Here is a 111,930-nt window from a genome sequence, read left to right as displayed (position 1 = left end):
AATAGCATTCTTATCTTCACGTAGTCAAAAATAAGATAACAAGCGAGATAACAAAATAAATACTGTAAATATACGGAGATAGGATTCTGTCAGACCAGGCTCTATTTAGATCCGGGGAAACAGTGCCCCCAGTGTTCGATGTGGTTCACTCCATCTCTTCGTGTGAGACGTGTTCCTGCTGAGAGTCCCACTGTGTGAATCGATATTCCCCCGTCTGCAGCCCTCGGGACTCGACCAGCACATCAAACACGCGTCTGGCTCAGCGGCACTTGTGTGAATAAACACTTCACTAAATAAGGCTGCTGCAGTATTCTAGTATTCTACAGCAACAGTGTTGTGTCTATTTAATGATACTGGAGCACATCAAAACTAGAGATTTAAATATGGCAACAATGGAGAAGCATGCATAGTCATTAATCCAAGTCAGTCACTGCTCTTTTGAAAAGCGTCCCAGGACCATGGGGGTGTCAGCACCTCAGTGGGTCAGCTGGCAAATCGCAGCTCCGGACTGAGATGGCAGTTTCCTCATCACGGCTGGGTAGGATTTTCTGGTCTGAAGGGAAGGGCGCCACCATTTTACACAACGACCCTGTGGTCCAGTGACGAGTGTACCTGTTTAAATGTTATCATGATGGTCAAAGTTACAAGTAATTAACTCAGATCACTTTATATCTGGCCATATCTTTTATTAGGAATTTGTCTTTTCACATACCCCAACTTGCTCACCATAAAACACACAGACAGGGAGAGAAGCCTGGAGTCAGAGCGCAGGGTCAGCCATTTATATAGCACTCCTGGAGCAGTTGGGGTTAAGGGCCTTGCTCAGGGGCCCAGCGAAGTAGGATTCCTCTGCTGGTCGCGGGATACAAACTGGCAACCTTCCCGCCACTGGTGCAGATCCTGAGCCACAGAACCACCGCACCGCCAAATCTGCAATTGTAAAAATTTTCCAGCAAATCATGTGCATGGCTACAATTGCTAAATGTAAGTCTAATGCAAATTATATTTTGCAGTTGACAAATCAGAAGCAATACCCCGTTTCTTAAAGGCGAATGATACTGTCCATTGCAACTAAAATCGAAAAAAAAAACACACGAGATGGATGCGTTCTAATAATCCTGTTCTGTTCCCAATGTAGCCGAAGATGTTTGTGCGTACTTTTACTATGTAGCGAGCAACTCAATTACTGCTGTGATCGTCGTGGGCCGTGACAAGATAGTAAACCAACTCGTTATTATCCGGTTGTGCAAAATCACTTATTCTGGCAACCCCACTAACAACAGGGAAAGCTGCTCGGTTATTTTGAATGCAGGTTGTGTGAAACATGAGATAATATTGCTGAGATCTGTTCTGTTCTCAGACTGTTTAGAAATGCCAGCCTTTTGACCTGCAGGTGATTTGTACCTCTTAAATTTTTTAAGGCCTTAAACTTTTGTCCAATACTACTCATAATTAAATAACGCAATCGAAATAGGTAATAATTGAAATATTAATAATCTTTGATCCGTGAAAACCTAAAAAAAATAATTACTGCACTATATACACTTGGACAATGCAAAGCTCCAAGCGTCTTTGAAGGTGCGCATCTCAACCAGGACGGATTGTTGGGTTAAGTCCCCTTCAGCCAGATTCAGGACGAACAGCTGCCACTCAGACCACAGCTCGTAAAGACATGAAGGGTTTGAGGTAGTACACCAGGCTAATGCCTGGAAGGAGTACTGCGCCGAAGGCAAGAAGCCAGCCAGCCACAACCGCAGCTACTTTGACCAAAATCGCGGCGCTGGGGAAGGCGCAGCCTAACCCGCCCGGCTGCAGTGTAAGCCGAGACGCGTGCCGATTGGCTGTCGGGGCCGGACAGGGCCCGCCTCTCTGCGAGCCGATCTCGGTCCGCTCCGAGGGAAGGGAAAATAAAGCATGTTTGTGTGAGAGCGCGCTGTCACAAGAGGCGAGGGAGGGGGGTAGGGTGGACTCCGGTTCGGGTGAGGGGGTGGGCTCGGTGGATCGAGAGGGAGAGAGGACCTGGCCCTTTAAATAGATCAACCATTCGGTGGTGAGTAGCTTAATGCAACGCTGTTTATAATTTATTGCACAGGTGCGAGAAAAAAAAGCATGCCCTTCTGGCAAGATGTGTAATTTTCTTGCAAGCGGGGGACTGGGGTTACGCACCGCTCCTGTGCCGGTTCTGCACGGCGGCTCGGGTCCGGTATCGCTTTCGGTCTTTCGCTAGGACGAGCGGCGGAGGAGTGTGGAGAGGAGGGTTTAAGCTAACACACCAAGTGGTCTTTTAAACCCTGCGTATTGTTCTGTTTATTCTTCAAAGAAAGGGGGGAAAAACACGCCAGCGGACGAGTTAGAGTGTAGCGACCGAGGAGGGGTGGCGATACTGCAAAGGAATAAATGTATCTCTCTCTTTTTTAAGTGAGACGCGATTGCAATACGAATTTTGTCCCCGCAAATAGCACAGAAAGTGATTCTGCGTTTTGCGAAGTAAGATGTCTGGCTGGTATTTTGGGGAGACAGTGTGTATGGAGCGAGTGTGTGGAAGAGCAGGGAGACAGCGAGTAAAATTGAGGTGCGATGGGATCTGGGGAGCTCGGTAGGCCGGTATATATCACGGAATACGACGGACTGCTTGGATTTCTAACTCAAATATATTATTTCTTTTTTTTAGAACAGAATTCAGGTTTGCTTGCGGTGAGGATTATTTAATTACTTGCGTGAGCCAGAAAACCGAGTACAACGGCTCTGGAAATAATGCCCTGGAGCACGGCGTCGTGTGAATATAAATTGTTGCTCCCCGGTTATAAATAAATTAATAATTCAACATTGTTGGAAGGTTCAGTCCTGAAGAAAGAGCCGTTTTATCAGATAGACGGAAAGTAGGAAGTAATTTCTGATACTGTTTGAAATAATTCGAATAGACAGAATACAGGAGGCTTTCCAGAGTTTTTCCCCCCCGTTTGGTGTCTAATGTTTGCTTACGCCTGTACGATTCTAATGCATTGTGGTTCACGCTATACGCTGAAACTTAGGTCAGTGATGCAAACTTGTTCACCTCTTCTGTGAAATTATTCACTTTAATTTTGGTGAATTTTTGTATGTCGGAGGAAATTCTCCCAAACTGCTGAGCGCGAGTGGCACTACTGCTCCAATTACCTGTGTTTGGCACCTCTGCTACAATTATGTCGTGAAAAGTTGAGCAGGTGACGCTTGATTTTCTAGGAAAGCTTTTTTCCCCCCCTTCTGTGTAATTTTGTCAGGGATACACCAGCAGCATTCACCTGTCAGACAGGTGTCTGGTTTTGAGAGCGCAGAGTGTAATTGTGTCAGGGGTACACTAGCAACATTCACCTGTCAGACAGGTGTCTGGTTTTGAGAGCCCAGAGTGTCTCTGTCATGGCTGTTACTCGTCTGTGTTTGGCTCTGTGACCTGCACTCATCCCGGGACACAGTCAGGAGAAAAGGCACCGTTCTCATGGAGGTGTTTGTTGAGGAGAGTGTATGTGCTGTCACTGCTGAGTGTTCAGTTCAGAAATGTCATTGTAAGATTGTTTCTCTACCTATACCCTGCATATGCGCGATTCCAAGTTATTAATTAAAATAAAGGGCACATCAGTATAGAAAACTTCATTCTCTTTTTTTTTTTAATGCTCTGGTCTGCTGGAGGTGGGACAAAAGTGAGGCTCCTGGCCGCTGTCTGTCTCCTCTCGGCTGGATTGTGTTTATATACTTTGCATTGTTTGATTTCCTGGTTCATTTCTTGTTTAAACACGTAGAATTCCGGTTGGCTCTGGTGTGCGAGGGTTAGAGTGCCTTGACTTGTTGCCCAGAGATATAGAAATATGTTTGGTGAGTGCAGTTGGTGGATATTTCGTTTCTCAATGCAGCTAAATTGAGTGTCATTTCGGCCTTAGTTAGAAGGACAAAGAATCTGAAGGTGTCGATGGACTATAGTTTCAGTGGCTCAGCCTGGAACATGCGTCTGTGATCTGTGGACTTTAAGAACAGAATATCCCTATAGGGTGGCACTGTGGCACAGTTAGCATTACTGTGTCACTGCGCTGGAGCCCTGGGTCCAATTCCAGACCTGGGGTGCTATCTGTGTGGAGTTTGTAGGTTCTCCCTGTGATTGATTCCGGCTGCTCCCATTTCCTCCCACAATGCACTGACATATTGAAAGTTAACTGTCTTTTGGGAAAATTGGCCCTGGTGTGAGGATATGTGTGTGTCAGTGTTTGCCCTGTGATGGACTGGTGTCCTGTCCAGGGTGTATCGTGCCTTGTGCCCATTACATGCTGCGTAGGCTTTAGCTCCCCTGTGGCCCTGAATTGGATAAAGAACGTTAGAAAACGGGTGGATGGGATACCTCTACAAAGCATAAGGGACCCCCAAAGTACCTTCCCTGAAAATGCAGGCCTGGAGATCACAGGTTTTGTTTCCAAGGAAACGCTCCATGGGTCTAATGTACTGCCAGATGGGCCTGGGGCCCTCAGAGGTTTCTTTTCTCCCACCTGGAGGTTTTGCTTTCCTCTCCTGGGTGCCCACACGGTCTGCTGTTGCTGTTAACTGTAACATAGTTCTGAAAAGCGCTTAGCAGCAAGCTGTTGAGAAGGAACTGTAGCAGATAAAAGATAGATCTAGAAAGGTGCAAGACTTTAAGTTTGAAACTTCCTTAGAATGTTAAGCAACGTCATTGGCAGTGAGAATTTTCTGGCAGTGTTTTGGAACAGGGCTTTGGAGACCGACGTTGCTCACAGAATGCAATGTGCTTGTTTCTAGAGAGCCACACTCCTGAAAGGTTTAGTGATCCAGAAATAGTGATCCAGTGATCTGGAACAAATGGTAATTCTGAGTATCAGGCTCAGTCAATATTGGGGGGGGGAAGCTTAGCAAGATCAGACCAATGAGCTTTCTAGAAGCACTGGTTGATCAGCCCTGAAAAAAGCAATCCCTCCCTGTATTGAATTGATTTTTATTTTAAGCTTATTAGGTAAGCACACTGGTGAACGCTGTCAAAAGTCATTCATTCTAGAACACATTAACTCTTCAACTGCAGCTGTCTTAGGCTTCACAGTGTGTCTAGTGAAGTCGTGTTCTTTGTTTGGTTTTTTGGCAAGGATTTGTGCTGTCTTGAATGCCAAATAACATTCTGTGTTTTAGTCAATTGGACGAGCTTGTCACAGCTGGTTGGATTGCTTTTCCAGATGCTGCCTTTATTGCTTGTGTTAATTGGCTATTACAGTTTGATACCTGCTGGTTTGAAAGGCTGAATTTGTAAGACGTAGCAGCATCTGGTATGGAACGATTCTCATGGTGCGCTGGTACATGATGGCAGAATACGTAGGAGCGAGTGTAAATACAGTACGTAAGAGATGCAGATGAGAAGGTTCTGCCCATTAGGTTTGTCTGGTACTTTAGTGGCTGAGTGAATGTAGACTTTTGTGTAAATTATTCCTGAAGGAACCTGTAGCTGGGGCTTAAACTGCCTGACTGGGACGTCCACATGGTCTGCTCTTTATGTAAAGAAGTTCGTTATTCTCCCTCCTAATTTTTATTTTGTTTTTTAGCAGACCCCCTCTATAACCCCTATTTTATGCACTCGCAGATTGGAGGGCCTGATACCTTCTGTGTTTTTTCCAGCTAAGACCTCGCGTACATCACTGCTCTAATTAACTAACATCCTAAATATAGTTCTTCTAACCAGGCTTTCATGTGTTTTATAAGCAACTGTACCTTTAAAAAAGTGAACGTTGTGAGTAATTAACAATAACATTTTAAATCTTGAATATTTTAAAGGAAATATTTAGGTTTAATTGACTTCTCAGTTTGGAACAAGATCAGAGGACCCTTAAGTTCTCTGGTGTCAGAGTTTGAGACACCTGTTCTCAACTTCCTTGAAGAGATAGAGGTTTGGCTAGTACTGCCTTTGATTTAAATTCCATACTTGTTTTGCTATATTTCTATACAGTTTTATAGCTTCCCCCGATTGTATTGATGAACATATGGAAGAATCTGTATAAACACCCAGATCCCTTTCACGAGTAGGTCCTATAGCTCTGAATCGCTCATGTGATATGTATAATGCATGCTTCTACTTCCTGTGTGGATCACTTTGCAGTCAATGTTAAATGTAAGTTTCCATGTGTCTGCAAAATCCACGATCTTGTAGGTCATATCATAAGTCTCTTGATGCTGTTTGTATGCTGCTCCCTCTATACTTCTGTCATCAGTGTATTTGGCTAATTTGCTAACTATACCCAGATCTAAACTGTTAGTGATCAAAAAGAGCATTGGGCCTACAATGTACCCCTGCTGTACGCCACTTCCTACATCTGCCCTGTAAGAGGTCATGACTCTGGAGATGTTGCATTGATTCCTGTCGTATCCAGTTCCCAATCCAAGTGCATGTGTTACAATGAATTCCTGTGTTGTTTAGTTGAAGAATGGACCTTACATTAGGGACCTTAATAAAAGTTCTTCAGAAACCTCCGTTGTTTGTTGGGGGAAAAGTCCTGGCTCCACTGAGCAGGTTTGACTGTATCCTGAACTGACCTGAAAGTGCCTTTGGAAAAGCCCACTGCAAGAACTGGTGCTTTGCTGGTGTGGTGAGCTGTTGTGCTTAGTCAAGCTTCCAACAGGAGTTCCATGCTTCAGAAGTGACACACCTGGTTCGCTGTGTGCACGTCTGCTAAAAGTTGGTTTCCTTTGTATTAAAGCCCTTCATTTTGATCTGTGTAAAACAACCCGTGAAGTCTCACTTTATTCCAACAGAAAAATTCTCATCCTAACTCATTTTTATGCTGTGACTTCTGATTTAATTTTATTTTGGTGGCGATTTTTGAAAAGGACAGTAAAGGTATGCTTTTAAGCATTTAACGTACATCTGTAAAAATGCCATTCACAACAATATTTCTTGACATGGTGAATTCTTGAAGATTCAATAGTGCTATAGCCTTGCCTTCTAGAGTGCCTCAAGTCCCATCATGCATTTCTTTCTTGTGGAAAATGCATTTGGACTGTAAAAGTCTTACTGCCACCTCAAATGAGCCAGATTAGATCTTATGTTATTGATCACATCACTTCATTCCATACCTGTGTCACTTGTGCTCTGTTTTAACATTCCTGCAACAGAGCTACCAGAATGGACAATTGAGAAGCGCTTCTCTTCTCTGCTGGGGGTTTTGAGTGACACTGAGGTGATTAACACTTTGACTTGATGAACTGCTTCATTGCTTCTGTATTGATTAATGTGCTTGCTGGGGAATTAATAACACAAGATGTTTTCTTCCTAATGAGAGAGAGAGAGAGGAAACAAACTGTTTTTAAAAAGTTATTCAGATTTGACTTACTGGTCCAAGTTGTACCCCAAAACTTTTTGGATAGAATTGTACAAAAGTGTTTATTCTCTCTCGTGTGAAAAACAGGGATGTTATTTAATGAGCTCCCCCTGATTAACCAACATAGCACCTCTTAAAACCACTAGTCTTGGTTTAAATATTGGGACCATACCTTGTTGTATGACTTGCAGGGAAAGCATATTGAGCCATTAGGTGCATTAGGGGCTTATTTTTCTTGGTGTGTTGGGCATAAATTCACTACAAAATTCGCCAAGAACTCTTGAAGAACAAGAACCAACAGCTGACTCACAACCACGAGGGAAGCTGACTTTCAGTGCATGTCCACTATAACTCCTGTCAATTTCACTGAGACACTGGAGGAATGAATTGATTGAGTGTTCTACAAGATGTAAAGAGCTAAATCTGTGTGGATGAGCCCTCGTTTCCAGGTGCCGGGGTGAGGCTCCTCATATGGCTGTGCTGCAGGGCCCTTCCTTGCCGCTTGCTGGGCAGGTGTGAAACGGGAGAGCAGTGGGTTCACTTTCTGAAGGGATGGGCAATTTGCATACTGTGGAGACAAAACAGTGGCCCTTAATATCCGTGTGCACCTGGATTACATCTCATTTGCTTAATATTTACCTGCTAACTGGTTTGGAGCTGGTTTGACTTGGGAAGAGGTTATTGCCAGACCACAGAGTTTTCATAAAGGATGTGCGAAGGAGGGCGACTCGCTTGGAGGTTAACTTCTGATCCAGTGCCCAGAGCACAGGTTGAGCTGTACGAGTCCCAGCCTCTCCAGTTCAGGGCTGGGTGTTTGTGTATCGTAGTGCGTCTTCACCCCGAAGGCAATGAAGTCTCTTCTTTTAGGGGGGCTTACCGCCGGATGGAAAATGAAATCTCCAGATGACGTAGAGACGAATCGGACGTGAGGAGTCTGAAGTCTGAGGTCTGTCTCTGGGCTATCACTGACAAAAGCAGGAGAGTTACTGGGATGTTGTACTTTGCGAACAGTTTTTCGTTTCAAGGCCTTGCAGTGCTGGTCACGAACTTGCTGTTGGACACCGTTAGCCCTCTAGGCTGGTATTCAGGTTGCTAAGTAGCTGTGGTTAGTTATTTATTTATTTCCACTCGTTTCTCTCCGCTTTGGCATGTCTTTCTCGCTCATCCCACCTGAGGAGAGAGCGAAAAGCAGCCTGGTCACCGCCGCTGGCTGTCAGAGGGCCAGGCCGAGCTCTGACCAAACCGTTGCTCCTCCGCTCTGTGACGAGGTGCCGAGGGGTTCCGATGAGAAGTGCGGCGCCGGGAGATTGTCTTCGATTGTGGAGGTCATGCCCTCTTTCCTGCCCACACTCCCTGTGACCGGTGTTGCCTACTAGAGCAAGCGGTTGATCTGGCCCACTGAGGCCTGGGATCCCGAGAGCTCGCACCTCTCGAGGAAGTGTGGGAAGGGAGAGGATTGGTGTGGGGACGTCCTGTGAGGGAATGATGGGAGGCAGACTGGAGATGAGGCTTGTGCAGGTCACCGACTGTGCACCACTGAGGTCAGGTCCGCTGGGCTTGCAGTGCAGCAAGGTCTCCTGGGATCTGCAGCGCCCTCTCTCCTCCAGCTCGCCTTGGCTCAGCCGATGGATGAGTCTGATAGGTGGACCTGGGAGCTGGGGGGCATCTCTTGTTCCCCAGCTTGACACACAGGCTGAGAGCCTCTTTATTAATCAGTCATTTGGAAGGGAGTCGATATGAAATAGAAAAAAGTTAACTAATAGAAGGCCTGGGAATCAGATTAGTTCACCTCAAAGCAAAAGATCTCTCCAATTGTAACCTTTTGTGAGATGTGGCTTGTTAGCTTTTTCCTGAAGATATCAGCTCATTGTTTTAAAAGAACTTTTGCGCTCCCAGTTTTTCTTGCTCTCATCCAGCAACCAGATCCCTGGCTTGCAGTGACTGAGAAGCACAGAGATCTGTCTTTTAGCTTCAGTGGTATGCAAAAACCAAACCAAAAATTGTCTGGGACACCGTTCATTTTTGCTGGCTGTAGACCAGTGTTTGGGGGGAGAAAAAAACTCTGCTGTGAGATTACAATCTAGAGCATGACGTGCGATTAAACGTCTCTTTTTTTATTGTTGTTATGTTGAGGGAGAGGTACAGCTCCGGAAGTCATATTAATCTTCTTACGGAATTAGATTAACAGAAATCAACACACACAGCGCCAACCTGTCTCCAGTTCCTCAATTAGAACGAGCCTTTTCTTCTAAAAAAACGATAGTTAATTCCTTGAAACTGTAAACCAGTTTTGGTTCTGCTGTGGCTAATTTTCCAGCAATCTATTGACTAGCACAAAAACCAGAATATTCACTTTTCAGGAGCATCCCGCTTTCCTTTGTGCCTTTCAGATTTAGTAATTACACAGTGTTTTGCTGCGCCTTTCCAACATGCACTCAACAAGACAGTAAAGAAAACAGGGACATGGAAGAAACTGAAAGCCCTTTCTCTCTCTTCTAGACAGTTGTTTTGTCAAAAATGTCAGATGGCACCATCTTCCTCAGTTTATGCATTGAAAAATGAAACAATGCATATCAATCAGATGATTTTTCTAAGAGCATTAATTGAAAACATTTTTACAAAGAGGTTTTGAATCTGTTTATTAACCCATGAAGGACAAATGAAGAAGCAGCACAGTGGTCCAGTATACAGTACAGATGCACCCGGCAGCTGCTGTTGGTAAGGTTGTGCAGAATGTGAAGGAGAGCCAGGACTGGCTTTCAGGCATGAGTGGAGAGCCCATGAGCCCCTGCGCCCTGTTCACCAGGTCTGGGACCAGAGACAGTCCGAGAGATTCAGCAGAGAATAGTTGTTTAAAGCGATTTCTCCATCAGCCCGTTTTAAATAAGTCGCCAAATTGTAAAAAGAGAGCAGATGAATAGGGAGGCCTGGTGGTGCCTGGTGGTCAGCATTGCTTCCTCACAGCTCTGGGGCCCTGGGTTCAGTTCTGGACCTGAGGTACCATCTGTGTGGAGTTTGCATGTTCTCCCCGGGCTTGTGTGGCTTTCCTTAGGGTGCTCTGATTCCCCCCCCCCCCCACACACAGTCTGCCTGTGCTTGTGCCTGTTGCCCTGTGATGGACTGGCGTCCTGTCCAGGGTGTACCCTGCCTTGTGCCCGAGGCTCCAGCTCCCCCGCGGCCCTGTGCTGGATCGATGGGTCTATGCGATGATTTGCTGGGATGGGGGGCAAAACGGCACGAACCAGACTCTCGAAATTCCTGCGACTTTGCGCAGTTTGGAACGGGTCTGCTGCGTGCTCTCCGCTCCTGGCAGCGGCTCTTCTCATTTCCTCGCTCTTTGGCTCGTCCGCCTGGAGAGTGACGAAGATTACACGCTGGAAGGTCCTCTTTCTTCCCGGGACAGCGTGCTGCTCGGGCCTTGGCAGAGCCCACCCGTCACAGCCCTGGCAGTGACTGACGTGGGTTTGGCCTGTGGGACATCCTGGTATTGTGTGGGGTTTTTTTTTGTATCCTCCTTCGAAGGCTGGGGTTAAAGGTCACAGGCGTGTCCACCGTACAGTCATGGATCCCAGCATCTTTTTTTTCTTGTTTTTTAGTAACAACACACTGGGTTTATGTCACAGTGAATTAATTAGTGATATGGAAAGGAAGCAGCATCAGTGGGATAAGTAATACAGAGCATGAAAAGCAAAAGGTGCGAACTCTGAGGATACAGTAATAGCTTAATCGGTGAATGCAAAGAAAAGCGCAAGAAAGTGGGTCTGGATTTCTGCTTCTGCAGCCTGTGGAACGGCCTGTTGCTTCACAGGAGCCTTCATAGATCTTACAAACGAAGCTGTAAAATCAATCAGAGTCTCAGGGTGAGCAGTGTTTTCATTTCATTGTGCTTGTTTATGACATGCAAGCTGAGGTTCATCTTTCTAAACTGGACTCTCAGATGGGGGGTGATATGAACCTGTGGGAATGTAGGGAATGTCGCTTTGAGGCTTTGGATCGTTCTCCAGGTTTGGGATGTCCAGCAGGCGCAACCTAGCGAGACAGACGGCTCATCAGCACTTGGCCCTCTTGTTTCACCAAGAGCGTGTTGTTCATGTGGTTGGAATTCTGCTTTTTCAATGAGTTGTGGAATTCATTTTATAAGGAAATGGGGTAATATCCTCTCTATCCAACAACCACAAACCAGTTTTCTCACATTAGAACTATTAGTAGTTCATTTTTTAACAGAAGCCTTTTTCATTTTTTTGTATTTTGTTCTTTTTTGTGCAAAGTCTGTATTCACATCACTAACAAGCTGTGATCTCCCATCTGTGAATGTGAAGTAAAGGTGTCACTCGCCTCCAACAGTAAGAGCTTCAGAGCAGGAGTCTCCAGCACCCTAATCGGGTTGATGCTCTTGGAAATGGCTTGAAAATGTGGTCACAAGCGATTTCATTCTCTTAACAGATTGGTTGAATAACCATTAGTGGGAACTGGATGAGGTGTTTTGCTGTTTAAAAGATATCAATGTTAGTGGCAGGAACTCAAATGCTGCACTCATGCTGCTGGGCTCATTTCTGACGCCTGTCCCAGGTGTTGCAAGTGTTTCTGAGGTGCGCTGCACATCCTCACATAGAATAAAGAACATTCAATTGTACTGTGCTCTTTCCTAGGCGTGTGTAAATTGCCATAAGCACAATGCTGAGCCCTTGATCCATCTGTTTTCTAACCGCTTTCTGCAGCTCAGTTGCAGGTGAGCCAGATCATATCCCAGCAAGCAGTATGTGCATGGCAGGGTACACCCTGGACCCTGGACTGGACAGGACAGCTGGCCACCACAGGACACACACAGACACACACACCATTGACAGGACAGCTGGCCACCACAGGACACACACAGACACACACTGTCCCAGAAGCCAATTAACCTTCCAGCATGCCTTTGGACGGTGGGAGGAAACAGGAGTACCTGGAGGAAACCCACGCAAATACAGGGGAACATCCAAACTCCACACAGACAGTACCCCAGGTTTGGAATTGAACCCAGGGCCCCAGCGCTGTGAGGCAGCAATGCTGACCCCTGTCTCCTTGCCACCCCGAGCCCTTGATGTGAAAGCTATATGTACTGTTTTGTGTAGCAACAAAAAAGTAACTGATTTCTGTGTTATGGCCAGAGCAAGTGACCAAGCTGTGCTTTCTTCAGCGAGACACCTCAGTTCTCCATGGGCTTGACTGCTGTAACCAGCTTGCTCTTTTATGTGAGTTAGGCCTTACAGGGACCAATGCTTAATTACTGGTAGACTTGCACTGCACACTGATTACAGAAAGAAATCACTTAACCTTTATAGTAATGTAATTAACTGAGATTCGTTGTTGCTAATTATACTGCATGGCCTAGTTGCATAATAAGAGAGAAATTTTGCCTAAGCAGGCAAAGTGAACTTAGCTATTGTCTGTCTGGTGTGTGTAAGTGAAACTGGCACAATTGCAAGTGATTCTTCTCATGCAGGTTACTTTGTGCTCATCTTTGCCAAATTCAAAGGAACTAATACTTTGGCAGAGTAGACCTAGTGATACCATCTCCCTGCTGTTGAACTCTTATTTTAGGTCTGTTGAAGATCTTTTCCTTCTCCCTGGGGTTCAGGGTAGCTAAGACCTGCCTTTGCTGGCGGAGTGTACAAGGAGTGTGTTCTGCACTGGGAGCTGTCGTTTCAGTAGGATGCCCCCGGGGAGAGCTGGCCGGAGGTGCTGAGATTGCGGTGGCTCATCATGCACACAGCTGCCTGAGCCTCAGAGACGTTCGGGACCAGACCCCACGCGCGAGGGGTGGATGGGCACCCTGCCCTGGCGAGTCGATGGGTGCTTGTGCGTGTGCTCTGTCGGCTCAGCGGTGTGAGGAAGAAGCAACACACTCTTCCTCCCTCCGGTGGCGACACCTGGCCTATTACGCTACAGCTGTTTTGGCTGAAGGCAGCTCCTCACCGGAGGAGGCATGTGAAGAAAAGAGCAGTTGGCACCAGCCCATTGAAAGAGCAGTGCTCGGGCGTTTCGATGGCACATCTGAGGCGAGAGCGAATGTCATGCTGCGACATCGGCGCGTGAGCTTTTCTCTCCCCTGTCGTTTTTTAACTGCTCTGAATAAACCTCGTCGGGATAATCATCACGATTGTTTCTGCACAGAAAAATAGCCTTGCTAGGGTTTGAGGCAATAGGGCCTTCAGCCTGAAGCCTCTGGCTTCTGCACAAGAGTGCTAACCCAGCCCTGGGCAGCTGGTTAGTCCACCTCCAGACGCATTCCAGGTCTCCCAGCTCAGGAGTCAGTGTTTCCTGAGACCCCAGGGGAAAGCGAGCAGCGCTGGCGGTTGCTGGGATGCTGTCTGGGTGGGGGACTGGGCACGGGCCGTAGCGATCGAGCTACGCCAAGTGTGGTCTGGCGAGTGAGGAGGCAACATGCCAAGCGCCCATTCCTGGGACTCAGGGACTCGGGATCGGTAGCAGGCTGGATTAAGGGAAAAAGGAAATGCCCTTCAGTATTCCTACTTTAAACACGTCTGTTAGGGAGTTCGTAATGCACTGAGACAGAGCAGTGTTGAATTTGTTGCAGATAAGAAGCAGATCCAGTGGTCTTCAACATAACTGGCCTCATGCCGTTCTCCTTTATTGTACCCTGACAAATGGTTGTCGTCGTTTCAAATATCAGATGACAGTTTACATGTTAAAGTTAAATGTTTAAATAGCTAAGCACTAATTCACAATGACATTACGGCTCAGGGATGGCTGTCCAAGTTAAACAGCAGAGCTATGCAGACACTGCGGAGGAAACTCTAAAACCGGTGTGTCTGGAGCCATCAAGGCGTAAATACCCTGGCTCTTTGGATTCAAGTTCAGTTCATTTTTAAATGTTAAAGCTATGGTATTTTTATTTTAAATGCGTTTCCTGAACATGTTTAATGGGTGGTTCAGTGGCACGGTGGGAGTGTGTTTGTGTCCTGTCTGGGATCCTGCCTTGTGCCTCTTCCTGCTGATTGATTGATTGTTTGGGATGGGCTCTGGCTCCCTGTGATTCTGTATTGGAAGACGCAGTTGGAAAATGGTTGGATGGATTGCCTGTCTGGGAAGAAGTGCTCTCAGGTTAGAGGTGACATTCTGATGCACCCTGCTGGGCGGTCGGGGAACAGCAGCACGCCAGTGTCGCCCAGGCTGCCCTCAGAGCAGCAGCTGGTTGTGTGTCGGTTCACAGGAAGTGATCAGCACATTCAAAATGTGGATCCAAACAAGCAAGGTGGCCCAGCCTTGTTTTTAACCTTTCTCAGGTTCCTACACAGTCGGATTGCTTTTAATTAGATACAGCACCTGTCGTTTTCTGTTTTGCCTTCAATGTGTGTGAAAAAGGAACCGATTTATGAAGTCATTATAAAGGAGAACTGCAGTCCCAATGTCTTAGACCGGTTATTAGATTTCAGTAACAGAATGAATTAACTGACGATGTAGAAAAGTTTTACAGATTTCGAATTAAGCACAGTCGTGAGCCTTGTGAAAGTAAGTCGCCATGTTGTTGCACACTGCTGGTTTTGCTACGAGCGAGAGCGAGAATCGCGACGTGAAGCGGCCCTTCCTCCTGACCGGTCACCATGATCACTAATGCGATGTGCAAGCGAATAGCAGCTTACATTTCACCTCGGAAATGTTCTAATGATTAAATGATCTGCATCAAAAAGTAGTATTTGTCGGCAAAACTGTTTGGAAATCGCGAGCAATATTTCTACTGGTTTAAAAGATCTATTCACATGCCTGCTTGTTTACAATGTAATAGGGCCTATTCCGTCTATCTTGTGATGTAAATTGGGGTTTTTACAAGTTACTGTGTACCGATGTTTAAAAATAGCGTTGCCGTGTAATGGAGTGCAGCAGGTTCTGGCGTTTGTGTGTACATATGCAGACGAGAAAAGGTGGGAGAGCTCTGACGGTCAGCTGCAGTCCTAGTGGCTATTTTGTGAAAGTAGGGGCAATGATTTGCTATGAAACAGAAGGGAGGGGAGTTTGCAGTGAAAGGGCGCCCTCTGGTGGCTGTTTTGCCACAAGCCTTTAGCAAGGTACTCTGTAGCAAACAATAGGGGAGAAATTTTCATTTTTAAACTAAAGTGCATTGTCTTAAAGAGCTTATATACATTCACATTAGATGCTTTGTTCTTTTTCCAGATGTGTCCTGCATGGATCGGTGTCCTGTTTTTTTTTTTAGGACAGGATTAATTTGTGAGGACGAGTAATGTTTTGCACAACAGAATGTTGCTCTGTTCTTCCTGCAGGCACTCGTCATGGTCTGACTGGTGTCCTGTCTTTTCCCTTTTCTTATTCAAGGAAGAGACCTAAGCCTGGAGACTCTCTGAAAAAGCTGAGCTTACTGGACGTTTGCCCTGGTCAAGGTAGGAACATTGCCTAATACCTGCATTTTATAGTACAGTCCATGGCTGATTAACACACGTGTTCTGTTGGGCTCTTATCCCTGAAAGCCTTTGTCTGGTCAACAGGTGATCTTTGATGCTTTTTTTCTGTCATATTTCGCCCATGTTATAGTAGGCCATCTGCAGTATTATTTTTTCCTGCTCTAGGCCTATAGAGGAACGTGGCTGATGTTGTATTCTGTTCTAATAAATACAGGTTCCTTCTGACCTTACTCAGTCGAGCTGACTGTTGTACTGGAAGTGTTGCAGAATTATATACAAAACTCCGGAAAATACAAACACATGATGGAAAGGCTTTATCTGAATATGTCGTATACTGAAGACCTTGCATGCATTTCCACTGTACTCCCATTATTCTCTATGCCTTCCTGCCGGCACTTCAGGGTAAACGATTTGACACAAAGGGACAGTAAAGCAGAGACAAAATGCGAGAGAAATTGCTTTACAGCTGCTGTGGTAGTCATTGGTGACACTCTTTCTGTGTTTTATTCTGGGTTATGGGTGCATTCAAAGTATACACCCATGTCCAAACTGTATGATAGGAATGTATCTCCAGCGAATTACATTAGTTCTTGTGGATTTTAATTCCCCTACCTAATTTTCCTACTAATTGCATTATTTAGGCATCTAACAGGGACTTATAACATGACATTTGGGCAGCTACAAGTGAAACGCACACTCGGTCTAACTTATGGTCCCTAACCTGCCTCTGTTCCATTCATTCTTAATGGAAAATGCCCTGCGTTCACATTGGCAAAACATTGTCTCTTATGGCTCCATATTTGTATTGTTCAATTCCCTTTAATTAAAAAATTTCCTTTTAGACATCGCAACATTCTTGTCTCCCGCCTTAACGTAAATCGGGTCCCCCCTTTTGCCTGGACACCAGTTGACACAGCGCCCCCTGGTGTATACCATCGCTATACACGGTCTCATACAGTATGTGTCCCTGTAGTGTCTCCTCTCACTGGCCAGTTCTGCTGAGAGGAGGTGTGAGTGAAGCTGCAAAGAGATATGAAGGGCTGTGCTAGAAAAAAAAACTTGATACAGCACTATCCCGTTAGTTTGTCCTCTGCAGTTGTGGGTGCCCTCAGACAGCTTGATGAAAGGTTGACGTCCTTCACAGCTCACTGGGCTGGTGGATTTCCTGCTCTCTGGAGCATTAAGCTCACGGAAACCACAAGATCCCCCTTGGACTGGACACTGGTCACCCCGACTGTGAAGGGGCATTGGCCAACTTCCGCTCCCTCTGTGAAAATAACTCATCCCTCCCCAGTATCTCTCGCAGCTAGACCTTCCCAGCAGCAGCACAGCCTTCTGCTTCAGTGACGTTGATGAAGAGCAGAGGCTGAGCCGCAGGCAGGCTGTGGCCTCGTCAAGCACATCTTGTTCTGCAATCGGTTAAGGCTTTCACTGCGCTGCTGGAGGACACGGCTGAAACGTGGCTCAGGCTGGTTGAAATTTCCAGAAACACTCAGGCGCTGTGTCCTTTTCTGCAAGGCTTCTTGAGCACAGCATTGTGGGAGCAACCATGTGGTCAGGAAGGTGTAGCGACAGGTTCTGTTCCTTTTCACGCCTGAAGGGGCCTGTGTAAGGCGAGAGACAGCGGAGGTGGTTTTGTTCAGGCACTGTGAAATTCTGTTGCAGAGGTTTTCTTTGTTTTTAAAAAAATGTGCATTCGCCAGTCATGCATTTTCTTGTGTTATACGTGGCTGATTTGGAAAAGCCATTGTGCTTTCACATCCCATCTGGCAGCTTCAAACCCTGTGCCCGCACACGGGGGCAGAGCGAGACACTTGCAGCCTCCTTACGGTCGAGCCCCACAATCCAGGCAGCCCTGCCCCACCCTGTGCCAGGGACTCGGAGCTGACTGGGGGAGAGGCGTGTCCCTCGCCGACCGCCACGTGGTGTGCAAGTGTCCAGGTGTCCACAGGAGGCGCTGTGTCGCTGAGAGTCGAGACTTGCCTAGGCCTGACCAAATTGCTCGCCACTGTTGGGAGAATCCCAGCCATCGTTCCACTGGTCAAGTGACCCAGACTTCGTCTGCACTCAGACCAGCACTTCTCCCAGGGACCCTTCCCTCGTGCAGCAGGGCAGCCCGCCAGCCCAGGGTTTCTCGAGGATACGGGTATTTAAAATCTTCAAAGACACTGACTGAGTCAGTCCAGCGGGATTCCCCAAAATCAACGGTGAAACGTGAACAAGGAGGCAGATGTGGAAACTATGTGAAAAAGCATTTGAAACCAAGAACAGGATGCATATCTGTACGCAGGGGGTTGTGGGAGTCTGGAACCGGCTGCCCAGCCATGGTGTTGAAGCCGATACCCTGGTTTCTCTCGGGAAATGGCTGGATGAGATCCAGGGATCAAATAACTACAGATTATCTCCCACATGGGCAGAGCTGTGTTGGAAACCCATACACCAGTGGCTGTTATAACCTCTTTAATTTAATTAGGCACCTGGTAGCTATTTTTAAGAAGCCTAAGGGGATTGCATTCACAGAAGTATCTTGAGAATCATCTGGAACTCTCTCATGCAATTGATCTGCTGTCTGACAGTGCTTATAGTGGGTCCATTGACTTGTGGATATTCTCTTAACTGCATTAGTTATTGAGATCGTAGTCATAAAGTAAGATTTATGTTTATTCTGGAGTCCTTGATAAGAGTTGCCTATCCAGAAAAAACGGAATACCTCTGGTCTATTGTGCTTATTGCTGCAAACATTTGTTTTGACCACACGGGGGCGCCATAGCCCTTTGAAAGCCATTTTCAAGCACGAGATCTTGCAGTCTTTGGATCACACTGCCGTTGCTGTTGAGGTCATGCAGAGATAAGTAAGCGCACACAAGCAGGACTAACAGAGTAACCTACATCAACAGTGGTAGTTGTCTCACAAAATCCCTCTTCCAATCTTGGTAACAGCTGCCAAGTTAGCAGCACTACGGGAAAGTAATTATTTTTTCATGAAGTTGTGATCTTTTTGTTTTGGGGATTTATAGAAATGCGGGCAGCACAGTGGTGCAGTGGTGAGTGTTGTTGCCTCGCAGTGCTGGGGTCCTGGGTTCAGTTCTGATCCTGGGGTGCTGTCTGCGTGGAGTTTGTGTGGGTTTCCTCTGGGTGCTCTGGTTTCTGCCCAAAGTCCAGAGACATGCTGGTAAAATGAGCCCCGGTGGGAGGGGGCATTCTTTTCTTCCCAGTCCTGCAGCTACGGCTGCCTGTGTTTTCGAGGTCTGTGTGCCTGTGTGTCTCTGGGATCACTGTGGGGAGGAGCAGCAGGGGGCTATTTACGCATTAGAGCGCGGCTTGAGAGTACCTGGGAGATCTGATTCAAAGCGAGGAATTGAAAACCCATCCCAGAAGCGGGCTGTGGCTGAATCACTCCTCGCTCCAACAGCGTCATCCCCTGACCTCCTCCTCGCCGAGGAGCCCTGCAGCACCTCTGCCTCGGCGTGCAGCTGCTCTCTGAGAAGAGCCCTTTGAGAGCTGCTTCAGCCTGGTCATATCCACACCGATCGCCGTTCTGCAGAGCTGGCTTGTGCTCACTGCTGATGGTCTGCTGAGCTGATAACACTTACTGAAAACCCCAGCACAGCCCGGCACTAGAGAGCTTTGTTCTGCTGCGTCTGTTGTTCTAAAAACGATGTGTTCATGGTGCATTATTATTTTAGAAAAGCAGCATGAGAGACAACACATGAATAATACAGTAACTTCCTGACCGCAGAAACTTGAAGATGAATTAGTAAAAGCACACCAAAGACATCAGTCATTTTGTGAATGCTGAAAAAGGTATCCTGCTGGCATACAAATGCTGTGCTTTCCCAGATTTGAAAGGGAGTTGTGAAAGTACTGGGGTTCTGGGTTCAATATCTGGGGCGTTGTCTGTGTGGGGTTTGTATGTTCTCCCCATGTTCTGGTGGGTTTCTTCTGATTCAGCTACAGCAGTTAGAAAGTGGATGGATGGGTATTGGGAACTAAATGGACTTACTCTTTTTCGTGTTGGACAGAAAAGGCTGTGAAGGAGCCTGATTCAGCACATTGACAAAACCAGCCTAGTCAAGTTATTCATAACTAATAGTGAACTGCTCTTGAACCTGCCGTGAACCACAGGAAACTGCAGTAAAGGGTTTTTAAAACTGAGAACATGAGGCATTTCTTTGCGCAAAGGACTGTGGGATTCTGGAGCAAGCTGTCCAGCTGAGGATTTTAATGCTAACGCTGGTTTCCTTCAGAAACATGGCTAGACAAGATCCTTGGATCAATGGCTTACTAGCAGCCACCTGTCCTACATGGGCTGAGTAGTTTCCTTCGGTTTGCTGACGTTATGTTTTTATTGAGGGTTTCTGGGTGTAGCTTCTCCTCCCCCCCCTCCCCCCCCCAGCTTCCTGACCGGTTTCAGGAATGTTTTGGAATCGACTGCAGAGACGTTTCATAACGTTTGAGGTCACGGGGAGCACTGGGAGGGCGCAGACGTGGTGGGATCTGTGCCGCTAGACACGGAGAGCTTGCTCTCTCGGGGTCAGTGTGTGAGGGACCGTACGGCAGGGCAACTCGAGAAGGCTGTAGACGAGGGTCCGAACCTGATCTCGCTGGTGAGCGAGCAGCAATATCCTGGAACTAGAGGTCCCTCGATTGGGAGAGCGGCTGAGAAGTGGGCCAAGCGGCTTCTCGGTGTCAGCTCGATTACCAGCTCCCCGGAGTGCGTTATGTAAACGAGCTGACTCACCTCAAACGCTGAGGAAACACACAGCACGTCCCTGTCAGCGAGGTGCAGTAATTGCTTCCCGTCCCCACTTCATCTTTTTTTTGTGCTTCAGTGAAGCTGTCTTTTCGTAAAGTTCAAGAGCTCTTCGGCCTGATTGCCTTGCTCGTCCTGGGGCCGGCGTGTCTGCCCATGGTGGGGGGGGGCAGGAGGCTGTTTCTGCTCCCTGAGCCGCTGAGCTCCAGCCGGAAGCTCCACGCCGGTGGAAAGTGGGTCAGCGGGGGATGAGGGGACACGGTCAGTCCCAGGTGGAGCGCAGAGGGGCGGCGGACATGTGCTTGTGCGCACGTTCACAGCACACACACACACACGCATGCGCACGCACGCACGCACACACACACATGCTCACCTGTGCTGCTCTTCATGCACAGTGAGGGGGTATTTGCACAGGACTTTTTTTAAATCACAAAGGAGGATGCCCAGATCTTTGAAACAGAGCTAACCAAAGGAGACCAGTTGGGTCCTGTGGTTAAGGAAAAGGGTTTGTTACCAGGAGATTCCTAATTCAAGGCCTGACTCGGCTACCATCGTAAATTACTGAACCTCTCTGAATCCTCCTAATTTTATAGCCTTGAGTGACTGAACCCTCCTCCCTTTGAGGGACACAAATCCAAGGTCCAGTTGATGCAGTTCTGTTTCTAGAGTAATTAATGTAGAGATGACCTCCTGGAAACAGATCAAGCTGTTTTGTTTATGAGGATTGTTAGCAGTCCTGCTCTCTGAAGCCCTCTGTGATCATTTGTGATGTTGCACGTTTTTCTGGCCAGTATGCTCTCAAGGTGAAGGATGGCCGGTCTGGTGAGAGTTTGTTTTGCTGTTTTGTTCAGGTCATTTTTTGTTGCTTATGAGAGTTCCTGTTAAAGGCAGTTTGCTTTCTGAAGTCAGAGGTGTTTATAAGATCCTTTTTTCTTATCTTGAGAGTTGCAGGTTGTGCATTTCTCAGCACTTGGGGCATAATGTTTAGTCCGAGCACCCCAGTGGTGTTGCAGAGCATTGAGCCAGTGATTTAGTAGCCCGGTGTGTGAATCTGAGTGAGTCAGAGCACAGCGCAGAGGGAACACTGTGTCACAGTCCATACAATTCCACCCCTGCATGTAAGAAAGCATAAGGTTTAACCACTGTTTTGGGGAGAATCTTCTTTGTTGTTAAAAAAACAGGCTTGTTTCCGTTTTCAAGGAGCGTTGTAATGATATCTAGTAGTACCGTTTTTATTTGCAGTGTATTAACATCTGATCACTTCTGAATCACAGTTGTTTCCCCGACTCATTTTCTGAGTGTGCAAACTGGTCGCAAGCGGAAAAAAACCACTCACTTGATCTGGCATCAGTCCCTTGTTCCACAGGTCTTCCTTTCCAGTTGAGTGTGTGAAATATCGGAAAGATCTGGCTTTTACTGCGCTCGCTTCCGGGGTCGGAGAGTCTGGGGGAGCCCCGAGGGCCCCACTGGGGCGCACGGCGGCGTGGCGGAAATTCTTCCTTACAAGGGAAGGACAAGGCCCTCCTGGGAGGGCGAGAAAGAAGTGGGAGAGCCAGCTGGAGCCGTGGAAATCCTCTTCAGGCCTGTGTGAGGAGCGTGGGCCGGGACATCCCCGCGAAGCTGCGCTTCACGCCTTCCGCCGCCGAGCGCGCCCGATTCTCGGACTCACCGAGCCAAAACCTGTTGTTTAAGTGCTTTTAATTTTTTTTAAATGAGTCACCCTGCTGTAGACAACTGAAGAGGCAGTCAGTTGATAACGAGGGCTTTCTCCACGTGGTGATGCGTCTTCCCTGCGCTGTGATGTGACGCCCGGGTCGTCTGGATTGTAGGCTGCCCTTGTAAGCTTATTCACGCGCTACTCCAAGCGTGCATGAATGCGTGTTGTGTACAGGTATTGACGTGTGAGCGCATGCTTTTCAAAAGCACGGTGTTCTGGGGAAGAGGCCTTGGGGATTGGTGACCAGAACACCAGAGCAGGTGCGGCAGGTGTGGCGTCTGCCACTAGGGGGAGCCGGTGCCCAGAGTTTCTGCTGTTGACATGTGGGACAGGTCTAAGTGGTTTCGCTCATTCTCCACTCCTAAACTCCGTGCCAAGGAGGGTGTAGGAATGTGAATTAAGGGCCACAATCCTGCCGGAAGCATCGGCCTCCCTCTGTTCTCATTCTGCCCAAACACTTCAGTGACTTGTTGACTTAATAAGTCCACCCTGTTTCTAGGGCTTCGCTGCGCGTGTATGAATATCACTGCAGCAGGTCAGGGCTGTGCAAGGCTTCACGTAGCTGGCCAGGGAGCAAAGGTAAAATACTGAGTTTGGAAGAAGTCTGCAGCCACGGCTTTGTCCATAACTTTGGTGTTGAGCAATTTTGGGTTGTTTATGCACGTGGCAGCATATTTCCAGAGACCCTCACACTGGTTGCAAAGCCAACAGCCCCCCAGAGAAAGCACATGTAGTTCTTTAGGCCTCATGGGAGCTTGTGAGCCATGTTGTGCAATATTGGGGGTCTAACTGCCTATTGAACTCCTCACATAGAGGCACAACGAAATGCAAGTGTGTTCAATGGGATAAATAATCCCTGAGGGCCTGCCTGTCTGTACTGCACCAAAAACCTGACCCAGTTTCTACCAAAAACTAGTTCTCTTCCTACAAGTGTTCACAGTCTCTGGCCTGAAGATGGGACTTTCCACCTTATGGGGAAAATGTGTGTATATTTATAAAGGTATATTGGTATGTACTATTGATATATATTAGTCTATTGGACTATGGAAAACTGCAGACTGCCCGAGGCTAGAAAACGTCCGGATTGTGAAAACTTCCGGAGTTCGGATTGTGAAGGGAAACATGGTAGATGTCTCCTTGTGGGTTAGACTGAAACTTTCCACATGCAGGATAAGGCACTGTCAGTTTCTGTTTTTTGATTATCGGAGGCTTGTGAGTAAAGAAGAACATGTGTGTTGGAGTAAAGGTTCAGGAAGTGTTTGACTGTATTGGTATTCGGAATAGATTCATGGGAGGCTGATATGGTTTTGTCCAGAGGGGTTTCAAGCTTTTTTTCAGCTTCAGCTCGTGCACACCGAGCTTTCAGTGTCGCTTCTGTTTGTAAGACGAGTGCTGGACTCTGACCTGCTCCCACCTAATTTCCAACACGATCCACTTAGAAACTCTGCTTTGATGCAACGTTTAAGACCGTGCCAGATTTTTTTTTTCTGGTTTTCTGGGAAAGTATTAGTCTGTTCCCCGGAAGGACAGTCAGATCTGGATAACGAGCTGTGAAGAGTGTTGTAAACAGAGGGGTGAATCTCGGGTCGCTTGCAGAGCCTCCTGTGGCCTTTCCCAGCAACTTCCTCCGTCCTCGGGGAGTCTTCACTGGCGGATAAATCCTGCTCGGATTTTGGGAGTCACCGACTAGGCAGAGCTGCGTACGACTGAGAGGTCTGCAGAAAGGGGGTCCCGCCTCAGCGAGCGAGCTGACGACAGTTGCAGCCCCCCCACAGAATGTAGAGCAGATGGCTTTCTCTGCTGTCCAGTGTTCCTAAAACCCCAGCAATGCTGCTGACCTTACCTCAGACCTTTTTGATTGGCGTTCAGCGTTCCATAGAAAATAAGTTTTACCTTCATACTTCTGCCTCGTGTGAAGCCCCAGAAAGTATCCCTTGTAGGATGAGCCCTGGGGCACTTGTCAGCGCAGTGCTGTGCGATTGCTGGTAGTGGCGGGGTTACTCTTCTTTCTGGCTGTTCCTCATCCTGCCCCGGTGCTCCAGGCAGTGTGTGGGTTCTGCACTCTAACACAGCCCTGGAGAGAAGCACACAAACTGTAATTGCAGCCAAACTTCAAGTACTTCACCCGTACTTCAATAGAGGGCTGAAAGTCCATCCTTCCCTGGTTGCTCTCTGATCTCCCCCCAGATGTGTTGCCTCCGAGCCATTGAATTCTTGAAACGGTCAGCCTGCAGTCTCCTGTGTAGTGTTGGAGTAGGTGCACTGTATGATTCATGGTTTCACTTTGTTCAGCAATCTCCCGTGAGAGTACTGTACATCATGGTCTATTGTATTACTAGAGAAGCAAAATACTTTCCTTTGTATGGCTGAGTGTATTTCTGGCAGAACAAACCCTGCCCTTTACCCTGCGTACTAATCAGACCTTTTAAACCGGCCAAAAACTCCTGTGCTTTAACGGTGGCCCTTTTTGTGGCCTCATGAGCAGAAGCCACCTCTGAAATATTGACAGCAGAATATCCAAAATGTATGAGGAGTGAAACCGAGTCCAGGTTGTTGTATTGTAGTGAAATCGGACTGGTTCTGGGCTGAGTCTGGATCTACCCCAGATGTTTCCAGATGGTGCTCCAGTCTAACACTTGACACTTGATCTGCTGTACTTGTACTACTGTGCAAAAGCTTTTACTAGAAACACCCTGTAACTTTCTCTGGGTTGTGCATCAGGTCAGTTAACAATTCTGTTTTTAAGTTGGAGAAAAGGTGGCCATTTCCACTTCCAGGCATCCCCTGCTATTAAAGAACTGAAAAACAATTTAAAGGATTCAACTGAGCCAAGGATTAGTTGATTCACGTCTTCAAATCAGGTATTTGAACATTCAGCTGGAAAACCAGGATTTCAGTCTCGCAAACCAACAGTCTCACTTTGAACCCCTATTACAATTGTGCAGTGTTGCTTGGGATGTGCTGTCTGAACTGATAAGCACCGAGAAAACTCCTGCAACCGGGAACGCAACCTGTGCCAGCCGGAGTGTCAGATGCGATATACACTGCTGCTTTAAACTTGATCAAAATGAAGATTTAAAAGAATAACTTGTTAGGTGTGTTACTTTTTAATGGTGTCTTAAATGGCTATTCGTTTTTCCTCTGCCTTCAATTAAAAGGGAAAACAGTTTTTTTTATTTTCAGGAGTTTTAATTGCCAGCCTAGGTGGCGGCCCTGTTTGTTTTCTGCTCTGCCCACAGACGTGTGTGCTGAAGTCTTTCCAGGTTGTTTTACGTTCTCTCGTTCGGCCTCTGAACAGCGTCAGAGCCAAGACACTGATGCCGATACGGATGGAAAGCGCTGGGCAGGACTGTGGATTTCCTCCACTAGTTCCCGAAGGACCTGTAATGCAGTTTCACAGATGAGCTTTTGATTTGTGAATCTGTACCAAATGAATTCCTGAAAAAGCTTTCAGCCAGCAAATTGTGTTCAGTTGTACCAGCTAAAAAAAACGTGCTGGATCAGAAGATCTGCGTGTTCTTGCGTAAATGTTTTACAGTAACGTGAGTCACTTCAAGCTTTTAAGTGGACCTTGGGGGTTTGGGGAGTGGGGGAGATCAATCTTAACGAGTCAAGGGAAACCTTGAGTAGATTTCAGAGAACAATGCGCATTATACTGGTTAGGAAAAAAGTGACATATTCAACTTTTCTAAGAGAAAAATGAGAAAAAAGGACTAATTTTTTTATATGATCACTGACTCGGGGGCAATCTTATGTTTGATGAAAGTTGGCCTAAGACCTTCGAGCAAACCATCTGGCCGTGACCTGCTGGTGTCTGTACATCACCCACGGTGTGTCACTGATCGCGAGTCGGTGTTGAGACTTTTCCTGGTGTCAGAAGCTGGTGACCTGGGTTCGATTCACCGTTGGACCAGCCCACTCCAGCATGAATATTACAATCTTAATCTTCTTGCTTGTCTGCTTCATTAGTTGACTTTGTGCAAAAGCTTGCAAGTAAAAAAACCCCAACGTGCACTGAGCTTTGACCTGCTGGGAGTTCTGTTTCACTGAATGAGCAAAAAATAAGTTTCAGATGATCCCTAACCTTCACAGCCTACCTTTTGTGTTATTTAATGTTCGAGCAGTCCAGATTCTTGTTTTCCCTGACTCATAACAAAGACCATAACTGGGAACACAGGAAAAGCAACTCCCTGTTCTGGGAAACTGTAGAGAGCAGCAAGCAATTCTGGATTTCTCCAGAACATCGCAAGGATGTTACACAGGTTGAACGGACTTGGATTCTTGCCTTAGTAGCACAGTCCAGCTGCCCAGCCTGTAGTAGTGTTTAGAAAAGACTGGCAGTGCGACGTTCGAGTGAGGGGTCTCATGAGAGATGGGATTTTCAGAGGGATCGCTTTACAGCACAAGGAGTTCTGGTCCTAAAATAAACCTGGAGTGAAACGTGAAAAAAACACAAAGGTCATTACTAGCTTTGAAATTGCCCAGTTACATAGTTGTGTATGTTATGTAAATGTATTATAATACCCCTTCACTTCAGTGGTATTGCTTTTTTATGTGTAAGAAACTTTCTCTGCAAATCTGGCAAAATAATCAAATGTATTAATGTTATTTGTCCAGACTTGAAGTAGAAACACAGCCACACACCTTATATTACATTCGGCTTTCTTAGAAGTGGTTTCAAGTAACCTAGTGAAAGGATGGAAGAAAAACAGTCAGATATGTTACTGGTTACGGTCTTATTTAACAAAAGATGGACCTGGGCCCTGGGTTTGATTCAGCTATTGGTCACCTGTCTGTGTGGAGTTAGCGTGTTCCTGCAGTATGAATGTGGGTTTTCCACAGGTCCCCCGGTTTCCTCCCACCTGAGGACATTCAGGTGAGCTTTGATTGGTTGCTCTAGATTGTCCCTTTAAGGGGGCGGGGTGGGGAAAGGGGGTGTGGTCTTCCCAATTATGCAGTTTAAACAGAACCTTGTGAGTCCGATGGGTCTCCTTTCATTTGTGGCTGCTCTGATGTTTCGTGTTAGCACTACCAGCTCTTACTTGTACACTCCCTGCAGAAAGCTGTGCTTTGATCTTAACGGAGTTTCGTTTAAAATGAATTTGCAAGAAGCCTTTTGAAGTGAATCACTGTGTTTGTCCAAAGCAAGGTAGGGTCAATAAGTAACAGTAAGTTCCAGGTCTCAGTGTTTTAATTATCATGCACGCTACTGTATAGCCTCTCTGTTATCCATCAGACTGGCCGAAGTGCGTGCAGCCCACTGGGCTGACATCCGAGCGGGGATGATGGAGTAAGCCGAGAGAGGAGGAGGAGGGGGTCTCGTCCTGTCCCGTCCCGAGAGATCCTGCCCCTCCCACTCTGCCCCTCTGCTTTCACAACATGTTGATGTTTTTTTGCTCTCCTCCCATGTGCGTCCCTGGCTCTCTGCCCGTGTATACACATGTGTGCGCTTGGCTGGCCTCCAGCTCTCTCAGGAGCCCTGCGGTGCCGCCTGCCAGGGCACCAGCAGGGAGGCCCGCCTGGAAAATCTCACTCCATACGTATTCTCCCCCTCCTCCTCCCCGCTGGAAATTTCCCTCACCCTCTCCTCCTCTCCGGAGGGAGTCTGTGAGCCACACACGCCCTCCGGTCAGGCTTTTATCGGGGGTCGGAGGCGATGAGGTGTTTTCAGTTAGGCGGGACCACTTTTTGAAAACAGCCATCATCATCAGGGAGCTACCGGCTGCAAAACTGAGCAAAGAGCAAACCTGAGCAGTAAGATTGTATTTTATACACGAGAGCAATTGTTTATCCCACCCATCCATTTTCTCACTGTTTCTTCCAGTTCAGGGTGACGGGGGAGTGGGAGCCTATCCAGGCAGGTGACGGGCACAGGGCAGGGTACACCCTGGACAGGACACACAGCCCCAGACACACAGTCATGCCTTTCCCACAAGCCCACTAACCTACCAGTATATCTTTGGACTGTGGAAGGAAACTGGAGCACCCAGAGGAAACCAACAGAAATGCGCGGAGAACATACATGCTCCACCCAGACAGCAGCCCTTTTCTGCAGTTTAATCCAGAGCCCCAGTGCTGTGAGGCACAATGCTTACCTCAGAGCCACTGTTAAAACTGTGTTGTTTATTAATAGTTTTAATTTGTATTGTGCCAGTTTAGATCAGTGCTGAGATGTGCATTACAGTAATTGTGTGTGTGTACACTTCCTGAGAGCTTGTGCACTGTGTGCGTCCCATTCCCTCGCTCCACAGTGCAGAGTTTTTTCAACACGGCACAATTCCAGTTGAGCCACTACTCTCTAAGCCCCTGTACCTTCTGCAGTCACATTGCGAATCTGTAGTCCCAGCAATATAGTTCTACACAATTGCAGTTCATCCTTAAATTAACATACAAGTATGGAAATAAAGAAACATCTGTTAATAAAATAAAACAAAATACAAGGAGTTCCTTGATTTCCATGTTTGCAGTAGAAGAGGCATGAGAGAAGAAGTCATCAGTTCAAGATGAATTGATAGTAAATCCCTGTCTGAAGGCTGCTGTGAGAGATGATGGTAAATTTCTCTTTCAGCGTCAGTGGTGCTCCCATGTCGAACTCTCCAAAGAGGCTGCTGTGAAATGGGAGTTCCTCTCCTGCTACTGTTTCTGCATCCATGCGGTGTTAATTATTTTGCAGCCCTGTCCCGGGAGAACCACAGCCTTTTGGGTGTACATTAAACAGTGTCTAAACACTGTTGATCTTGACTAATTAAGCACATTATAGTTTCCATTGGGTAACTGAACACTCATTTGAAGTGAAACCCAGACGTACCTTTGACGATCCAGCACAAGAGCTGGTGATTCAGGTTTTAAGCTGTATAGTGATGCCTAGATTCCTGAGTTATTGAAGGGTTTTGTTCTACATATATACACAGTGCAAATGCAGATATGTTGAAAATTGGAAAGTGATTTTAGTCTTTGAGAAAGCAGAATCTCAGCAGAGGGCGGCGATGGGATGTTTAGTGTATTTTTTACCTACCTTTTCCTCTTGCCTCTGAAGTATAAACCTTTGGTTGTAATCCTAAATGCTCTGCCATTTAAATCGGACCTACTGCTGGGTAGGTAGTAGTGACACTTGTATTCCTGGAAGAATTTGTCATAACTGAAGTAGCAGATAGTCTGTGCATTTGCTTTATTGCCAGTCTGCAATGATCGGATTGCATCCTCTAATTGAATTACATAGTTTTGCTGAGCCTTTCCGTAAACATACAGCCCAGTAGTGCAGCGGTTAGCATTGCTAAGCCGTGCCGGGGCCCAGGGTTCGATCCCAGACTGGAGTGCTGTCTGTGTGGAATTTGCATGGTCTCCCATGATCACATGGGTTTCCTCCAGGTGCTTCTGTTTCTTCCCACAGCCCAAAGACACGCAGGTAGATTAATTGGCTTCTGGGAAAATTGGCCCGTGTGTTAGTGTCTGTGTGTTCCCAGCCGTAGACTGGAGTCCCGTCCAGTGGTACCCTGCCTTGCGCCCATTGCTTGCTAGGCTCCAGTTCCCCGCAACCCAGACTTCGATAAAGCGGTTTGAGAATAGATGGGTGGGTTCCGCAGGGTCTTAGCTGTTAATCTGTTTGCTTATCAGTTTCTAATTTCTAAAATTTAGTATGGGGGGAGGTCTGTTGCCATTGCACCTGGACCAGAGGGATGTTTACTGTTGTACAGTATCCTACTTCCCGCCCCCCCTCGTCTCCATGTGATTAGAGGACCCCGGGGACGGTCACTGCCCCGCGGAGTCCGAGATGTTTTTGTTTCCCAGGTCGTGCGGAGTTATCGATGTAGCCAAGCTTGGCTGTGCTGGGGACACTCTGTACTCTGTTCCGCAGTGACGAAAGCCTCTAGACTATGACAGCGATGACTGGAACCCCCCGCCTCCTCCCCCACTCCATCAACACAAGCACCGCCAGCCACCCCCCTCCCGCTCATCTCCGATTGGCTGCCCTCGGAACACACCGTGCTGTGATTGGCCAGTTCTGCAGACGGCTTATGCCTCGTCTTAAAGCACCTCATCCTTTCCTGTATCTCTGGATCCATTGCCTCTGCTGGGAATGACAGCCGGCAGCAAGCCCACACTCCCCAGCTCTCATCTTTCCGGGAAGCGTGTAGTGTTGTTTCACGCTTTGTTTTCCAGGCTAGTCATCACTGCGGCACCTGGAGATGCCTTAAATTAATAATGTGCTTCCAGTCTTAGCTGCAGCAGAGTGAGTCACAGTGCAGCATCCTTGCACCCAGAGGCCCTGGCTGCTTGCCGTAGGTAGGAAGCCGAGGATAAAGCCTCTCAGCCGTTCTGTTGTTCTGAAAGAAAATGCTTTGCAGCTGCCATTGAAAGCCACAATCTACAGTTTCCCAGAAGATCTTGCATCGGTGTGACAATGAGCACGTGTGTTTGATCTTGTTTTTTTTGCTTCCAATGGAGAACCCCTGTGGCAGGCTTGTCCATTTCTGCATCTGTGAGCTTCGATCACAAGTATAAATTGTCCAAACAAAGCAGAAAAGCGATGTTATTATTTTAACTCTCTTGTGGCAATATTCAAAGTGGTGCCCCTACTCTGCGGTGGGTGCCGAGCTTCTTGTATTCAGAAACTGCTGCTTTTAAAACCTGAAGTTGCTCAAAGTGCAGCTCAGCGGTGTTTCCTTCTAGAGGCAGTGGACAGCTGCTAGATGGCGGTGTATTTTAACTCGGAAAGTGAGGGCTGGGGTATTTCGCCTCAGTTTTATTTTGACTGTTAAAGAAATGTCTGCCTTATGTTCACAGTGAAGGTTCTAGGGGTTATGTTAGACACATTGTATCATCCCCATCCCTCAGGAGTTCATCTGCCTTTAAATGAAAACCGTTTCATTTCTAGATGAAATCCCCTTCTACAAAATGGAGCAACCTGAGAAACCTCTGTCCCTGCTTTTCACCACTGTGATTTCTGAGCCATTTGGTTTTTCCAGTCTGGTCCTGCAAGTTGCTCATTCTTGTCTTGAAGTTGGCTAAAAGGAAGCTGTGACTACAGTAATTGGATAAACGGTGCTGAGGCTGGGATGGTCTGAGGCAGGAATCGTCTGTGAGCATGTCCGTCCCTGGTGATATCTGGAGAAGGAGCCCGAGTACGGTTCCACAGAGCAGTTTGCACGCGTGAGGCTGCAGCACGTGTGTGAAGTCCAGCATAGCTGGCAGTGGTGCCGGAAGGGAGATGAGCCCGCAGGAAGCATGACAGCCCAGCAGAGGGTGCAGCATGGGCTCGGCGTGACCTCTGTGTCCTGGGGGGCTGTGTGTGTCGAGGAGCGCAGGTCCTGAGAGGTTGGCCACCGTGACCCAAGGACACATGATTCCCTCGCTCCACAGAGCACAGTTTTCAACACAGCAGAATTCTGGCTCAGCCACTGACTGCGATTCCCGACTGTCCCCTTTCTTTCACATTCCACATCCTACTCCACTTCGCTCCACCTCCGAGTGATATCCCTGCTGCCTGAGCTTTTATTTAATCGGTTTGCTTGAAATAAAAACCACTGTTGTCTGTCTTTGGTTGTCTATGGGCTACTGAAAGTGAACCAGTATTTTATTTTTAAATAGGTGTTCACTGCTGGTTGGATAACAGACTTATGAGTGTGTTATTGTTGCATTGATATATATATATAATGAAATATATTATATTTGACACCTGAAGAAGGCTCCATGGCCGAAACGTTGTGTTATCTTTCTTCTTTTTTTCAGCATGGAATAAACCTATTACTTGTTCTAATGAAATATATAGCTGTTACAACAAAAATAGTGTACAGAAGTAGCTAAAATAGATAGAAAGTGGTATGGAAGAAAATCAGGTTTGGGCAGGCCTCAGGAGCTGATAGGTGGTGGCCTGTGCAACGCTAATAGACTTCCCCTTTGCATTTCCTCTTGAACCTGTGAGGAGTGGATTTGAGAGCTTCAGTAGGGCATTAACGTTACTGAGCCGTGATCTCCATGTGAGCAGAGAAGCACCCCTTCCTTGAATATTTCAACAGATGCAGCAATTGGCATCCAAATTGGCAAATAAAAAGTAAAAAGAATTTTTTTTCTGATCGGATTGCATCCTCTAAACATTCTATAAACAAGAATTTAAAAAATTTAAAGCACAGCCTAATACACCAGTAGGGAAGCAGCAGCCAAAATGTGCACAGCGTAATCTCAAACAGGAACCGGAGATTCTGGGAAGTGAAACATTAAAGGAAGATGTACCAGATGGACTACTAAAAAAACACCCGCTGAATGTGTGAGTGCTTGAAGAATGGCTGTGGAATATAAACAGCGATGTGATTGTTGTAACCCTTCATGTGAATATAAGGCCTCCTGCATGTGAAAGGCACTGCTCACACACTACCTCTTGAAACTTAAAAAATGCTCAATTCACAAGTACTCCTAGCCCTTCTCTTTAATGCAGTTTTAAGGAAGGGATAGGGATGTTCTTCAAGATTACTGTTTATGTACATCTTTTCTTTCCTGTTGGTTTTTACAAGTATTTTAGTCTTTCAGTGAATGGTTTTGTACAGGAAAGCAGGTTGTTTCCTTCAGGACAATACTTCACTTGGCCACAGGGTGGCAGTACTGGACTGTGTATAAGCAGTGGCTGTTTTTAACATCATTCCAACCTTTCGGAAAGGAGACAACAGTCTAGACTGGCCAGGACTGCAGGATTCTTTCAGAGTTACATCAGTTACGCTCAGACTCTGAGTCAGTGCAAGTTTTTTAAGACAGTTTTGCCAAACACACCGCCGGAAACCACCTTCAGGGGAGACGCTGTGTTTGTGTCTAGATATGTTTCAAGTTTTGCGAGGGAAAGGAGGGAGAAAACAGTCTGTGAAGTTTTGTTCTTGCACAGGAAGCCCCTTGCTTTCCCAGTTCTCCTCTGGCATTATCTGACTCGATCAACCCCTGACATCGTGCGTGCAGACATTCCTTTGTGTTGTTCGGATCGGTTTGCTGTGTGCTTTAGATCTCAGCAGTTAGCTTTAGCTGTACACTTTACACTTTAGCTGTACACTTTAGTGGTTAAGTTTGGACAAACTCCATGTAACAAGGCAGTGAGATCAAGCATAGCAGGAAAACAGAATTCATCGCTGTTTTACGCATGATCATCGAAGATCGTTGCGCAAACATTTTAAACAGATTGAGGCAATAGACCCTTTCAACCACAGCGATTGCTCTTAGCCTCACTCTTGGGAGTCATTGCTAACAAGAGCTGCATGTGGCCAGTTAGGCTGATGCAGTACCGATCCAGATCTGTAATATTATTGAGAGAGCTGGGGACATTGTCTTATCTCTCAAGTTTGCATTTTGCTAAAGGCATCTGTGTCCTTCTAAATCACTGAAGGCCAGGTTGAAAAATCTGTAAGCCATCTTTCTAGTTTGAAAATAAACCTTTGAACAGCCTTAGAGATGCACAGAGCTGAAGAAAGCCCCAGTCTGTTATTTAACTTGCTGTTAGTTTAATTACAACTGTTGGGACGAATAGATCAATGCAAGTGTACAACTGACTTTAATTATTGGATATTAGCCAGTGATCCTGACAGCTGTCTTAAATACCTATGATAGCACAGTGGATGAAATCCTGTTGTGCAGAATGTGGCTGACTTGTTTCTGGTGATCGTTGACGCTGGTGCTTAAGAATCTCAGGATATTTGAGGTTTTTCCCTGTTTTATGTTCCTTGTACTCTCACTAGATCACTATAAATCTGCGCTCAGAGGCTACAAGCTCCTCACCACAGCGATAAGCCCATAAGCACTCTCTCTGGATGGGATACAGAGCCATGGACAGAGGGACAGTTTAGAGTCAACTTAACCAGTGAGGCCGAAAGAGAGCGTGCAAACTCCACACAGACAGACACCCAGGGCAAAGATTGAACCCATGACCCTGGAACTGAGTAGCACACCCCAGTTGTTCCAAGTCCAGGGCCTGCAAAAAATCTTTCAAATATAGAGCACAAGTGAGCTTTGCCCTTTTGTGCATTAATACCAAGATGTCAGCTCCATCTACAGAATTCTTGAAACCTGTGCATTGTTATTTTGGTATGTTTATACATAACAAGAATTTGAATTATTCTCTTTGCAGATTAATCTCCTATGTAGTCATGCTGAGAGAATGAATAACTTTCGTTTCAGAGAAAGTCTTTGCCCGATCTGAGTCCAGTTTGTCCCCATCTTATCCAGCTCTGCAGAGATGTGAACAGCCAGTCTTGAACAGTCAGGCGCATTACCAGAACTGCTGACTCAATAAAGACATATGAACTCAATGTGAAAACTTCCCACATGAATCAGCATGTTCTCAGGTCCTTCTCTAGTGGCTATTGACTCATGTGCTCAGAACCCCGTTTTTCTCCGTTTCTCATATGACTGGATGTCACTGGTTAGAAAAATAGGTCAGTTTATGTTGAAAACCTCTGATGTATAGAAAATACCTGGAACGAATATTTTTTGCCTCGCAAGGTTTGTGGGTGTCCAGCTCCAGGTTCTGCATAGGTGCATATGGAATGTGAATGAGTGGGTTTTTTTCCCCAATATAGAGCTCCAGTTTTCAGTGGTTGTTCCCACTGACCATGCAATCAGATCAAAGTGAAATGTGCTCTTACTCCAGCTGTAACCCTTTCTAAGCTTCTACCGGATTTTCATAATGGGACCAGAAGCCGTTCTTGTTTTAAATGCATTATTTGCTATTGCCAATTTGAAGACCAGTATGACAGTTACATTGTAATACTAATGTTACTGAGACAAGACTGAAAATAAGATTAAGCAAGACTGCTCTGCTATTGTTGCATATTGAACTTAATGGGAGTATGTGCATTAACAGTCTATGGTTTGGCAATGAGAACCACACCTGCTGAGAATTTAGCTCATAGCAACCCAACAGAACTCAGACTTGTATAAATAAAACCGATTGCAATTAGTTTGAGGCGCATCTGAATACCTCCCTTGCACGTTTTGAGGCCTTGTGCAATTGTGTGCAGAGCAAGGCGACTCGAGGAGGTTTGTGTTGAAGGAGATGATTACACAGCCGCCTCCCAGCCCTTCCCAGTGTCCTCCGGTTGCTGGTTTGGAGCCATTGTATCCATCGCAGTCGGCCTGTCCCCACCTACTCGCACTCACGCATGCATGCCGCTCTCCGATGGTCGTTTCCGCAGCGCTGCGTTCCATCTGCGTCTCGAGCAGCTCCTCTCCCCCTGCGGGGAAGGAATGCCTTGAACAACGCTCCCCGAGTGAGTAAGGGCTGCAGCAGAGAGCTGAGAGCCTGCTCCCCCACCCTCCCTCTCTCGTTCTTGCTGTCTCTTCCTCTCCCTCCCACTCTCCCTCCCACCTGCGCAGTCTAACCTTTTGTTTCAGTCCTCCGTGAAGTGGGGTGCCCCCCAACACCCCCTCTCTCGTGCCTGCGCGCACACTCGCCATTCTTAGCAAAGGACCCGGGTTCCTTCGTCGTGGTTTCCTCATTCCCCGAACTTTCTGATTTGCACACACATGATCTGAAACCTGTGTTTAGAATCAAGTTGTGGTGTTAGATAACTGTTTTGCAAGGATGGTGGTGATAATGCATTAGCATTCTGTGTAGAAAGGAGAAAACAGGAGCTCAAAGCAAAACTCTTAACAGCATATAGCTGCCTTCAGTCATATTTCACGCCAGTTGCTTTTCGTGGGATCTCAGAGCACCAGTTTGGTTGTTGTTCTGCAGGCTAATTTATTTTCTCGGAATCAAATTATTTTCCTGCACAGTACACAGAAACCTTTGATCCCACATTCTATCAGATAAAACATGCTTTGAAGGAGACTTGCAAGCTGTGAGGTTTTCTTTTTTAGAATTGCCTCCAATTCGGGGAAACAGCAGTGTGATCGAGGTTTTAGAACCTGTAGGATTTTCTTCAGCTTGCAGCTCTGGAGTGCAATGATAAATTTTTGTGCTAATTTTACATGAAGCTGGCAAAACCGAAGTATCCAACTGTGATTCTGCATACCAGCTCCTGCAATTGTGTACTGCAAGAAAGGCTGGTGCTGGTTAAACCATTCCCTGATGATCAAGGAATTATCCCTCTTGTGTCTTGTGTGTATGTACAGAAATGTCTGTTGTCAATGAAACCTGCAAGACAAAACATGCTGAAAACACTGATGTGTTCATTGACATACAGAATGATCATACAACCTCGTCCTTGTTTCTTATCCACTGTGGCCTTGCAATACTGCCTCCTGCTGGAAGGGGACTGTTAATTATTACCACTGCACCAGAGCTGGAAAAGAGGTGATTGGCCTTTCATGAGCCCTGCTGGTAGGTAACCCAGTCTAGACATTTAGGAGGGCTGGAGCTGTGGTTCCCAGACTGGGAGCAGCACACACACCTGGGAGCAAAGGGCTGCAGGCAAGTGATTCGATTAGTTTGATCCAGTTTCACAGGACTTGAAGATGATTCATCAGGGAGGGTTTCTGCATTGATTTTTCTACGAACCAGCTGTCATGCTTCTTCAACTAATAATCAATTAAACCAAACCAATGAAAAAAACATGCTTTTCAAGGTAAACTTCAGTTTCTCTGTTTTAAAAAAGTTTAGATTAGATATGCATTACATTCAGTAATGTCTGCAAGCATATATATGTGTGTGAAGCATTCCTCTCCTCTCCTGCCTGTCACTGTTGGTGATTCAGTTCCTCCCAAGCTGCTGTAGATCAATAGACTTGTATCTTTGTAGTCAGGATTGTTCTGAACCCACATGAGAGGGCAGTGGGGCAGTGGGGGGGGCAGAGTTGGGCTCTGAGCCCCTTATTGGAAGTTTGTGGGTGTGAGTCCCCACTCCTTTTGAAAAATGTCTTTGCATTGTACTACTCACTCTCTTCCTCCAGCCTGAACTCAGTGTGCTTAGTATGATCATGTTATAAATCTGTAACCAATCTGACATGCTGGCAGTGCTTGTTAGCTTATTATTGTCAAGACACTTCCGAATTTTTTCCTTCAAATCCGATATAATGGTATCTTTTTTTTTACAGTTTCAACTTTTTTTCAGTGCTGTACACGTCTAATTATGTTGTAAGAAACTTTGGAGGTGTGAATTTCTGCCACTGCAAAATTGCAGTGATTCATTTTTCATTTGTTATAATTAAACCACTCTCATTGTGAAAGTCCCTTTTTTGTGTTTTGTGCTCATCTCTACACACGTTGATGTGCATAATTTTTAGAAACACTTCTCAACCTGAAAGCACTTATTCGAGTGCGGAGCAGATGGAAATGACCTGGGGCACACGCTGTGAACATGACGGGAAGGGCCTTTGCCAGTGTCCACATGCCTCGCTTCAGAAAGGCTGGAAATGAGCCCCCCTTTAGACATTGCCATAAATGCAAAGATAGAAGCTGGGTAATTGTGTTGAATTCCAGAGTCTCACACATCAAGTAAGAAAAAGACACTTTTGGACTTCGGACTTTCTTTAGTAGGAATATTAGGCTTTTCTCATGAACTACAGATTCTCCAGAAGTGTTTCTTGCTTGCCATTTCACAAGAAACCTGAAGTGTCCTCTGTGATTTATACCACAGATCCAAAAAACACAGTGCACATCTGTACAACAGAATCATAGGCAATCGCAGATCAGATGCTGCTCCCCAGACCTTGAACTTTTGAATCGAGTTGTAACTGCTAATGCAATCACCCTCCCTAGTGATATTTAATATTTCTTGTAAATATCATTAAGATGTTTTTGTTCACTTAAGCCTGACATTGTCAAATTTCAGGTTGGTTTCTTTAGTCTCTTTGCTTCCAGGCTGTCAGTGTTTTATGAGAGTGGCTCTCTGTGGTCATGAGGTTCCTGGACGCAGTTTTCATGGGACTGGCTGTCATGCAAGAAGCTGAAAGTGTTCTGTCTCGAGTTTACGGAGTCTGTATTTCATGCTGGTTCTGCCTTTTCCTGGAAAGACATGCTGTTCAAGAGAACTAATTCTACCGCAGTCTTTTCCACGTTAATAAAATCCTTAGTAATCCTTTTTTTCCAATTTAGTGTGCAAAACATCCTTTTTTTAAGGAGTGTGCCTAAAAGAGTATAAAGTATTCCCTTCACTCTGCTTTGAAACATGATCTAATTGTAAGCTTTTCATTATTTCTTTAACAAAAATAATAATCCATTCAGAATGTTTTCTTTCATTATAATGTGCATCAGTTACTCCTCATCAATGGTTCATCTTCTTGTGTACTCTAATTAAAGTACACTGCACTGTAATCTTATAGATGGCAAAGTGCAAAGTTCTAATCTTGTTTTAGCTCATGTAGCATCTCCTAATTTCAGGGTTGTTTGTCTGATAACCAGATATGACTCTGCTGTATAAATAGTACAACTGGACATGTACGGTCAGGTTTTCCAAAGCCAGAGTAAAATCTTCCTTTTCAGATTTAATTGGGTGATAGAAGCAAAACAAGAATTTGTGGTAGATGGTGGCATTAGCTGGCATCTGGGTATGTCTGAGATTTCACTGGATTGTGTTTTTATTATCTGTACAGGCAGCAGGTATAAAGAATAGCTGGGCTTTCTAAGGCTGTGCTAGAAACCCTTCCATACCATTGCATGAGACAGTGCATTGCTGAGTCTGTTGCACTGTGCAGTTCTTCATTCTTCAGTGTCTTGGGGTGAAGCAGCGTTCGGCTTGACTGAGAAATCAGAATTCTAAGCTTGGTGATCTCGTAAATCAGCATCTGCAAGAGACTCGCTCTGAGTGCATTTCTAAGGTGACAGGATCACCACTGCAGTCCCGTTCCATGGCTCTCACAAGTCTGATGATAATGCAGAGTTGTGGAATTTTAAGGCCCTGAGGAAACAGTTGAGAAATATGCAATGGTCCTTGCCATTGTGCATATTCTAGAAGTGGATTGTCAATTCACAGGCTCACCTGTAACTGTAGGTCTTTTACCTTCTAGTTCTTATGCGTTATTTCATTTGCACTAACATGATGGTGGCTGGGGAGGAATTTCTTATTGATCAGCTATCAGTGCTTTTGAGGAAGAGTTTTTCACATAAACTGCTTCCATTAGCTTGAAACCCCTGTACCCTTCTCAGACTGGAGAAATGCCACTTAATGCGATAACTGTTGCAGCCATTGTCTTATTACAATACCCCTATTTTCACTCCCCTGCAGGGCTAATCATATGGAGAATGTCTGTGTTCTCTAATGAAAGATTCTGTGCAGTGTAGTAGCTACTTGAGTCAGTCTGGGCTGGACGGAGGACCTGGGGCATCTCCATACAACCTAATTCATTTCTATAGTTTGCACCTTCATAGATCTTCAGGAATTACTTAAATAACCTGCACTTACTTGGAGACCTCTGTTGTACATCCTGCTCTAAAATCTGGATCCTCCATTACTGGACAATTTGCATTATGAGAATATACCAGTTTAAATTCTTTGGCCCACTCATGGAAGAAAGCAGGGTCCCAGTCACGTGGTGTTGTGGACCTTCAAGGTCCTGTTTTTTTTGCGAGCACAGTTGGGTTTGGGCTGCATGGCGCTGGTATTTTTGTGCATGAAACACAACTGCTCTGCTCAAAGCGGAGGACAGGCCAGTCGGGCTTCCAGAATCTGATCTGGATTAGTACAGTGCGACAGTAGGCTTTACCTCCACCTGTAATATGGCCTTGTAGATGGCAGTTTGCCCTCAGGCCCTGCAAAACACAAGTGGCCAAAATATGAGATGCAGAATTCCTTTGCTGCCTTTTCCTGTGTTTCCTGTTTTCAGTTTCATTTTACAAGTATCTATACGTCTGTATTTGTCAAGGCCAGCCAATGGCAGGGCTCTGTAGGAAGCAAAATGCCCCTCCTGATTGGGAAGAAATATGCTCGGAGAAGCAGAGTGACGTCATACAGGAATCTGAATCCCAGTGTTTATACCTTGTGGGTAGTCTTAGGAGAAAGAACTCAGTGACTGAGCTAACTGCTCTCGTAGAGATGATTGGCAGGAAGGTTTAGCAGAATAGTAGAAACCTAAACATTATTGAGCAAAATATAATTAATTTATTATCATTAAATGAATGGGAAAAAATAGAACAACCACTAAATTCTGATTAACATGCATCACTCAGGCTTGGGAGTCTGTATTTGCATAAGGTGATGCCATCTACATTATTCAATGACTTATTGTGCTGCTTTTTCTTCAGTAATTCACCGGAACAAAACTGGTAAGTTTGACAAGTGTAGAATGAGCAGTGCAGTTTTATTGGATATTTGTCAAGCAAACAAAATCCCAGGTATCTTGTGCTACAGCATTATTCTCATACCAGGAGATGTATTAGTCACATACTAAGATTAAGATTAAGGGTTTGGTCCTTAGTTGGTAGTGACTTAGAGTATCATTTGTGCAGATTCTTGGGCACATGCGAGTTGCACCTGGTGGACATGAACCTGGATGAGCATGTTGAACAAGTGCAAACCGCGCAGAGGTGAAGGCAGTGCCTGGGATGGGAGAGGAGTCTAACCAGTGGAAGAATGCAGCCAACATTTACCGGAGAATGCAACAGTTGGAAAATATTTACAGAAATATTTCAGAAACTCAGACCTGCCTCTTATCCAGAGAAGGCAGCTTTGTGATAGATCTGAAAAAAACATTTTTTTTTCCTGAACTTCAGCTTGGTGCATCACAGATGTAGATGAGACAGAAGGAACAGTTTTAAAGAAAGTTTGTTTGAAACAGTTTGTGAAGAGTCACCTTGTTCCCTTTATTTGCTATAAACGTTTCATAAAATGTAAAATGCATAAAAGACAAAATATATTTTTATTAGAACACACAAGGTCACAAACAAGGAGAGACATCAGCCCTGTTTGAGAGTATGCAGCTAACAGAGGATCTGATCCAGCTGTTGCTTGAATAAAACCAGGGTAGTGACTGACAAAAAAATAAGTTGTTGCAGATTCTCACAACCTTTTGTGCACAGAAGTGCTTCTTGTTCTCAGTTTTTAAACAACTTCCTCTTAGTTTCTACTTGTCACCTGGTTCGTCTGGTAATTAGTGTTGGACTGTTTACATCTTGAAAATGAAATGAAACTGATATTGCAGCACCTTCAAGAAATGCAGAATTGTTTTTATGCTCTTATATAAGACAGGTTTGTACGCCTATGAGAAGCCATGCTATGTGCTTTTCGTGAAGTGAACTTGAATTTGTAGAGGATGCAAGAGAAAAAATGCGATTTTATTGTCCTAACTAAAATGTTTCTATTTACTGGTTTAGGAAAAGCTCATTTTAAAACGGTGCATCTCATCTTACAGAATGCTCGGATGAGACCTTGCAGGGCTGTGGCAGTGTGTGTAAGTCTGTGCATGTGGACCAAGCGTCCCTGCTCTGGAATGCCTGTTACTGTTTAACCACGGCCAGGTGTTGGGAACCCTGAGCATTTTGTTGGCTTGGCGTGTGCTGTTGCCTGGTGATTCCTGCCCATTTCAGAAGAAAAAAGGGGCACAAGGTCTTGTGCAAAGGAGACGCAAAAGAACAAGATCCATTCCCCCACCTGCAGCTGAGCACAGCCCCACAGAGAGCCTAGAAGAACTGGCCCCAGGTGTCTGTTTATCTGTTCTTGACACCGCGAGTGTGTGATTTTGCAGTGAGGTAGGGTCGCTGCTATGTGAATGCACACTAGGGGAGCAGAGAGTGGGGCTGGGTGGCATCTGACAGCTGGCCAGCTTTCCAGTAGTGTCTGTCAGCCATCTACAGCCATCTCAGAGCACAGAGCACACAGACAGCCTCTGGCACAAGTCAGCGCTGGTCTGTTATCCTGCGTCCAGCGTCCCTTCCAGGGACTGTAGAAGATTGTGGAAGGAAAGAGCAGTGCAGCGACTGCCTGATTCTGCTTCCTCCGGCTTGTGTTCCAAGTGTTTGTAGTTACGGGTGGCGGCCGGCCAGCCTTCTGTGGAAATGTGCCACTGTTGAGGAACACCCAGGCCCCGGCGTGTCTCGGATCTTTCCAGATCGGAATCAGCATCGGCACGCGGAGTACTTGCTGCACTGTGTGAGATTTATTGCCGCTCCTGACTTGTGACATGTGCAGGAACAAAACCACAGCTTTATCTTTGTAAATTCCTTTCCAGAACAGGCACAGAATGAATGTTCTCTCTGGAAAATATTTTATAAATAACCGTGGGTAAACAGAACATAACGGAGAGTGAAAAGCGCACCTGTTTTATTTTCCTGAGGTTGGAAAAATCAGACAAACTTCCAGTAAAGTGAGAATTTTAATGGCACGTTCGGCTTAGTTTGATGGGTGACCATCTGGATAAGGAGGTGGAATCCCCCAAACGAAAAACCAGAGTGCTGGTGCACTAGCAGTCATGCAGGGGGTGTTGTAGGGGTGTCAGTATGGTGAACCCTGGTCTGAGGACCATGTTTATACCCTAGACATCTGGTGCATCTGAGGACAAGAGGTTAAGTTTTTCCATTGGCTGCCCATTATTTGTCCTGCAAAGTCTTTTAACAATGCACATATGCACTCCTTGTTGTTCCTAGTAGCTGTGATAATCTTGCATTTCCCTCTAATCTCTGAATGTGGACAAGGAGTGTGGTGGACAGCCCTTCACATTCCCCATTAGTTAAATCAACAAGTAGCTCAGCTTGCCCTCAGGCCTCTCGCCCAGCAAGCGCTATATTCTCACGGCCTGGGCCCCCTGCTGCTCCCCTCCTTTCCCTCCCACGCTGGCTCCCCTGCTCCCTCCGAGGTGTCGGGCCCAGGGGCCTGCTCGGCCCCCTGCTGCCACCTGAAGCAGGCTGCTAGATTTCACACCTAGCCTGAGGCACAGGCACTTTCCCAGGGCCGCCCCGAGACAGCAGTGAACTCCAGGGGTTACTATAAACTGACCTTATCTGCTTGTGGGATTCTTTGGGGGAGGAAGTAGAGTTTAACTGTTTTTCCTTATGCTCTGTGATAATATTCAAACATATATTAAACACTTTCGTATGTCACGTGGATGCGTAGCATAGAAACCGTAAAATGTGTTGTCTAAACACTTTCAGTATTATCCTTGTGTGTATACAGGCATTCACGGTTCTCCAGGTTTTTGTAGTTTCCATAAATTCTGAAACTGCCAGTTGTTTGTTAAGGATTGATTCAATTGCCAGTGTGAGAGACAGAGCCATTTGTCGTGAATCAAATAATTTCCCAGTGCAAAACTAAAATTGTGCTGAATTTAAAAATGATCTTCATCCGTCCATCCATTTTCTAACCTCTTTATCCAGTACAGGCCTGCAGGAAAGCTGGAGCCTATCCCAGCAAGCAATGGGCGCAAAACCATCACAGGGCACACACACACACACACACACACACACACACACACACACACACACACTCACTTCAGGGCCAGTTTTCCTAGAAGCCAGTTAACCCACCAGTATGTCTTTGCACTGTGGGAGGAAATGCAAACACTGGGAGAATATAAGGCTCCACACAGATAGCACCCCTGGAATTGAACTTAGTCGTTCTGGGCGCTGATGGTGCTGACCGGGGTGATGTTTTGTCTTTGTCACAGCTGGCTTTTCAGTGGCTGCCTGAGTGCCTTCACTTGTTCCCAGAGCTGTTTGCAGCCTGCCCCTCTCATGAATGTGAGACTTCAGTCTGACAATTGTCCTCTCTTGTTCTGCTATATTTGGAGTGAGAATTAACTCACCACACATTCATCAGGCCTCTTAATTTACACTCAAATTGTCAGATAGGTTGAAAAGTTCAATCTAATAACTAAGATCCCTGCTAAAGGTAGAACTGGGCAAGTGCATATGTATATAATTAATTAAATATATCAATACACTGGAAGCTCCTTACAGGTAATGCTTTACAGGTAATGGGGACTCTCCTCCACCACCGCCAGTGTGCAGCCCCACCTGGATGCTGTGATGGCAGCCAGAGTGTACCAGTATGCTCACCACACACCAGCTCTCAGTGGGGAGGAGAGCAGAGTGATGAAGCCAGTTCAGAGATGAGGATTATTAGGAGGCCATGATTGGTAAAAGCCAGGAGGAAATTCAGCCAGGACACCGGAGGTCACACTCCTACCCTCTTTGAGAAAGGCTCTAGGATTTTTAGTTAGGACTGGTTTGGACCCAAAGGATGGTGCCAGTTGTTAGTTGCAGGGTGATTTAGCTGCTGGCTAAGAATCCTTAGGTCAGGCTGCAATACCTGGATCCGGTCTATAGTACTGGAATTTTTTTCCCCCAAGTCACCAAAGTGACCTGCTTGTGCTGAACACAAAGTACCTGTCCTCTTCTTTCTGACCTTTGTTCAGAAACTGTCACTGACAACATGCTCTCTTCCCCTATTTACTAACTGCGTACCGCCCTGACAAAAATAACTACTGCAGCCGTCAGGAATGTGCTGGAGTTACCGCGGAGGTTCGGCTGGAGAGCGGACTCTGTCAGGTGACCTTGTCATTAAAGGAAGCCAGGAAGGGCTGTGGAGAAGGGAGAAATGCCTGCTCCTGGTTTGTCTGGCAGGGGAGAGAGCTCACAGTCTTTCCACAGTTCTGGTCTAAAACGTGGAGTTGTGCACATGATCTATGTATTTAAAAGCAGACATCTCCTGAAGAGCCCCTGTTTAGCTATCTTTATAGCTAACCATTAAAGGCCACTAAAGGCTTTTTGAAATTTGTGATTTCAAGTCTGTTCACAGATCATTCAAAACTTATATCTTCATCAAGGATGTTTCTAATATGCTTCATCAAGCATCAAGGACATTTTGAGGATTCAGGATGAACTATAAAAAGTATTAGATTTGCAGTTCTTCAAGACTAGGGTTTAAAATCTGTGTGTTCTGGGTGAAATTAAAGTTTTTCTGCTTTAGTTTTCCAAGTCAGTTTATTCTTAAAATTGCAGAGAGAGATTAGGTAAATAAGTGGTGTTTTTATACATGTTTGATTCTGCATGGAATCCAACAGTTGCACACTAAGATAAGATCACTTTATTAGCCACATACAATTTCTTGCATTAGGAATTTGTCTTTTCGCATACTCTTGCTCTCCATGAGACACACAGGCACAGAAGGGGCAGTCACGGAGGTGTCATTTCACCACCATACAGCAAACTGGGACATTTACAGAACATTGGCTTGATTGTGATTTTAAATGAAAGGTTAGGCATGATGAGGCTGGTTGTGTCCAGGATAAGACCTACAGTGAATGTCCAAGATGACTGCAGATAGGTGCACCATGACTTTAATGATGCACTTATAATGTATTAAACAGGAATTTTGTTGGCCTGTTTTATGATTCCATGCAGTGCTTATTGGAAGAAAGAGATGAGTTCACATTAATTCCTAGATCATTGTCTTGTGTTCTTCTTCCAGATCAGTGTCAATATCTGGCATATGGAAGTCGCATTCTTTCTTATACCTCAAAATCAAAAATACTCAAATGTTTTTGTGGCTTTTGCTTTTATTTTGTAATTAAGATGATACTGTATTATACTGGCAGATCAGCTAGGTACTTGCGAATGAACTAAAGACAAAAGTTCTTGAAGGGCATGACCTGACCAGGAGTTACTGTGTGTACAGGATGTTCTCACAGAAATTCTTTATCTTGTTAAAACTAATTGCATTGTGAAACACCTCTGTTTCCAGTCTAGTGGTTGCACAGATAGTATGACTAGATTTCCCATAAGCACAGCTATAAAAAACTTTTGCAAGGTAAATAGAACTGTTCAAGTACAATCTTTTACCTAAGGTGTGTTTTTTTTCTTGGCGTTGTTACCTGTTTGCAAGAACTGGGGGAGGAAAGCTAACTTTGCAGAAAAGCAGTTTGTAGTGCAGAGGACATAAACTAGCTGCTGGAAGCAAACCTTTGCTGGGAATCTTATGAAATAGTATGCTCAGCTGATTGTTCATTAACAAAAGCCACTGTTTTCTGCTTCACCCATGAATTTCCATTGCCACACAACAGCTTGCATTGCCTTTATGTGTGTAAGTGTATCAGACTGCCTCACTCTGGAATGGATTTCAAGCTGGGGTTTAGATATAGTCAGTGTCCCAGGAAATCCCCTGGACTTTCTCACCCACATATAATAGCATCTAAACTCCAGGTATGTACAGTCAGCTGTGCATTGACTGTCTGTATAACAGTTTCTCCATTGGTCATTTTAAAAGCAGAATGCTCCCACAGAAAAAAGTCACTGTGCTACAGGATTCAACTGCAGTAAAATACTTGGCACAAAACGGACCACCCACAAACACCTTTGCAATCTACTGGCTTGGTCTTATGAACCATGCAGGGCCAGATGCAGATGGACATGCAACATTATAAATTGGGCTAGGAATACTGTCGGGGGATCCGTTGCTATGGTTTGAGGATGTTGAATTTAATGGAGGGAGGAATTTGTAATTATCAGTTTGGAGACCCGCTTTAAACTTGGAATATTTATAGTGCACAAAATTGCAGCACCACTTAGTTCATAACTCTCCCTGTTTGCAGGCAGTTGTAAAAAGGGAGATCAAAGATGAGGATATGCAGAGAGTGCGCTCTTTCCCCAGGGCACGTTCAGACACGTGGGCAGGGTGAGGTGGGAACACACTTCTGCAGGCACAGTACAGTACATGCTCTGGGGTTTGCTGTCTCTCCAGCTTTCTCATAGCATGAAAAAAAAGTTGTACATCTGGGCTTCATCTGCTCGGGAACACCATCTTTAAAGACTTCCGAGTGGTTATTTGAGCCAGACTTCGGAAACAGAGAAACGTTTGCTCGTCACAGAGAGCCGAGTCTGAATTTTTCCCAGGCTTGGCTGGAGGTACTAGCGGGACCTCTTCCCTGCTGAGCCCCGGTGTAAAAGTCTCATACTTTCACACCCTCACAGCTGCAGCTCCATCAGGGCCAGAGGTCAGCGCGCGTCAGCCGGTGCAGGAGCTCCGGGGCTTTTCTCTGGTTTGTTCTTGTAGATGATGGTGCCCTCGATGCCCACGAGCCCAGGTGTGAGAACTCTTCCCCCTGTGCTGTGCTGCCGATGGGAGGTTTGGAGTGAGAGTTGCAGTGCAGATGAAGGTCCCATGTGGCAGTAAGATCCTGGAAGTACAGGAGTGGGCCAGCTTGTTTCCAGACATGTCCTGTCTTGTCTGCATGCAGGGCTGTCTGTGAACAGATCCGGCTGGGGGGGTTACGCAGACGATTTGCACTGCTTGTTAGGAGGAATGGTGGGTGTAGCTGTCCAGGACAGACCATTTTCAGACAATATCATGGAAGAAATCGCTCGGCAGTTTCACGGTCTGCATACCTGCAGTTAAACACTTTGCTCTGTCATTAAGTCAACTGTCAACCCTGAGTTTCCCAGGCTGCACGAAACAGATGATTAAATTCAGAAATTTGGGAATTTTCTCATGCTTGCAAACTTGTTGGAATTTTTTTTTACTAAAGACAAGGCACATTTAGCGAGAGTAGAGCCCAGGCAATGTGCATCTCACTCACGTATTCATGCCACAGGGAATCGCCACAGCAAGAATTTTAATATGGCATTTAAGACGTCAGTGATAACCCGGTGTAAAGATGTATACGGTACTTGCAGATGCAAGAATTGGCTATCTGTAACAGAAAAAATACTATTTTGTTAAATGTCATCAGACTGTACTTTTTGTTTATATTCAAAATTGTATTAAACTTTAATCCTGCCTCTTGGTATTGAGGTATTGTAGTGAATTAACTAATCTGTGTGACACATAGTGCTCGCTTCTGTAGCATAGGTGCTGAATTGCTGTTGATTTTAATTGCTTTAGGAAAGTTAACAAGGGTGAGTGAGACTGGTCCGTAGTTGACTTGAAGGATCTGGGATGTCCAGATAATTAAACTTGCCGTGTGAGTGTGGGGAAGGACATGGTGCCAAAGAATTGTTGACATTTCTCCGAAAATGTTCCATTATTTCAAACCTTTGTCCGAATGCAAATGTTTCTTTTCCTAAGAAGTTTTGAAATGTTTGTGCATTTTGAAAGAAAATAATAGTCTTGGCAAGTTGGGCAATGACCAAGAACGAGGAAAGTCGTTCTGAGATGCTAAGTCAACAGAAATAACGTACATGAACAAAGACGGCTGTGCGTGTCACTGTGTACTGTATCACTCGACCTTTAAGAACACTACAGTGCAGAACAGTAGGTCGATTTTTTGACATTTCCAGCCTTTTCTTGTCTCTTATTTGTAGCTAGTGGGAGCAGATCCTTAAGGGTGAGACCTCTTTCAGTGCTCTGCAGCGATTGGCTGCAAGCACCTGGGGCTGGACTGCAAACAAAGAAAATGATTGGTTGGATGGATGAGGGGGCGTGTCTTGCTCAGCAGCTGTTTGTGGAGAGAAGTGGATGGACTGACAGTATTGCTGCATAAGGTCTCAGTGATGAAGACAGACATTAAGCGTAATTCCATATAATTTGAAAGATAAGTGCAGGCTTATAGCAACGTGCTTGTTACTTGGAGTTTTCCAGTTCAGGTTCAGACTTTTTCTGTGAGTCTGTGCACGTCACACTGATCAGTAAAACTTTGCCACCTCCTTGAGCTCCGACATTCAACTAAGGTCCAATGCATGTTTGCAGCACAATGCCAACGCCATGGACTGGGCATTGATTCCCCTCGCCCAAGTCTGTGTCTCCGTGGATGAAAGGCACCATCCCGTTGGCCAAGAAACCAGAAAATGTCAGCGGAATCCTGACAGCAAGTCCTAACATAAAGCAGCACTTCTCTGAGCCATCTTGGTAGCGTAACTGAGAGAGAAAGCAGGGTAGCTAGTTTTTTATTACTTGCATTGGTGTCAAAAATCCATACAGTTGCTGAAAGGATTTTCAGAACTGTAGTTCGCTCTGCACTAATAATGAGCTAATGTTACAGCTCCTCACAGCCCATCCTGAGCATAATCCATCAGCCACATGTCTGGTCTAATGTACGCTGCCTTTTCTCTGCTTTTTTCTTTGTTGTTAAAAGAAAACTCAACCAAGGGAAATTTACTAGTATGAGTTTTACAGCAGGGCTCAGATGAAAAGAAAACACCTTTAATTTAACAGAGCTACTGTAAACCATCTAAAGGATGTTTAGTTCATCATATCCATAGTGAAACCAGAAAGTCACAGTGTTGTGGAACAGGTAGGCAATAAATCCACAGCCATCAGACTCTTGCCTCAGGGAGAATTCTTATTCAAATTCCTGGATTTGTCAGGACCTCTGCAGTTTTCAATAGCAACAGCATTCACAGCAGGGTGACGTTACAGAGGGGCTAGAAACCTTCCCAAACCATCAGGCCCCTGCACTGTGCCTGTGACACTCATCAGTGGCTATACGTTTTCCCACCTAGCACAATTAAAAGACAATCGCCTCTTTTCCTCCAGAAAATGAACTTGGTTTGTTTTCCCAAAGTGCAGTTTGCCCTTCTTCTTACAAACATTGCAATATCACAGATTCTCTAATAGAGGGTTCACCCTCAGTGTGCATCACGAAGGATGATTCTTTGGTGTTTCTGTGTCAGCTCTTCTAAGATGAAATAGTTATGGAGCATCATTTGACCAATTATTGTGTTTTAATGCAGTGCATGAATAGTGTCAGCAGCTGTTTTTTTCTGCTGTCTGTATCTGGCACACTGCAGCAATACAGAAGCCACACCAGCATGGCTTTCCCCTTTGAACAGGCCTAAGCGCTCTTGACTGTTTAATAATAATGATCATTTTCTTTACACTTCTCAAGCATTTCAAAGCATAGCACAACAGCACACGCAGTGCACACCTGAAGAAAATAAAAGTTAGCAACTTTTGGAAACATGAGTGGTGGTAGTGTCTCCTGTAAGTTTGAACAGTAGAGCTGGAGGTAAGGCCCTGCACATTACTGCAGGGTGAGAAGACCTGGCTCAGCAGAGCAGGACTGTCCTCACACAGTAAGCCTTTAAGGTATACTGTTCAGTGGTATATACGCGGATAGAATAACCTTCTTCTCCCCTTTATACTTAAGGAACTGGAACAGTTGTGAAGATCACTTTCTCTCCTATTTTCAGCAAATAAACTCAAAATGTGATAGTTTTAGAAGTATTGAGATTATAACTTAGTAACACGCTGTCTTAGCTCTCCAGTTACAGCTACATTACATTTTACTGGTGTCATTCACACCAATATGGTGACTTTCAAGATAGGAAAGTGCACTACAGTCATTTTGTTTCTTCTAAATAATAAACAGAAAGGAGAAGGCCTAAAAATAAAAATGGTTTTGTCTTGAACAATTGTGACAGATCTCAAACATCTAGAAATATTCAGTTATAGGTTTTGGACAATTGGATGTTGAAAATCATCTTAGTTCAACTTGATTTGGATGTTGAAAGGATTGTTTGCATAGCTGCTTGATTTATGATTAAGGAATTACAGGCTCTCATACAAGCTGTGCAGTGAAAACTCATGAAGGCTGGAGTGCTTGAGGGCTGTTATTTGCATCCTTGTGTTTAAGGAGCTGGTGGTAAACAGCATGTGAAGGCAGTGTGCTTGGCTGATGTGTGCAGTGAGGAGGTGCTTTCAGTTCATAGGGTTTGCAGGTTAGAACACTGCTTCCTTCCCCTACCGTCTTCTGCACGAGGGATTGGGGTGTGTTTTTCTGGGACTCGGCCGCCCTGCAGGATCCACAGGTGGGAGAGACCCAGAGAGTCGCTGGCTTCCGTGCTCGGCGGCGGTAACTCTTCACTGGTCCCATTCTGCCTGCTGCAGCGAGGGAATGGAGAGGTGTGGGGGCCTGGTAGTGTGTTGCGATGAGGTGTTGAGCCGAGCACATGCCCACTGCGCACTCGGCTGAGGGCCAGGCTGTGACTCATGTGGCCTTTCAGGGCGGCGTGGTGACACGCACTGTAAGGGGGAAGAGGGGGAGGGGAGGTGGTGGTACGCACATGGAACATTAGCAGGCTCTTCTGCTGGAGATGGGGGCTCTGCATTTGCCTCTGAAGGCCCTGCACACGCCCACATGCGCATTGACAAGCAGGTGGGGAGGGGCATGCATCCTCTCCAACACCTGCAACTCGCGCAGACAAAACAGTGTAAAACCACAAGCACACGCCCCCTCCCCCCTCTGAACACAATTCAATTACATGTTCCAGACGCTGGCCTGCTCACTTGGGTGCCTCGCTCCGGCTTTCTTCATTAGAAACAGGCACATTTATTCAAGTGGCACAAGGACATTGCAGTCTTGCACACAGTGTTCTTCAGCACAGCTTGCCTTATAGTCAGTATGCTAAGCTGATTCAGGTTGTATAATAACTTTCTCAAAACCTGAGAGACAGTAACAGCCCAGTAAAATAAGTCCTGTTCTGAGACGTTCTCCACCTCTTACAAAGGCAGATTAAAGATCTGTGGGTTTTTACACAACAATGTTTCACAGGGTTAAATATCAGCAGCATGTTTTTGAAAATCATTTCTAGAAAAGGGTGAGAGTTCTCTTCTGCAGCAGTTGCCTCTCTCTGGCTTGAAGTGAGATTTTCTATTTAATCATGGGGGCTTTCTGTCTTGTCAGGCTTTTCACAAAAAGCAAAAAGCGACTTTTTCGTCAGAATGAGAGTGCACGTCATTGATTGATCAGTCCCCTGTGTGATAGATGGGCAGTACCCGCGCCTGTTAGATGGCACATTTCACAGCAAGTTTCCTTCCTCCCAGCTACAGTACCAGAGGCTTGTCCGGGCTCTGCTGAAGCTGGAGTGTTTTCATTGTCATCAGCATTGCAGGGAGATGCAGAGTATTTTCTTACTGCCTGCCCTCCTATCTGTTGTTTCATCTCCTATCACAGCTGTATGACTGAATTATCCAGATTCTGAAACCTTATTAATCAAATCACTTGTTAAGCCAGACAGAAAAAGTGCAATTAAGCCATAGCTGGTTAACAGTACAAGCCACAAGTGGTATGCAGACAGGCTGGGCTGAAATAAAATAGACTGTTTGCTAATAGACCAGGCAGGTCTGACATTTAAGATGCATGTACAGATACTTAATTTGCCACATGGCACAACATGCACCAGAAGTGCAGCCTGATCGCCCATATTCTCACTGATATGTTTTTGATTACAGTATCTATGCCCATCTTCTGCAGAACTGCAGTTCAGCACTAGTGATTTTCTAGCTCAGTCCTGACATTTAAGTGAGTGAATCAGCTTATCACTCTGAGTGACATTTTCTCTTTGGCAAGTAATTGAAAGTGAAATTGTTGTATTCCAGCCACCAACGAACAAGTATTTCTTAATGTTAATACATTATGCTTGATCTCCTCCTCCCTGTTTTTTTTGTTATTTAGGAAAGGTTGTGGCTTTGTGAATATGCATAAATGTTTTATTGAAGAAAAACGAGTCTTTATTTGAACCTAAATATTGTCATTGCAAAATCCAAAAGGAAAAAGAACTAAAGTACTGAGATATGAGAAGGTTTTATCCATTCTGACCCAGGGTCAGAGTGAGTGCATTACTGTCTGCCTGAGAAGACATTGAAATTCAGAGAGCAGAGTGCTAATAAGGGGAAAGCAGTTCAATTATTATTGGAAATTATTGCACTACCCTGGAACAACACTTCTTTTAACTTTTTCTTCTTAAACCTGCCAGTTTTGAGACACCTAGTTTGTTCATCAGCTCACTCGAGCAGGAGCAGGATGCTTGTGCTGGGGCTCAGAGGTGTGCACTGATCCTCTCTCCCTGCTGTAGCCCTGCAGCGCCACCAGCACAGGAGTTCCTACCCACCGCAAGCTCACAGAGACTCCGCAAGTTGCGCGTTTGTGCAAACAAAAGTGCCAATATAAAGGACTCAGAGCACATGTTAAACTTGAGATTCTGAGGCATGCGGATGACAGAGAGTGTCCAGAGATGTTTGTCTCAGTCATTGTTTTTCTATATGAAGTGACCACATTGTGTAGAGGGTCCACACTGCAGTTATTACTGATAGCCCAGGTGCGCCCTCATGCTTCAGTCCTAGGTGCGATCGGGAACCCATTAGGGCTGTGTTATAATGACCTCTTTGTCCGCTGGGTTTTAGAGTGTTCTCCTTCAGCGGAGTGCAAACCCAGTGTCACAGAAAGCATGCAGGCAGTGCAAAAAAGTCGTTTGGGACACAGTGACTTGTACTCAGGGCCGAGTGTTTAATTTTAATCACGCTTCGTCCCTTTAAAACGACCCTGAGCCTGTCCTTATAGACACTGTACACGCATTACAGTAGCTGAGTGTTGGTGCCTCATCCACAGCCCATTTTGTTTATGTATAAATATCTCCATGCTGCTGAACAGAAGTGTCCAGTGCAGCATTTAGAATCCTTCTGTAATCATTCAGAATTCAAGCTCTGCTTTCTGTTCAGTGATTCCAGTGTGCAGTCCTGCCAAAGGAGAATGGATCAGTAATACCACAGCGGGATACTGCACTGATTCTTAGGTGCCAGTATAACAGTAAGTGATGATTTCACTGTAGAAGGCCTGTGGTTTTTTGGTGGGCACAGCTTTCTCAGATCAGTGGTTCGGAGATGCTGGGGCAAAATAGACTGAAGGGAGTGTCCCACACTGACAGGCTGGAGGCAGTGAGTCTCTTTAATCTGAAGAGAGTGTCCCCACACTGACAGGCTGGAGGAACTGAGTCTTTTTAGTCTGAAGAGAGTGACCCACACTGACAGGCTGGAGGAACTGAGTCTCTTTAGTCCGAACAGAGTGACCCACACTGACAGGCTGGAGGAACTGAGTCTCTTTAGTCTGAAGAGAGTGACCCACACTGACAGGCTGGAGGAACTGAGTCTCTTTAGTCTGAAGAGAGTGACCCACACTGACAGGCTGGAGGACTTGAGTCTCTTTAGTCTGAAGGGAGCGTCCCCACACTGACAGGCTTAAGGAACTGAGTGAGAGGTGAAAGGGTAGGAGTTACAGGCTGAGAGGAAGAGAGGTTTTCTGAGGGGGGCATCCCAGCGCATGGGGGGGCTCTTAGCTCTGCAGTCTCACACTGAGTCAGTTTCCTGAATGCCAGCTGCATCAGCTTCAGCCTGCCTGCTGATCACAGTACTGCCACCTGTTTACTGTAAATACAAGCAGATTCCACCCACACCCCATTTAAAACCCGAACTGAGCGAATTCCGATTGAATCTTTCTGGCACAAGACCAACTGATCGCTTGTTCACAGGTGCAAGTTGCTGCGATCCCAGTAAAACACACAGCCGTGCTCTTAATTCTGCTGAGGCACTTTAACTGAGGAGCATTTTTCAGTTTTGCTCTACAGGTCTGTGTACAGCATCCAATTACTGCACTACCCTGGAACAACACTTCTTTTAACTTTTAGTCCGAGTAAATAATGTGTTTTTCTTTATCTCACCCTGGGGGGACATGAGGAGCAGTCTCAGCATGAAACATGGCTGAAAGAGGTTAGGCTTTTCATGCTACTCGTTGTGAGAGAATACTTTATCACTTACATAGCAGGAACTCCTGCCATTACAGGGCTGTGAACCTTCCAATAAGCTAAGTGCTGAACTGAACCTTAATCATCGTAATGAATCCAAGATCTTCTGATCACTTTGATACTTAAAGACGACCAGGACCACAGACTTGAATTGGATTGGAAACAGGGAGCCAAGATCTACTGCCAGGTTTTTGAAGGTTTTTTCTGATGCTCTTCTTCTGCTGGCCCTTCATTGACACTGCTGCCTAAGAGGGTAAAACTGACAGGTTTGGGGGTGGAAAACATGAAGCGCTCTCTTTCTGTGCGTCACGGGCCTCGGCAGCACAGCCACGGTTACCCTGAGATTGTGCAACAACAACTGAAGCAAAAAAAAAATGAGGCTGGTTCCTTCGAAGGTTTGGAAACACCACTTCCTTAAAACCTGGCAGGTCTGGTTTCCTTTATTTCGTCCTCGGCTGACTTGATTAGGGGAATCAATCAAGTGATATAATAGGTACAATGGCTCCTGACCTCTGCTCGAGTCGGCATGTCGCCACTCACCTGAAACAGGCGGTATTCATGTCCCTCGCGCAGCGAAACCGGCTGGAAGTGTTTTGAAATCCGTGGTGCAAGACGAGATCACTATGGCAGCCGCGCAGACAATGGGCTCATTTAGGCACCCGGGGCGGTGGTGGAAGCAGCACAAAGGGCCCGGGAGACAGCCAGGGAGCGGGGCGCGTGCTTTCTGCCACACCTGCTGAACTGGCGCTGCAGAGAGGCGCGTGTCCCGGCGGGTCCTTTGACCTTGGCACCCTCTGCGGAGCGGGAGGGCCGTGCGATCTCTCCAGCTCTGGAAGGGATTAACTCGGGGCACGCCCCCCTGCCTCTCCTTATCCTGTGCCCCCAGCCTGACCTCTGGCCACTCAGGGGACCTTGAGAGGAGCTGCAAGGACTGAGGGTGGACCCCTGGGTGCTGCTTGGAGAGCCTGGGTTGCTGGGGTCTGGTCTTGACCAACATCTTTGCAATCCTGAGGTCTGATCAACTTCATGGATCTCTACGTACAGGAGATAAAAGCCTTTCCTGCTGTTTCTGCATGTTGCGGAGGTGGAGCTTCACTGATGTCCTCATGCAACCCCTTACTTTGGATCGACCTGGAACAGGATGAGGTCCGTTCAGGTCCAGCCAGGGCCTGTTTCCTTGTGAGGGAAGAGGAAAGTGGTTTGTTAAAATCTGTGTGTGTATATCTGCGCTTCACAGCAGTGGGATCCCAGAGCCCAAAATTAGAACTCACTGCTGCCAATTTTATTAAAGATTATTTAAAGAGCTCATCATTCTTCTAATCTCATTAATTGCTTTAAATAAGTAATTAAGGTTTTGCCTGTATATTATGATATATACTTTTCTTACAGGGTATGTATTAGGGCATTTAGTGGATATTTTAATGTGTCTGTGCAGATGCAAATTCAGATTACAAATTTAAATACACAGCTAATTAATTCAACAAGCTGTTAACAAGCCACCAGCTGATTGTAATTGATACAACCCTTGGCCTGTGAGCTGAAAAGCAGGTGGGTGTGTGCAGGTCTCCAAGTTGAAGAGTGAGCCTGCTTACTGGGATGCTGTATGGCCTGAGCCATAGAAGAGCTTAGAAGAGTTTAGTTTAAAAGAGCTGTATTTTGCGGGGGGGGGTTAAAATATTTTTAATAAATTCTCTATTATTTTTGCACCCTTGCTCACTCTGCTCAGACAGTTTTCTGCTTTGTCCAGTTATGAGCCAGCCCTCCACACACACTTCCTGTCGTTGGACTCTGCAGAGTTAGACATTGTTACTGTACATGATGAAGTGATTGTGGTCCAGATCAGGTGCTGTTGCAATTAGGGAGTAAAAGTCATATTAAACTATTATCTGTAACGGAAAAGTTTATTGCGTGTGATTCTTAAAACAGCATAATTAGGGTTCTTACTTGGGTCTACTGCTTTCAGTAATAAGACATTTTCTATATGTATCTATATAAAAAGTGAACACATTTTGTAAAATTCTGGATCTCTTTTTTCTTACATATTTTCTTCCTCAATTTCCTCTTAGTTTTTTTTTCATATGCTGAAATTTTCTATTTTTAGTTAGCAGTTGCTCTGTGAAAACCGAGAGTGCTGAGAGAGGGGAATTGAGCGGGGACTGCAGACGGGTGACGTGCACACCTGAGATCACAGTGCTTCACCAGTGGGTTTGCGCAGCGTCAGTCTGTCTTCCTTCTGCTTTTTCACGTCAGACTGCAGAGAGTGTAGAAGTCTAGTGTGGCTCTTCCTCGGGGAACGTCTCGGCGAGTCTTGGTGAAAGTGGAACTCTTTCCAGACCCTGCACAGCTGCCGCAGGAGATCACAAGACTATATTCGCGGTGTTTTATCCAGCTAGGCCAGCACAAATACATAATTCCTTCAAAACTACTCATCACCTAATAACTTCCTAATTTTCTGGTGGAAATTGTACCATCCCAGTATTGCAAAGTTGGTAGAGACTTATTCAAAGAGACTCGAAGCAGTGATTGCTGTCTGAGGTCCTTCCACTTTAGTTTTTGATTTTTCTCTTAAAAATTTATTTAACCTAGAACAGCGATCCGTCTTTGTTTTGCCTAAGCTAATTCACTTGCAAAAAAGGTGCATACATCATTTGAAATCTCGCTCAATGGGACATCATTAAAACAAGGTTGAAAACTTTTGCAAGGCACTGTAGGATAAAGACGTTTGAATAAGAAACTGCATCAGCATCCACAATCAGGTGGAGATATGAGCACTTACTTCACTAACTGAATAATTGAATTAATTGGGGGGGGGGCTTTTAGGTAGAGCAAGTTACTCTGTACCTATAGAATATACGCAGGTCAGGTTAACAGCCTTACTCTAGGTCACAGTTCCATGAGATATATAAGAACTGAGTAGTCAGGACCTAATTAAACACATCTCTTCTGATTGACGGCTCCTCCTTTAGTGCAGTGACCCTGGTCACTGTACGTGGGCATTGGTGGAGGGAAGTATGCCACCTACTGGTCTAGAAAACTCTTATCTTGAAGATCTCCCATTCCCAGTACAGTGCTAGCCAGGCCTAGCATTGCTTAGCTTTTGTGATCTGAGCTCAGACTACTCGATGGTAATGGTAACGTGGCTCTCAAAAATCTGTGTTTAATTAAGGAAACGGGGGGGAGGGAGACATTCTGACGATCCTGAATCTAGTTTATAAATTACACATTATACTTGGCACTCCTTCAGATAACATCAGTCAGCTTCATTATCAATTGTTTTTATTTTAGTGTTTTTTATTATTTTCCAGTTGCTTTCAGATGAATACAAGCACCACATGTCTGGATTTATTAAAAAAAATGACTTGTGGAGAGATAAATCACAGGCAGACAGGCTGAGTGCAAAAGACAGTACAAACGAGCCTTATAGTGGGCTGGTCCCCTGGATCGAGTTTATGAAAGACGCTTTATCAAACTGTGGTTTGCTCAGTGCTTGGAGAACAGTGGAATGATAGTATTCTCTTTGTATTCCTTGCAGTGCACATGGGATTATACAGTGTGCTTGTGCTGGTGTGGCCTCTGGGCAGTTTTTTACAGCCCCTTTGCAGCTCTGACAGCTTTTAATTCCCTGCATCTGCTCCAGATCCTTTAAGAAAGGGCTTGCAGTGCCACGAGATGCTGGCGTTTTCTCTTCTCCAAAGACGCCTGTCTCTGCTCCCCCAGTTGGAATGTCTACAGCAGGGCACTCCTGTCTGGGAGCAGAATTTGCATCTCTCTGAAGTCATTTGCCTGGAAAGGTGAAAGGCTCAGGCTCCCAAATCCAGACATGACTTGTGTCTCCTAAATTAAGCCGAGACAGTAGTGAAATGCAAAAGCAATATATTACCAATTCTTGTAACATCAGTCAGTATAGCAGTATAACATTGCCTATGGGGGGAAAAACACAAAAAATCCCCTCTTGTAGTGTGTACCATTAAACTGCATGTGTGTGTAGTCTATTGCATTTTTATGTTGTATTTTTCTGTGATCCTGCTGCAAATTTACATATGTGCTATGCAGTGTCATTTTTAAATATTTTGCACACATTAGCTGTTATGCAACAGATTTCTAAAAGACAGCATGGTTTTTACATCCATCAGTCCATTTCTTAACAGCTTCTTCCAATTCTGGGTTGCCGGGACAGCTGGAGCTTATCCTGGCAAGCAACAGGCCCAAGGCAGGGTATACCCTGGATGGGCCGTCAGTCCATCGCAGGACAGACACACAGACACACAGACACACAGACACACAGACACACGCACACACTCATACTAGGCCCTGTCTTCCGAGTATATAATTAACCTCCCAGCATGTTTTTGGACTCTGAGAGGAAACCAGAGCACCTGGAGAACCCCCCCCCCCCCCCCCCCACAAACACAGGGAGAATACAGATTCCCCACAGACGGCACCCAGGTCTGGAATTGAACCCAGAGCCCCAGCGCTGTGAGGCAGCAATGCTGACCACTGCTCCACCATATCAATGGATCGCACTAAAATTAGAACTTTTTGTCGTCTTCGGTTTTTATTTAGGTGAAAATTGATTAGACATATTTGTACACGTGTTTTAAGGATGCAGAGATGGTCTATTACATAACCTTCCACTCTGTTCCAGTGCAAGTTTTTTATGCAGGCCGGTGTTTCACTGTGTACTTGTTGATAGTGGGCTTTGCCTGGATCGTATTCTGGAGTGGATGGGGAATGCGAGGTATCGGACTATCCTTGTCAGCCATTCCAATGGAACATTGCTGAAGCATCAGTCGCCACTGCTGGTTCTGCTGGTAATGTGTGTGGTCTCTGACGTCACAGGTAGTTAGCAGGCATCTGTCCTAGATTTATAATTACTTTATCTCTTTGAATTGAAACGTGGTTTACTGAGCTAGCGACCGAATGCTGAGGCAGATCATTGGCTAGCAGTGATGTAAGAGCCATAATAAAGACTACAGTGAGAGGAGCCCGTTTGTTCTGTTTATCCTGTTTTATAGTTGGTAGTTAATTGATCCCATATCCAGCCCTTTCTGTAAAGAAAACGGGGTATCGGCATCAACAATATAGCTGGTTGGCTAGCTTCATACTCCCACAACTCTTTGGGTAGAGACGTGCCTCCTGTGTTGTATCCCGTGGTTTGTGTTTCACTGTCGATTCTGAAGACCAAGTCCGCTGGTTGGCTTTAGTCAGTCTGGTGTAGGACGTCCCTATTAGCCTGGGCATGTCCCTGGTCGCTCTTCTTCGGACTGATTCCAGAATAGCGTCAATGATTGTTCCCCATAGTCTACGTGGAGTGTTACTAGTGCATTTTAAAACTTCACATAATCAACAATGACAACACTTTGTGCCATTTTTGTTCATTCCTTTTACTTTATCTAGGAGATTTCTATGATACGTCAACATAAACACCTAAGACTTTTTGGTAATTAGCCTCTTCTAGCTGAGCGTTTCCCATTTTGCATCCTCAGTTTGTTTCTGTTATCTGTGTGTAATGAGCTGCTCTTGCTCACGTTACACATCATCTGCCAGGTGTTTACAGAGTCTTGCATTTTACCTCCATCACTGCATTCTGCATCCACAATGTTTGCCGATCCTCCAAATGTGATTTAAGTTGCAGATAGTTGTTTGTTCTGCACTGTATTGGCCTTTTACACTGCTGAAAATAGTGAGTTACAGTAAAGACTGTCTGTTCTTTTTATACCCCTGGAGGGAGTTCTGTGTCGCGCTGTATATACCTGTTCTTTGTTTCTCTCCTTAAACCGTTTTCCAGCCTACTTGTATTCTAGAGCCGATCCTACAGGTACTCTGAATATCAGTATAGCGGGTTAGTGTACTTGTACTTTACTGCATTGAGCTGAAAGGTGCAATATAAACGAGCAATACTTGGGAAGGGTTGATGAAAGACTGTAAAATTTGCATCATATACCTTTAAAAAAAGATAAGTGGCCCTGGAGTTTGAGATTGCAATGTATATAATAGAGATGCATGTGTTTATACACGTTTCCATCTGCCTTTCCTCAGTGCAGGTGAAGAGTTGTAAGAAGCTACAGGTTTAATGCTCATTTAAGCATCTTCACTGTGAACCTCGCCTGCGTGTTTGCGCTCCGGCTGCAGCGCAGAGCTCACGCCTCGTAGTGCTGCTCTCGGAGCTGAGGCTTGTGCTGTTATTCCCAGGCTGCTGCTGTGAGAGGGCGCCGCGGTGATCTCAGGCCGTGTGTGTGCGCTGTGTGTGCGCGCGCTGCTGGCCCTGATGACATCAGCAGTGTGGCTGGCAGCGTGTGGGGGAGGGCCAGTGTGTCAGTACAGGGGAGGGGGGAGGCCGGCCTCTTTATTTCCAATAAGCCCTGACGCTTTCACTGGTGTTGCTCACTGGCTGGGTGACTAAACTTTGATATTTGTTTTTTGCAGAAGAAAAGGGAAAATTGCTGTGTTCTCCCTTGCCTGCTTGTGTACTAAACATCACATTTTCAATCACCTCTGGGCTGATGTGTGAACAGGAGGGCTTTTGCAAATCATTTAGGGACTGAAAGCCCTGGGCTTCAGGAGGAACGGCTGAGGGGTTTGAGTTCCCTCCCTGAGGACAGCAGAAAGGACCGTGTAGGACACGTGTAGGAGTGTCGGACAGCAGAGTGCCGCAGTGGTACAGCTCTGTGTTCTGTGTTACTGGTCTGCTCTGGGAGTCATGGTTCCAGGGCTCTCTCAGGGTATAGGCATCTCAACAGGCACCAAAACAAACAGTGAAAGTTAACTGGCCGCAATTTATTTTCCTCTCCGTGATCTTTCCAGGAAAGGAGAGGGGCAGAGTGACACCTCCTCAGCCAGTTTCTGATTGAGTCTTGAAAGTTCAACTTGAGTAGCGACTGAACAGATTCGGGCGAGATGGGGAAAATCCAGGCTGAGCTGAGAGCATCCCAGTGATGGAGGTGTTGGGGTTCCCCGGTGAGGACGTCTTTGCTTCCGGGCAGGCCTCCTGTAAAGGAAGGATCTCCTCCTCCAGCACGCAAGACCAGCCCCCCTTTCTTTCCGAAGGCACGCGCTTCAGATGGAGCATCGGAAATGATCTTCCAGTCTGCCCTTGTATTGTCTTTTGCGAATGCGGGCCGAGCCCTTCGCTAGGGGCTCTTCATGGTAGACCCGAGCGCTAATAGTCCCGGGTGCTTTGAAGATAAAAACCAGCAAAGTGTGTTAAGAGGCTCCATGTTTCCTTGGCGACCGTGAGCGCTGCTGTCAGAGAAGAGTAATTCTCTCATCCCTTTTTTTTCCCCCGTCCTGTGCCATTGTGAAGCTGTGCGTGTGGGAGGGGAGGATTAAAGACGAGCTGACAGCTGAATTACAAATCGCAGCCCTGACAAGTGTCTCCCATGTCCCTGTGCCCTACAAGGCGCTGGCCTTCCGGCGGACCTGTGTTCCGGTGGTGCTCCCCGTGGTTTAATGCCAGTAGAGGGCGAGCTCGTGCCCCCCAGCCTGGCTCTGCTGCCAGTGCAACTGGCCAGTGGCTTGTTTTCAGTGCAGCGCTTTCCCATCGGAGTTCTGGAAGCCAAGACCTTTTCCTTATCTGGCCTGAGATTTTGTCTCGAAAGCCTTCCAGTTCTTGAAATTGAGCACTAATAACAAATATCTGTTATTAAAACAAAATTGCAAGGTACAGTAGAAGTAGAAATTAAACTCAAGATTTTGTACCGGAGAGGCCGGAGGTGAGCCTGTCTCCTGACTCACCGGCGCATGCAGAGATTTTACATGACTGGTATGAAGTACTTGTGTAAGGGCCTCCACTGTCCCTGTGCCCGTGAGGCTGAGCAGGATCTGCCCCGGGGGCAGGGGCAGGTAGGGAGATGAAGTGATGGAGCCTGAGAACTGACAGCTCAGTGGAAAGTGAAATTGGTCGAACGGAATAAATTTGCAGTGAGTTTCAGTCAGCCCCTTTATTTTTTCTGTGCATATCCTCTGTTCCCAGTGAAGCCAGTGCTTCATATCCCAGCAGTTATTTACTCTTTCTGAAAAATAGTGCACTGTTCATGTTTTTGTATTTTTATCCTGTAATATCTTTTCCCTGTCCTATGTATTTGCATGTTTTTTTTGCATAATACCATCACAGAACAGATGCGGCTGTGGAAGAAGGATTGTAACACTGCTCAGTTTTGTGTGTCGGTATTGAGGTCCTTCCTGAGTAAAATGAAAACGCGCCAGATACCCCTGAGGACAGGGAGGAATTTGCTTTCCGATGAAGGCTGATAGGATCGAGAGAACCCCCCGCACACACGTGCGCGCTCACTGTACCCGCACTGTCCTCGCCGCGAGGACTGTGGGAGGAGGCGTCATCCCCTCTCACGCTGTCGACGGCGTGCGTAAGGAGGAACCCGCGGCACGTTACGGAACAAAGAGGGAGGTCGGACGAGCGGCGTGTGGGTGGTGTTTTCATGACGCCGAGCCGTGGAGGGGATTACCTCGTGAGGGGGCGGCGGACTGCGCGCGCGGGAGAGAGAGCGTGTTGCTGTAACAGCTCTTAGCTGAAGGATTTCACCTCCCCTCTCCGGCTCTGAAATTGTGCACCGTAACCCGAGTCTGATCTCCAGGGAAACCACAATCGTGACATTTAACTCTTAAAGGGGGATTTGTTTTCTCATTACGTCCTTCCAGGGCTCAAACACACCACTCATCTCTGCAAGATTAAATCCCTTTTTTGTGGCCGATACAGTATGGCTCAGTCACTAGAGAAATGTCAGTGGTTTCACCCTCATGAAAAGGTCATTATTCTCTTGACATCGGTTCACAGTAATTGAGTCTAGGTCAGCATTTCGACAGTTTGATTATTATCACACTTGGTATTATTGCAAAGTTACTTTTCTTGTGTAATTCTTGGCAGGTCACCTTTAAAATTCCTCTCTTACAATTTGGGTGTAACTCGTCATGTGGACTCTGGTCAAAGACAAACTCTTCTCAAATTTGGAATTGATTATTCCTCATGTGTTCAGAATAGTGACGTTATTGACTAAAAACACTTAAGGGAGATCCTCACTTACAATGTCCTTTTTCTTAGATGGCTTCAGTTTGGTGGTCAGGTATTATATCCATCTCCAGGAACTGCTAACAGGCTAACATCCTGTTGAGACCCTTTTCATCTTTGCGACAAGTGGAAGCAGGGAATAAGCCAACATCTCTTCTTAAGCCTCTAGCAGAACTGGTCTTGCAGTTTTTCTGAGGCCTTGTTTAGGATTCAAGGGTTCTCTGATTTTCTGCAGCACACTTCAAGGACCAGTTTATCCTCAATTGAAGCATATAGTGATGTGAAAAATCAGATACCTACAGTACCTCTTTACCTCTTGATTTATGTCCTGAACTGTTGCCCAGAGCCCCTGATATTCCTGAAGCCAGCCTGTAGTCCGGATGGGATAAACTGTTGTCGAGCACCAGAGCAGCTTTAATGGGAATGCAGAGCACTCCCTCGCCATTGTTAGTCCTGGTTTTGGTAGTCCACATCCTTCTATCCATTTTCTAACCACTTTTTCGAATTCAGGGTCGTGAGCGAGCCAGAGCCTATCCCAGCAAGCAACAGGTACAGACCAGTCCATCACAGGGCTGGAAATCCATATCTGCGAAAGGAAAAGACTGACGTAAAGAAGCATTCCCTCTTCTCTACCCTAAATAAAAGCGGGAACAGTATATGCCCCCATTGTTCCGTGTTGTCCCACAGGACGTTTTGTTCATCAGCAGAAAGCCAACGCTGAGGTGAAGGCAAAGCTTGATAATCAGCGATCAGCTGCTGTCGGGCAGGAGACGAGATTTCACAAGCTTGAGTGAGGTGAATGCAGGACAGGAAGAGCTAGAAATTGTCCTTCCCACCTGCTTTTCAAGGTGAGCTCCAGCCACAAAGCGAGAGGCACCACCTGAGCACGCAGGAAGCGATTCCTTTTGTTTTCCTGTCACTCGTGTCCCAGGTCGATTCAGAGAGGATCGAGTTCTGCCCGTTCGAATCGAGATGATGGCTTCAGACCTCCTGCAGCTCTCCCCCCAGACACGCGCTGGCACTTCCTGGTGTGTCTCGTTCAGACAGGGTGGGGCTGAAGGAGACAGGGCTCAGTGGATCGGTGCCGGGGTGCAGCACGCTGCAATCTGGACAGGAAGCTTCCCAGCCCAGGGTATTGGCTCTTAACGCTCTGTCATGAAGTGAGCAGGAAGCAGCCATTGGGCTCTCAGGAATGGTGCAGGCGTCTGTCTGGCAAGTGACCTTTGAACCCTGCACAGGTCCCACCTATGTTCTTCACCTTTCAAGCCTTCCTACGTGGAACGAGCTCTTAATAATGTCGGAATGATAAAGATTTGCACAGCTGTTATTTTTTTTTAGCTGAAGTACAAATTATCATTCAGCCACAGCAAGGAAACAATGACTTCCTTGTGCAGCTCCAGTGCTGTTCTCATCATCAGAGTGCCCGGGGGGCTGTTGCATTCCCTACAGCACTGCATTGTATCCGAAGTGCTTGAAAATGATGTTCACAAAACGTCTGGCTTGGGGACTAACGTGTGACTTTGTTAGTAAATTCAATATATGGGAATGTGGGAGTTTCTACGAACTTGCAAAAACAACCCTGTGCTTCCAAATACATTACAGATTGATGTTTCCCTTTGTAGATGTCCAGCCACAAGATAAGGAGATAACTTGAGATAATGACCAGTAACACCAGTGTATCCACAGTGCAGCTAGCAAACGGAGCCTGTGACTGACCCGCCACTGACAGGCAACAGAACCTTAATTTGGGTGGTACAAGTTCAAGAGGCACTTGGGAAAAAACAATCTTCCGCCCCACCACTGCCAGCGGCCCAGCATTTGTTTGGGCTCTCTTTGGGCAGAATCTCCTTTTACAGATTTTTTCCAGTTCTTGTTTTCTTGCTGCAGGAAATCAGTGCAGATGTAACGCAGTGGAAAACCTCAAGGCGGGTTTTCTTCCACTCCGAGCTGCAGGGCAGGCAGTGCCTGTGTGAAGTGGGTGTGTGCAGCATGCTCAGCAGAAAGCCACATGGTTCCTCTCAGGACCTCCTGCTTCCTTCTCGGTTTCCTCCTCTGCCCTTATTTGGTCACAGGCTCCTGGCAGTGCAGAGCACACTTCAGGCTCACAGTGCCCTCCGTGTGCTAGGAGGCCCTGCAGGACTGATGTGGTAAAATCACTTCTTCCCATAATGGATTTTTATGTAGGCTGTTGCAGTATCTTTTTTTAAAGTGAGCTAATTCACAAAGGAAAGACCCTTTATTCTTTTGTCTCACTGTTTCCTTTTTTTCCATTTTAGTTGTTTTTCCCTGTTTGCTTGCTCAAGTTTGAGCATGACCTCAAATCTACAGAGAAGCGGACAGCCTGCTGCAGGGGTCTCCCCCTTCCAGTAGGGTTTATAGGCAGCCTTTAAATCATCACCCTCTAAAGGCCTGGAGCAATCTACATATGATCAGTTAAACGGGAGGTGTTTCAGTCTTTTAGAGATTATTTGGAACAAAAATCAGAATATCCTTATGCCTTCAAGAACCAGTGTTTTATGAAACATTACTTGCTTACTTGATCAGTTGCTGTAACAGGAGCTCCTAATCTTGAAATAACTGAGTTAGGGTGAAAGAATAAATGGACCGGGGCTCTCCAGGACCAGGGCCTGGGGCACCTGCACTAGCGCATCAGCATTCTGCACAGTGCAGTTCGCAAAATGCCTGTTTGCTTCATCTGAGATTAACAAAATGTTGATCCCTTAAACCAAATGATGATTGCATGAGACACATTGTTCAGACGCAGCAGGTGAAATTCTGGGTCTCCTGCGTATACATCTATACTGGAGCCTGCATGGCTTGAATCCTCCCTCGATATAGATATGTGATCCTTTCTTTCTCTCAGGCTTCCTGGAAAGCGCTCTGCACCTCTTGGCCCTGGACAGTGCGTGTCAGGTCACACCACAGCTGTCATTCCGCCCTGTTCTCTCGCGGTCTGTCACTCGGCAGTGTCGCCCAGCCTGTCTCTGCCTACGCCCCTCTGTCGCGTCCCTGCTCTGTGTCCCTCGCATTCTCGCCTCCCTGCCCTCTCTCCGTCTCGCGCGTTCCCGCTCCGTGCTCTCTCACTCCCCACCCTCCGATCCAGCCTGGCCGGCGCTCTCCAGCCCTCTGCTGCGCGTGGGCTCTTCCTGCGTGCGGATCGCAGCGCTCGCTCTTTGAAGAGTGTCAAGTGTCTGGGCATGTTTTTGTTTCCTCGCCTCCTGGAGCAGAAGCGGAGAGAAGGGAGCTGTTCACAAGCCCACAGGCTTCTTTAAAGGCTCCTAGTGACATTTTAACTGGTTTTGTTTCCAACCTTCTCTGAAAATTAGTATTTTCCTGTCTAATGATGTTTGGAGTGGCAAAGCTCAAGTAATTAGTTTCATTGATATTATAATGTGGCGCAGGGGTCAGCATTGCTGCCTTGCAGCGCTGGGGCCCTGGGTATAATTTCTGACCTGGGGTGCTGTCTGTGAAGTTTCCACGTTCTCACCGTGTTCATGTGAATTTCCAAAGTCCAAAGACAGTTAGCCCTTATACTGTATGAGTTGGTGCGTGTCTGTGTTTGTGTGTGCCTGCCCTGCAATGCGCTGGCGTCCCATCCAGGGTGTACCCTGCCTTTTGCAGGGAAAGGATTGTCTTCCCCACAACCCAGAACTGGACGCAGCGGTTAGAAAATGGATGGACATTGTAATGTGTGTTGCTGGGCAGGTAAAGGTTTGATTCCAGCACAGAGATTTGTAAAGCCCTGCTTTCCTGTTTCAGGAGCAGAAGTGAAAGTCCCATCGCTCAGCAATGTGTACCGTTTCAGGGCTGCTGAGCAGTAGGCTGTTGTTTGCACGTCAGCCTAGCGCGGTTCCTGTCCGCTACTTTGTCTTGAGTAAATGTGCCGAGACAGATGTGGAGGTTTCTGCTTGGTCAGTGCAGTGTACTCGCCAGGCCCTGCAGACAAGTCTCGCGCCAGAGCCCACGTCTCCTTCGCCAGCTTTCTGTTCTCGTTATTGAAGGTGCGGTGTGAGGTCCGCTCGCGACCAGCTTTGCACTGAAAGCCAAGAGTTTTTCAGGTCTCCAAGCCATTCGTAATCAAAGTTACTGTTTTAAAATGTAAACAAAACTGAGACAAAGCTTGGTTTTGCTCTCCCCTAGTTGCAAAATGAGCATCTTTTGGGATTAAAACAGAGCTGCACAGCACATGCTCCCCAGTGCTCATTTTTTTCCGTTTTCTGGGTCAAGCTTTCTAATTATTTAACGCTAATTATCTCATTTCTGCTCAGCTGGATAAGTATATGGGCACGGCTGCTGTCTGTGGACGTACAGGACAATGCATACTGGGGTGCTTTGGAGGAATGCGCTGGCACGTGTGATGTCGACCCGCACTGGCGTCACGCCAGCGAGGGCCGCGCTGGGCGGGATGACACGGAGGTCTGGGGTGCAGGAGGTGGGGTTAACCAGCCAGGTGGATCGCCAGGCTGCAGCGGCGAGGGGTCCTGTAGCTCAGCGGCAACACGCCACCCTAGCAGCACGCGTTGGGGGACAGAGCACTGCTGAATGTCATCATAAGACATGAAAGAGAAGGCCCATCTGTGTGCCAATCCCACAGCGCTCCCAATCCAGCAGGGATTTGCTTAATTAATAGAGCAACACGGTTGCTCCCAGCGCTCACTTGTCATTTTGCTGTGATTAATTATCCAGTGGGGCCTCGGCGGAGGTGTTCATTCATGTGTGTGTCACCTTAGCATTTTCCTGATGATCAGACTGCAGCTCTCTGTGTTACCAGCAGTCCTGCTGATCAGACTGCAGCTCTCTGTGTTACCAGCAGTCCTGCTGATCAGACTGCAGCTCTCTGTGTTACCAGCAGTCCTGCTGATCAGACTGCAGCTCTCTTGTGTTACCAGCAGTCCTGCTGATCAGACTGCAGCTCTCTGTGTTACCAGCAGTCCTGCTGATCAGACTGCGGCTCTCTTGTGTTACCAGCAGTCCTGCTGATCAGACTGCAGCTCTCTGTGTTACCAGCAGTCCTGCTGATCAGACTGCAGCTCTCTGTGTTACCAGCAGTCCTGCTGATCAGACTGCAGCTCTCTGTGTTACCAGCAGTCACTGATGCTATTTGAATATGCCGTCCACAGTTTGTGCATTTCTTTGTTACAAGGTTCTATCTTTTGTTAAGAAACTCTGCCTGCACACAGCACACAATAAGGAGCTTCACAGACCCCAGCCTGACCACCTTTGAGCCACTCGTCAATCAACAGCTCCCAGGCAATACAGCCCTGTACCAGCTCTGCACTAACTCTTAAAGAATCCTGGTTACAGTCGACTAGTGTCATGAGCCAGGCTCGAACCCGTGACCGTAGAGTACAGCCTGCACTCCACTTGAGTCTGCATCGTTTGGGCCACTTGGGAAGGTAGTTTTCCCAGGTCTGGCAGTGTCTTGACAACGTGGCAATGAAATTAATGCATGCTCTTAAAACGAAAATCGGTTGAGCTTGAGGATGGTTTTGCATTTAGTCACAAACCAGTATGCACTGTCTGTTAGCCCCAGCCCCACAGCAGCACTGGAAGATAAGTCTTTTTTTTTCACTCTGATTCATCGGTTTCTGATTTATTATAAATGGCCACCGAGATCATTTCCCAAAAGTGAGAGCTGCTCTCTGCTTTTTGCTATATGTGGTTAAAGTGATCGCCACACCCTGTCCTTAATCCTTAATTAGATCAACTGAACCACTGCTTGCCGAGATGTTTGAATGTTCAGTTAAAGGTGAGGAGATTTTAAAAAGTACAGTTTAACTCTCTTTAGTATCTCCTTAATTGAAGCCTTCGCCCAGCACTTTCAGAACAAGTCCTTGACTGTAGAAAGATTGATGCAGGGCTAATAGCCCGTGTTGTGTAACATGGTATAAACAGCAGCGTTTCAACGTAATGCGCTGAGCGGGATGATGCAAGACCCTATGCCCCCAGCAGTGATAGAATCCAGGTGCGATCTGAGCAGGGGGATCTTGAAGGGGTGCTGTGCTGATGCTTCAGGGCTCGGGGTGCCAACACAGGGGTACAGAGGAGTAGAATGAGCTCCAGAGGCAGGAGAGAGAAGAGTATTAGCAACTGAGTGACCAGCGAGCGGTGTGAGAATGCACAGGGGGAGAGAGGTGAGAGGAGAGTGAATGATGCATGAAGGTCTAGGACTCAACAAAAAGCCATCACTTTCAAAGTATTTGCCCCCTGGCAAATTAAGACAGAACCAAATGAACCTATTGTTTGTGCACCAGACAGTAACTCCAAATCAAAGCAAAGGATAGATATACAGACCCTTTAAAAGTTTTCAAATATTGCTGGATTTCAAATTATACTTACAAATCTTTTTTCAACCAGTATTTTAATTGCAAATTCACATGCTCAGACAGACAAATGTTGAAGACACGATTAGTTAATTGTCAGCAGTAAAAAAACAGCTTGCATAAGTATTCAGACACCATGCATTAATATTTGCTAGAGCCACCTTTTGCTTGAATAACATCTTTAAGTCTTTTGGGGTGTCTACCAGCTTTTCACACTGGTTAGGAGAGATATTCGCCTATTCTTCTTGGCTGATTTTCTCCATCTCATTCAAGTTTCAGTCTGTGCTTTTAGTTAATTGTGGCCATTTAAAGACAATTGATGTAAATTTCATGGGAATGGTTTTTACTTTGCACTTTGTTATGTGGTTGCTGTTACGTGATGATGAATTAGTCATCTGACGCCTTATCCTTTAGGAGAAAACTCCTCCTGTTCCTAAAATACCGTCTGCTAAAATTATCCTTTTCTTGGTGGTTTTTCTGATGTCGGCCACCTTTCGTAGGCTGATGTGACAAGCGGACAGTTTTTCCTGCCCATAGAAGGTGCAGGCTGTGCAGGAGGAGAGCTGCCAAGGGTGTCCTGTCAGGCTGGTGCCTCAGTTGAGATTGGGCAGGATGTAGGAGGGGTTGCCTGCAGAGGACTGTAACCGTCACAGAAGCATGCCTGCAGCCTGCAGGAGTGGGATGCTGGAAGTCAAGCCAGACGTGGTGCATTTCTTTGTATACAGTGAGAGATGCTTCACCTCAGTTTAAATAGGAAGCACCCAAATTAGATTTCCTAAAACACTTCAGCTCCTGCTGTTAAATCAATGCCTTGGAAAACCAACTCCTGGGATCTCACCCAGTTTCTTCTGGCTTTTGTTTAAAGGAACTTCTGAATGATGTGACTAAAACGCTGAATTGAATCATTGATCGGTTTAGCTCAACAGTTTTCATTGCTGCGGTAGGGTGGGCATTTGTGGGCCAGGGCCTCTTGATGGCCGCTTGTGCTTTGATCCCTTCTGGGGGAAAATATAAATGTTTTGAAGATATTTTTCCAATATTAGAAGAGCAGAGCCATTTTGTACCTGTAGTAGGGATATCAGGTTTGAACATTAATATCTGCAGCAGGTTCACCAGAAGTTACAAAGCCAAGTTTCCCATCTAACTCCTTTTAGTGCTATGTGTTTTATCCAAGCTTAGTATACTGTAACTGGCGTTTCATGTTTTCAGTGTTTATCTTTTGCCGTGTGGCATCCATTTGAATTTTGCCTGGTTTGTTGTCCAATTGATCCGTCCTGCAGTTGAGCATTTGATTTTTCTGTATGGCTGTGCATTTATTTCCCCCAGATGTAGAACAAGACATCCAGACATCCTAACAACATTGTTTTCAACAGAACAGAGATGTATGTGATGTATAATGATCAGAGCTACAAAGTTTCAGATAATTCTAATTAAATTCTAATTACAAATACGCAGGGGGCAGTGATTGTGTTTGGCTAAATGGGACCTAGTGAAGATGCCATTGCTGCCAATAGCAGAAAACCCAGAACACAGAGTATAATGAATTTTCATTTAGCAGATGTCTTTGTATTGAGAGCGTGCAGGGGTTAAGCATGTTTGTCCCTCTCGCAAGAAATCCACTAATTTATTTTTCTCTCTCTTGCAGGAACAGTTTGAGACCAAGCGAAAAGGTAAGAAAAAATGATCATATTGATTTGTTAAGTCTTTTAATTGGACTTTTATTTTAATGGGGAAACTGCTCAGAAATCTGCTTTCGGTGCTGTTGCAGTGGAGTACAGACTGGGCCCCCTGTCACCGCAGTGCTGTATGTGCAGATTGTAGCTAGCTGGGCACGCTGTTCTCACTGAGACAGCTTCTCCAACATGTGAATGTCATGAACGTGCTCTTAGAGAGCATGTTGCGCTCCCTGCCGGTCTTGCACTGTATGCGAAGACTGCAGTACACGATCAGTGTTAAGATGAGCGTCGTCTTTTGTTAGCACAATGGTCTGTCAGTCTGCACATGTAGATTGCAGTAGGAAATTGATGCCTTTGGGGATTATCTTTCTGAGAGGACCTTAGGGGTTCTTGATCATCCCTGATTACAGCCTGTCTGTGCTTGTGCTAGCGCAGACGTACTAAAAGAGCCTTATCCTTGCATAAACCAAAGGTTCAGAAGGAAGTGAATTAAGACAGCTCTTCCACCTTTATCTTAGAGTGGTTTTGCAAACCTGAGAGCTGCTGTCAGAGAGTGGCGAAGTGGCGGGTGGCATTCAGCAGGAATTCTGCAGTCCTTGGCTCGGATCGTGCAGTTGAACGTGTGCACATCACAGGCCTGAGGGGCAGTAGCCACGGTGATCCAGATCATGTCAGGACACGAGAGGCGCCGGGAGTGCCGGTGGCACCTCGCTGTCCGCCCGCGCCTTCATTTGCATGTGACCGCCAGGCGACTGCAGGCAGGAGAGAGCTGGCATACCAGCCTTTTGTGCCACAGAGACACTGCCTTCCACATGCAAATCACTCCCTTGTCCCACTCCAGGGCCCCCAGCCAGACCCTGCGCTTTGCATACTGACTCCTTGTGCTACAGGGCACAGCTGGACACTCCCTGCCCCCCAGAAACTCCCTGCTGCTGTGGGGTTACAGGCCTTGATGTGTGGGCTGTTCCCCTGGAGATATCACCTCACCCACCTGTCTGGCCAGCTCTGGCTGGATCAGTTTAGAAAAGCTTGCATACGTTACACGAATTCTTGCATTACATCTATCAAGCCATAAGCATAATAAACATTCAGGTTTTCTGACTTGACTGGAACTGCGTGTCCGTGTGTGTGTTTGTATTTAGCCAGTATTCCTACAGGGTATGTGCTGGCCAAGTGCCTGGGTGTCTGACATCCCTGGTTGCATCTAAGTGCAGATAGATAACAGCATTCATGTATTTCATTTTCTATACTTATTTTTCTTTCAAGCTCATTTTGAACATGCACTGGTCATTAATACTGCATTTATATGCCACTTATATAAGTACTTTATAACATAAATAAGTGACTTCAGAATACAAAGTCTAATTTTATTTTTTGAAGACAGTTTTTTTGCTCTGTGTGACCTTTTGTTTGCCAGTTTCCCTGTACCATGTGCAAGGCCAAGCTGTGGGACGGGGGGTTTGTGTCTCCTCAGTTTTGTGCAGGGGATCCAGGCTTTCTCAGGGCCCCACTTTCTCCCCAGGTGAAACTTGCTGTACTCTCTGTCTGACCTGCTCAGCAACCTGTCTCACCTGCTCAGAAATCCCAAGTCCTCCGAGCCAACAGGTTTCCGTTCAAGACTCCTGGAAGTCATTCTCGTTCCGCGAGTCCTGGAGCCTGGCATTCAGTGTGCTCTAATGCACTGTGTGACTGGCCTTTATTTTCACAATGACAAGTGAGGGCAGGAGTGGGCTTTTTGCCTATTGTGTCAACAAGACAACATCTAACAAAAATGTCTGTTTCTTTCAGTTTTCTATGATTTCTTTCCCCCTTGATCACCATTTCCTCTTTTCTTGGCTAAAAACTGGGCCTTTCTGAGCAACTGCCTTAGTAGATAACCTTCAGAGATGGAGCATGGAGTCAGACTTCTACTGAACTTGCTGCTTTTCTTGTTGAGTCACATAGGAAAGATGGGGAGATTTTACCAGTGTCTTACAGTTTCCCATCTGAGGTCTACCATCAAGTTTTCAGTGCATTGTTATTTAAGGTAATTTTACACACTAGCTCTGCACTTTCCGATTGCTGGTTAACTTCTTTAAGAAGATGTTTTTTTTTTAATTTCAGATCTTTGGTTTAATGCGGTCAGCTCCAAATATCAGGCTCTAGTTTGGCGGCATTCCAATTTTAAGTGCCTGTTGCAGAAATATTAGTACGTAAAGCAGCTGCGAAGCTACTGATGGGAGAGAGAGAAAAATCTTTTTTGGTTCAGATTTTGTAGGCTGCTGTGCAGAAAAGTTGGAGGGAGTTAATTTGTTTGACTTGCAGGTCTGGTTTCCTGGAAGGTTTTTTCATGTATATACTACGTCTTAAACTATGTCTGTTAGCTAGACACTCGGGTGGAAGAGACCATTGTGTGGTTATCAGGGCTCTTGGACATCAGACAAGAGTGTCTTGATTCAGGAGACAAGGGGAGAAAAAAGGCCAGCAGTAAGGATGTGGTTTGTAAAATGCTGGAGAGATAAGTACATCCCAAGAGTCTGCTCTCTGGAGTAAGTGGTGGGTTGGTAAAGGACAGTACAGTGTTCTGTGAAATTACTAACTGCATCCCTGCTGATCTGTCCAATCCACCCAAGTCTGGGCCCTGACAGAACAATGGCTGTCTCCTGCCCAGTGTCAATTTCATCCCACTTTCCCAGCCTCTCAGCGGTCTCCGGGGGGAGGCAGGCTGTCTCCGCGCGGAACCAGCGAGGCTCCCAGCCCATGCGTGCTCCCAGCTTCCTGCCGCCCGCCGAGACAGCGTGACTCTCCTGTCAAGGCTTCCCAAAAGCCACAGCGGAGCTCCCAGCTGGAGCTGGGGTGGGCAGGAAGAGAGCCGCGCGGGGGGGGGTGTCCCGGGGAAAGGGGAGGGCCCAGGCGTAAGTCTCCCACACTGAGCTTTAACATGCGGCCAGTACAGCTGCAGCAGAACTCCAAGCACAAAACGGAGCAGGCACAAACACTTGGCTTGGCTCTTAATACCGCCGTCCGCATCAGGGCCTGGAAAACCTACACTCACTTTTCTGTCATCGGTGCCTGTTGTGTTTGGAGAAGACCTGGACTACCGTGTCTCATATTTTAATACAGTTGCATACTGTCTTTTTACCCCATGTCCATTCTTTGTGAATTGAATGTAAAATATGTAGCAGGCAGTTCAGCATGTGATGTTGTCATTCCTAATGTGCGAGATTGAACTGCTAACTAACGCCAGTCCTGCTGTATCTTTCTTAGTGTTTCTATTCATTAGCTGCTCTTGGATTATCCAGCCTCGTGTCATAAATCCAGTGGGTTTTTCCTGCACAGAAATGAAACAGGCATGCAATCAGTTATTTGCAGGAAGAACTGGACACATGGCTTTGCTTTCACATGTTCTTGCACACTGTTTTATGCACAGGGTTTTTCTCTTACGCTTTTAATATTTTGCACAAGGTCTTAACTATTTAATGCTGCATGAATCCGTACTTCGTTGGACATGTTAAAGTTTAATTTTGAGAACTTGTGTTTTTGGTCCTTAAAACCAGTGGGTGCAGTACTGACACTAATTGGCCAAAATATTGGAATCCCTTCCTTAATTTTGTGTCGGGTTTCTGCAGGCAGTGAGAACAGTTCGAATGAGAGGTGTAATGAATTGCACAGTTACCATATCCGACAGTTATGGTTGTGATGGGAGTAATGCACTGTAGTACTGAGCTGCTCGTGCTGTTTCACCTGTTTGCAATAGGATTGAGGTCTTCACAAGTGTTGGGTCCCCCACACAGTGCTGGTGTTTTTTTGCACTTCACTGCTTTTGGAAATCGATTGCAATAAAGACATAATTAGCACTCAGTTGGTTTTGTTCTGCAGACCTGCAGCAGCACCAGGGATCCATGGACCACAGTCTAGTGCTGGTCCAGGGGCACCCTTGTGTTTGCTAGTTTCTATAATCCATTATCCAAAACAATATCCAATAGGAAATGTCCAATACAGAGCAAGCCCGAGCTCATCCCGACAAGCAGCGGGTGCAAGGCAGGGTACACCCTGGATGGGACGCCAGTCCAGCACAAGGCAGACACAGACGCGCTCACTCCAGGACCAGTTTTCCCAGTAGCCAATTAACCCATCAGCATGTCTTTGGACTGTCGGAGGTAGCTGGAGCACCTGGAGGAAACCACCTTGAACGCAGTGAGAACATACACACTCCACGCAGACAGCACCCCAGGTCTGGAATTGAACCCGGGGCTCTGGTGCTTTGAGACAGCAATGCTGACCACTGCACCACTGTGCCACTTCAGGGTGTATGATCACCAGTCCCAGCTGCTACCAGTCATGGACCTGCTAACTTGTTTAAAACTTTTTTTTCTGTATGCAGTCAAGCCTATGCACTAATCACTGTGCTGCTGAATGGCATGGTGTGACTCATTTAACTTTTGTTTTAACCTTTTCTGTAACTTTTCTTATAAATCACTGACATCAAATACTAGCAATTTTTGCTAAAAAAAAGTAAAATAAGTCATACAGAGAACAGAAAACGTGCTTTCATGCTTCACATCTGCAAACAGGAACACTTAAACTACCAAAACAGCCCTGTCTATAACTTGTGTTGACTTTGCTAATCAAGGCTTTATCTAGTCTTATATCCTGTCTGCAGTATGCTGGCAATGATCTTAATCAGTAGTAATATAGCCTGAATTTGGAATAATTGTTACTAAAATCTTGTGGTCTGCATGTTACCTTTTCGACATAAAGATCTCGTAAATAAACATTTAAAGGGAATGACGAGAATTTAGATGTGTTCAAAGTTATCAGTAATTCCTGTGTGAAAGGGCTGAAAAAGAGCATTGGCACCAGCAATCCGAGCAGGGGTGGTACTTGTTTTCTGTTACAGGGCTAGAAGACCACAGTAACGCTGGGCACTGCTGTTCCCAGGAGTTCAGCTCAGGGAGAGCGTCTCAGTGAGGTTAGGTCTGACTGGGCACGGGCAGTTGATTGTGTGCGTTAGAGATGTGAGAATATCTCAGTGGCTGAGGCAGCCTCGCTCACATGGCTCCCCAAACAACATGTGGTTTAGCCCATTTCATTTTCCCCGTGAAGTGTGTGGGAGTGGGCGCTATGCCCAGTTTCACATGACGGAGAGGAGACTTCGTCACAGGGTAGACACAACAGGACATTGTCTCCAGAAAAGACTTTCAAAAGGCTATGTGTGCATTTTTTGTTTCTTAATTTAGAATTTGTAGCATTTCACTCTTATTGTGACCTTGTTTAGCCCCTACGACTAACATTTAAGTTTTAGCAGAGGCCTTAATATTTTATTGGAATTTTAGTGTTCCATCTGGTAGGCTCTGAACACCTAAGTTGAAGGGAATCCTGTGTGCTGTACCTGTTAGACGTTTAGTAGGCAAAGAGCTGCGATCTGTTTGCACTGGGGATTCTTGCAGCGTCGAAGACACCCTGGAGTTCTTCCCTCTGCTTCTTGAGCTGTGTGAACCTTTCCTCCCAGCTTGTGCAGCTCCCTGTGCTCTTCTCTGAGCCTCAGCGAGACACAGCTGTGGGAGGATTTGATTCCGATCTGGAAAATGGACTGATTACAACAAGTATTTGAAACCTTGATCATCTAGAAAACACTAGTAGATGTGCACAGTATGTGAAAACTCTATAAAAGCTGTATTTGGAAGAGATACAAAGAATTTTCCTTCCATTTGTAAGCAGGTGCATAGGGATCTTTCCACAGTCTGTTTGGTCATATCTGAATCTGCTTTAACACGCCCTAATGTTGTCTGTGAGCCGAAGGGCCCAGTCTCCTTCTGGGTTTCTCATTTTACACAGGCTTGGGTCTTTACCTTTGACCCCAGAGATCTCCTGTCCTGCTGGTTTTAATGGGGACTTTCCAGTGTCAGTGGCTAAACGCGTTTCACGTTGATCTTGACTTGATTGGTTAGTTGGGTAGTCAAGAGCTCTGAGTAAATCCCAGGGACAGATGAATGGATTCATGTCTGATTTAATTTTAAAACCTTTCACTGAAGTCAAGTGCTGGTAGGTCCCACCATTGAGTGCCTTTGTTGTGTAATCTTGTATTGCTTGGAATTAGTTCTAAAGATATTTCATCTGACCCTGTGGATAAGAGATTTCCAAACATCCTGTGGATCTCTTATTATCCATTATCCTTAAATCCATGTGGGATGTCTCAGCTCTTTCAAAGTTGTGTTTTCAGTATAGCTCACACAAGGCTGTTTGACTGCAAGTTGTTTACGGCTCCTGGAGATGCAAACTAAAATCCCCAAAATTCATTTATTGCCAGTGGGCCACCAAAGTACAGTTATCGTGCCGTTAGGATTTCAGTACAGCTGTAATAAATGAGTGTAACTAAAGCTTGTTTAAATAAAACTTCAAACAAGAAATGGAATGAAAAGTATTTTGTGATAAAAACGTATGGTTAGCATAAAACATATAGTATGCTAAGGTTAAAGGCATGTTAATCTAAGATCAGTTCTGTTAAACATTAACGTCCCTCTCCCACCATTTAATAAGTGAAGCGATTCTGACTCCACTGTCTCTTCCTGATCGCACAGACCTCGATTCGTGGCCAAATTTGTCCTTGTTCTCCTGTCTCCTGTTGAATGGATCTGTGAGTCTGTGCCCATTGTAATGTTTTTTCCCTGGGATATACATATGAACTCTCTTGTGAAACATCAGTGTGCTGCAAAGCAAGATCTGTAGTTAGAAACTCCTCATTCATTTATTGAAGCTTTGCTGTCTAAAGTGACCAGTCTCATTGCCTTCAGTACCCATCAGCGGGGTTTCAGACAATTTGCCTTTGCTCCGATTACTAAATGAGTCCTGCAACAGCCATGTCAGGCACTTTGCCTTTTTGTCTGCTTAGACTGTGGCAGCCTGTAACTGCCTACCCGGAGCTGGATTTTGCAAGCCTGTGGAAAACTGTCAGCAAGCTTAGGTTGTGAAGTCATGGCCTTTTCTGCTGCGTTTGTGTGAATTGCTGGCACACTCGCTAGGAACTGAACAGAAATTTCAGATTAAGCCACAGGCCAGCTCCTATTCCAGACTGTTAATAGGTTCTTTGCCATTTCACACCATTCCTGCGCAATGGTTGCGTCTTCCAAATCTCGTGTCTGAAGAGGTTTCATTGTACTGCGATTCGAAGTGATTTTTTCTGCAAGTGTTTTTGGCTCAGTTGTGAAGGTCTGAACTATTACAGCGTGCTGGTAGCTTCAAGTTCCTGCCATTTCCATTTCTCTCTTGACATTGAAGGAATTTCTGAAGTTTAAGATGAAAGGATAAGTTCGGCTATTCCAGAGGAAACATTGCTGTGAGAAATGAGTTTTACAACGTGCTTTAAAAACTAAATTAAAAGAAAACACTTTTGAAAGTGCATCTTAGAATATGATCATAGCTGCAAGACACTTGAAAGCTGTGAGACAGGTTTACTAAAAAGCTCAAGGAAATCAGCTCTCTGTTGTCATGAGCCAGGTGTGATGTTTTCCCCCTGAAGATCTGAAGTCACCTTCAGATTGAGATAAAATAAATACCTTTTCAGTTTAAATAAATAGATACTTTTTCAGTTTATAGCTCTTGAAGCTGAATCTAAAAGCCCTTAGTTGGTGCCAGCATGTTTGTAATGCAGTGTAGTTCACACAGTCGTTTGCTGTGGTACCACTGTATGGTATATTTGCAGTTTGCCACTGCAGCCAATTCTCTTTATTATAGATTCTTATATATAAATGATGCTTTGTTTCTATATAAGTAATGTAAACTGTATAATAAATACTACTTATTACTATACATGTGTGTTACAGTATACAAACTGTATAATTTATGTTACACTAAATGTGTAGTTTAAATAAATATACATATGTGCATACTGGGTGTGAGTAAGCATAGATTTGAATGCGGTTTTAATTAAACCTGCAGTACACAACATCCCTTGGAATCCAGCACAGTTCTTGAGTTTTCACACAGCCCCAGACAAATTTGATTGCAGCAAGAAGTGATCAAACAGGTGAAGCTGGAGACCTGCCTGGAGCAAAAGCCAAGCGCTGTTGTGTGTGTGTGCGCATCGTGTGGCATGGGGGGAGAGGGGAGGGAGTGTTTGAGCAGCTGTGGCAGGGGCAGCCCCTCCAGGTGCACACTGGGAAGCCAGGGGACCTCCCTGCCAGGCAGCTTGAGGTCTGGCCAAGCCGGAGCTCAGCCTTCTGCATTCAGCCTGGCTGCAGCAGACCTGGTGTTAGAAGCACATCAGGACTAAGCTGCTGATACCAGGCAACAGCAAGCTCTGTTATTCTTTACAGATAAGAACATGAGAAAGGTGACAAAGAAGAGGAGGCCATCTTGCCTGTTTGTGGTTAATTTTTCCAAGTATTTCATCCAGCTGTTTTATGGGGGGAAAAAAAAACTAGGGTATCAGCTTTAACAACATGGTTGGGTTTGTTGCTCTATATTCCCACAGGTGTTCTTTGTGTTTACATTTACACTTTTTCCAGCTGGGAGGCCAGTAGGCTGACAAACCTAGCTATATATTTACATCAAGAGGGTAGTACTTCAAAAGGACAGTGAAACTGTAGCAGTTACATTACCTAGTGAAACACAGTCAATGTAGACTAGTGATTTTTAGAACGAGAACTTGTCCTGTGAACTGTGAACTCAGGTAATCTAACAGTGGTCTTGCTGAATTAATAAAGCTTTACGTTTTTTGTTATTTAGTGTCAGTGTCTCATATCATGAAAGTACAGGGGAGCTGTTTTTTCAGCAAGTAAATGGCAAAATTAGCTGCAGAAATGAGGAATGGAGCAGTCTAAAATACTGTGACGAGGCGAGAGTGTGCCGAACAGGGGTGACACTTCTGTCCAGCAGCAATGATCCTTTGTATTTCCTTCTGCCAGTTAGGTTCAGGTCTAACCTTGAAGATGCAGGTGGTACCAGCTGGTTCTGAGCCCGGTTTGTCTGAGTATCTCTGCGGTCTGACTGGCTGCCATCTCAGTGAGGAAGAAAGAGAGGACCCGCTCTCCCAGCGTTAATACTGAAAGCGGCAGGAGAGGCGCCTCGTGGACCTGCATCGTTCCTGTAAAGAGTGATCTTAGCCTCCTGCCCCAGCTTCCCCCCCTCCTCTCTCCTCTCGCTGTGTGTCACTGCGCTCCGATCGCTGCAGCGGCTCCGAGCCGATGATCTCAGCCTCCGAGCTCACATGACGCCGTCTGACTAACAGAGAAAAACAACCCTTTTCCAACACGAGCTGCTCGCAGCTTCCCGGAAGGCTACGGAAGCTCGGCGAGCTCCGAGCCAGCGGCCGGCTTTGTGAAGCGGAGACCCCTGACACGCTGATGTCAGCCTGTATTTCCATGCGCTGAGTTCAGCTGCTGGCACGCGGCAGCTGTCCTGCCCTCCAGATTAGGGGTCTGTTTGTTTCTGGGACTGACGTCAGCGTTAGAGGGGCTGTGGTGTGGGGGGGGGCAATTTTATGGCTTTAACGGTCCCATTGTCGAGCGGGCCCAAGATCTCTCCCTCACCAGAGGCCTGGGCTGCTGTTGGCCTTTTATGGTGAGGAATAATAAAGCCTTTTAAGTCACTTGTGCAGAACAACAGGAGGAACTTCCCATCAAGTAAGCCCCTTAGCATGGGGCTATAAATAGCACGTCAGGGTTTTGTTTTTGATGACTCAGAAGTATTTCGTTTTGCTCACAGGTTATAGGAAAAGACTGGATTCCAAATTAAGGCAAAGTTCAAAGCATAAAGGTCAGCATTGGTCTTGAAATGGGCATCACAAGGGTCTGAATCATGTTTTTGCTCAGGCTGTTTTCACATAAAATACCCAAAGGAGAAAACAATCAATGCAGCTGCATATCTGCACTGCTGTGCACTTTGTGATTGTGCACTGCTGACATTGACTTCTAGCAGGCTGCTCATTGAGGCTCAAGTGTTGTTCAGCAGTGTAGCCTCTGTGATCTTATTTCTTTTTCAGACATTTTCTTTTAAAGACCCAAATCGTATGGGCCCAAAATATCAAAAAGTCTAAACATAGGCAGCGTTTTCAGGAAGCCGAGAAGCGCTGCAGGAATGACTGTCTCCGGATCCTCCTGTGCGTCGGTTTCTCCTGCTTCTCGTTTCCCCTTTCCTCCTGGAGTGTGGGCGACGGTCGACGCAGCCGGTCGCCCTGCAGACGCAGGAAACCAGGGGCCCAGGAAGCGCGAGGACATCACAAGAGAGGCCGGGCTGTCAGAGTGACAGGGCTCTTTTTCGGCTGGCGTGCAGGAGGGCTATTTTAGGCTCTACCACATTAAAGCAAATTAAGCATAAAAGAGAGCTGGTTTAATCACTGCATTATGTGCTGCAGTTCATGTCTCTTGTCACATTCTGCAGGGCCTGACGCAGACACTCTTGCAATATGGCGGATGTTTACACATGGGTGTAGAGAGCTGGAGGGAGCCGAATGGCTTCAGTATGTTTAAGGGCTCTGATTTTAGTGTGGCAGGGGACCACCTCATCCACCCATTCTCAGAAAGCTTCAGGAAGAGCTCACTCTTGTCCTCGGGCTTCCTGGGCCCCTGGTTTCCTGCGTCTGCAGGGCGACCAGCTGCGTCGACCGTCGCCCACACTCCAGGAGGAAAGGGGAAACGACAAGCAGGAGAAACCGACGCACAGGAGGATCAAGAGATCTGAGCCTTCCTGAAAACACTGTTTTTAGACGTGCTGATATTTTTGGCCCATCCGAGTTCAGTCTTTAAAAGATGTCTGAAAAAGAAACAAGGCCCCAATGCACTGTTTGCGAACACTTACATTTTCTTTATAGGGCATTCATTATGAAACCTGCCACACACACACAAGAAGAAAACGCCCATGAAACATCACCAGACACCAGACACATTTGATGAAAATCTGTATTCGATCGCCCTGGACTTTCTCTCATTATCATTGAAGATGAGACAGATACACCTTGGGAATAAATACAATCCAGTAGGTCATTAACACATTCTTAGATACCTGTCAGGCATGTGAGGGGAGAAATTCGGAAATGGAGAGAGCATGCCTTAAAAAGAAAGCAGCAGACAACCTGCAGGTGCTTTGAGCCTTGCCTGTCCAGTTCCCTTCCTGAGCGCTGGAAGACCAGATTCATGCATAGTGAGCGTTTGGCACAGGGACTGTGTGTGTGCTGTAGCTTTTGAGCATTGCCCTATGTTTCCCGTTACAGGCTCCCAGAATGAAGTGCTGTTAAGCAAACCACCCTGGGTCACCTCCCTCTCCTCTTGGCTTTATGAGCGTGAGGCCATACAAAACCTTGATGGCCAGCCAGCAGGACGTGCGTGCTCCGGGTCTCAGGTCGTGTCCGGATTGCATGGCCTTGTCCATAGGTGGCATCCCTGTGGAATTGCACCAAAGGAAGAATGCAGTGTGAAGTTATGCCTGACTGTGGCTAGCTGCCGCCAGGACTGAACAGCGACGGTTTTGATTAACGCCACATAATTCCCCCACCGCGCTTTGAAGAACAGTCTTGGAAAATCAGATCAGAAATATGGCAAGAATTGTTTCCAAGCACAGAATTACTGGCATACTTGCCCTAGTGCCTCCTTTTCAAGTTATGTGGTTTCAGATATCTCTAGGCTAATAAAACCTCTTCCTGTCTTACAACAGGTGCCATAAAAGAAGTCAAATGCTTGTGCTTTTGTCAGTCAAAATACAGCAGGTGGGGCTAGCACTAAAACAAAACAGTTTCATTGCTGGCTTGTGGAGAAAACTGCATCCCACATACTGTAGTTTGGATTCATTGGACTGCTCTGACCTATTGGGCACATGTGTCCCCTTTAAGGTGAACTGTCGCAGAATAGCCATGATAATGCTGGAATCAAATGAGATTACAGGCACAGGTAGGCGTAAAGCTGGAGACAGTGGAGAGTGGCAGGGATATCTCAGGACTAACTGGAGGGATGTGGGTTCATGGCATCGCTGAGCAAGGTACTTCACCTGGATTGCTTCGGTCAGCTCAGCTATGTGAGGTATCTCTGTAACTCAGGTTGCATCCTATCCAAAGATATTAAGGTGTGATTTTCAGCTCAACTTGCTTGCCCTCTGAAATGCCAAGGACACATAGTTTAGCAAGGTCATGGGTTCAAGAACTGTTGCAGCTTTCTTTGATGCAACACAATGTGCAGGTGTGATCAGAAAACATCTGACTTGTTATTGCAGGCCAGACGAAGGAAAATACACACTTGGGCCCAGCAATGCTTGCCCTTGGCCAGCTACTGGCCACCACTTAGGGGAATTCTAATGGATTTGCATATGGGCAATGACCCAGTTCAGATTCGAACCCACATCTTCTGAAACTACAGGGACTACCCAGCATTTTACACAGAAGCCTTCTCCATCTTTCAGGGAGCTGTGATTACAACACTCTCAGAGTACTGCAGAGAAGAGATAGAGACAATCTGAGAAATTACAGACTATAGCCAGGTCATACTGGAAACTGAATGGTGATAAGTTTCTAACTGTTGAGTCTCACACAATACTGTGTATTGTACAGATCCATTCAGTTCAGAAAATCTAGAGTTCTTCAGAACTTGTGGGGAGACTATAATGTAATTTTGGACTTTGAAACTCAAGAACAGTTCTAAACAGGAGGAAGCCATTTGGCCTGTTTTGTAGTTAGAGCTCTGAAGTTCTGCTCCAGGTGTTTCCTGAAGAAAGAGAAGGTGTCGGCTTCAATCACATGGCTGGGTAGATTGCTCTGGACTCCCACGATCTGCGATCCCATGATATTTTTTGTTATATCCACCTTTTTTGGAAAAGCATGTGTGCGTTTCACATCTCTACCCACGGCTACATATCCTGCTCCCACACACGGGCAGCAGCAGGCTGGCCCCCAGGAAGCACGGCGCCGTGCTGCAGCTTCAGCGCTGACTGGAGGAGAGGCGCGATCCTTACCGACAGGCGGCTGCAGGGGGCGCTATCACGGTCACTGAGCGCTGGCAGAGCCCTGGCGGACTCATCCCGCCCGATCCTCTGCACCGCTCAGCCACTTCCTGGGGGAATCCTGGTCACAGTCGGCCAGTGATGGGCCCCGAGCTCGAATCCGTGATCTCGGAGCTCGGTTGAAGAGCAATTTTATTGCTTGAGCCACTTGGGAAGGGTTCATGTTTCACCCTCTTTTAAAAAGCAAACATTAGCTTCAGCTTTTTTTCCTCTTTAATTACATTTCTCTGCTGCCTTTCATTTAGGCCCTGAGCTGCGAAACACCCAAATTTCACAAAAGGTGGCACAAAGGCAGCAAGGCTGAGTTACAGCTTCGTGTGACAAAGACCTCGAGCCCCAGAACAGGACTGCCTGGGCTGCTACCTGTTGCCATGAGCCAAGTTGTGTTTGACAGGTATTTTCCACTGGTGCCTGTTTTTCTTTCCTTGACAGCAGAGACTTGTTTGAAAACAGTCACCTGAGCTACAGGAAAAGTGCATTCCACAGCACTGCTCTGATAAGATAAGCCTCCTATTCTGAGCTGTAAATCCTGCAGACAAACATTAAAAAAAACCCACAAGAGCCAAATGCCTCTGCAGACAGATCCTCGGGAAGTTTTCCACAGTCCAAGGTTCAGCGTCTTGATTTCCAAACAGAAAAGGCCCTCCCTTGGAAAACTGAAGTTGCTGCACAGGTGTGCGTTTGGAGGGTGTCGTGTGTGCTCAAACACTGCCAATATTCTTGACAAAACAGGGGCAAAAGCAGTTTTACTTTGTATAAAACAAAATCTCAGCATTTTTGATAGATTATACTTGCACAGTGCTAATTAACTATTATGTTTTGACCTGGGCTCTGTAGTCAGCTTATCCGACTGTGCTCATTATGATTTAGCTGATTTATCCTTAACGACCTAGCATAATGATTAATAACTGACGCGTCATACGAGTGAACTTCACTTTCAGCTACTGTGGCCCTCAAAACATGACTGGGGGGAAGGGCTTTCTGCAGCAGTCATTAAGATGTAAAATACAGGGGGTTCACGATGTTTTATGCAAAGGCAGAATCTGCATTTATTCAGTTTAGTTTCTTGTCATATGCACAAGTGTAATGAAATGCGTATTTGCATGTCTGCTCCAATACAAAGACATTAAGGAAACACCAAAAAGAAACACAGAACAGCAGCAGCAACATCAACAGGTTAAATAACATACATCTAAGAGAAAAAAAAACCCATCAGTGTGAGCCAGGGGTAGGGGTAGAGTTCAGTAATCTGACAGCTTGTGGGAAGAAACTGTCTCTGAATCTGGACGTTTGTGCCTTTATGCTCCTGTAACTCTTACCAGAGGGAAGGGGGGAGACAAATGAGATACCAGGATGCCTGGTATCCTTAGCGATACTTCCAGACTTCCTGAGACAGCGAGTTGTAAAAATGTCTGATATAGAGGGGAGCTGTACTCCCATGATGGACTGGGCATATTTATTGAATATGAATTTGACAGAGGATAACATGCGATAGGTTCTGAATGCGTTAACAATCATTCATTACAGGCGCCACAAAGTTTCTAACAAATAATCACATTCAAAATGGGTGTCAAGATATGAAAAACAAAATAAATGTCAGTGCTCCATATTCACCACAGATGCCGTAAATAACTTTATTAGCAGGAGCACAACATCAAGGAATATGTTCTCCTGAACAACAGTACAAAGCTTTGTTAATGGGCACAGTGGGGGAAGAGAAGGACTTTGTTAATGTGAAAGGTTATGAGACAAACGCCCCCAGCTGGCGCACAGAAATCACAAGACCATATGCAAGAGACCAAAGGAAAACACAGCACACAGTTACATACACTAAAGATGGAGTTGATTAATTTCTGCCCAGTAATATTTGTGCCCTGTGATATAAATACCAGCTCTTTACATCCTGAAAAGACTAACCTGCTAGATGGATGTCTTTGTGCTTCATTTCATGCTTGGTGATTTTGCCAAAGCTGTTTCTAGGACAAGACTTCTTCTTTTAACACTGCAGGCTTCAGATTCATACTAAAAGCACACAAAAGAAGTACCCAAATGTCTTACGAACGACAAATTAGAAGATGAAAATATTTTCGCTAGAAAACACTGGGTGTTTGCGAGATGAATCCGTTTCTGTTTAAGAAGAAGACCTCAGCAGATGTTTTCAGGGAGAAACTGGCAGCGCAGGGGACAGCAGGTGAGGTGCTGGCTGCCCGAGAGCTGTCTGGGCAAGAGAAGGAGAGAAGTCAGTTAGGGAGAGGCGTCGTGGCTCCACTGAAAGCTCTCCTGCTCCCAAGGGCTCTCCGGCAATTTCCTACAAACCAGTTCACTGCTCTGCCACCAACCCCCCCCCCCCCATCTTCTCCCTCCTCCCTCAAATCTCACCTGGAAAATCCCCGTTTGTCCCAGCGAGGCCTGATGGAAACGAAAGAGGTGTGGGCGGGAGGGCGTTTCTGGAGCAGGCTCTGGAACGAGAGCACAGCCCTTTCCAATCTGGGTTTCCTGTGTTTACGCACAGCTGTGCGCTGTCCCAGGTCAGCGTGCCCCTCCTGCCTGCCCCTGGCACAGCAACAGCTCTGCGCTGCCCTTTGCTCCCATCTGAGTGGCCGGCCGCCGCCTTGGAGCTCTTTCAGCGGGTCGCAAACACCACCTTTCCTGTGACAGGGCTGCACCTGGACCACCAGAGCTGCAGGGCTGAAGGCAGGAGGCTGCAGTTTTAATGGCCTGTGGACAGGCTGGGCAGCAGAGCTGCTGAAATGACCTGCCAGTTCAGCTGGATTCGTTTAGGACCTTCTGGGAAAGTGTCCTAAAAGACCTGAGTGTTCCCTGTAAAATATGTAGGATCAGAATGTCCTAGGAGCTTCACTAAACCTTAACTTTAGTGGCCTTTTCCCCACTATCTGCTGCGTATACCCCTGTCATCCCAAACTCTGTCAGTGCAGCACCCCCATTCCACACTGGAGCACAGGCCACCGCCCTCGACCATGGAGGTTCACACCAAAAAAAATGCAATAGTCCCTTTGCATGACCACACAAACACATTAGTTCATGTTTTCTTTGTCTCCAGAGATATACAAAAAGATCTGATGCAGTCTTCCTTAAGTGTTGATTCTGGGATGACATAGAGGCCTGGTCATGTTGCTGCCTCACAACTCCAGAGTTCTGGACTGTCTGTGTGGAGTTTGCAGGTTTGTCCGGGTTTGCATGTGTTTTTACCAGGGTGCTCTGGTTTCTTCCTGCTGCCCGAAGGCATGCTGACTGATTTTTTAATTGGTTACTCTGAATGGTCCCTTTCTCCATGGCTCTGTGGGGGACAGCAGTGATGTTGTGCCAGTTCCCCCAGCTCCAGCTCTGTGTGCTGAAGAACCCCTGTATCCTTGATCACATTATTGTTAAAGCATGAGCTAAGCACCCTTACTAATCCTGATATTATGCTTAATCATAATGCTAATGACTTTCAGGTGTTCTTTTCACCTGCAAGTGCAACAGTATTGCTTTTGAGTTTTTCACCCAGATGTGGAGTTGGGAAGGTTAAATAAAAGCAGAAGGTGCGTCAAAGGGACGTCTTGACAAATCTAGAAATACAAATGTGTGAGTTTGCAAGCCCGGACAAGAGTTATTGTGTGTTTAAACAGGGAAGGTTCAGTACCAGGAATCCTATCCAGAGTTCCAGCTGGAAACAAAGAACAGCTATCGCGAGTGCCTTTCGAGGAACAAGGTTTTCCTAGAAATCCTGGAAGGTGAAAGGTTGGGAGCAGTGTGGGAGGGGCTGGAGTCTGTTTTCAGGGGGAGAATCTGACAGTTCTCTCCGTCTGCATTTTCTCACATGAGCAACCCCATGACTTGTGCTGTGTCAGTGGGGGGTGTCCATGCAAACGTTATTCTCAGGGGCAGGGGGTTGCTGGGACCAGTTGTCACCTGTCTTGGGGTTTGACTGCAGCCCTCTGTGCTCAGAAGAATGTTGCAATAGCTTAGTCCTTGACAAGCCCTTCCTCTTGTTTGCAGGAACATGGCACGACTTGAGTGCTCAGACTTCAGCACAGTTTTAGCTGTATTTTTTCCAGACGGACTAGCCCCCCAAGATGTAGGTCTTGCACTGCCTACAAATTTCCTCCTCATTTGTGGAACTAATCATCTCTCTCCTGCGCCTCTCGCAGAGTGAAGTGATCCAGGCAGCTGGACGTGTGGCTGTAGCACAGCTGCTCTCTGCAAGCATGGCCTGACGCAGGCGGCAGGGAGGAATGGTTTGTATACCGTGGGCACAGATGTGCAAAATTCAAAATCAAATGCTTCTGTTTTAGGCCTAGGGAGGGGCAAGGAGTTCAATTTTAAAAAGACAGGGCTTCTATCTGACACGATTGCATTGTATTGATTAGGATACTTTGGGGGGGTCTGGTGGTTTTTCGTTCTTCCTGAGCCTGTCAATATTGCGCCAATGTGTTTTGAAAAGCCAGGTGGCACAGTGGTTAGTATTGACTGATTGCTGCAATGCGGCCCTGGGGCCCTGGGCTCGGTTCTGGACTTTGGGTGGAGTTTGCACGTTCTCCTGGGTTTTCTACCACAGTCCGGAGACGTACCAATGGGTTAATTGGCTTCTGGAAAAAATGGCCCTGGCGTGAGTGTGCGTGTCTGCCTGGCATCCTGTCCAGGGTGTATCCTTGTGCCAGATGCTTGCCGGGATATACTGCAGCTCCTCTGTGATCCTGTATTGGATGAAGCAGTTAGAAAATGGATGGGTGGAAGTATACTCCCCCATCGGATCTCCCCAACAGAAGGCGAGATCTTAGTGATACATTTTGAAAGTTTGCTGTGCGTTAATGTTGGGGCTGGGTTTTCCTTTTGTTTACAGTACCAGTGCACAGCACCTGTCTGTTTACAGCCTGGTTATCTTTAATCGATCAGACCAGATGCTTGGCTTCTTTATCTACAAGAGCTGATCCACCTGCCTTAATGGACACATGCACTGATTAATAGACCAGTACATAAACAGTTTCACTGGTATGGCGGTGGAAACTATCAGCCACCCATCAATGCAAATTCCAAAATAAATAAAAATCCTGTTCTTCTAACACTACTTTGATTGATAGAATTGTCGTGGATGTTTTAATGATCCTTTTCCCAGCAAAGTCCCTTGCTTTCCTTTGGTTCTAAAGATGGGATCCTTGTTAGGGAGTGAAGAAATAACATTGGTTCATAGAAACCCACCTCATTACAAGGAAATCTGCACAGTTTGTTTCTGTCTGAGCACAGTATACAGAACCTGTCAGACGAGTGCATGTTTCCGTGCTGTACCAGTATCTGCTCTGGGTAACTGTTTTACATCTTTAGTTTTCCCTCCACATCGTGAAGGCTTGGGGGATCGCTGTCCTGTTACTTCAGGAATCTGGACTGTGCTGGTGGTGGTTCAGCCCACACGTGGCATTTCAGGATCAGGGGATTTCAGCTGGAAAACTTTACTGAGACGTGCTGCTTGGAGGGACCAATCTACCCTGTAAATCCCCTGAAATCTTTCTCTTCTCTTCCCCCTGGGACACACGTTGTGCACAGGTGTCATTCCAGTTATGAGCAGGGGCAGTTTGAATTACAAGCTCGTGATGCCCTGGAGCTCTGAGGGTGCGAGTGTCGCCTAAAGTGTCTAATGAGTCAGACTGTGTGCCTGTGGTGCCATCCAGACTGGAAGATAAAGAAAGAGCAGATCAGGGAGATTGACTTCACCTCTGAAAACAGTGAGAAATTGCATCACCTGTGAGCATTCCTTTGTACCTTGAAATATGCTTGAAGAGCAAGTGTTTTTCAAAAGCTGTAATTGGCCAAATGCCTGCATTTGAGTTTGGTTAAAGGTTTCTGTCTGGTAAGCTGGGGAAATTGGAAGATACCCGGTTTGGAGGACCAGAAAGAGGAAGCCCTGCCCTGCTCACTAAAGCAAAATAATATACAGGAGATGGGGGAGGTTCGCATTATTCACTTGTGCCAGCCTTAGATAACTGAGTGGGAGCTTGGAAACATGCAGCAAAGCACAACTGTGTTCATTTCTTCACCAAAATAACAAAGCAAGCTAGAAATAGGTGCTCCTGCCTGCTACAGAGGAGGGAAAAACTTATTCAGCAAGTAGGGGCTGCTCCTGAAACTTCCCAACTTCAGGGTGGCCCTGGAGACTGGGCGTCCATCTGTCCTGACCGATCACTTCCCTCAGAGCGCCGCTCGTGTGAATTCCCCATGCCGGTGACTGGGAAAAGCAAATGGAATTTCCCCCCTCCTGTGCACAAGGAGAGCTGAGACACAGACAAAGCTGCCAGCCTCTCGAGCACCGTTCTGGCGCAGCTTCGTGGGGAAGACCGTGGCTCAGGGCAGCAGGAAGCCCAGCAAGGTGACTTTGGCAGTTTACACATCCAGGCCACAGACCCGATAATCCCCTGCAGTGCTGTATTAGCCTCATTCAGACGCTTATCAGAGCTCCTGGCGCGGAACCAGTGTGACCCGCTGGCTCTCAAATCATGCCACCTGCTGTGCCCAGGCTTTCTTAGGCCAGGGTGGCTTCGATTGCCCAGGTCTGCCCAGTGCATCAGGGACGCACACGGGCGCCTCCACAGGCTCCTGGAACTGTGCGCCTGCCCCTCTCCGAGATCCGCCAGTACCCTCGGGAATGCGGTCCGCGAGCTCTGGTGTCCGCACCCAGCGGCTTTCCTGCACAGTAACAGCTCAGGGGCAACAGGAGGATCCAGAGCTGAAGAGATGCTTACCGGCCTGTCAGAAAGCGCTGCTTGACGAGTGGTGTTAAAAAGCAGTTTTATTAATTACACTGTTCACTTATAGTAAGTAAATACATTCTGCTTTCTTTTCATTCGCTACTCCTCGTTGTCTTGTACTTGTATGGTCTTTTTTATGATTGATGCAATATTTGCTTGTCTGAATCTAAAATTATCTGTCCATTGGTAAATGCGCTTAACGTTATTCCTCATGCTTTCAAAAGCAGAGGATTCCTGCCGTTGCTCATTTTTTTTATAAATGTGCAATTCAAACTGCCATGTATTCTCATAGGCTGGGATTAGTGCTAATCTTAGATTGTTTCACCTACATTACTAGCCCAGGCTTAGTGCCATTAGTCACTGCTTAGAAAAAAAATCAGCCTCAATATTTTCAAGCACTTTGCCTGCCATCTTCTCTCTCTTCAAGGGTCAGTTCTTTCCTGCCCTGTAGCACATGTTCATTTTTTTTTCTTTTTTTTCTGTTTTCTGCTCAAGTGCTTCTTTGCTTTAAAGGGTCACTATCATGAGAAAAACAGATTCCCACAAGGCACAGTGTGTGGGGATCAAAGGGAGGTGGGAAGGTGTATTAGTAGACTTTCTGTAACCTTGAGTAATCATTGACAAACTCTGTGTGCTTCAGTGCATGGGACAAACAGCCCAGCCACCCTGTTGTGGGTGCTGAGTCACTTGGGGGTGGTGTCAAGAAGACAAGACTCTTAGATCATTATGATGCTACCAAACAGCTGTGCCACATGGGCAGACTGGCCTTCTCTCATGTGTGAGCTTTACAGTGGTAAACAATTTCCACTAGGCTTCAGAGCATTGTGTGACACTGATATATTTCCTCAAACGCCTTTTCCCTTGCTGTTTCCTCTTGCTGACGACGTGAACAGGAAGCAACTTCATTACCATAAATGCACAAAAACAGTGTGCTCCTTCAGGTGTTTTAAGGTGGAAAGATAAAATTGAAAAGAATTCTCACAGTCTCAGGATAAAACTTGGCACAGGAAACCAGAGTGCACAGTCTGATATTTTCACTTCTTCTCTGCTCGCCTAGAGTGTTTCCAATGTGCCTGCAAAAATGTCAACACTACAGTACCGTTTTTTATTAATCTGAACATAAAGTAAGTGCTCAGATTAAATTGTAGTTCACCTGCAGCCGTGATGTGCAGAACAGTGTGACAGAGGAGAAAAGACAGAGTTTGCACAGTGAGAGCCACTCTGATGAAGTAACAGTGCAGCTTTTAAGCACATCCCCCTGCACATTTTAGTGCTTGCAAAAGCTGTTACCCATGTCCTCTCACTAATCCATTCACACATGACATGCCAGGTCAGCAAAGTGCTGCTTCATCTGCGTGTTTTTCACACTCAACGGGAAATGCAGTGCAGCTGCAAGCAGTGTCCTGGGCTTGTGTTCGCTTCAGCATTTCCCTGAATGAGGGTCCCAGGGGTCTGCCCTGTCCCAGCTAGAGCAGACATGGCGTGCTCGTGCTGCAGTGTCTGACAGACGTGTCTCAGGCGCGTCTGTTGCTGCGGAGATGGCAGGTAACCCTGTCGGTGTGTCAAACCTACACAGGAGCTGAGAAAGAAAACAATGCAGCAATTGTGCATGTTCAGCTGGCTCTGGTACAAGTGCAGAAAATTACATGAGGTTATAAATTTGTAGTCGCCCATAATTGCATGTGATTTAGAAATTTGTGCCGAGAAAATGGTGCTAATGATTATACATTCCAGACAGTCCAGGTTTGCAGAGTCTGTTCTTACACACTGTACTGCTGCTTTGTTGTGCTTCCTAGAAGCTGAGTATCTACTTATACGGAGGTGAAGTCTGTGTACAGAGCCGCCCTGGATATTTTCCTGGTTATTAATGGCTCAGGCAGCGCTGCCCCAGATAATCACCTGGGAACATACCGTCTTGCCTTGCCTGCTTTAGACTGGATAACCACTTGAAAGGTACCGCCGTTTTGAGCAGGGATTGTCCTTTCCATTCTGATTGTCCTTTCATCATTTCTGCTGATTTGTACCCCATCAGTGCCTTCAGACTCAGTTAGGAGAGCTAAAGAGAACACGGAGATAAGGTTCTCGGAGCCCATCGTCCTGTTTGCTCTCCAGAGGCACGTGTCCTGTTCACCAGCTCCAGGAATGGAGATGGTATCCGCAGGTGCTTCACTGGAGCCCGTAGGACAGCCTGCCTCTGGGAGGTCAGAACCACGGACCACTGTAAAAATCTGAGTCTGCTGTCGAACCCGACTCCCCCTCATGCTTCTGCACAGATGGGAAGCAGAGGTAAAAAGTGCACGTGCTTCCGAGCATGCCTGGGCTTTCCCAAACGCACGTGTTGGCTGTGTGTCAGTGGGAGTCAGACTGTGTGTCAGACAGACGGGGCTGTCTCCTCTGTCAGCCAGCTCCTTCCAGGTGAATCCCAGTAGCGTTCAGGCAATCCAGTGCCAGTCGTGCCTCATCCTGTGGCAAGGAATGGCCCAGTTGCTTTCTTGTGCTGTGCCCTGGAAGTTAGTATTTGCCCGATCCATTTAAGGTGCCATTTAAGTTGTAGGCTTAACCATTGAGTTTACTCTGTAATATATGATCACATTCCAGATAATAATTCTTTTCTATCCTGGTAGTATTGAGACTGGTACTCTGGGGGCCATTAACATGCCTGGGGAATATTGCCTGTTCTCAGTTCCTACAGCAGATATGGAGACACCTCCATGTCTTAAAAACCCTGGTATGCTTGATGTTTATTATGTTAGAAGTTATTTTTGGGTGGGTGGGGGGTGGGACAGCAGTTTTAATTAGCATTTTTATTGTTACATGTTACAAGTTTTATAGGAAAACTTTGTTAATGACAAAAGTGCTTTAAAGTCACAGAACTGAAATGCAAAAACTAGTTATGTGCAGAAATATTTTGACAAAGTCTGGAGTTTTTTTTCCTGACTCTTAATCTTTTAACTTACATGTGTTGATTAAGAACCATGTAGGAGAAGCAGGATTAGAAACAGGCCTTCAAGTTGTACTGCTGTGCACCTGTTCCAGTTACTGAGGCACCATGCACGGGCCCTTGAAAACAAATCATGTTTTTTTGCAAGAAGAAACCCATAGGCTGTGTGTGTTGCTCTAATGAAACATTATTTAATAGTGTCCCCAGGGTATAGCTAAAGTACTCACGCTCACAACATTTCCCAGCCACACACAGCCCTGTTGTTACAAGTGATCACAATAAACAACTCCAGGCATGACATCATGAGCATGTCAGCTAGACAGCAGGGCAGCTGTGTATCGTGTCTGACACGCCCCCACCCCCAGGTCCTCTTCACAGAGTGGCACAGAAAGCAGCACAGCTGTTGCTTTAAGGTCACAGACTCAAAGTCACAGACGGTAACTCACAGGGTCGCTCAGACTGACTGCTTTAGTCATCCCAAGCTTCACAGGAGAAGTCAGATGTTCGCTAGACAGGTTACGTGGCTACAGTAGATTTACGATTCCAGCAAGGTCTCATCAGAGCCCTCCAGATCCTTCAAAAGCACAATTCCATGATTTACGCAGGTTCAAGGGGTAGCCGATGATTTTAAGAAGCTCATGAAAGTCCTGACTCACAGCCTTCTGTGGGTCTTTCTGTCTGATATCACTTATCAGAAGTGATCATATACCTCTGACTTGGCATCTGGTTCTTGCGCTTTCGCCATATAACTGAGGCACAGGAGGGATTGCCCTCCATAGTCAGCCAGGTTCGAGACTGAGACTTTGTCTGTATGGGTAAGGAAGTTTGTTTTGGGATGTTCTGGCTGTCCAGGTGCCAATACACCCTCTCCCTGCTTTATGTAAGACTCAGCCTACACAAATTCAACTTCATGTAAAAATCTCCCAGGGATGGAGTTACAGAAAGTGTGCGTTACATATGTAAAGAGAGGTCAGCACAGCTGAATGGCGAGGAGCGAGCATCATCCTGTCTCCACCAGCGTCCAGCAGGGCTGTTTTACACTCTGTCTCCCTCTGTTCTCGCACACATGCCGCCTCCCCAGGCTGTCCTCTCTCCAGACTTTCAGTTACTATTTACTGCGGATTTTTTCAGTGCGTGCTCTGGCATTCTAATTATAGGGTTTTAAAAAGTTGAGCAAAATGATTTTATAAGATTTTGAATGGTAAGGCTGTGTAAGTGTTCATGAGACTGCTAAGAAAATGTTGCTTCCAGCTTATGTCAAGTTGTAGGACAGTTCTCTTTCATTGGCTGTCGGTAGCCTGTAGACTCCGCAGAATAACTGCTGCACATACGCTGAACCATGCACAAATAAGAGCGAGAGGTGACAGAACAAAAGACATCATCCAGCCTACTAGCTTATTGATCTAAGGATCTTGTTCAGCTGTTCCTTGCAGAATCCAAGGGAATCTGCTTCCATAGGATGTCTGGACTGTTCCAGACCTCCACACCATTTGTGTAAAGACGTCTTCTGTTTACAGCCTTCAGTGCCTTCAATCCTGGTTTCCATTTGTGTTCTTAAAGTAGGCTTCTAGGATGGCTCTTGTCTGTACCTTGCAGGATTTTAATACTGTGTTAAGCTAGATTCAGGATGAGAAGGAAGAAACTGTATTAACACAGATGAATAAAAACGTACTTCATCTTGAAGTCCCAATTTTGATTAAATATGTATCTTTCTAAGCCAAATTTCAAAAGCTGTTTTGTGAAACAGGTTTGTTTTTTCCTGTTTACTGTGGTCCAGTCCAGTTTTCCACAAAGTGCAACCAAGCATCTTCAAGTTCAGTTTGGAGCTGTATGTGTATGAAGTAATGATCCAGAAGAGCACTAATTCACTCCTTCATCACAGTGCTTCTGTTATGAGTTGTCATACGTACAGCGACTAAACTTCAGCAGTCGGTGACACCCCTGTTCACTGCAGTGACGACACGGTGTCAGTGTTCATTGTAAAAGACCTGCTGAAATGTCTGGTCTTTGTTTTTGCAAGGCCTACAGGCACGTGTCTTAATAGCATGTGGCTTTTATTTAACATACTAGTTGTGGAGAAGTGTTTACTGACATTTAATTTCTATTAAAAGTAAATGCCGGTCAGAATATTTATTGAAGCTTTTTGTTTGCAGAATATTTTTCCCGACTGAAATTTTGTGATTTTGCAGTAGTTTGTGAGAAATGGTAATAAGCCTCTGTTGTTTCTGACTTTGTCTGCCCACAGTGTTTTCTCTATTGCTGGGGCCTTGAACCGATGGCAGAGAATGTCAACGACTAATAACATAGCGCAGGCCAGGAAGCTGGTGGAGCAGCTCCGAATCGAGGCTGGGATCGAGCGCATCAAGGTGAGCCTGTCTCTGGCGGAGTGCAGCACCATGCAACACCAGCATCGGCATAAAATGAATGGCCTGGGTATTGCTCTGAGATCTGCAGCTCAGTACCTTACACAAAGTGGAGCACACCCCGACACCAGAGTACCCAATGCTGGACCTTAATAATGTCACGTGAGGTTCAGATAAAGGAGAAAACAAAGACCTTGTGTTAATCATTTAAGCCCATTCAATCCTCAGTGCAGAAGGGTGATATTTATACTTCAGGCACAGAGGTGTGGGGACTGTTTAGCTCTGTTTGGGGTTTCTATACTGTTCTTCAGTTTAGAACAGGCAGTTATTTTCTTTGGTCCCATATGCAGAGAATTTGGAATGGAATTTGGTTTTTTTAAAGACTTGGGTGGATCTTGCAGCAGCTCCCACACCCACAGCGCAGAGGCGTTCTTCGTGTGCCACACCCACGGGCACCTGGCAGCAGGCTGGCGCTGCAGTCCGCCCTGGTCTGCCCGCCCTGTCTGGGCCAGTCACGCCCCACGGTGACCCCTGTGTTGACCTTGTCACCCCCATTCAACTCGTGGACCTTCCCTGAAAGCCAGGGGTTGGAAAAAGAAGAAATGAAAGCTTGAGCGTATGTGTGATCTGGTTGAGCGTGGACCACCCTGTTATATATACGGTTGTGTGAGAATGGAGAGAGTGGAAACTGAGCTCCACAGAAGAGCTGCGCCACAGCGTCACCACCGACCTCAGAGCAGGAACCTCATCAGCTTTTGTTGGCAACCTGTGGCCGTAAGAGCAGACAATTTAAGGCCAGAAGGTGCTGCACGTGCGGTTCACTGCACTCAGATTCATCACAGGTCCAAGGTTTTTAAACTTTGGAGATAAAATTCTAGGTGTGCCCTAATAAACAGAAATATGCAGAAGCTGCACTGTAGCCAACCCCAGGTCTGGTTCCCAGTCAGAGAGGCAGGATCTACTCAGGCAAGGAGTGATGGACAACAGGAAGGACAGATTGCAGAGCCGTAAGAGCAAGAGCTATCTTTGGAGTTCACTGACTCACTGTGGCCTGTTACTTTCAAACATGCAGGTTGAGAGATTTGTTTGTGATTGTTTCAATTTTGTGGATGTGCTGGTAGCTTGTTACATTTTAACAGATTGTGCAGACGTTCTCGGCCAGTGACGGTGACGAATGATTCCAGTGGTTGAATTATGGTGTATGGTGTCTCATCTTGATATGTCATTCGAATTAATATGAAAGGTCATATCAGCAACATCACAGATACGGCCGGGCTCTGCCACTTTGTAATACTGCAAGTGACAACTTTGGCAGCTGGTCCACAAGCCAGGAGTGCTAACGGGAACCAGCAAGTGTAATCCCGCCCTCACGTCAGTGTGATTCCAGCGCGGAGGAAGGCTGAGCGCTGACATCTGTCTCTCTCTTCCTCGGCAGGTCTCCAAGGCAGCGGCCGACCTGATGAACTACTGCGAGCAGCACGCGCGCAATGACCCCCTGCTGGTGGGAGTGCCCGCCTCCGAGAATCCTTTTAAGGACAAAAAGCCTTGCATCATTCTATAGCTCCTCCCCTCCATCCCTGGTCGACGCCCCCTCCCCACCCCCCCAACACACAGACACACAGACACACTCGGAGTCAGGGGGTGTTGGGAGTGTTCTGTCAACACCACCTATGTAACCTATGACACATCTCTGAATTAAAACAACACTTTTGAGACCAAGGGGGAAAAACAAATTGCACTTGAGTGACAATAGGGGGAATCTAACAAAAACAGCAACAATATAGGAAAACTCTGATTCTGTCTCATTGGCGATAGGTGAATTCTGGGCCTCAGAGAGATTCACAGTGATTTGTAAAAGGTATTCACTAACAAGGGAGGGTCAAAATTTTAGGGGCAAAAGTGGGAGTTCCTAAAGTATAGTTTGAAGTGATGGGTGTCTCGGACGGCTCGGAGTTGGGTCTGATTGAATCTGCCAGCCCTGCGTGGCTGGCTGGCTCAGTCAGACAGCGGCGTGGTTGCCTGGTGTTAGTTACTTCTCCCCGTCTGTTAGTTCTGCCAGTGGCTCTTATTTGTGGAAGTGTGTTGCCAAACTGCTGAAGATGCACCGTCCCTTTCTCCTCCCGACTCACGCAGCGGTGGAGACGGTCAGAGGTGCGTGTGCTGCGCTGCGCTGCTTGAGCCCGGGGCAGCTGTGGAAGCGGATGCCAGGTGCTCGAACCCGGGCGCGCTTGCCCGCCAGCCTGCTAGTGCCAGCGCACACCTCTAAGATTCTGATCCCTGCAAATCTCCGGAGGGGGCAGCTGCAGAATCTTGTACATAAAAACAAAATAAATGAATAAACAATGCCTTACGACTGAACTAGAAAAGAGTCCACAATTAGGTTAATTCAAAACGTACACTTTTTTTAAACAAAATTCAGCCAAGTACAGTTCATAACATTTTTTTAAAATGTTTCTACAAATACGGTTATTCAAAGTCCAGATGTGTGAGGCTGTAGATCGTATAGTATAAAGTTAATGCATCAGCTCATAGTACCAGATCCTAAATAACACATTTTGTTTTTTGTGTAAGAGAAGTGGAGCTGAGTTGTAAAGAGACGTTAGTCTAGGAGGAAAAACAGGAAGATCGATCTCAGACTGGAGGGCAGTGGGATTCGGAGGCCTGGCACAGAGGCATGTTAGAGCGAGACAGCACCTTTGTAAGCTGTAGAGGACCCGTTCTGAAACTGCTGAAAGCTGTTTCACCAAATTATTTCACATCCACTCCGCTCTCGACGTACACTGTGCGATCTTGTGTCGTGAAACACTCCCCGCACGCACACAATAACAGACGCCTTTGTGAGAACAAGCTCCAGGATTGAGTGAGAGGACATTCGGAGTGAAGGTTCACCCTGGGTCTGGGTGGAGACCTGAGTTTGTGGCACCTGGACTGTTGTTTGGGAACAGTAGACATCTTCGTGCAGTGCCAGCCTCAGCATCAGAACACTATTTAGCCAGCCCTGTCTAGAACTGTCACTGTATTCCTCTAGCATGGCCTGCAGTGTTAGGACAGCATAGGACGTCCGGCCTATAGCTGTAGACTTCTCATTGCGGTGTCGCCTGCACCCATAGAGCCATAGAGCACCTGCTGCTGGGAAGAAACAGCCATGGCCAGGCTTTAAACAGCTCCTTGGGCCACCCAGACTGTTTTAAAGAGGACCTTGAGAAACCAAGGTCAAGGCCATGTCTGGGAGCCCTTTTTCCACGCTATCTTCCACGCTGCACAAAGGTGACACCCCTAACAGGGTGTTGCCCATTAGGAGAGCTGAATTAGAGTTGGTGAAGATAATTCTGCTTTGCGTTGCCACGGAGCGTAGCAGCACACCCACTTCGCCTCCCTTCCGCCGTCAGTGCGTTTTCAGAGCCGGCCTGCCCGGTTGCGCCACAGTGCCCGGTGGTTCTGGCCGCTCAGCGCGATCAGAGTGAAAGGTGTCGTATTTCTTCAGGGGTGAGCCGCCAACTCCACTGCTGCACCCCACACCTGGGGCACGAGCAGCCAGCCCTTTCCACTACAGAGGAAAAGGTTGCATTTCCCATTCAAAATGACAGTTTATGAGAATTCACTGTGACCTTTTTTTAATTTTTTGGTGCTCTCTAAAATGTAAATTGCCTGCCACATGCAGAGGATTCTCCATCCCCCTCCCACACACACAGTCGCCTTCCTTATACAGATTTACAGTTGTTGTTTTTTTTTAAGAAAACAGCTCTAGCAGAAGGGTTAGCAGTTTTTCCTTCCTGTGGAAGCCCATCCAGTATTCCTCTTCCAGGCAGCAGAGTGAGCGGGCTTCGAGCCGTGTTAGTGAGAGCTGCGGAGCACAGACAGGCGCCCGGGAGCACGCTGTCAGTAAAGGGCGAGGGTCAGAGAGGGCCCATCTTGATTGCCACGCTGCAGCTCCCTCACCAGCCACACGCCTCTCCAGCGCTGGAGACGGGGGGACCCGTGCGTGTCATCTTGCAGTCCAGAACTTTTACGTGAAAGGGAAAAATATCCCCATTTTGGGTTGGGGCGTTAGAAAGGTCGAGTACTTTGTCAGAGCACAGCAGCGGAGCTCCACGCTGTCCGCAGTCCCAGCTTCGCTCCGGAGGACCAGCGCCGGCTGCTTCCTCTCAGGCTTAACCCCAGAGATATGCTGGCTGGGCTCAGGGCTCTGGCCCTTTCCTGCAGCCAGGCTGTTCCACACAGGCAGAGCCTTCAGACTGTTCTCATTGACACTTGCTGGTAGAATGCAGATTGATAATTTTCCAGTTTCACCTGGATTTGGCTGGATTCTCATGCACGCCATAAATACAACAAGGCAATAAATAACCGTTCTTCTTTCAGTTGCCCATTGCAGTGGCAGAGTCATAATTTTAAAATTAGACTGCAGTCAATATAGGATGGAGGACTCTTTATTAAAGGCTGAAATTTAGCAAACTTGAAATAAGAGTTGTTTGACTGCAGTTGTTGCCTTGTTTTTCCTTACATACATTATTTGGCAAATGTAGATAAGGGTAATATGTGCTTTTTATGAACAATTGTATATCGCAGCCCCCAGAAAAGAATCATCATGATTTACAAGTTTAAGGCTTAGTCAGTAGGGGGTTTCTGATGGTGAAGTATGTGACATAGAATAAAAAAGGCAAAACTTTGTGCACTTGTGCAGATGTCAGTTTTTTTCTTTTCAATTTAACCACACTCTTCAGTGCGATTTCCTCTAGAGCTCTAGAGCAGCCATGAAGCTTTGAGTCGATTGACTTTTAATGGAGCTACAAAAAAACTTGATTATTAAAACATACATGGTCCTTTACTGAATGTATGTTTGTCTGCCACTTCTATGACAAGCCACGTCCTTGCTTGATCGCTGTAGCCAACAGCAAACCCAGGAATGCTGAAAAGGTTTAGAATATGCAGGGTTAATGGACCACTATAGGGAAGAACATGGCAATACTCCACTGCCTAAATATTTTTTGGAAAAGCTTTTTCAGATCCTGGTAGGACACCTTCCCTTTTCCCAAGTGAAACGTGGATAAGGAACGTGGAAATGTCAGCCAGTGCCCCAGGAACACTGCAGATTTGCCAAGGAATTAGAGCCAAGCTGTGCTTGGCTGCTGCAGGAACACTGACATCTTCAACTCTTAAACCCAGAGGCAGTTGTCCGTTTCTACAGTTTGAAGTGCACTGCTCCTGCTTTTCCTTAATGGGCTTATTGTTTCACTCGTCCTGGAAAGTGTGCTGTCACACCTCGCCGGGCCTGCTGCTTCTTTCCTGTCGGGTCCCACACAGGCTTTGCTCCAGCACTATGAAATTGGGCTCCCCAATGAGCAGGAAAGATAGACGTTTTATGGAACCCCAGAGGTTTGACCCTGGTTGACTGCATATGATTTGTGTGATAGATGCCATCTTTCTAATAACCTTCAGATAGCAGTGGTACACTTGGGCAAATTAAGTGGACAGTGAGTTACATTTTTTTTCCACAGTCTTTAAAGATGCAGTAATTCCATGCAGAAGAAACTTTTACCCAGGTCAAACGTGACCATGAAATTTGCTGCCTGTCAAAAATTAATGTCCAATTAAGGCTTTTCCCTTTGCAAGCAATGCAATCCGCTTACTTCCTGCTAATTCAAGGCAGGGGACATTGCAGAACTGTGCCCAGACACAGAGTGTCGCCTGATGGCCGCATTACTGTTGAGGGTGGCCTGTGGCCCTGTATAGTTCATGGGAGATTCTGCAATGTATTTTTTAACGATAGTTTTACTTTCATAACTGATTTGTGGGGGGATCGGTAATGCATTAGATAGAGCAATTCAGGAAATTAAGGTTCAGAAGGTTTTTTTTCTGCTAACAAATTTGAAACCTTTTGGATTAAAACCCCCAGAGCTCAAAATTCCCAAGGTGCACAGTGGCATCACTGCGTAGGTGACACACCAGCATCTTTTTCCTGCTGGAACATCTAGCATTTCTAGCAAAGTCATTCCCAGTGCTCATGGGTGCAGAGCCGCTGTAGGGCCAGTCGGTGAGAGCTGTCTTGTCTGAGGAGTTGCCCGAACATATGGGCTACACACACAGTACGGGAGGCGTTCCGCTAGGCTGAGCTGATTTATGTCAACTGTGTCACAGGCTGTAGAATCATTTGTCACCTAATGGGAATTATGAGATGATTAATGAACATGGGGAGGTATGAGCTGCTGGGCTGCTAGAGCAGACTGCAGAACTGGAAGGGCCAATTTCTGGGGAGAAGGACCCAGAAAAGGATCACTGGAGTACTTGTGATCTGCAGATCTTGGCTAATATGGCCCACATTTTGCCCGTTCTATACTACAAGTTCTTCAGGCTACCTCTTCTTAATCGCACTGTGTGGTGTTGTTTTTATGTTGAGAAGATTCATCCATTTTGAAGATTTAACAAAAATGGGGATAGTGCATCTTATTAGAAAACAAAAGAACTGCCAAAATTATTTTATTTATTTAGATTTTGAAATGGGGAAGAAAATTATGTATTAAAAAGTGGCTTTGTGTTCAGACAAATGAGCTGTCATGTTCATTGTAGGCCTTCATGACAAAAGACACAACACATTTTACCTGTGCCATTTCTTGTGTTTCTTGTGAAATTTGCCAGTTTAAATTGAAAATCACCAATTATAACTTGGCGAATGGAGGGGGGTGTTAAAATCAAGACGAGGCCAGTCGGCTCTTCAGTGGCGTCTGTCTGGAGCAATAAGAGTGAGAACAACCTGAGCTCCAGTGCACAGGCACTCTCTGGCTAGGGGCCTGGACACTCCAGTTGAAACCATAATAGCGGCTCTTCTGCCAGTCACAGTAACAGCAGGACATTGGTCTTTGGTAAAGTGGAGCCATGAGGCAGGATGCTGTACTGAAACAACCAGATTCAGGCCATTCTCTGCCGTTGCCATAAATAGCCCATTGCGAAAGAACGCCTGGGTTTCTTTAAATGGAAAATTGATTGTAAGTGAAGAAATGGTGCAGAAAAGCCCTGACCTTTCATTCTTAACCTTATTCTTTTTACAATGTTTTTAAAATATATACAGTATATACCTTAAATTGCATCCTTTTGTTTTTGCATAGACTTACAGAAATAACATTATTATCATATTGTACAGTATTTGTAAAATAAGGGTAAACCACTTTCTGTAGTACATAAGAAATGCTTTACCATTGCAGTACTTCACTTATCAATGGCCTTTTATATTAAAAAAGAAAACAGGACTATGGATTCTATGAAAAAATATGGCTTGCCTATAACTGTTGTGGAAATTTTGACATTTTAATGTAACTTTTTCATGTTTTTCTTTGGCTACATTAAAGTGAGAGGGGTGACTGGAGTTCACAGTGTGAGAAGCCGTGTATTGATTGTGGGGCTCCAGTGTGTTCAGGAGCTCAGAGGTCAAAAATGGGCTGCAGTGTGTTCAGGAGCTCAGAGGTCAAAAATGGGCTGTAGTGTGTTCAGGAGCTCAGATGTCAGTAATGGGCTGTAGTGTGTTCAGGAGCTCAGATGTCAGTAATGGGCTGCAGTGTGTTCAGGAGCTCAGAGGTCAGTAATGGGCTGTTGTGTGTTCAGGAGCTCAGAGGTCAGTAATGGGCTGTAGTGTGTTCAGGAGCTCAGGGGTCAGAGTTCCAGGCTGCAGTGTGTTCAGTAGTTCAAGGGCTTCTGTGTGTTCACTAGCTCAGTGTTTGAGAACTTTGGCATTGATTAGGGCCCATCAGTGCTGCAAGCATTTGAAAACTAGTGGACCAGTGCTGATCATGCATGCCCTCCTGTATAGCAGGTCAGTCATTGTAAAATTAAAATCTGCTCTCACTTTACCCACTCTGATAAAACAGAGCCTTTGCATAATATAATAGTGTAGTTTAAAGCCACGTAAAACACACAGAACACATTTCCAAAATGACAGATTGCGATATTGCTCCTTTTTGGAAACCCTTGCAGAGGCAGAACTAAAGAAAGGATGCTCTGGATTATGCAAGAAGCATGTGACTTGTTTGTCAGCTCAGTGTCACATGGGGGCTGTTTGATCACAGGGCCCATTTTGCTTTGTTGTGAGGGGATGAATGTGTGTGCTGGGGAGACTCAGCAGTGACAAATAGTGACCGTGCCATGAAAATGAGGCAGCTCAAAGCTAAATTGGAGGTTTATTTGTGGGGGCATTACTTAATAATAGGATCTTGTATTATGTTTTCAATAGAGTTCTTGTGTTTAAAAAAGCAAGGGAGTAGATCTTCGTAAAAAGTAAGAGGCAGTATTATTGAACATTCTTCTATTCTGCACGCCTACATAATAGTTGGTGTGAGAATTCATGTACCCTCTCAGTACCAGCCCGCAACATACAGTGATTAAGAGCTGGAAAGTCATGATGTGTTTAGTCCAGTTCTGTCTCTCTGAGGAATGGTGCTGTTCATCTAAGCAATTTAAAGGGGTAGCAAGGCAGGAATGCACATTACCCAGCTGTTTTTGCAGTCTTAACAGCTCGGTTTCTCAAGCCAAACAAGAAAGAACACTGGTTCTCCAGCTTGTTGTCTGTTACCATCAACACTAAAATTACCGAGGCTGAAGCTGGGTGAGCAAAATATATTGTAACCCCGACTGCTGAATTCCACTCCACCGAGGTGGTGACGTAGCTTATCTATTTATCAAAAGCTAAAGAAGAATGCTGTACAGTAATTGTCTTTTCCCAGCCATACCGTAGAACACTATGAAATCATAATGCCATGTCTCGAGTCTCTTTTTGAGTAATTTTCTGCTAGCAAAGACTGTTTGGCTGGTGCCATTAAGTTCTAGATTTTCGATCTCGGAAGCTTGCAGGGGTTATTGAGCTGATCAACTAAATGACAGTCAGGCTGTAACGAGCTCTGAGTGGGGTGGCTGCTAGGACAGAGGAAAACTCTGTTCGGAACACGCAGGTCTCCCCGAAGCGACTGTGCCAGGAGCCCCCTTTCGTACAGTCAGCTAGGTGATCTATGCAGTTTATTAACCCAGGATTGCTGTTCTTTGTTGTCATGGGACCTTTATTCAGTGGAAGGTAACTGTGACGAACCCTAACAGTGCTAGCAAATGTGATGGTGGCTGCAAGATGTTAATACAGATTGCAGTGGAGATTTGGAAAAAAATGTTAAATGTTTAGCGATTACTGTACATATTGTACTTAAGAAACATTCCCCAGAGTCTTGCAGCGGAAGTTGTTGAACTAGTAGTGTGTGCTACAGTTGCTTGGCAGGACATAGCATAATTTCACATGTTGCACTAAAAGTCCTAAATTTTGAGAGAGCAGGCTCTGTACTTGCTCTGAATGAGTACAGGCTGATCACACAGCACGGGAAATCTCTATGCCCCTCTTAGGAAGATGTAGTAAGATAACATCGTAGGCAAGAATGTTCTTAGAGGAAGAACTGGAAATACCCGACTACATTATCCAAAGACCAAATTCTCACCCAGTGCTGCAGGTAGCTGGCCCAGAGAAATTCAAATGCAAAACCCCGTGTCAGCCTGGTGCGTTGCTGTAACCAGGCAACAAGGGGCAACATGGTGAGACCGAGCAGGTGAAAGAGTGAAGGGGAGGGAGCCTGACTAGCAGGGCTCCAGTTCCACGAGATAGCGACCAGCTCACTCCAGGCGCTTGCAGTCACTGACAGGTGGTGGGTCCAGAGCCGCAGACCGCAGAAAAATCATAAAGGTCGATTGGATTTTCAGCAGAGGTTGCTGTGCTTTCACAAAAAGAAACTACTGGCAAGGATTCTGCCTGATTTGCAGATAATATTGCTTTGTAAAAGTTTGGTCTCTTTTTTTTCTGTTTTTGAAAGTGCAAAGCATACAATAAAAAAGGACTTCTAACTTTAATCAGGCAATAACATCTGAAAGGCGCGACTGTAATTGTGGCACCTCTGGGAGTTCTTTGTAAGTTTTTTTTTTTAATTTGGTTATACCAAGTTTTTTTTTCTTGCTATGCTGTCAGTTAATTAGACCTTTAGTCACCTGCTGAAGCCCCTTCACTACATCACGAGTCGTTCATGCCTGAACAGAGAGAAAGAAGCCGTTTCTCTATCCGTCTTCACACGTGCAATAATGTTTTGTATTGGAATAAGGTATTTGAATTGTTGTGGAAGATTGTTGTTGTTGTTTAATAAGATAATAGTTTTCTGATGTGGGGATGTTGCACTAGTGTTTTGTGCATGGTAAGAAGTACTTGCTGTTGGCTTGAGCCTAGAAAATGAAAAAGGCAACACTCTATGGCTGCTTTGCATCGCATTCACAGATCCCAGCAGTGCCCGTCCTGGTCTTTATATATTTTCACTTTTAAACCCGACAGCTTTATTCCTGTTTTGATGGATGGGTGTAGGTTTTTGCTGGGGGGGTTGTCCAAAATGAACGTTAGACCAGAGATTCTAGCCCCCTCTCGCATCATGATTTCTTTTCTCTGTTTTACGAAGAGCGGTTTTTGTGTATGTAAATGTATTTTATCTTTTTGCCTTGGATAATGACAACAATACGAATAATAACTATAATTTTTGTAACAGTTCTTCTCTGATGTGCCATAACCCATGTTTCTTGCACACTGATTTAATATTTTGTGAATTTGCTGTTCCAAAAATAAGTAGATAACATTAATAAAAATGACAACCAAACTGGTCTTTTTTTTTACTGAGCAATGTGTCCCACTGAGTTTAGAGCTCATTGAAACTCCACGTGAATTTCATGTGCATCATCCACATTCCCGGGATTTTTACTGAATCGATATGGATTCTAGTTTTTATGCCTTTTAGTAAAATGTTCCCCATTCAAAAGTAAATGTCTGTTAATATTGCACGTAATTGCAGATCTGGCCCTTCAAACCATCCACTTCTTCATTACAGTATGGGCACGAATATGGGGAGGAGGTTGAAGCGTGTTAAACTGGTAATGTGCTCATGGGGAGAGAGCGTCTGTGCAGTTCTGATTTGGATGGAAAATCCTGAAGCACGCTGTTGTGTTTGGGGATCGGAGAGCCGCAGGAATCCCAGGGAAAGTGGAATGCCTTTGACGTCAACCGTTCCGCAAGGAGGGCCTTCCGAATGGCTCCTGGGTGCCCCGGCCATGTGGCCAGTGGCCACGCAGGCTGCGGCGGTGACGTCTGGTTTCCATGGAGCCGAACAAACAAGCACGACTCCAGCAGAACGGGGCCTCGTCGGGGAAAGGGCAGGGAGCCAATGCCGCCGGAAGTCGGTCTCGGGACGGCGGAGCGTGAGTCACTCCGGTCGTGTACGTCTGCAATCCAGCACTCCAGTCAGCCCTGAGCTGGTCTCCCAGGATACTGACAGTCACCAGGCTCAGTTGCCTAGCAACTGCTCGACAACCAGAAGCCTGAGGTTGGCGGGGTCATTTTCAGGAGACTCCCCTAATTGCTCCTCCCCTGCACAGCACCCCGTAGAGATGGCTGACGTCACAGTGGAATGCCAACAGAGCTACAAAACACTGTCGTCAACAGCAGACACACGTTCAAGTTGCTAAGAAGCACAAACACACTCCACACGTCCCCTTGACACCCTCGCAGGTCAGTCCAGTGGGGGGGTGCAGCACGAGGCAGCTGAGCTGTGGATGAGGAACGCCTGACTGGTTAAGGAAGCTGCCTGGATGACGGCCTCCTTTGCTCACCCTCTGCATTTTGCTGTTTCAGGGGTGTGCTGAAAACTTGGAATCACAATTCTCCACCTTAGGTCTTGTGCACATTTATTTTCACCTGGAAGCAAAGTTGCTAATACGCTGCTACGTTCCTGGCTTCAGAGGTCTATATCTTTGTGCGCATTTTCACACTCCAAGGGCAAATTGTTGTCTTTTCAATGGTGCATTTTGTGAGTAACAGAATCCCAACATAAAAAAAAATCAGAGTGGAGAAAAAATCCATTCACACCACGTATTCGTTCATTAAAGGCTTCAGTTAAGTAAGCTTAGCTGGCATGAAGGGCGATATGGGCACAGTGGTTGGCAGTGCTACCTCGCAGCACTGGGGCCCTGGGTTCAACTCCTGGGCTTCCATCTGTGTGGAGTGTCTGTGTGGCTTTCCTCTAGGTACTGCAGTTTCCTCCAGCTGGCCCTGGTGTGAGTGTGTTTGTCTGCTCAGCGATGGACTGGCCTCCTATCCAGGTTGTACCCTGCCTCGTGCCCGTTGCTTGCTGGGATAGGTCCCGGCTCCCCTGCGACTCTGTATTGGAAGGAGTGGTTAGAAATGAATGAATATGCTAGAATGAAAGTGAGTAGGTCTATGAGCTTCCAAGATTAGTCAGAACTTCCCTGACTTATGAGATGACCAGAGGATTGTGAGTTCACGTTTCCACCGCAGACACTGCAGTTACATTGTGAAATAAAGATATGTTTCCCTTTTATGCACCCAGCTATACCCAGGTACCAGCACAGAGCACTTAACTTGCTAGGACAGACTTCCACCCAGTGGGTGTTGTGCTGTCACCTTAATAGTGCAGAAAGGGGGGGCACTGTGAGGCAAGACTTTAGTCTTGACAAAGGGTTTAAACTTGAAGTCAAATGATGTCTTCAGGAAACAAGGCTAATATAAAAACAGGAAAGCCCTGTGCGTCATGTAGACATGCCATGTTACTACACATTCTTGAGGCTATTAAGGTGCAGGGGTATATGTCATTGTTACACAGGCTGTTATTAAAAATAATGTTTAATTCATTTGGCAGATTATTTTATCCAGAGTGACTTACATTTGTACCCATTCATACCGCTGGGTACTCTTACTACAGTAGTCTAAGGCAAGAGCATTGCTTAAGAGTACAACAACAAGTTTCCCACCTGGGATTCACACACATTGCTCAGTGAATTTCGGAGCATTGCATAACACTAAATTCTGTCCCTCCTTTGCAGTCAATTTTTCGGAAGCGACATTGTTTTTTTCCTGGAAGGATTGGCAAGAAGGTGTTTCAGGAGAGCCAAGGAATCGTGTGGATCAGATGTTGTCAGGCTGCTGCTGAGGTGCTCTGCTACTGTCTGTTCGCAAAAAGACACAAAACAACACCGGCACACTGCAGCTGTCCTTATAAGGTAGTGCGCTATTGTTTCCCTGGAGCTCTCCCTTTCTCTTTGGAGTTCCAAGAAGAAAATTCCTTCCTGGTTATGTACAGCAAGGGAAGGGGAAAGCTCTATGAGACAGTTACTGGAAAATGGAGAGAGACGGAGTGGAAGACAGACTGGTGTCTGCCAGAGAGGAATTCATTTGGGGGAAGGAAAGAGGGGCAGCCAAGCACTCCAGGAATGTTAGACATCAAGATGCCGAGCTCCTCCTTCACTGGTCTTCCCAAAGTGAAAACAAACAAAATGTTGCCAAAAGAGGGGATATTGTTTCAAAGCACAGCTCCTTCAACCTAGACAAGTACAAACATTTTTTCCACAGTGCTGGCAGTACAGTAGCAGTAAAACAGACGTTGTCTGAAAATCTGTTAAATGCAGTCGTCTGTAAGTCACTCTGTGACCGTTTAGTTTATGGTCATGTGAACGTCAGTGCTGCATCAACACTGCCAGTGAGTCAAGAGTACCACAGTATAGGGAGAAGCAATTCAGCCCATCTAGCTGTTGTGTTAATCATAGTTAATGACTCCGAGTGCCTCATCCAACTGTTTCTCAAAAGAAGCCGGGGTATCATGTTCAGCAAGAACACAGCTGGGTTGTTTGTTCTAGACTCCTGCAACTCTTGGTGTAACACGTGCCTTTTTTTTTTACAGCAGATCGGGGCAAGCAGGTCCACTCTCTTAGGCCCTGGTTTGCACTCAGTCTCAGACTTTAATGACTAAATTGAATTGATTAGGTGGATATGAAATCAGAATCAGCTGTGTTTGTAATTGAAGGTGCCTAACTCAGTGGCTCCCAACCCTGGTCCTGGAGGAATGTTATTTTGGTTTTAGCTCCAGCTGAGTTCTTAATTACAGACTTATTGGTTTCAGCTTCTCTTTGGGACATATTTACATATTTGTCCTCTCCCCCCAAAAAAACCTGTACCAATTTCTGAGTTGTCATAACTACCCTCATTCAGGTGTGCTGCCTAACATGCAGGCAGGTGGACCTCTGCAGAAGGAAAAAACACTTGTTGCCACTCCCACTATGGGCGTGTCTGCTCAATCTGGCCCCTCCCCATGGGCGTGTCTGGTGCAATGTCACCTCCCACTGTGGGTGGTCTGATTATATGTCGCTGCCCCCCCCAGTGGGTGTGTCTAATGAAGCACCCTGCCCACCTGTGTCTGTTCATCATCAATTCATCAACTAGTAATAGCTGTTTAGTCAGAAATAACGGCAGGTAACTGAAAAAGAAGCTACGTAAAGCCCTGTGGGTTGATTTCTGTCAAACCCGACTGAAAAAGCAATTTAATTGGAAAGTTTAAACAAGCAAGCACATCAGCTAAGTCATGTCTTTCAGCACATAATCTAATGGTTTAGAGCTATTCCCGCATTCGGCTAATAAATAATACTGATAATACACCCGTAAGAATTAATTTCCCTTTTTAATACGTCAGGGGGGTGTTAAACCTGTTATTGAGACGGTTTTTCCTGGGAGATCGTCAGAATAACAATTACTGAGGCGACTCAGACTTAAAATTGAAGAACAGCTGCAAAACCTGTCATGGATCTATCTGCGCTGCATGAGGGGGGTGAGGAAACTGCTTTGTCTGGCCTTGGGCCAAATCTAGTGTTTCCTGTCTTTAATTAAGATAGTAATTGGTCATTTTCTCTTCATTGTGTAAATTGGTATAACTTGAGAAATAATATGCATAGAATCCAGTCAGGTATTTTTAATTCTTCCTAGTGAGCCCAGTCCAACTAACAGAATAATTGTTACTGGCTGAGTGACACGGTGGCGCAGTGCTTAGTATTGCAGCCTTGCGTCACTGTGGCCCTAGGTTCAGTTATGGACCTGGGGTGCTGTCTGTGTGGAGTCTGTATGTGCTCCCCATATTCACATGGGTTTCCTCCTGGTTCTGGATTCGGTTAACCCAGATAGCAGGTGCTGCTACATTAAGCAGATCTAGAAATCCTGCAGGCTCACTGACTCTCCGGTACCAGGACTGGGAGCCTCCTCCTCTTAGTTATCCCAGAAAAGTCCCTGGAATGATGAACTCCAGATGCCTCTGCTCATGCTACCGCAGCAGGAATGAGGCTGTATCTTCAATGCTACCTGTTGACAGAGATGCACTCTTATTGGTCAAGAGGTCATTGGTCTTCTAAGGAAAGTACTCCGAGAGAAATCCGGACACACCACTCCTGGAAGCAAAGTGAAGCCAAGTGGTCTGATGGCCCTGGTGTAAGTGTGC

At 46.1% G+C, this 111,930-nt stretch overlaps 1 protein-coding gene across 2 annotated transcripts; it reads left to right on the top strand.

The window, feature by feature from the left end:
- The first annotated feature begins 1,937 nt into the window (after nucleotides 1–1,937).
- gng7 (guanine nucleotide binding protein (G protein), gamma 7) lies at nucleotides 1,938–107,259 on the top strand. 2 transcript variants are annotated; one of them, XM_088907469.1, is made up of 5 exons: nucleotides 1,938–2,050; nucleotides 15,672–15,736; nucleotides 71,570–71,594; nucleotides 96,490–96,610; nucleotides 98,043–107,259. In XM_088907469.1, the coding sequence occupies exons 4-5, from the start codon at nucleotides 96,530–96,532 to the stop codon at nucleotides 98,166–98,168; spliced, it is 207 nt and encodes a 68-aa protein (XP_088763595.1). In that variant the 5' UTR covers nucleotides 1,938–2,050; nucleotides 15,672–15,736; nucleotides 71,570–71,594; nucleotides 96,490–96,529; the 3' UTR covers nucleotides 98,169–107,259. The 2 variants fall into 2 exon arrangements, with proteins under 2 accessions (XP_088763595.1, XP_088763596.1); XM_088907470.1 differs by lacking the exon at nucleotides 1,938–2,050 and adding an exon at nucleotides 2,063–2,092.
- The last annotated feature ends 4,671 nt before the right edge of the window (nucleotides 107,260–111,930 follow it).

The sequence above is a fragment of the Atractosteus spatula genome, chromosome 28, assembly GCF_055471065.1.
Source record: "Atractosteus spatula isolate fAtrSpa1 chromosome 28, fAtrSpa1.hap1, whole genome shotgun sequence".
Classification (NCBI taxonomy): domain Eukaryota; kingdom Metazoa; phylum Chordata; class Actinopteri; order Semionotiformes; family Lepisosteidae; genus Atractosteus; species Atractosteus spatula.
Note: the sequence above shows the minus strand (reverse complement) of the source record. Positions and strands in the feature narration are given on the sequence as shown.

What these genes read in the sequence shown, in the direction of transcription:
- gng7 (XM_088907469.1), top strand. Translation starts at nt 96,530, where the DNA reads ATGTCAACGACTAATAACATAGCGCAGGCCAGGAAGCTGGTGGAGCAG. An exon ending in CTGGGATCGAGCGCATCAAG is followed by an intron (nt 96,611 to 98,042) that starts GTGAGCCTGTCT and finishes CTTCCTCGGCAG; the next exon opens with GTCTCCAAGGCAGCGGCCGA.